The sequence below is a fragment of the Dreissena polymorpha genome, chromosome 2 (genome assembly GCF_020536995.1).
Source record: "Dreissena polymorpha isolate Duluth1 chromosome 2, UMN_Dpol_1.0, whole genome shotgun sequence".
Classification (NCBI taxonomy): Eukaryota; Metazoa; Mollusca; class Bivalvia; order Myida; family Dreissenidae; genus Dreissena; species Dreissena polymorpha.
The window spans coordinates 148,329,026-148,473,204 of NC_068356.1; the positions used below are offsets into that span (position 1 = coordinate 148,329,026).

The window sequence follows — 144,179 nt, forward strand, 5'->3', positions numbered from 1 at the left end:
GCATTGATTATCTACCAAATCCAACATTGTATTACATGTTATATGGCCGATGGTGCCATCTTATCGAAAGCGAAATTCTCATAAATGGGAGGTTAATTAAATTCTACTTATATTATTTACAAGGGTCTGTACAATGGACCGTAAACACAAATAGTGTCGTATTTGAAAATAACACGACTGACGATGAAGAGGAAGTTATCACCTACATGTAAGAAATATTGCGGTCATTAAGGAGACACAAATATTAAACTCGCTCTGAGATGACAACGCTTAATGCATGTGCGTAATGTAACCGAATTAGCATTTGCAGTCTGCACAGGCTAATTAGGGACGACGTTTCCCGCCGAGAATTGATTTTCGTTTAGAAGGGACTTCCTTCAAACGAAAACCCAACAGGATAGATTACTAATATAACGATAGTTTTCCAGTTACGAAAGCGCAGATTGACAGATAATTGTATTTTGTCACCAAAATCTTAAGTCTTAAGTTAAATTAATGATTGTGCTTTTATATTCGGATTTGCATTTAATCCATAAGTCTACATGTATTTAAACGCATTCTGTCATAAAATATTATTAATTATGCAATATAGTAATTGTTCGACTACATATGCCCTTTAAAAACGGTCAGATATAGCCCTGCTCTAAATTGTTAAATCTTAAAATGTGGATATCATCATAAAATGCATTTATAAGTATTTATTTTACGTTTTTTTAAATCTTCATTATTTATCTTAATCAGTATAACGAAATTATAGTTATTTATAACTATTCTGTTTAAACATTTAACTAGATATATACATCTTAAATTATATGCTTTAAAAAAATATTCCTAAAATTCCATATTGAAGGTTTCCTCATAAAATTAAACAAATTCATAATTTTTTATTCACCCCCACCCCTCCCAATTATCCAGGTGTATGGGCGAGATGGTGAAACACACTTTATGAATATTCTGAATTGTTTTTGTGTTTGCGTTCATTATTCCTATTACGTTATTAATTCACAATTCACCAGGACTACTTCCCCGCCCTTGTCGAATGAAAATATGTGATCAAGTGAAACAAAATATCGCCTCACATCACAGGTATTCCATCCATCTTGGAAGAATACAAGAGCTGAGTTATGGGCAACCAACCACTGGGAGATCGCCAAATGCTATCTTCCTCCGGACGGATATACTGATGTAGCATCAGTCCAGGGCACTGACTTTAATGGCGTCATAAGTATTCTTCTTAACTGCACGCATTTTGACACGTGTTTCTCATTCAGTAATGCCCCAAGCTCTCCATATCCGGAATGCATTTTGACACAGGTACACATGTCATTTAAAACATTGCCCACGTGCCATTTTCTTAATAGGCAAAAACGCGACTGCCATATGTTGATTCAGTATATCAAACCAAAATCAAAAATAAACGGAATTTTATGCAGGAGTATCGTAAACTCGCTTTAAGATTGATTTAAAAGTTTAGTTCATCGTATCCTTTCATATTGGGATCAACCAAATAAATGCAATAATATCAACTGAAATAATGGGTCCGTATTCACCAACCAATACTTAGACTTAAATCTTCAGAAAATGATTAAAGGCTTGTGTAATAACATTATATCACATATCGTTACTATAAATAGTAACAAAATGACGTCGCCGTTATTCGTATCTAGCGGGCAAATATAAATTATATCAGCTCGCTGAGCCGGGCCGATTTTTCATATCAGAAAAGAATGGAATCGCGCGGATTATACTGAACAAAATGGCGTCCACATTCAGTCTTAGCCAACGGTGATCAATAAAATTAAGCCACAACTCAACGAAAGAATCGAATATAATTATAATGACACGTAGCACACAATTTGGATAATACAAATATCGATTGAAACTGAAACTCATCTGTACATTTAATTTATGCCTCTATTTGTGTTTCAACAAGATTCACCAAACACTGTGAATCAGTAACATTTATAGAAAAAGACACACATACCTCGACGACAACTTAAATCCGGTTCTTATAATAATAAAATAACAAAGATTTGTAATTCTATTTTCTGTTGTTCCATCCGTTTATCTACTTTGATTTTAAATCACACTTTCTTTTAAACGATTGCATCGAATGCTTTAAAACACTGTCACCTTAAACACGATTTACGAAATCAAATGTTGAAGCGATTATATTATTTTATTTCTATCGAAGCTCCCAATTATGCATGACAAACACAAAATCCGAAATACGTGTTGGAATCGTTCTATGCTTTAAAAATATAAAACTGTTAAATAAAAACCCTCAACGTCCGAATTGTTGTCATAAAATACAGAGAGTCTAGGTAGTTTCGTCATTGAAATTACGTCACATGAGGTACGTCATAAATTGCGTAATCAATTGAATGAAAATAAAAGTACGGAAGGCTGGTCCTGTGTAATGTTTAGTGAAGGACCAAAAAAGTATGATAAAATTATGTGATATAAACGATTACACACGGCAGAGCTGGGCCGGACGTCTAAAATTGGCCCTAGCCGCATAATTGCCCGAGGGCCCGTTATGTATTTAAATGTTGAAGTATTTTCCTTGTTTTAAGTATATTCTGTATATTTTATTCTAATATAATGATGGTGGTTACGGGCTTTTCTTTCGGTGGTACGAACAAAACAGCCTTATCAAGGATCAATTCAATCCATTTATTTATGCATATGAAATGGCGGCTAATGTTGGACTAATCTCTACTATTTGGAATGATTTCTGAAACATATATTAAAATGTTTGGTGTGCCAATTGTTTTTCTCAATTACTCATTCATTCATTGTTTATTTAGGTTCGTCAGATAGGTAGAGACGTTCGCCACACTTCGAGTTGTCAAGTCGCAGATTCGGACCTCAAGAACATAATTCTGAAATTAAAAAGCCTTCTCACTGATCCAGTCAGCCTTGCAAACGATCCGAACGCAAGTTCAGCAATAAATACACTCAGAAAAGTATGCTTTTGTTTTTCTCAAATAGTCTTTTCGAAGCAAACTTTTTATCCTTAAAACTGCTCACTGATAGTTTTGATTTACATATAATTGCAAGGTCTTTTTTTGTCCTACAAACTATGAAAAAAAGTCAATAACAGATAAAAATAAATCCCATATGCCTAACATACGCTAGTTATGTTATGTTGTGTGTTAAATGTATTGTTTACTAACAGTAATAGTATATATAAGGTTATTATTATTCTTATGGTATATTGCGTTAACATTCGTACAAATGTTAACAGTAAATGCCTATAATAATTACGGGTCTATTAAAAGATACTTTTTATACTTTCAGTTGAAGAATAATACACAATTTATCACTCCAGACGAACTACTTGAACATCTGAAAGATGCCCAGCAAATTCTGATTAAAGTAAATGACCAAAGTGAAAGAGTTTCAAAAGAAGTGGATACGGTGTTATTAGAGATTGATACCCATATGAAACAATGCCTTCAACATATTGAGGAGAGGGAAAATGAAGCAAGGGAGAGAATTTCAAAAGAAGGCAAAGAAGTATTAGCACACATAGAATCTCGCAGGTTAGCGAGCGCTTAAATGATTACAGAGAAAGAAAATGAAGTTAAACAAAAGGCTTTACAAACAGAAAAAACAGCACGGGGAGTACACCAGAAGGCTCAGGAAATAGAATACACAGCGCACAATGTTGAAATACACGCAGCAAATGTGTTTCAACATACACTGACAATAGATAAAAAAGCACAAGAAATAGGAAACAACATTGAAATAATTGAGCAAAAGCTGAACGAAACAAAAATGACAAATAACGACCTAGATATTGAAGGTAACACTTTGACATAACCATTATAAATGCAGTTTTTTTATGTTTATGATCAAACAAAAATAATATGGATCTTAGAATAGGTTCTATTCTGTTGCTTGTATAATGGCTGTATATATCAAACATTTTCATATATGAAACATTTGATTTCTAAATGATTTACAATCTAACGGATTTTCTAAGAACCTATTTATGAATGATTTGTTTTGATATTCTCAAGCTTAACTTATTAAGCTATTTTTAGCGAGGCTGTTTTCGGAGAAAACCCGAGCTATTGTCATAGCCAGCTCGTTCGCCGTCCGACGTCCGACGTCCGCCGTAGGCGTCGTGCTAAAACCTTAACATTTGCTCTAAAATCAAAGCGCTTCCACCTACACTTTAAAACTTCATATGTAGATGCACCTTGATGAGTTCTACACGCTACACATATTTTTGGGTCACTAGGTCAAAGGTCAAGGTCACTGTGACCTCTAATATCAAACTTTAACATAGGCTCTAAAATCAAAGTGCTTCCATCTACAACTTTGAAACTTCATATGTAGATGCACCTTGATGAGTTCTACACGCCACACCCATTTTTGGGTCACTAGGTCAAAGGTCAAGGTGACTGTGACTTCTAATATAAAACTTTAACAAAAACCTTAACATTGCCTCTAAAATCAAAGTGCTTCCACGTACAACTTTGAAACTTCATATGTAGATGCACCTTGATGAGTTCTACACGCCACACCCATTTTGGGTCACTAGGTCAAAGGTCAAGGTCACTGTGACCTCTAAAAAAATACATTCTGACAAGCTTTCGCAGCCGAGCGTGGCACCCGTTATGCGGTACTCTTGTTTTATATTTTGTAATAGTATGTTAATTTGGATAACTAAATGACAGCCACATTACAATATAGAAACAACAGTCACTGCACACTTCTTGAATTAAGTTGTGCGTTAAGAAAATAAAACTGTTTTTTGTCAAAATACTAATGTGCGTTAAAATATTATACTATCATAACACACCAACTGTAATGTACTGTAGAAATATATTGCAAGTAAATAGCAAGCCTACATTTTATTTCAGAGCTGCATCGACGTTTAATTCAGCATTACAATAATACACTTAATCACGTCACTTTGTCGCCGTTAAATCCAAGTTTCGATAGTGCTACATCCTTAGATAACTTATATGCTACCCCAAACATATTCCGAATGCAAATGAATAAGCCAACGTTGAAAAGAGATGACCCGTGTTACTCAAATTTTCAAAAGAAAGATGACCAAGGCAAGAGTACAGAAATTAGTATTTTCAAGGACCTGTTAGACACTAATGGCAAGTTCAATGGACGGATATTTTTACAAGGTGAAGCAGGAACTGGTAAAACAACGTTTGTTGCAAAGTTAGTGTTAGATTGGTGCAAAGTCAGTCACTCGTCATATAATTATGATGTAGATGAAACGGATTTTAAAGATTTTGCATCACTGGAAAGATTTAGTTTCGTCTTTCTCGTCACTCTATCGATGAACGTGAAGTACCAAAGATGATAAAAGAACAAATTATCGACATGTTATATTCAGATATAGACCGTGACGAAGCCTACATACTTCTTCAACGAATTATGGAAAAGAAAATCTGTCTTGTCATTCAAGATGGCCTTGATGAGTGGAGAGATACGAAAGGAAAACTAATACTACCGCTGATGGTGGAATGCCACAACAAGTGCACCTTGTTAATAACAACTCGGCCATGGAAACTGGCAGACGAACGTATACGAGACTCACAAATTGACGGGTTGTATCTATTGGATGGAGTAAAAGATGTATTTACCCTTAGTAGGAAGGTAATGGGTTAACTCGTTCCGGAAGAGTCACATCTACATTAATGTTTTGAACAGTACGTAAAATCGAAACAACTTGAAGAATTGTTGTCAAAACCAATATTGCTTAAAATAATCGTTTCGTTATGGGCGGCTAATACATGTGTTGAAGGTTCAATGTGCAAAATGTACAGCATTCTGTTAGATGGTCTACTTAAGAAGGTCAGCGATGAAGTAGGCTTCTTTCCAAATGCACCAGTTTTATGTTTTCAAAACACACGTTACGTAAAGCAAAATATTGATCACGTAGATGCAATTTCCAGGTTGGCATTTACTCTCTTGTTTTCTTTGGAAAAAGAGTTATCCTTAGTGTTTACCGACAGAGAAATTGCAAGATATGGGTTTGAGCCACACAGGACATTTTCCCTGACGTCTGGACTTTTAACTGAAAGGAAACATTCAGCCGTTGTAATAACGTCATCAACATTTTCATTCGTACACAAGAGCATGCAGGAATTCTTTGCGGCATTCTACATCGTCCGAAATAAACACGTCATTGACGATGTCATATCCAAATATCTGGATAACTTTCCCGAAGATATGTTCAGTATTTCACAGACATTTGTATTCGTTTGCGGACTTGACAATGAGGCTTCATATGCGCTTTCTTGTGTGATGGACGACCGTGTGACTACTGCTGATTTCTATGAGTATCCGGAACTGATTATATCGGGTTACATTGAGGCCATGGCTAACAATATTGATGGAGATTTATTTAAACTTAAATTCAGTGAGATTGATTTCGACATGAGTCTAGAACCTTTGAACATCGAAGACTGTTTTCACTCCTGTTCGGGCGCAGCATGCATTGCTGCTATGCAGAAGTGTCATTGTTTTGAAAGTCTCCTTAAGCTTAACAAAGGAAACCTTCGAAGGTTGGACATTTCTGATGGTGTTTATGTAACTGAAATTGGTGATCAATTACTTTCAACAGTGAACTTACAGGACATTCTTCTATCATCTGCTGATTGCCTCGAACACTTAAACATAACGTTTACAAACATTGTATTGTCTTCATTAACAAGCACCAAGAAAATAATACACTCAGGAATAGGCTTTGAGATAGATGCATGGTACATAAATACCGACATACAAAGTTGCATGGAAAAAAAACTTGATGTATTTATAACTGATCCAAACATCATAACTAAATTGCTGAAACTGAAATCATTTACAATACGATATTTTGGAAGTTCTTATAAACAAGAGACATTTCCAATAGAAATGTTATTCCCGGGGAGCAACCAATTCGACATCCACTTGCCATCTTCAAAAGTGTGTCAAGATATCAGCCTTCCCTCTGCAACAGCGTATCAAGAAATCAACCTGCCACCTGCAACAGCGTATCAAGATATCTTCTTGCCATCTTCAAAAGGTAGTCCGTATACCCACATGCCAACTTCAGCAGCGTGCCATGATATCAGCCTGCCATCTTCAATAGAAAACATAACATTAATAAAAATTTCAGTTTCGTCTGTATGGCTGCGTCTATTGCTCAAGAAACTCTCCTTATTCGATCACTGTGTTAACATAACATTGAACAGTATCCAGATTAAGTTTGCAAATCCAGATTATTTGCAAACTTATTTTTTTTATTTATTGAACAATTGTTATGAAATTTTGCATATTTGTAGGGGGCATTGAGTACATACATATAATTGAAAAAAGAGTAAAAATGTTTTTGGAAAGTAGAGTTATTTGATGATAAAGTTGCCATCCCCCGTTGGATCCCAACGGGGTTTTGGCTCCCCCGTTAAGAATTGCAATTTTCCAACGGAAGATTTTTCCAGACGGGAGATATTTTCCTATATTTTACAAAAAATGTAATTTTAATATTATGCTTTGTTTTTTGTTTCAATGTTTACAAATACACATGTTTAAGTTATAATTGTAAGAAATATGTACTTTAATAAGAAAATAAAGTGTTTGTAGATTTTCTTCCCCCGTGGGGTTTTGACGGGGGATCCCGTGAAACTCCATATCCATTAAACTCCAACGGGGTTTTCACGGGGGACCCCGGCAAACTCCAATTTAAATTAAACCCCAATGGGAGTTTGACGGGGGATCCCCGTCTAACTCCAATTTATAAAGAACTCCAATGGGAGTTTGACCAGAGAAGGGAGGGGGGGATCAGACTTCAATAAACAGTTTATACCCATTGCAATATATCTATTGTATAAAGAGTAAAAGACACCAAACTTTATTAAATAATTGATGTTTTCTTTTTAAGGTGTCAAAATCAATTTATAATTTTTGAATTTTCTTAAATCGGTACGTTACGTTGAATAAAATGTCTTTTTGAAAGAGATTAGACCCACATATTGCTATTTCTGGAAAGATGAATTTAAAACGTTCCATAATTTTGAAAGACTGTATAAATAATAAAGTGACTTATCTCGAAAATATATTACATTTACCTTTTGATAATCCAAACGTTGCTTTTATCCATTTTTGTGATGATAAATACAATCCAGAAAGACAATAACATTGGAAACATACTTATTGTCATTCGGAATTGTATTATTGTGTTGTTTATTCCCGTTTAACAGTTTTTGAAGTTTTTTGCTCGAAATTTTGGGTCCGTCTATAATGCGTATATGACTCATTTTCGCGAATATGAACGAAACGAGCGAATATGATCGAATATTTGCAATATTGATGCTTTTTCTGCAATGTTTTTATCAACAAATTACAGTTTAATGTAAAATATAATTAAGACTGTTAACATAAATAGATCAATTCTCTAGCCATTATCATGTTTCGAACTCTAAAGTCATGTTCGCGAATATGAACATTGTTTTTAGGCTACACACAACCAACAATAACCACGACGACTCCACAATACAAGGTTTACGAATGCCGGACAAAACCCCTCCCGGATAAAAACCCTCCCGTCAGTTTTATAGGGACCGGACGAAAACCCTCCCATGAATAAACGGGGACGGACAAAAACCCTCCCATGAAAAAAACGGGAGGACAAAAACCCTCCCATGAAAAAACGGGACCGGACAAAAACCCTCCCGTGATCTGAGCCACGAATACAAATATCAACAATTACTTATGAATTTTTAATCCGAAATCGGTCATTTCCGAATGTCATTTCCGACATTTGTATTTTGTTGTCGGTTACCGAGATATTTATTTTTTGTAATAGTGACTTCAGTAGATAACATTACACTATATATTGACTAATTAAAATATTTCCGAATTGAAATGTTGTTATTTTACACCCATTTGACGTCAATTATATATGTTTGAACTAAGATTTGTATTATTACTTAATATGATAAGAACTACGATATTCATTATTACTTAGTAAGAATAACAAGTAGGGTGTTAATATAAATTATATAAAATAGTGCATTAAGAACATAAAAGTCGTGTTTCTTTTTTAGTCATCATCTCAAAAATAACAGAGGAGGACACAGGCTTCCCAAGACATTCTTTATTTCGTTTTATAACAAGTATTATGAAGTCTAGACAGTATAATGTTACATACATTGACAAATAAGCATAATCAATTGATAAACAAAAACCAACATTGTAGACAATTGCTTTTTATATTTGCAGATTCACCTTATGATATTTTGAACAAATGTTGTCAGCATTGAGTGATATTTTCGGATTAATGAATGCAACATTGTGTGAAGCAAATACATTTGTCGGCGTTTAATTGCTTTTAATTAAATTTGTGATTAAACTACTTAAAAACTAAAAGTAGTTGCAGATTCACAGTTTGCTATTTGAGTAAATTTTGCGGATAAATGAATGCAACAATGTGTGAAGCAATTACATTTGTCGGTGTTTAATTGCTTTCACGGGAGGGTTTTTGTCCGCAGTTGCAGATTCACAGTTTGCTATTTTGATACATATTATTGTATGCCATTGATTAGCTGATTAGTTGGTCTAAATAACCGAATCATCGACATATTTGACATTACAGTATGCTTTATATATTGTCTGTAAAAATGCAATTGAAAACGTTACAGTCAAAGCTAAATTAAATAAGTAATTAAGACAAATTAGTTACATGCTAACGAATTGTTAGTTGTTAACAGAATTTTATTTTCATTTTCGCAATGTTTTCAGAAACTTCCCGGAAAGCACGTTTTTTTGCATAAATGAGCGTATGACGCGATTAAACGTTGCACTGTATCGTATTGCATTCAATCTAAATTTAAATTCACTTGTCTATAAATGGCCTCATTTTATGTTTTAATTGATTTTGTTATTATATTGGATTATCGGATATATATGCAAATAAGAAAGCGGTATGTTTACAGTTAATGGATACACATTTTCTTTCAATTTCACACCCCTGAAAACGCAATACACAATACAGACAATGAGTAATTTTATCGGATTAATGAATGCAACACTAAGTGTTTCTTTTACGGGAGGGATTTTGTCCGGTCCCGTTTTTTCATGGGAGGGTTTTCGTCCTCCCCCGTTTTTTCATGGGAGGGTTTTCGTCCTCCCCCGTTTTTTCATGGGAGGGTTTTTGTCCGCCCATGTTTATTCATGGGAGGGTATTCGTCCTCCCCCTATGAAAATGACCGGAGGGTTTTTATCCGGGAGGGGTTTTGTCCGTATTCCAAGGTTTACAGTAAACTCGAACCTTAGTCAACTCGCACGGTAGTCAACTCGCACGTTGTTTGGTCAACTCGCACGGAAGTCAACCCGTACCTAAAAGTCAACTCGCACGGTAGTGAAACTATTGATGTGTTGATGGGTTCTGAATGAGTTATTCATGCATAAACACAAATGAGAAATACTTTCAGAGTTTAGTTCAATACTTTTTATTGCAATATTTTCACAAAATAACACATTTTTTAACAAATTGTGTTTACACCAGGTTACATTATCGGCACATTATAACAGACAGTAAAAGTACTTTTTAAAATATATTTTTTAAACTATTATTTTTATTAAAATATTTGAAACACACATTGTCAAAGCTTTATCATGTACACAAGTAGACATTCATCTATATACTTTTATTTAAATATTTATTTCAATATTTACATACAGTATCAAAGCTGTACAATATGTACACAAGTAGAAATACATCTATATACTTTTATTTTAATATTTTTTTCAATATTTACACACATTATCAAAGATTTACAATATGTACACTAATATTGTAATTTAATGAATAGGACATAAAGACTGATAGAACTATGAATTATTAAGAATTTAATATTTGTCATAAAACTATTAATGAAGATCCCGTTACCTATGGAAAACTTATTGCGCACACAATTATAAGTAAAAAACGTATAACAATAATGTTAACGTGAGTACAAATACGTATAGCTTAGTATCATATAAACCGAGTATATATGATTATCATACCTACATGTATTGAAACATTTTTGTACGCAAAGATTATTAATTTTACAATAATAATCAGTCATAATACAATTTTACAGAATCAAATGTGTATTTAATTAATAATTTAATAAAATTGCCCAGCATTATCAAAATTTGAACATGAGTTACAGTTCTACATTAATTAATTAAATATTAAATTGTAAAGCATGACAAATTAAAATATTTATTTAAGTATTCCATACTACAGCCTTATTTCTAGGCAACCCCTATCAGTAATAGCCTTATCTACCCCTCGATTATCAGTACCCTCATCAGCTCTGAATGACTGACAGATTAGCTGTTTATTGTAATTTTAGGGGTGGGAAATAGGATATGGTGTTTTCAGGTATTGTTACTTTCTTGACTGATTAGGTGACATATGGTTTATTATTACAATTCCAAATTAACAATTAAAGTGATATTATGGGCATGTTTCACTGTTGAATTGAGCTGAACATAATTAACAGGTCAAAAGAGTTAGTTTAAATGTGGTTACTGAATTATCTGCAACTCATCTTGCTGCCAGTTGTTTATAAAAAGTATATATTATAATCGATATTTTACATGACTCACCCAGTCCTCTAATCCGAAATGATCCGTAAAACAAAATAGTGTTTTTGTGTCGTATGAACGAATCTGCACTAAAACTAGATTAAGATTCACTTCGTAAATCGAATCTTGTATGTCGTCAGTTGTCAAAACGAAACTACGGTTGATATTCAAATGCATTATTTTTCTCTTTCCGGGATATTGTTGTAGTATGTTGATGCTGCATTAACAAATATAAGTGTATATGAAGTGAAAACACCAAAAATAAACAACGGTTGCGATAGACACTACATAGACATATACGCTCTTTAGTCGTACCGAGCACATATCAGTGAAAGGGGGAAAAAATTACATATCTTTAGGGTATGGGTAACCTATGGTCTTTAAAAATCGATTAGGAATTTATAAAAGGTATTTCTTGTGTTAGGTTTAAGAAAGACTGTCTCAAAATATTGTAAAAAAAACAACATTGAAACTAGCGACAGCTCCCTTGCAAGGATATTTTGGATCTCCAAAAAGGAGATTTTTGCGAAGGTCAATATTTCACGCTGCAGAAACAGAACAGAACTTTAAAGGTAAATTGTGAAAAATCTAAAGACTTGTAGTTAAATAAGCACAGCACATGGTTGAAATTAATGAGTAATGTAGCCAAAACTAGAATTGCATTCTGTTTGAATGTACTTTGCATGCCATGAAATGGGTAAAATTTCTCAATTTTTCATTAAAAAGTAGGTGGGTGGGGGAAAGGGTGTCAGATAATTCACCCCCAAGACAATTCATCCCCTGGACAATTCACTCCAGAATTTGATTTCCTTGGACAATACACCCCCAAGACAATTCACTGCCATATTTTTTATATGATATTGTATTGTCATTTGCTTTTGTCATATTTAAAAATAAGTTGTGAACAGATGTTTGGGGTTATAATTTTGACTTTGTAGCACAATTTTGATGTGAAGATAATAAATGTAGTATGTAAATGAAAGATGAAATAGTGTTTTTTGTCAAATGCAATCCAACCAATGTTATTTTTCTATAAACTGTGTTACAACATATAAAATTGAAACAAATTAAGTATTTTGTATTTATAATATTTGTGCATTGGATTTAAATAACAGTCTGCGAAATAAGCGCACGCCCGTTGGCCTGGGCGTGTAAATTATAGCTCGGGCCTATTAAAATTGCCATATTGTACGCCCGTCGGGCCAGTAGAAATTCCGTGTATCAATATTGTTTCATTTTTAAGTGTGATAAAAGTCATTATTTTGTGAGTACGTCGCGAAGATTTCCGACAGAACTTCGTTCAACTTCGCCTAAAATACGAGATTTAAACGCGTTCCGATTGGTCCATACATTCAACGGTCATTTTCGAGTCGTAACACAGGCCACGTGGTGAACAATTTAGACTGGTTATTTACTAGTGGCACACGTCATGCTGATGTGTTTTTCTGCTGAAGTAAACTTATCGACGTACGCGGCTTGCATTTCCCGAATAAACATCGTTTTACTTTGTAACCTTGTTTGTGGGTTTATTTCCAAAGTTGTAAGTCCCTACGCGCATAAGGCTGCATAATGCTTAAATACGTAGCTGGTGTGAAGCCTGGCAAGAAACTGCCCACTTCTGATCGTAAGTCAACAAATGACTATGAAAAATCACGGAAACGTGAATTTCAAGAAAAGTAGTAAAAAATCAGTGATGAAGGAGAAGCTACTTCTGTAAGACAGAGTTTAATAAGCTACGCTTAAAAACACAGCATAAGAAAAAAGTCAACATGTATGGTAAAAGTATGCCATCTATGCCTTCACTTGTCAAGTAAACTTCTGGAAAATAACTATCAGGTTGCTTGTTTTACAGGATATGGTTTCTGACTAAGAGGATCTCCAGGATTGCAGTGATGATTAGATGAACGAAGAAGTTGTTTATCACATGTTAAATACTTATAATTAATAAAGGACATAATTACACTGACTTGTTATATTGTGTTGCAATTGTTTTTGCAATAGGCTTTACAGTTAACATACCCTGGATACAATTTTACTTTTAATAGATTAACTGCTATTGAAAGATGAAACCCTTTATCAGGGTGTATATTTTAACAAATTTACTTTGGGCTAGTAATTTTGCTGCTGGGCTACTTGTCTTTACCATTCCAGTAGCCCGAATGGCTAGTGGATAAAATGAACTATCGTGAAGACTGAAATAATATTATTAGGTTAACTGCTATTTTATTATTTGAGAACTTTGTCAAATATTGAAGTTGATTAATTAGTTTCATTTAATTCTTAGAATTTTACATTATGACAATTACTTATTTATTCATGTTAGATGGGATAATTAATTTAATAAAATATTATGGTTTAATTGATAAGAAAACCTTAATTAAAGAAAGGAAATTTAATCTGGTTGGAAGCGTGCTATTAATGGGTATTACAATCAAGCAACAACAACATCAACAACATAACCTTTATTAAGCTCAAATCACAAATATAGTGACACATGAGTATACAGTGACAATGCATCTTTTACAAAGAGTTATTAACAATTGTGACATGGTGTTAAACTTTACATAGAAAATAGAAAAGAGAAAGAGAAGTGGAGATGAAAAAAGATATGAGACATACATTTGAATTGAGTGGGGGAATGATGATGTTGACCTGAGAAATAAACATTTTTTATTCCTTTGGCCTGAATAACCTGTTTGTTTACATGGATTACTTATGCAGACTATAGTTATGGTTTTTCCATTCGGTTCTATTTAAAACCCGGTGAATTTGATTGGTTAATTTATTTTTGTCTGCAGTGCTTCGCTGATCTGTGTGTAAACCCTGGAATTAGGTCAGAAATGTGCGTATTGTTTGTGTTTTCACTGTTTCCTCTGTAGAATAATCGTGGAGAGTGTTTCATTTATAGATCGCATATTAACTAAACTTTCAAAAGTGACGTATAGATTTACATTTTGTAGACCGAAATTGTCTGTTAATGTAATTCTACTTGGGATTAATTGGTGTGTTTAAATTAAGTAATGATCAAATGTGAAGTGACCCATTCATGTGACATTGACCGATGTTGTGTCAGGCCAGATTAACCATGCCCATGTTTGTCCTGTGTCAGTGACCATGTGATTCGTAAGTAAAGGACTTTATGTTATTGTTTCAGCAAGTAGCTTTATATAATCATGTACTAAATTGTGTCGATTTGACCTGCAGTAGTGAGATTGCATGACAAAAAGTACTTTACTGTACATGTATTTGTGAAGTTGTGTAAGTTTACACATGGCACATGAAATCAATGGTGAAAGGCATGGATGGGTGATGGAGAGGGGGGATGAGTAGAATTGCTGCAATAAGTAATAAGTGTCAAGTGTCATTGATTAAAAAACATATTCCAGCAAGGTTAACAATAAGCTTGAGATACAAACATACATGTACATTGCATATAATTTGGCTAGTGCAAGGTTTAAAATATAAATCACAATTTGCTAACAACATTTATGAGTAAATCAGTAATTTCAAATTTGTGACATTGATATTTGTTGCCAGATTGAAAAAACATGCGTAAAAATATTTTAAACATGCGTAGTGAATGAAGTTAGGTATTCAACATGAACTATGATGTAGTAATACCAATATGTAAGATGATTAATTCATCTTATAAAATATTAATTGATTGATTGAGACGAAATGCAAAAAGTACTGCATTAGACATGATTTTGTTCTCTATATAAATAAATTTATCAACGTGTTAGCGTTTAAAGTAATATTTTTTGTGGATATGAATTAGTCTTATGAGGTTTAATTGTTGAAATACATAAAAGATAACAAACATAATTTAACATATACACCAAGTTAAACTTATCAGCGGGTTAATGTTTGAAATAATACTTTTATGAATTTACATAATTTTTTAAAATCCTTTAAGGACCTTGTTGTCAACAATTCTTTAAATTTTAGCGTATTTGTTCTACAGTAGTAGTATTTTTTATAAACTTCCTTCTATGTTCATTAAAAAAGGGACATATAAGCATTTAGTGAAATTCATCCGCCACATCTCTGCATGTACAATGAGGGCATGTTCTCTCATTTATGTCTTGATTGGTCCATCTACCTGTCTCATTTGGGAAAAAGTGATTACCAGTTCTAAGTTTAATAAATAAAGATGATTCATATTTAGTTAGTGTGATTAAATATTTCTCTAATTCAATCTTATCCTTAAATATTGAATAGTTTAAGCCTTTTGTTGAGTTTTGAAGTGAGGTATGCCAGGTTTGCTGGTATTGATTAAGTAATATGCCCTTTATAGTGTACTTTATATTTTTATTTTGGATTTGATCTTGATTTAGCCATATGTAATTTCTGCCAGTTTGTGTGAAGATATTTTTTACATAATTTATCCATTTAGATTCAAAGTTAGGAAGGTTTAACATGTATTTATATATGAGATATGCTAATTTATCCGGTTTCCCAGTTATTAATCTATTCCAGTATGCAATCATTCTGCCTTTTATAGAGAGATCTATGGGGTATCTTCCGAATTCTGCGTATATCATATAAAGTGGGGAGCTTTTTCTTAGATTGAAAATTTTTCTCAGAAATTCATTGTGTATTTTCTCTAGTAAATCAATGCTTTCATAGCCCCAAACCTCTGCTGAATATGTTAATATTGGCAGGATAGTGTTATCAAAAAGTTTTAATATCAGATATATTGGTAAATTAAGGTTATTAATTCTTGAATAGAGTAGGTGCATTGCTTTCCTTGCTTGTTGTGCAAGATGTTTCTTTGCAGTTAGGAAGCTACCAGATTTTGCTAAAAAAACACCTAGATATTTGTATGAGTTAACAATTTCTAGAGACGTGTTGTCTATTTTAAAAGAGAAGTTTCTATTTTGCCTTGATCCGAAAATAATTACTTTTGTTTTATCCTTATTTATATTTAACTTCCATGTTTTACAGTAATCAGCAAAGTCATTCAGACAGTTTTGTAGTGTTTGGGCATTTTCAGCAATTAAGACTGTGTCGTCTGCATATAATAGTACAATTATTTTGAGAAAAGTAGCAATATCGTTTTCTGGATTTGTAAGTTCTATACCATGGTGGCCTTTAGATTCTAAGTAATTCCCAAGGTCATTTAGGAAAAGGGAAAAGAGGATGGGCGATAAATTTTCTCCCTGACGCACGCCACAGTTACATGAGAAAAATGGGGAGTTTTGAGTTCCATTAGAGTTACATGATGGTACATGATAAGCATTCACACACCTGACAAGGCTTTATCAAAGTGTCAACACAGATAAACAAAGACTTCAGTTACACACATTGACAAATAATTATGTTGGGCTGGGCAATTCTAAGACCTGGTATTGTATTAAAAAATTCCATTGTTGTTCACCTGATATTTTGATTATTATTTTTATTTAACTGCCTATAAACAAAAGTGTTTCATTAACAAAATTATTATTTTTATTCTTATTATCCATTAAGTTGTTGGATTTTCTCTCATTGAAGGATTAGTGATAGAAGTTGTGTTTTGTAATGTTGTGTATTGAAACATATTTTAGTCTGCAATTATCAGTATTCTTTTCAAAGCCAGTATCAAATTCACACCATTTTATGTTATAATTTTTTAAAATGCTACTTATACACCAATACCTCATGATTTATTAAATCTACTATAATACCGCTAGTATGCTCCTCTTAAAAATGTTTTGAAATGTAATGTACTTTTTACAAAAATTGTACTCAATTCAAGTCCACTTCAATCATACAGTATGTTAACTCATTCCATACTACAGCCTTATCTCTAAGCAACCCCAATCAGTAATAGCCTTATCTACCATTAGATAATCAGTACCCTCATCAGCTCTAAAGGCCTGACAGATTATCTGTTTATTGATACCTTTATGGGTGTGAAAAAGGTTGTTTTTTAGGTGTTGTTACTTTGTTGACTGATTATGTGACAAATATTTTATATTATATTTCCCATTTAAAAATAAATATAGTAATTTTATAAAAATTTCGAAATCTTGCATAACTTATCAAATAAAACAATTAGATTATTTCCAAATAATGTATCCAATACCATTATTATTTATTTATACACTTTTTACAAATATAAACTGTTTTAATGAATAAAATCAATCTTAAATAAAACATAAACACATAATAAATTATTTAATGACATAAAAACAATAATAAGATATTGTTAATAATAAGATATTGTTAATAACAAAAACAAACATCAATAGATAAAAAGCACAGTTATGTTTCAATTGCAAGTAATTTTATGAAAAAAAGAAAGAAATTCTGAGAACATCTTAATATGCTTTTATTAGAACTTCATAAAAATAAAAAAGAATACAAATAACTATCCTTAGAAAAAAGATATCTGTAATTACTAAATCCTAAACAAACAGCAAAAGATAAAAAAAAATTGTCCAGGAGCAGGGGTGAATTGTCTAGGGGGTGAATTGTCTCCTCGGGGTGAATTGACATGACGCCTTATCAGTGATTGCTCCGCCCACTTAATCACGTCGCTCAGCGGGAAGAAAACCTAGACAAGCTTTCACCAAAATGGCTTCTTTGCCTAGAGACTGCATATAGATTTACGCGATACTCCAGATGATTTTATGGACTTGTTTAACACCATATTACACTTGTAAAGGAGTTGATGCAATTTAGTTATTCTGCAAATGCAAAAAAAATATACGATTAAAGAGAACACCAGCTATTTATAACGGGTAAATCGGTACATTAAACACGCTCCCAAACACTTGCACGCTTACCGAAATCGAACCCGTTATTACGTGTAATGGTGGAATTTGCAATAAATTAACACTTCACCGGTATTTACCCGTGTTATTAACAAAATTTTTACTGAAATATTCCCCCCTACCCGTGTATTTGACACGAAATAGCGCTTTATAACTGGGAATTTGGTGAAGTTTTTATGCGCTTTCTGACGCCAGGTGGGTACCTCAATCCCACATGTTATTGCGTATAAAAGTGATATTAATCATATTAAACATTGCTTATGGGACATTTATCAATCAGTATAATTTAAAGCGCAAAAACAACACAGTAAGTTTGGACATTGTCTGATATAAAATTAGCGTTGTACGAAATGGAATACGGTCAGGCTATTATAAATTAATAAGGCTACCAATATCAGACGCTTGCGCAGGTACCGACTTCCCCGAAGTTACCTCATTTATTTGTTAACTAATATCAGTAATAATAACTCTTTTACAATAGCATTTATCGATACGTCTTTATTAAAATAATAACAAAATGGTTTTCACTTGTTTCTGACACACACAGAAACGCGATTTTTAACGGGGATTTCGTAGTAAAGTAACACGAATTGGGTACCAAATTCTCAATTATTTTACATGAACATGTGACATAATACATACTTAATAATGCTTAGTTATTGCTTATATGACATTTCAAGTTTGTGAAATAAATTAATGTTCTATAAAGGGGATCTCGGTAATTCTTGAAGCTTCCACTCGCTCTTGTCAAGACCGCATTGCCTCGTTGGAAATTTCCGCTTTGGAAACGAAATAAATTCAATGTCACCAACTAATCTGTCAAGATATCGATTGTCCGAGTTACATAATCCCCATTGACACCGTTTAACCATTTTTAATCGTTTTTTTAAATAGGAAAACAAAAGAAACTCGTTGGAATAAAAGTGAACCTAAACATGTAGCTTGTCTAGAAAATGGCGGACAGGTCGTTGCTAACGAGTGCGCCCGATTAATCGATCGCTGATTGGTGGATCAATTCTAGTGGGCGGAGCGATCATAGATAAGGCGTCATGTCAATTGTCTTGGGGGTGAATTGTCTCGCTTCCAGGGGGAAGATCAAGGGCAATAGTTTCACAAGTGAAGAAGCTGGCCTTGTCTTTGGTTTTATTTTCAATGCATGTTGCCTTAGCGCTTTGTTATGACACTGACACAAATAGGCGTTCTTGTGTCACTTTCTGTTTTGATGAAATGGATTTGACTGTTTGCTGCCTTTCGGAACTTGAATTTTGGGCAAAAATATATCCCCTGCCCCCTTAACCCTTTGCAAGCTGGAAAATTTGTTGTCTGCTAAAACGTCGTCTGCTGAATTTCTAAAATTAGCATTTTCTTTGATTTTTTTCAAAGAATACTATCAGAATAGCAAACAGTTTGGATCCTGATGAGACGCCATGTTTTGCATAGGCCTTTAAAATTCGGTTCCCGCACTGAAAGGGTTAATGAATGTTATCCACTTTTATAATTGATTTTTAGCTCATCTATTTTTTGAAAAAAAATTATGAGCTATTGTCATCACCTTGGCGTCGGCGTTGGCGTTGGCGTTGGCGTTGGCGTTGGCGTTGGCGTCGGCGTCCGGTTAAGTTTTGCGTTTAGGTCCACTTTTCTCAGAAAGTATCAATGCTATTGCATTCAAACTTGGTACACTTACTTACTATCATGAGGGGACTAGGCAGGCAAAGTTAGATAACTCTGGCGTGCATTTTGACAGAATTATGTGCCCTTTTTGTACTTAAAAAATTGCAAATTTTGGTTAAGTTTTGCGTTTAGTTCCACTTTTCTCAGTAAGTATCAATGCTATTGCATTCAAACTTGGTACACTTACTTACTATCATGAGGGGACTGGGCAGGCAAAGTTAGATAACTCTGGCATGCATTTTGACAGAATTATGTGCCCTTTTTATACTTAGAAAATTGACAATTTTGGTTAAGTTTTGTGTTTAGGTCCATTTTATTCCTTAAGCATCAAAGCTATTGCTTTCATACTTGCAACACTTACTAACTATCATAAGGGGACTGTGCAGGCAAAGTAATGTAACTCTGACTGGCATTTTGACAGAATTATGTGCCCTTTTTATACTTAGAAAATTGAAAATTTGATTAAGTTTTGTGTTTAGGTCCACTTTATTCCTACAGTATCAAAGCTATTGCTTTCATACTTGCAAGATTTATGAACTATCATAAGGGGACGGTGCAGGCAAAGTTATGTAACTCTGACTGGCATTTGGACGGAATTATGGGCCCTTTATACTTAGAAAATTGAAAATTTGGTTAAGATTTATGTTTTGGTCACTTTACCCCTAAAGTATCATAGATATTGCTTTCATACTTGGAACACTCACAAACTATCATAAGGGTACAGTAAAAGGACAAGTTGCATAACTCTGGTTGTCATTGTTACGGAATTATGGCCCTTTTTTGACTTAGTAACTTTTAATATATGGTTAAATTTTGTGTTTCGATCCACTCGAAGTATCAAGGCTATTGCTTTCAAACTTCAAATACTTACATGCTATCATGAGGTTACTGTACCTGGCAACTTGAATTTTACTTTGACCTTTGAATGACCTTGACTCTCAAGGTCAAATTATTAAATTTTGCTAAAATTGCCATAACTTCTTTATTTATGATTAGATTTGATTGATACTTTGATGAAACTACTCTTACCTGACATACCACAATAGACTTCACCCAAACCATCCCCCGTGCCCTCCCCCCCCCTCCCCCCCCTCCCCCCCCCCCCCTAATTTTTTTTTTTTTTTTTTTTTTTTATAAGATCATCTCACAAATGACCACCACACCCTCACACTATACCCCCACCCCCACCCCCCCCACCCCCCCCCCAAATTTTTTTTTTGATTTTTTTTTTTTTTTTTTTTTTTTTTTTTAAGATCATCTCACAAATTATCACCACACCCTCACACTATACCCCCCCCCCCCCGATTTTTTTTTTTTTTTTTTTTTTTTTTTCGCTTTTTTGGAAGATAATGTAATAAATGTCCACAACCCCACACTATACACCCCTCTTCACTCCACTCCTCCCTCCTTTGTGATTGAAAATGAGAGTCCCTTCACCTTTAAAAAGAAAATAGATGAGCGGTCTGCACCCGCAAGGCGGTGCTCTTGTTTTGTTGTTGGTATTGAATGTATTTACTACAACAAAAATTTTGTTGGTCAAATGTTGAAAAAAATCCATTAATTGAACAATGATGAAATTATTCACATGCTTAAGTGTCGTTACAGTACTGTAGATTTCGTCTGTGTGGTTAATCAAGTGTATCTACTGTAGATTATTTTTAATTTATTGAACATCATTTTTTCACACCTGAGGATGTTTACGTCTGCTGCATCTTTTAGGCTTGAAAGCCACAGGTTGTGAACAAATGTGTGCATGTGTGCATATATTTTATTTCTTAGTTCCTTCCTCACCTGAATAATTACATGACAGTGTGTGATGATGAATATGTATTATCATGCTTATGACAATGTGTTGACCTGGAGCTCCTGCAGTTAAGACTCAAAATGTGGGAAGAATTTTCAAGAGCTTAATTCTATGCATTAATCTCTGACTCACTGAAAAACATATTTTAAAGTTGACATGGTCATGTGCCATGTGGATCAACCAGAGTACCTAATTTTAGCTCCACCTATATTGTATTGTTACCTCCGAAACAATTTACATGGACCCTGGTCCCAGAATGGAAATCAAATACTTGTTGCTGGTGTGACTGCACCAAATTGGCCTTTATTATCAGGCGATCAATTACTTGTAAATGAAAATCTACGATGGAAACTTTTTCGCATTATAATTATTATTAATATTTATTATTGTTACAGTTACATGTAAGTTGTGTCAATACCATCAGTGAATTCGTAGAAATATGGGATATTACGTAACCAAATGCATTGATGGTGTGCACATCACAATTTCAGCAAGAAAAGATTTTTCAGATACCAAATAGACAATTTTATGTGTTAAGTTTCTTTTTGATAAATGAATGCAGTTGTTTTTTGCTAACAATATAATATCACCACTATTGAATGCCCATAATCTATGAGCTGTTAGTTTGTTAGTTTCTATTTTTATTTAATGTCATTTATTAATTTAAAAAATCCAAATAGTGCCTTATGCCCTCTTAAATACATGCATCCAGTCTTATCTTATTTTGTCACCTTAGACCCCTAGAGAGCACAGTCACCCACGGTTTATTAGATTACAATCAGTAACACAGTAACTGATAAGCTGAAGGACACACTCCACACAAATATCTTATTATCTCCAGGTCAAACAATCTTGAGATTTGAGGGTTTTTTATTAATTTTAAATGAAGACGAAATAGGTTGTTTTTTTATTGAGGAAAACAAGTATTATAATAATTGTTTTAAACAATGTGTTGGCATGGTAAATCTATCAGTTGTATTTGATTTAATTATTGAGAACAATTGGCTAATGAATCTGCAGATTAATTTCACAAAGACAATATTATCAGTTTTAAATACATAGTTTTATTTGTTTTTAATACTACTGGCAATCTTCTTAGTTTTTTACTACAAATCCTTACTTTTTGTTTATCCCTTTACCCCTTAGATACGTATTTTGACGCATTTGTAGTCACTTAGAAAGTTATATTTAATTCAAGACCTTTCTTACTAAATCCAAGTTTTAAAGGCTTCATTTCCAACCCTTAGATACTGATGAGCAGCAAACAGCATAAAACCTGAACAGCCTGCATTTTATTCACAGGCTGTTCTGAAGTTATGCTGTTTGCACATAGCCACTTCCACTTTGCTTTTGTGTGGGAAAGGGTTAAACAAGTGTTATATTTTTATGCTTCCCGAAATAAAATTTTGGCGGAGCATATAGTGTTTGTCCTTCCTTCCTTCCTTCTTTCCGTCACACTTTTGTTACGGTTTCTCATAGCGCCTTCAACACTTTACCGATCTCTTTCATATTTGGCATGTAGGTACCTTGCATGGACCTCTACCTTTTGATGAGGTTTGAGGTCACTGGGTTCAAGGTCAAGGTCACCGAGGCTAATAATAGATTTTCTGTCACACTTTTGTTACAGTTTCTCATAGGGCCTTCACTACTTTACGGATATCTTTCAAATTTGGCATGTCTAAGGTACCTTGCATGTACCTCTACCTTTTGATGAGGTTTGAGGTCACTGGGTTCAAGGTCAAGGTCACAGAGGCCTAATAATAGATTTTCTGTCATGCTTTTGTTACAGTTTCTTATAGGGCCTTCACTACTTTACTGATCTCTTTCATATTTGGCATGAAGGTACCTTGCATGGACCTCTACCTTTTGATGAGGTTTAAGGTCACTGGGTTCAAGGTCAAGGTCACCGAGGCTAATAATAGATTTTCCGTCACGCTTTTGTTACAGTTTCTCATAGGGCCATCCGCCTTCACTACTTTACCGATCTCTTTCATATTTGGCATGTAGGTACCTTGCATGGACCTCTACCTTTTGATGAGTTTTTAGGTCACTGGGTTAAAGGTCAAGGTCACCGAGGCTAATTATATATTTTTCCGTCACACTTTTGTTACAGTTTTTCATAGCGCCTTCAATATTTTACTGATCTCTTACATATTTGGCATGTAGGTACCTTACATATATAGACCTCTACCTTTTGATGACGCTTGATGTCATTTGGGGTCAAGGTCACCGAGGCTAATAATATATTTTTTTAGGTGGTTATTAACACATAGATTGACAAAGCGCATCATCGGGGAGCATCCATCGCTTTCAACGATACTTGTTGTTAGGAGTTTACTAAGGAGTTATAATGCTAGGGTTAAAAATGATTGAAAAAGTACCAAACAAATATTTGTGCAAATGGGGTGTCACTGGGCCAATTGTTGTACTGCTCATTTGACACTTTACAGTAAAACTTGTTGTTCAATGTCATACGTTGGCAGTCATTTAGTCCAGCCCAAAAAAGGGACCTTTTACACAATTCAATATTCAGTATCATAATTTAAGATTCAATGTGACAGACTTTCAATTGATTTAAGGGCTTCTAAATGCTCACACCTCACATCAAAGATGATAAACAGTCTCTGGAAAAACCACAATGGGATTTCAATCAGGCAACATTCATTTTAATTTGTTCCCAGCATTTCATAAGCACTTTTTATATTGATCATTAAATTGTTCATCATAATCCATAAATAAACATTTAAAATGTATTTACAGGGCTCGAAATTAACTTGTTTTTCTACTTGCAAAACATTGCGAGCTGCTTTAATACCAACTCGCAAAATCAAAAACAGTCTCGCAAATTTTGCAGGAAACATAAAAAAGTTCGGACATTAATTTAGTTCTATTAAAACAAAATCAAAAGTTCTTAACATACACATTTTATTTCTGCAATCATACAAATATATCAGTTCCTTGGACCATAAGGGCATTGTTTTCGAATATAAGTGTGTCGTGTTCACTCAGAAAACAAAGTTTAAGTGTCAGTTTGGGATATTTTTAATGGGTTTAAAACTTTTCAAATATTGAAAAAAATCAGCTATGATATCGTGTGTTGAGTGCGACGTCACCAAAATACAAATCAACGGTTAACTTTACTTCATCTTTCGTATTTTTTTTCCGTCTGTATGCAAAAAGAAACTAATTATGTTTGGCTTCGACGCCATGTCTGTTCAAGTTCAATGAACAAATGTGAATAGTCAACTGTTTCACGTTCTTTGTTCCAATACTATCCTCGTATCTGTACTATAAGTATACCAGTCTACATACAAGGTGTGCGCTTCCGCATACAGGTATTCAGACGTTCTATAAATTGACCTACGCAGGGCTCGAATTTAACTTTTGTTTCTACTTGCAAAAAATTGCGAGCAGCTTTAATACCAACTCGCAAAATCAAAAACATTCTTGCAAATTTTGATGGAAACATAAAAAACCCTTGGTTTTTAGTTTAGTTCTATTTAAACAAAATAAAAGTACTTAACATGTATACACATTTTATTTCTGCAACCATACAAAGATATCAGTTCCTTGTATCACATTAGGTTGATTGACCATCTTCATCTATAACAAGTTTTAGTCTTATTTTAAGTTATTTTTTCCACTAATTCACTGTTTTCATAGAAGGGTTTAAAATCTGTTTTTTCTAACTAAACGGTTAACTTTGCTTTATCTTTTGTATTATGTATATTTTGTGTTATTTCCGTCTGTGGGAATAAAGTGACAAGTTATTTTTCGCTTCAATGAACATGTGTGAATAGTCGACTGTTTCACTTCCTTTGTACCAATACCACCCGCGTGTCTGTATATACCAGTCTACATACAAGGTGCGCGCTTACGCATAAGGGTTCTTGGGCGTTCTATAAATTGACCTAAGATTTAGTGATCATGTGTCGAGCAGCATTATACCTACTCATTTCTTTTCACTATTTACTTGCAAAAAAATACTAGTGGCTTAAAACTTGACTCGCATTCGGTATTTTTTACTCGCATTTTGCGAGTGTGCGAGTGTTAATTTCGAGCCCAGCTACGGTTTAGCGTTCATGACGTCGAGTGCATTTATATTACTAGTTTTTTTCCCACTATTTATGTACTCGCAAAAAAATACTAGTGGCTTAAAACTTAACTCCTAATCAGTATTTTTCACTGGCATTTTGCGAGTGTGCGAGTGTTAATTTTGAGCCCTGATTTACAATTTCTTTTGAACATTCTCTCCAAATGCTTTGTGACACTATTTCCAATATTCTATCAGAAATTGTGTTTTTGTTTTGGCTCTTTTTAATTCACTCTAGGGTGTGATGAAGATACAAAAAAGTATGTCAAGGGAAGCTCTGATTTTCTCATTAATTATTTTAAGATAAAAGAGTTGTACATTTCATGCAAATTAAATATGCTTCAAAACATTAAGGGTATTGCACATGCTTGATAATAGTTTCTTTGTGTCTCACATCACTGAAGCACAAGCTGCTATCTACTGTTGTGCAAATGTCAAATTATAATCTAACTTTCATTTTTACGTGAAGTATTTAGTACAAATACCATTTCATAATTATTTGATGAGTTGATAAAACTTTTTACCTGAGAAATGGGGTTATATTTTCAATAAGTTGCCAGTAGCAGACATGGGGTAATCATAATTGTTAATCTGTTATCATCATGATTATTAATTGATTACTTTTTTCATTAATCATGGATTGATCATTAATTATAGCTTTTGTATTACTTAAATAATAATTTTATAGATTACCTCTACAAGAGGTCATTACTCATTATTATTTTATGATTATGATTACTTTTGACCAAAAAGCAGATTCAATTTCAATTCATGAAGACAAATGACACATTAACAACATCAGACACTTGCCAACTTCTCATGTAGTTAATTACTAAAGTGGTGTAGATCTCTGATAGCTCTCGGTCCGAGGGGTATTTAAAGGGATTAAGTCTGAACAATAGTTCTTATTTGGAACTTGCCTACAACTGGTTTTTCCACTAATTTACATGAGGTACAAATAAAATTGACCTAGATCCACGGGAATGCGTATTGTTATTCCCCCTACAGGTGAAAATGGAGGGGACTTATGGTTTTTGCTCTGTCTGTCAGTCAGTCAGTCAGTCAGTCAGTCACACTTTTCTGGATCCTGTGATAACTTTAAAAGTTCTTCATATTTTTTAATGAAACTTGAAAATATGGATAGATGGCAATATGGAGATTATGCACGTCACTTTATTTTGTTCCTACATCAAGAATTATGGTTGCGATGGCAACAAATAGATTATAAATATTGCTGAAAATAGTGGATCCTGCGATAATTTTTAAAGTTCTACATATTTTTTCATGAAACTTGAAACATGGATAGAAGGCAACATGGAGATTATGCATGTCAATTCATTGTGTTCCAATGTCAATAATTCTGATTGGTATGGCAACAAATAGACTAGAAATATTGCTGAAAATGGTGGAGTTTCATCGGTATTGGACTTATATTGCTTGGAAATAGTCTTGTTCAAACTAAGTAAGTACGGTACCAGAATATTCATGTGACAGTAGGGTCATAATGGTAAAAAGTTTATTGTACCTAACGATTAGTTGAGTTCCAAATACAGTCTATTGCATTGATGATCTGCATTTATGCAAAAAATAAGTGTTGGAGCTTAATTAGGTGTGGGAACAGTTAAGTAATCAGTCAAATAATTGATTTCATGAGAATTTTAGTGAACCATGTTAACCCATGTATACAAGTTACATTTTAAAAAAGCAATTCATGCAACTTCTGCACCAGTGGAGAGACTCTGGCATTTTCTTTCCTTTCTGATAGAAGTTGAATGAGTGACCGCACTTTTCAAATGCCCATGAACATCAAATGCAATAATCGTGCAGTACCATGCATCTTTCTTTTTTGTGCAAGTTAATAGGATAAGAATTAAGGGTGTCACGGTACTCTGTGGGACGGTATATCGTAATAGTCTCCTCTCAGTACGGTGCATGATACGCCTTCGAGTGCGTATGGTACGGTACAGCATTTTTCATATGCGCCAACGCGCCAAGTAAACTTTAAATGTTTGGATGTTGTAACAATACGCGGCAAGAAAGATTTCATTGGCGCAATCAATAAAATATGTGGCACAGTAATTGGATCAATGTTAACGGAAATTCTCCCAATATCATCTCATATCACATTTTTAAATGACAAATTTTGTAATCATGAATTTAAAATAAAAAAACATTTTTTACAAATTAAAGAAATGAATGTATGTAGAGGTCTTTAAATAAAATTGAAAAAATGGTTTAAAATGGTTTGTATGTTGTTTCCATCTGACAATACGTATCCCATTACGTATTGTATCGTACACACTGTATCGGATACGTATAGTAATGAAGGGGAGCGTATCGTGACACCCTTAATAAGAATAGGATTTTTTTTTATAGATGAACAGTGGTTGATAAAGGGTCTAGAAGCCCAAATATTATTAAATGCATGAATTAATACATTTGTAATCAATTTGATCACTTTGGTTGAGATTACCAATTAATAATATATCAATGAAAAAAAACATTAATCATGTTAAAAAATAAGTTAAAATCATTAATTTCATTGATTTTTTTTTCGAGTTATTGACCACATGTTTGCCCAGTTGCAACTGAGAGTAACATTCTTTTGTGACATAGACATTTTGCTTCACTTCATTATAAGAGCTATCACACTGCAGTTTATAAATTAACTAATAAGATAAGCTATTGGGGGACATCACCGACCCCAGTAGACAGATTATCTCCAGAGCCAATTAAATATGCAGGTTTTGTTTTTTGCTATAATTAGCACATGCTTAACAGTTACATGTATATGTTTCAATTGTACTTTCTCGTGGAAGCTGTCTAAGCCAGCTTTTTACCTTACCTGACTTTTGTAAGACAGACTGTCCAATAAAATTTCCTGCGGCTAGACACAAATAAAGACACTTCATTTATTCCATTGGCTGATTTGAGCGATATATATATATATGGTATGTCAATAAAAGATTCTTATTGTGTTTTCAACAATATCATGAAAATATTATTTTTGATTATTTCACCATATTGACGTTGCCAAATGTGTGGGGAATGCTTGCAAAAAAAATAATGATGTTATAATATATTATACATTTTGGGAAGTAATTTAAGTATTTCTTTGGGGGGGGGGGGGACTGAGACCGCTGAGACTTGCGAAATGTGACCCATTTTTATACTGGAACTCTGATAAAGTACACCCATTTTGATACAAGATTTTTTTTTAAAGCATACCCATTTGTATACGATACCATTGAGAATGTGGACCAATTTCAATACAAGAAGTTTTATAAACTGGACCCATTTAAAATACTAGAATTTGATAAAGTGGACACAGTTCATACTTGAATTTTAATTTCTGTCATATCAATACAGTATACTTATTGAATTTGCTATGATATCTTTAACACTACTGAAATTTACTTTTTGATACCCATTTATATGGTGTGCGGTAAAAATGCCAGAGGTAAAAATGCCAGCGGTAAAAGTGCCAGAGGTAAAGTGGTAAAAATGCCATAGGTAAAAATGCCAAAGGTAAAAATGCCAGACGTTATATAGTAAAACAGATTTTTGAGCAATATTTTTTAAGGATATTGAGTATTGTACGGAAACATTTTTTTTTTTAATTGAACATGTTGTTAATGGTTGGGAATTTGTGTTTCTTTGATGAATCGGTCATTAAAGAAAACTTGTTAAATTCATTGTAAAAGGATATTGAGTATTGTACGGATACATTTTTTTAATTAAACATGTTGTTTGAGAATAATGTGTCAGTAATACATGTTATTTTATATTGTATTCTAAAGATTCACATGCTTTTTTTAAGAAATGAAAGATTCAAATGTGTCTTATTCATATTGTTTATGTGTCTTAAATGTGTCTTATTTATATGTGACTACGTGCTTATTTTTTGAAGAAATGAAAGATTCATATGTGTCATAATTGTATTTTATCCATGTCTTAAATGTGTCTTATTTAAGACTACAGGCTATACCGCCAGTGCGATGCAATAGATCTTATTTCTTAATCTCCACTTTAACACTTAGCGCTGTCTTTAATAAGGCTACCTCTATTTCAAGGACAGATTACTGAAAACTAAATAAAAAGTACAACGGTGATGTTGATCCATGTTGATGTTGATTCTAGCTAGATCATATTTAAGTAAATTATATTAGTTCGGAATTATACAATTGCGTATGCTATGCTTAGAATATATAGACATTTATTAAAATTTATTAATTGTACTGATATCCACATCAAATAATGATTTTACCTGTATTATTTGCCATTGAACGCGTATTTAAAATAATAATGGTAAATAAAACGGATGCTTGCAATAATTGTCATTAACTTTTTCAAATGGTATAAATATAAGACAATGGTAGAGCGTTTACTATTTATTGAAGTTTTTTTAAGGTACACAACAATTTAGCAATAAATGAAATCAGTTATTTTGGCAGTAAATCCAATTTTTCCAGTACAGTAGCCAGGTGCCTGTGTATTGAGCTAATAAGATAGTGATCAACACAGCAGGTTGCTAATACACAGTGTAGACTTCCCCTGACTTTTATTCGAGCACAATAAATCCCAATATTATAAAATTAACAGAACAGAACAGCGAGTTTATTTGCGACATAAGCATATACAGCTAAACATCAAACTACCATAATAATAAATACACAATACACATGCATCAAAATAACACCAAAAATATGTTTATGCATTTTGTACAAATATATGACTTGTGAGAATGTGTGATGTAAGAGAAAGCTCTTTCTGTTTTAACAAAGTTAAGTGAATTTTTAAAATCCGCAATTGATAAAGAAAAAAATACAGTTAGATGTTATGTACAAAATTTTAGTTGTGGGGGGAAAATTTAATCTCTAAAAAATCTTTATATTATCTGCTCTAAGTTTAAATGCTATAATTAGCAAGACGTATCAATACATGCCTCATTTAACAATCTATTATGCATTTATATATAAGCAAATTTCTGATTTCAATAGTTTTATGGTTTCCCATATTTATGCCCCCTTCAAAGAAGAGGGGGTAGATTTTTTGTACATGTCGGTCAGTCCGTCCGTCCACCGAATGGTGACGTATATCATTTGATGTATATCAAAGTTATAATGGCAGACACAGTATGGTGCCAGATAAGAGATTAGCCCTCCCCAATTAAATCAACTTTTTATAATAATTTAAACATTTATAATTTGACTTCATTCTCATTCAAAATCTTACTTTGTGTAAATTAGTATAAATAATGGTTTGTTTATTTTGTGTAGTTAAAATCATCGAAGAATGTGCTTAATTAAAAAAGTGCTTCAGTTTTATAAGTTAAGGAAAGTTTTAATAAATTGATCATTTAATATATGATTTAATTTATAAATTTAGTTTTGAAACAAGAGTCATTTAATAATTAAGATAAGAATTTAATTAATAATTTAATTTTAATCCATTGATCAAGGAATATTAAATCTAAGAATTTAATTTAAAACAGGTACTTGTTGATCAATTTATAATATAGGAAGATAATTTAATAAGGTGTCTTAGCTCAGGTAATATTAAATACCACACAATACCTGGAAATAAGACAGCATTTTGTCTTATTACCAGTTATTGTGTGGTGTAAATGGTGGATTGGTTGTTTATTGTCTTTCTGTGTTCATTTGCTTAAATATGACAATGAATTTATAAAAATGAAGCTCATTCTATTACAAGAAAAGGAATTTTGTATAATGGAAGAGTTTTTAAGTTACAATATTCATGTAACACACATAAATCCTATTTTAAAGGGAACTGGCCGTCAACTGCAGTAGTCTTTTGTATCTTATGGAGAAATTGCCATTATTACATTATGCAGTAACAAGTCAACTAAACAGCCTGAATGTTGTTGGGTTAAAATGGTTAAAATGCTGATAGAAAGAAAAAGAATTCACATATGAAACATTATAAATTGCATGCTTATGTGCCTTCTTTATAAATTCCATGAGGCCTTTATATTTTATGCCCCCGGTAGGGTGGCATATAGCAGTTGAACTGTCAGTATGTCAGTCTGTCCGTCCGTCCGAAAAAAAATTAACGTTGGCCATAACTTTTGCAATATTGAAGATAGCAACTTGATATTTGTCATGCATGTGTATCTCATGAATCCGCACATTTTGAGTGGTGGAAGTTCAAGGTCAAGGTCATTCTTCAAGGTCAAAGGTCAAATTGCGGCACAGTAGGGGGCATTGTGTTTCTGATGAACACATCTCTTGTTTTATCTAAATTTAGAATAGCATATAATACATTTCATATTATATGGTGTTCATCTGATATGCTCATTTGTATTTTCAGTTTGGCCATGCCCAGGAGGGAGTGACTGAGTTATGGGGTGCAGAAGAAGCACAAGCCATCTCGACATGATGAATCATCCCCAACAGCGCTTGAGGATGGTTTCTTGCTCGATGAGGATGAATCCATAACTGAGAATTGAGGATGATACTTCTCTCAACACTGCATTGTATGAAGACAAAGCAACTCAGTGTGGTTAGTCATCGTCAACAACAGAACCAGACTAAGCTGACGTTGGAGACTGTCAAGTTGAGATCACTGTGCCTATCAGGGTTGAGTGTTACATACTGAACGAAGTGATCCAAAGCAATTTATTGTCAATACGCACGCTAGAGACCTGGACATTCGCTTTTTACATTCAGATCAAAGCATGGCAAAACATATTTAAGGATGAAAGTATGTGTTAATGAAGCAGGACACACTACTGAATATGTTCATGGTTAGGAAGTTGCCCAGAACCATTTTTTGTGGGAACAAATTTCTAGTGATTATCTTTTTGCCCTTTAGCTCACCTGAGCACAATGTGCTAATGGTGAGCTTTTTTGATCGCCTTTTGGCAGTCGTGGAGTGCGTGTTGTGTGGCGTCAACATTTGCCTTGTAAACAATCTTGAGGCCACATTAATTGTCCAAACTTCATGAAATTTGGTCAGAACATTTTTCCAAATGAAATCTTGGACAAGTTAAAAAATTGTTCTGGTTTATTGTCCGTCATCATGAAACTTGTTCAGAAGATTTGTCAAAATGATATCTTGGGCAAGTTCAAAAATGGTTCCGGTTGGTTCAAAAACATGGGCACCAGGGGGTGGGGCATTTTTCCTTATATGTCTATATATAGCTATAGAAAAACCTGGTATCCGGACAATCTCTCCTACAGACAATCGCTCCTACGCTAAATTTGATAGGGCGGACGGTCGCTCCTACGATGTTTTGACAGGGCGGACAGTCGCTCCTACGATGTTTTGCAAGGGCGGACAGTCGCTCCTACGATGTTTTGACAGGGCAGACAGTCGCTCCTACATTATTTTGCCAACCCGGACAATCGCTCCTACATTATTTTGTCAACCCAGACAGTCGCTCCTACATTATTTTGACTCCACGGCAAAATGTAGTGTACGCCGATCAAAGGCTAACACCTATGATTAACCAACAATTAAAATTGCCAACTTGTGTCGAAAAATGCAAAATAAGCCAGATATTTAAATTTGAAATCGAAAATGTCTGTACATTTGAATTCGCCATTATGTTGCATTTCATGAATTTTGTATTCAATGTATAATTGATTGAAGCGATTGAATAATTTGGAAAGTTCTAGTGATGTCGTTTAAATTTGTGAAACTACGATGATATAAGGTATAAAATACGCATCTTATGTATCCTTGGCAGGATAGCTCAGTTGGCTAATGCGTTTTTTACTTCGAGTCCTGCTGCGGGCTACTTTTGTTTTCCTTTTTTAAATTTTATTTTTGATTTTTTACTGGAGCTTTTAAAATTTAATGTTTACATTTATCAATATAAAGCATTTAATGACAAACTTCAAAACATGCCAAAATCTGTGAAAAGGCCCCTTTAATGTGACGCCATTCTGTAATCTTTATGCACGGTTGGCACATCATAGGTGTCAAAGTGGTCATTATCGATTGATACTACCATTGTTGTTATAGCAATTATTGATTTAATGCGGTTTTTATGTTTATTCCATTCGCAAAATGGCACTTATTCCAATAAATGTAATATAGGAAAGAATGTCCCTGATAGGAATAATGTAGGAACCATTGTCCAAAGTGCCCTTATAACTACCTTATATTTACAATCGACAAACTGTAACATAGTTTGTCAGTAAGTAAATTAATTAATTAAAATCAAATTGATCGGCTCATGTTAATTAAATTGGCTTTCTGTTAACAGGTTGGCAATTATAATTGTTGATTAATTATAGGTGTAAGCCTTTGATCAGCGAATAATATGTTTTGCCTTGGAGTCAAAAATAATGTAGGAGCGATTGTCCGGGTTGACAAAATAATGTAGGAGTGATTGTCCGGGTTGGCAAAATAATGTAGGAGCGACTGTCCGCCCTGTCAAAACATCGTAGGAGCGACTTTCCGCCCTGTCAAAACATCGTAGGAGCGACTGTCCGCCCTGTCAAAACATCGTAGGAGCGACTGTCCGCCTTGTCAAATTTAGCGTAGGAGCGATTGTCCGTAGGAGCGATTGTCCGGGATTCGAAAAACCTTTTTAACACTCTATAGAGTGTCCCAATGATATCATGAAAAACATGGCCACCAAGGGGCGGGGCTTTTTCCTTACATGACTTTGGTAAAAACATGTTAACACTCTCAGTCGCATTTATAGTCCAATCTCCATGATGAAAAATTCTTATGTGATTATGAATTTTCTTCAGCAACATTAATACCCTGCCCCATTCGATAATGGCTCTTATGCTTACATGTTTGTTGCCTGCATAACTGCAGAATATTAGCTGTTTTCTCCCGATATGTTATTAATTTTGTAATATCAACAACTTGCTTAATACGTGTAATAAATTGCTTATTTTTTATGCCAGTTGTATTGATATGTGTTTATGAATGATGAAGTTTTGATGAAATATCATTAAATTGTAAAAACTATGTTCATGCATTCTTTTATTGCACAGACTAAAATTAAACCTATCTCGCCAAAACCACTGGATGCGCGAGAGTTTGCCGATATTTGGCGAGCTGCCTATCTCTGTTATCTCTGTTATCTATGTCTCTGATAAAACTAATTACTGCTGTGTTGTTTTTTTCATCCTTTCCATTTGTCTCTTATATGTCTGTCAAATACAGGGCATATTAAGGCTCGATTGGTCATTGTCGGCTCGGGTACTACTTACATTTACCCCGGGTACTCTTAAGTATACTTACATGTACCCAGGGTACGGTAAATATACTAAAACGTACCCGGGAATTTAAAGCTTAATCGGTCGTTGTCGGCTATTTTTATGTCCCCCACTATAGTAGTGGGGGACATATTGTTTTTGCCCTGTCTGTTGGTCTGTCTGTTGGTCTGTCTGTTTGCGCCAACTTTAACATTTTGCAATAACTTTTGCTATATTGAAGATAGCAACTTCATATGCTTGTGTATCTCATGAAGCTGCACATTTTGAGTGGTGAAAGGTCAAGGTCATCCTTTAAGGTCAGATGTCAAATATATGTGGCCAAAATCGCTCATTTTATGAATACTTTTGCATTATTTAAGATAGCAACTTGATATTTAGCATGCATGTGTATCTCATGGAGCTGCACATTTTTAGTGGTGAAAGGTCAAGGTCATCCTTCAAGGTCAGAGGTCAAATATATGAGGCCCAAATCGCTTATTTTATAAATACTTTTGCAATATTGAAGATAGCAATTATATATTTGGCATGCATGTGTATCTCATGGAGCTGCACATTTTGAGTGGTGAAAGGTCAAGTTCATCCTTCAAGGTCAGAGGTCAAATATATGTGGCCCAAATCGCTCATTTTATGAATACTTTTGCAATATTGAAGATAGCAACTTGATATTTGGCATGCATGTGTATCTCATGGAGCTGCACATTTTGAGTGGTGAAAGGTCAAGGTCATCCTTTACAAGGTCAAGGTCAACCTTCAAGGTCAAACGTCATATAGGGGGACATTGTGTTTCACGAAGATAGCAACTTGATATTTGGCATGCATGTGTATCTCATGGAGCTGCACATTTTGAGTGGTGAAAGGTCAAGGTCATCCTTCACAAGGTCAAGGTCATCCTTCAAGGTCAAACGTCATATAGGGGGACATTGTGTTTCACAAACACATCTTGTTTTTAATTAAATATATTCACATTTATGTCAATTTTCTGTAAAATGACCTCTATATTATCGAAACTCATACTCACAAAGCATGTTGAGGCAGTTTTTTTTAAAATAGAAGTTTGTTTAAGATAATCGGTAGCGCGTTTTACGACATAGGATTTTAGGCGGGAATACAACTCGAGTACAGTCTAATATCGACCGGGTACGATTTAGTATATTTACCGTACCCGGGGTACATGTAAGTATACTTAAGAGTACCTGGGGTACACGTAAGTAGTACCGGAGTCGACAATGACCAATGGAGTCCATATTAAGGGATTAATTATGTCATGCCTGGGGTCGGGCAGCTTCCAGTACTTTGTCCAGAGTATTAGTCTTTAACTATATCACCTTTCACATGAAACTTCATATATGCATATATGGATAGATCTCACTGATTAGAAGTTCAGTGCACAAGAACTATAGCTATAGCCCCTTCATTACTTTATTTATCTCACTTTTTTAGTGTCCGGGTCATAACGTAATTACAATAAGACCCATTTACATCAAACTTCGAACAAAGGTAGGTTGTGGTGTATAGAAGTGCAGCGTTCAACAATCATAAGTCGAGAACTCTGGCTTGCATATTTCACAATTCTATGCCTTTGTTGGTTTCACATTTGTTCTTGGTTTCCTGTTTTCCTGAAACTACTAGTTCATGATTGAAAATTAAGTTTTTATTACATTTAGAAAGGAAATCATACTGCTTATATGGGTTATATCAAATATTTCAGTTGTGTGTGGTATATTGTATTTTATACACAATAATGAAAAGTGATATAAGTCCTTGGTGTTATATGTCTGTTTGTTTAGAGGGAAAAAGACAGCACAGGAACTAACGTCTGGGATATCATATCCTTATCAGAAAACAAAACAGTTAATAACTGAAACTGCAAATATAACTAAAATGTATTTAAACATCATCGATTCTATTGGAGAAGTGGTGTGTCCCATAATTGAAACTAGCCAGTACAGTATGTTTCAAGAATACTCCCGCATGTCTCTGCTAATAACGCTACCAGTGCACGGTGTTGTTAAAGATAAAAAACAAACAACTGCAATAACAAAACAATGAACCTAACACACTGCCCTAATCAGGCATTTTGTGTAAAAAAAACACAACTTGTGGAATGTAACCGGTACACTAAGGTACGACATTGCACCGAAAATGTTTGCAAGGTAAATTTCTAGGAAAAAAACCTCCAAAACTGTTACACGGGAATAAACAGCAAAAGAAATACAATTCCGAATGACAATAATTATGCTTCCAATGTTATTGTCTTTCTGGATTGTATTTATCATCACAGAAATGGATAAAAGCAACGTTTGGATTATCAAAAGGTAAATGTAATATATTTTCGAGATAAGTCACTATATTATTTATACAGTCTTTCAAAATTATGGAACGTTTTAAATTCATCTTTCCAGAAATAGCAATATGTGGGGTTAATCTCTTTCAAAAAGACATTTTATTCAACGTAACGTACCGAGTTATGAAAATATAAAAATTATAAATTGATTTTGAAACCTTAAAAAGAAAACATTAATTATTTAATAAAGTTTGGTGTCTTTTACTCTTTATACAATGGAATATATTGCAATGGGTATAAACTGTTTATTGAAGTCTGATCCCCCCCCTCTCTTCTCTGGTCAAACTCCCATTGGAGTTCTTTATAAATTGGAGTTAAACGGGGATCCCCCGTCAAACACCCATTGGAGTTTAATTTAAATGGGGGATTGACGGGGTCCCCCGTGAAAACCCCGTTGGAGTTTAATGGATATGGGAGATGGACGGGATCCCCCGTCAAAACCCCACGGGGGAAGAAAATCTACAAACACTTTATTTTCTTATTAAAGTACATATTTCTTACAATTATAACTTAAACATGTGTATTTGTAAACATTGAAACAGAAAACAAAGCATAATATTTAAATTACATTTTTTGTAAAATATAGGTAAAATTCTCCCGTCTGGAAAAAACACCCGTTGGAGAATTGCAATTCTTAACGGGGGAGCCAAAACCCCGTTGGGATCCAACGGGGGATGGCAACTTTATCATCATTCGGGACATCAAAGACATCAAATAACTCTACTTTCCAAAAACATTTTAACTCTTTTTTTTCAATTATATGTATGTACTCAATGCCCCCTACAAATATGCAAAATTTCATAACAATTGTTCAATAAATAAAAAAAATAAGTTTGCAAATAATCTGGATTTGCAAACTTAATCTGGATACTGTTATTGGACGAATGTTTCATTCAATCAATCAACGCAGATGAACAAAAAGGGTTGGCATCGGTTAAACATCGAGATATTGAATCCCAAACTGATGTTTGTGTCCCCAATATTTTAAATGTGAATTCGTATGGAGACAGTGAGGGTCTCTATGACTCATTGATAGGCATGAATATACATCGCCTATTTTTGTATAATATCAAAAGATATTATTTATTATCAAACGTTTTAACAACGCTACGTACAGTCCAAAAGCTGCGAATCACATTTTTCGAGTATATGGACATTCCAATACCGCGCTCTGTTGTGTTCGTACATTTTACATATTCCGTTTTGTTATGTCATGGTTTGAGGGCATTGTTGCACAAAGTCTATACTATGAATCAACCTTTGGAAATGAATCTAGTTTTCGGGTATGATGACGACGTGGAGAATGAATACAAAGCATTAAAAGAGGAGATCGGAAAATCTACATATGCGAATGTTGCATTAAAATGCTTTGATTTCTGTTCTGCACATGACGTCCGACATGAGGAAAACGATGTTCGTGATGAAGATTATGAATTTTTAAGTTGTATTGGAATTAAAAATACCAATAAATGTATTTATGCAAGAATTAAGTGCGATGGTTGACGCATTTATAATACAGGCGCCAACATAAACAATTTATGTGACTGCCATGATAAGCATATAATGGACAGATGTTTTCTTCAATCAATCAATGCATAAGAACAAGTGCATTTGACAGTGGATGAACACAGAGGTAGTGAAACCTTAACATATTCAGGAATCGGTCATGTTGTAGGATTTATGTCTTTCGGAAACAAACAAGGTTTCTGTGATGTATTGGTGGGCTTGAACACATAAGAGTATATTTATATGATATGAACAAAATAGGCTTTCAATACTGTGTTCTGTTGAAAAGTTACGACAATTAACTTAAAAAATATGTTGACATTCCGAAAGCATGCTTTGGTATGTTTGTAAATTTTACATACTCCAAAATGTTATTGCATCGTGTAAAGGTACGTTTTCACAAATTCACATCACTGGATAAACCTTTTAATTTGAAGCTTGTGTCAGACTGTAATGAAAACATAGGAGGAGAATACATAGCCTTAATTAAGGAGCTAGGTGAATAAACATATGCGCGTTTAAAAAAAATGCCTTCATATCTGCTCTGCTGTCCACGGCTTTGTATATTTCTAAAAGGAGGCTGGTGAATTTATTTATCATTATGGGGTACCACATTGAAGATTAAAACATACATTTATAACTGCAGAACTTAAGTATAATAATAAACACATGTTTGCGGAACAGTTGAATTAAAGAAGTTCCTGGGTCTGATACAAACATTCTACGTTACTAAGGACTACGCCTAGGCCTTTAAAAAATAAGATTTTTTTAGGTTCGAAATTCCTAAATTACTTCTAATTTTGATATTGAAACCTGTTTAAGGTGTCTTACTTTTGGAAATTGGTTCCTTGCCATTAATAAGGACAGCAAGGTATAATAAGGTAACTCTTCCCGTCTTCAGATGCAGTCAGCGATAGAATTAAGTGTTATTTTGTTATCGAAACCTCTATTAGCTGTCTCACTATAAAGCAACAATTCTTTCCATAAAAAGGACCGCATCTTAACATAAGATGTCTTTTTTGCATTGACTCGTGGGAATTTCCCTATAGTGTACGTATCGTGTGTACATCCACGTGTTTTCGACTTAACAGTTGAGAATTAATTGTAATTGTCAATAACTCGTTATTTCGTTAATTGTCGAGTATCACTGCCTCTGGAAATTTATTCTAGTGTTTTTATTCATAAACGTTCTACATGTATTAAAAATGTGCATCGATGATCGTATAAACTTGCTTTAAATACGACCACGCATCCGTTCAATTATTTTGCGATTTTAAACGTACTTAATTTAAACAGCAGTCTGAAAACTATGAATAATTATTATATCAATTTGTAATTGCTTAGTCGCTAGGTATTTACATTATAACTTTAAGTATGAAACATTGAGTGTGAGCCTATTCATATCCTGAACTCTGTTGTATTGACCATATTGTGGCTGAAATTAAATAATGGAATTGCATCGTGTTTGCGTTCCTGCCATTACGAACGAAAAGGTAAAACTGACAAGTCTGTACTTAGCGCGAGCTTACTGTTAAAAGGGTTCCAAAACAACAAAAGACATCTAGAAAGAATAATTTGCTAACAATAGAGTACACAGGTATGTACATGAAGTTATTAATGAATACCCTTCCCCTATTACAATGACTATGTTGATATATCTTTATATAATTTAATTATATAATGGTTTGTCTTTGGATGTTTTATTTATAACAACGTTGAAGATGCGTATGCTTTAGTCATTGTTATATTTATATGATCTTCATTCCTATTATATTGCATTTTTTCTGTGTAGTGCTTTCCATATTTATTTTACAGTTGTAAGAAAAACACTTGTATGATGCCTTGATTAAAACACGTTTAAAACATTGTATTACCTTTGTTGTCTTCTTGTCTCTGTGAACGTTAGATGAAGTTTGATGAACATGTAACCTCATATTCAATACGATCGTCCTAAAGATGAATAAATATTGCAATACTGTTATCTATCTTTCTGTACCTGCTTTAGTAAAAAAGTAAACATAATGTTTTTAGTTAATGGATTTGTATTAATGTTAACATATTCGTGTATATGTTGGTTTCTATTTGAAGAAAAATAACAAACCCAAACGTTTAGTATCTTAGTGTAATATAAAAATTAATGAAACACATACAACTTGAAAATCTAATAGCATCGTACATACAAAATATGTTCATATATGAAAAACTGCTGTAAATTTGCAATAACTATTGTAGTGAATGAACTATTGAAAGTACATTGTACAAAGTTTCATGCGTGTTCGCGTCATGGCACTAGATAATAGAGGTGATCTTTTATCTACTTAGCTATAAAATTTATTACTTAAGCCCTAGCCACACTAAGTCAAAGGACATGATTTGTTTATGTTTCGTTTTTCCCATGTCGCAGAACACTGCAAAACAACAAAAACACAAACATATCCCGCGTTGGTTTTGCGCTTGCGTCATTGCATTAAGTATATATATATATATATATATATATATATATATATATATATAAACTTTTTTCAAAAGAACACTTTAATTTAAACCATAAAACAGTACACTATATCAATTAATGTTAATACTAAAATTTAACTGAGATGAAATTCACAATTATATCGTTCGTATTAATGCATACATTTTCAAATGTACAGATGTAAATAGAATTGTTAACTTTTAATCCATACCATATATTCACTTAAAAATGCTTCCAGAACAATGTATGAAGACAACAAAAAGTCCTATTGAAATCCTTTAAGTAAATAAACCTATAATAGAGTAGTCCAAAGTAGGTACCAACTTACATAACTAAAAATACAAAAGTCTTGTAATGTATTTCTGTCAACACTAAACAAAACCATATTAACGTTTTATAGTGAAAGGTAATTAATAGTTTTATATTTTGTTATACGTGTTCCTGTGAGCAAATATCATTTCTCACTTTTATATTACCAACTTCTGTAACAACTAGTCGTCGCCAAGGTCATTAGAAAATTCGAATGTATCATTACCAAGGTCATTTGAAAATTCGAATGTATCATTACCAAGATCATTTGAAAATTCGAATGTATCATTACCAAGGTCATTAGAAAATTCGAATGTATCATTACCAAGGTCATTAGAAAATTCGAATGTATCATTACCAAGGTCATTTGAAAATTCGAATGTATCATTACCAAGGTCATTAGAAAATTCGAATGTATCATTACCAAGGTCATTAGAAAATTCGAATGTATCATTACCAAGATCATTTGAAAATTCGAATGTATCATTACCAAGGTCATTAGAAAATTCGAATGTATCATTACCAAGGTCATTTGAAAATTCGAATGTATCATTACCAAGGTCATTTGAAAATTCGAATGTATCATTACCAAGGTCATTTGAAAATTCGAATGTATCATTACCAAGGTCATTTGAAAATTCGAATGTATCGTTTATCATGAAGACAACCACGAAAAAACAACGTCCAAAATACCAGATATAAATACACAAAATACCAGTAAACCAATACAATTAATCGCAATACATTAAAATTTAAAAAATCAATATAACAGCAAAAAAGTATATAAATAAAAAATGTGCAATGTAAATGTTATCAACACGTTCAACATAACTGATCAAACAGCCATCATAACAATTGGCATACCAGCACGATCACCATTGTATGAGTTTACACACGTGAATTCAACTTGATCTCGTTCTGCGATAACCGGGCTTATTGCATGTGCGTAAATTGTCTTCCTATTAGCCTATGCTGCCCGCACAGACTAATCAGAGACGACAATTTCCACCTAGACTGGATTTTCATTGATAAGAAACTTTTTTAAGCGAAAAATTCTAAAACATCGGTCAATGTCGTCCCTGATAAGCCTGTGCGGACTGCACAGGCTCAACTTGGACGGCATATTAAGCACATGGATTAAGTCCAGTTTTCACAGAACGCGGCTCAATTGCTCGTTGGTCCCCTCAACACATTGATTAATGTGATTTGCTTGAAACTTAAAACATAACGTTTAAAAAGTCCCAACACACTATTTAAATAAAAAGTGATTAAAAAAAGTAATATAATTTGGCAACTTTTACAGCAGTTAACATAGCTATTATCAGTTTTTCTTCCACATTATTCGATGCGCTTTCACGAACAATGCGACATGTTCAAAATAGAACGAAATCGTTTTCGTCGTCACCTACGACGCGCGCGACCGGATATGACGTGGACTCGTGCTCATGGAGATCGTGTACGCTATGGTGATTAGACAGGCCTTCTAATAATTCACTGGGTAGGAAAATCTCATTCTTGGCATTCTCAGCGTTTCTGAAACGAGACAGAGACGCGAGTTGAGAATTTGTATTAATTATTAAGTTGTTCTTTGATTTGCTATATTTCTTCTTTGTAATTATGACTTATACGCAGAGAAACGATTTGAAACTGTGGTGTTGTCCATACATGCTTTGAACGTCCAGTCAGTTAAATTGTATTTATCAATAAGGACGCGCGACTGTGCGGACTGCGCAAGGTTATCCCAGATTTCCCAGAACGAGGCTCTATTTATCTTAAGCTGCCTTTAACGTTCGTTTTGTGTGATTAGTTCTGATCAATGTGTACCCATAGTCTGTTTTTAAGTTTCTTTGAGTTTAGCTTTCTATCTGCAAATTATCGGTGAAAAACAAACGCGATGAGCATAAAGCAGTGATGTCAAATATAAGCAACAAGGCAACTTTTATAATAGCAAGGTCCATTTCGTAGAATCTGAATATTTTGATAAACACTTTATTATTAGTTGATCTTAAATGCCCTTAAACTGCTAGTAAACGTGTCTTCTGTTTGTGTAACATTTCGGTTGTTCATAATTCGTCTAAATATAAAAACTTAAAAAAACGTCCGTAAAAACTAAAACCTGCTCTTTTTATCTTCCTTATTGGATTCAGTTTCGAACCCTTTTGAACGCCTGTCACGCGAGTAGCTATCGTACAATTTTCGCATTTTATCTAGATTTTAATGTTAAAAAAGCCATATATTGCGATCGTGCTGGATTAGGTTTGTCGTTACAGATGTCGCTGTTAGTAACTAGGTAACGTCACTAGCATTCTATTCAGGTAGCATGTATAAATACATGTATCAACATGTACACAAGTATACATTTATTCAAAAGTCGAATAAGTCAGGTGCAAATATGGAACAATATCTGGGTGAGGTAAAGCTAACACCAAAATGAGAACACATTGTATACATAAAACAACACTACAAATAAAACGCAAACACGCCACAATAAAGCTGCATCGCAAAATATAATTCATTAATACATATATGCAAACAACTGAGTCGTCACTTAACAAACTTTTTATCATTTTCAATAGGAAAAAAGATAACATATTTTTTTATCCTGCAAAACCGTACCACCAATAGTTGGGGAAAGTGGAATACAAATACATAGTTAATTATCTAGTTAATCAAGAATGATGTTGGTAACTAATTAAAACACGTCAGATTATAAACATGCATGCAAATACTGAAGTCGTGCATGCAGTTTCGACACAAGCGTTTTCACACTAAAACGAACATGTGTATGCCATACATGGCTTAACACAGAGCAAAAATGGCGGCCTAAATTATGACAAATGGTGTGTATGTCATGCGTGGGTTTGAAACAGAACGAAGATGTTCGTGTCGTTAACCCATAACTTTAAAGGGACCTTTTCACGTTTTTGTAAATTGACAAAATTTAAAAATAAATGTTTCAGGTTTGCAAATTTAATAGTTATGTTGTAATGACATTTGCGAGAAAACAGTAGTACTGAACACTTACCATGCTCTAAAATATTCATTATATGCATCTTTTGAAAATGTAAAACCTTAAAAATATCAAGCGTTACGAAATCGAAACGATTTAATAATTTAGGGAGTCATGTTGCTATCGTTCTATTCTTTGACATCACGAGAATTGCTTATATATAAAGTATTTAATACACCATTCACTGTATGAGCACGGATGGCCGATTGGTTTAAATGCTATTTAGTTCCAATGTATACATTTATAGAATTTAAGGCATTTAATGACAAACTTCAATCATTGCCAAAATCTGTGAAAATGTCCCTTAAATAAAAAATATGTATTCAATGCTATGTTTTAAACATAAACGTGTTGTGTCTCAACGTGATTTTCTAAATGACTTCAAAGCATGTGCATGACACGCTTTGTTTCTCTTAAAAAAGAACAAAATCTTTCTCATCATCTCCGTCTAGATTATAGTTTGGGTTGGGAAGGCTGGTCGAGTATTGGCTGTGGAGGTCACGTGCAGACACTTGCGGTGTGTAACCCTTGTGCGAGAGGCGCTCGAGAATGTCTTCCGGTATGTGGATCTCGCTCTTCGCGTCCTCCGCGCGCCTGTAAGCACGCGCCAGTGATGACGTAATTATGTTACATAGCAAACATACAACCTGATGAAGTCATTATGTGAATAAGCATACATAGCACGCGCCAGTGATGACGTCATTATGTGACACAGCATACATAGCCCGCGCCTTTGAATACGTCATTATGTGACATAATATACATAACACGCGCAAGTGAATACGCCATTATGAGACATTGCATACATAGCACGCCAGTGATGACGTCACAGTGTGGCACAGCATATTTAGAAAACCAACCAAAAGAGCGGAATAAACAGATACTAGCATATATATTATATTAATAGGAAATCATAACACCTGATGCCATGAGTACATGTTTGTGAAAAATCAGAAACGAAACATGACAAGCCCCAATTTAATCCGGTTTAGTAGGAAGTTGTCCGTCTAGCCAAATACAGTAAAAATCTTAACAACAATTAATTATATAAACTTTGTTGTCCTAAATGTATAACAGCAGTGCAAATTTGCATGAGTATGTGTCTTCTTGGACACATGCCCTATTAACGAGACTTCTCGAAGACTAGATTATTTGGACACCATGGACATAATTAATTGAAATAAACTTAATCATGTTTGTACCGTCAATTATGCGATCATAAACCTTCAAATATATTAATAAGAAAAAAAAGCTAAATCTACTACAGTAAAATTCGTTAACATACGTGATCTATGAGTTGTTAGGCAAATTTAACACATTAAAATGTTAGGAAAATATTATCGAAAGTATATGAAAATTTAGATCAGACACTTTTCGATCGAGTTATGCTTAATATTATATTATACGCATTATTCGCTTGTCTTTTCATTAGAGGTGCATTCATTTACCGATGTCGTATACCAAGTTTTCATTCCATTCACCTCTGTATTAGGCAACGAAAGAAGGTACCATTCAATCATTATTTCATTTATTTTTACATATATTAAACCATAACACTGGACGGGGGGTGGCTTATAAACTCGGCTTGTAATTTCAGCACAATACATACACGGTTTCGATATTCGTCTAAGTTACATTGTTTCATCATAATTTTATTCTGTATTGCTCTTTGGTTCATACAATAAACTTAAAATGCATAAAAAGTACATGTGTTCCTGTTTTACAAGATTCTTGACTCACTGTACATTAAAAATATAAGTACAGTGAACACATTTTCAGGTATGCAATATATAAAATATATGTAAAAATATGTTGTTGAGTAAATTTTAACTGCTTACTGAGACGAGTTACTTAAGTCTCCAGCAGTAAGTGGTATGCACCGTTGTTGTAATTATGAATGTCTTTAAGCATGAACAATGGCGCAAATTCTATTCTCAGTCAATGTTCCAGCAGCAAATAAATAATCTAAAAAAATCTCAAATCAATAATAAACAGCTATGCCGAAAACTACATCATGTTGAGCGATTTGAATGTACTAAATTTTAAAAGACATTTTTACTCGATGTCATTGAATTAGATCTAGCTGTTTTCGAAAACGTTATCATAAGTGACATATGTATCGCTGAAATATGATTTCATATGCGGACCAACGTGACGTCACAAACCAGATGGAAACATGAGTGATACGGGAGTGACGGTGTACGTGTTCAGGTGAGTTATAGAGGGTGGAAGATGCAAACGCTTCTCACGTTTCCTGAGAGACGCAGCAATAAATATAATGAATATTAAATATATGTCAATAATATGCATATTTCACAAAAATATCGATTTGAAAGTTAATCGTGCATGATCGTACATCATCGTGCAGCATCGTTCATCATCGTATATCAACGTACAGCACCAGTTCGCGAATCATTATTCTTATTTTAAAGGAAGCACAGCACAGCACTATCGACTGTTATAAACCTTTCTTCTCTATTGGCCATATGATAACATATGATAATCATATGAACTACCATGTAAAACGCAGCGCGACGAACGTATCAGTCAATTGACAACATGAACAGATTGTCAGAAAACACTTATCAGGTTATACTGACCGTTATGCTGAATGTTTAAAGCTGTGAAATGTTATATTCATCGTTTATTCCATGGAAGTAAACATTGAATACGTGTTCTGAGAATGCATGTGCGCAACGTGTCGTCCCAGATACGCCTGTGCAGTTCGCTACATATACAGGCTAATCTGGGACGACACTTAACGCACATTCATTAATCCCAGTTGCCCACACTGAAAACTCTTACTTATACGAACCTCATCTGATAGAAGCAACAGAAGGCGAAGACGATGATGATGACGAGGGCGCCGAAGCAACCGGCGGCGATGCCGATAATGGCGCCGGTACTCAGCTCCTCATCATCCGCTGTGGACGGTGCCGGGGGCAGGGTAGGGTAAGTGACCTTTGCTGAAAGAAGACGAATCTCACGGATATGATATGGAAAAATGGGCTTCATACATATGCGTAGAGTGTCGTCCCAAATTAGTCTGTGCAGTGGAACATCATAATCCTGGATGACACTTTCCGCGTAAGCTGGGTTTGTACCAATAAAAGCGCAATGTGTCGTTTATGATTAGGCGGCACATGCTAATCTGAAACGACACTTTACGCACATGCATTACGCAGAGTTTTCCCACAGGGATGCTTATACATGTTAAACCTATTTATTTGATTTGGAAAACATTGAAAACCTGTGGCCTTTTGAGAAAGTATCAATTCTTTTTTCAGGTTGAATGAGTACTTGGTGGCTTCTTAAGAACGCTTCCAGAGTGGGGACCGAACCTATAACTCATTGATCGCATTTCAGGAACAGTATCCATCAATCAGGCTACCGCGAACTCTGCGAATCTGACATGAGTTTTTTTACATAGCATATTTAATGGAACGGCAACATGGTTTGATTTGCGTGTTTTAAAAGAGCATGTCGGGTCGTCTTAACGATGTGGAAACAATGTGGTATGGAATGGCAATACATTGTTGCTACGAATGTCGGCTTTCATTGCATTTATACAACACGATTCCACGATTGTTTCTTCTAATGACGTGTCGAAATTATTATTCTTGGACACATTGTTTTAGTTTACATAAACGGGTTAAAAATTGCATAATAATGGCACTGACATAATTGCTGTTCGACAATTTATGTTTGCTTGTTTAGACAATAACACAGTCCAGGAATAGTTGTGCTTAAAATTATCTGTAAAATAAATGTTGGTATAGTCAAATGACTATATAATATATATATAATCTTGACCTAGTGACACCAATGTGAAAATTGTACAACAAATGTGCAGTCAATACACTGTGTGACCAATAAAGCTTAACATGCGCGCCTTAACATGTAATGAGTTCTCAAAAATTGGATTAAATGTGCTCAAAGAGTCGTATTAGCCTGTGAAGTCCGCATAAGCTTATCATGAGCGACACTTTTCGCTGTTAAGGTTTTAATTGTTCCGTTTAAAAAGTATCTTCTAAACGAAAATCCAGTTTAAGCGGAAAAGTGTCTTCACTTATTATGGACTGCACAGGCTAATCTGGGACGACAGTTACGTACATGCATACATAGTTTTCATTTTATTTTACGATAACATTTATTAACAGTCAGTTTGTTGTTCTTTCATGGTTCGTCTGTGAAAAAACAAAACCTTGTACGAGTTACATTAAAACGACAACGAACGAGCAATCAATATGAAAAATAAACTTTGAATGTTACCTCAGTTTCCGATATTTTGTAAAATAAATTTCATAAACATATGATTTAAACTACGTCGTATGTAAAATAACTATATGAAGTATTATATACATGTTTATATCATTGTCACATAAATGCAACAATATACGTGTCGGCAACTAGTATTAATACGCATAGTGTATACACTAAACTAAAATACTTTCTTTGCAATTATTTAACAATTAAGAAACACGCGATATTATTTCACAAAACATTATTATTAAGTTGATTCCGCTATCATTACTTGAAAACTAAAATAATTTATAGAAAAATTGCAGAAATAAATAATATAGTTACAGTATTTCATGTGAAAATTATACGTTCAAGCTTTCATATGACAGATAAGAGTTCAAATGAAAAAATATATAACTATTTGAATTGTTAAATTAAAAAATGAAAATGCTATGACTCCACTCACCTTCACACTTTCCTGTCGTCTGATCACACGTGCTGTCATTGCAAGTCTCCAGGCAGTTTGAAATACACTTAGTCCCGTACTTTCCAGCCACGCATTTTGTTTTGCAGTCTCCATTCACTGAGGAGCACTGAAGTTCAAAACATCCGCTACATTGGTTGGCGCAAGTGCTGCCGTAATAACCTTCTGTGCAGCCCGTGCAAAGCCCATTGGCGTCGCATTGCTTGTTTGCGCAATTAGTCGGGCAGGTCAAAACGCAGTCGTCCCCATAGAAACCGGTGTTGCAGCCTTTGTCACAGAAGCCGTTTAACTGTCCACATGTTCGACCGTAATTCCCTGGCTTACAATTCCCAGAACAAGTCGCCGTGCAGTTTACCCCTCTGTATCCCGTCTTACATGGGGTACACGCCCCGCTTCCACGGTCGCAACTTACCGTAGCGCACTGCACGCTGCATATTGTATGACACTGTGCACCGAAGAAGCCTGCTTTACAATCCCCTAAGCACGTCCCACTGATCTCGTTACAGACGCGACCGGATGAAGTGACCACACAGTTCTCACTACATGGCAAGTTGCAGGCAGGCAGTCCATAGTGGGTGTCTTTACACTTGGTGCAGGTTCCTATGCAATGGTAACACAAACTATGGTTTAAACGTTTTCACGACGCAATTGTACCGCAAGCTTTGACCCCCCAAAAATAAATTGACAACGCCATGATAACACAAGCCTTGACTCAACAGTTTTGACAATGCAATGACAACACAAGCTTGGAATTAACAATTTTGACAACGTAATGGCAACACAAGCTTTGAAACAACTTTGTGGATAAATAATACTGAAACAAATTACTCAACGGCTCGCATTCTGGATTTCTAAGAGACAAACAAAATGTCTGACAGCTAAGAAAATCTCTAACGCATATCTCGACCACATATAATCCCGTTTTATCGTTTCGCATCTGCCTTTATCTCAAAAATGTAAATAAGAACAGCACATTTGATTAAAAAACAGCATGCATAAATTACCTGCACTGCCACATTCTTTGCATTCTGCCGGGCAGGCCAGGTTACACATGTTGCTATAGTAACCAGCTACGCAGCCGTTGGTACAGACCCCCGTGCTTCCACTGCAGTTCCTTCCGACGCAGTTGTCACATGTCCCACTGCAGTCGCTGCCATAGTAACCGGATTTACAGCCATTCAAGCAGGTGCCATCTTGTGTGCATTGTGATCTGTAACAAAGTCAAGGGTACCAGTTGGAGAACCGTGTTTTAATCATTATTTTGTTTACGCCCGACGACATCATAATGACAAACAATTGAGTTGCGTTCTGTGAAAACGTGGTTTAATGCACGACATTTTTGGCTTAAACTGGACTTTGCTCAGAAAAGACTTCTTGTAAATGTAATATACATTAATAGCAAAAAAATGTTGTCCCTGATAAGCGGACTGATCATGATAATCTGGGACGATACTTTGCGAAAATGCATTAAGCCTTTTCTAAAAACGAGGCTTACTTGTAATATTGACTTTCAACTATTTTAACTATTTCTTCCAAAATGCAGACATCTTCATTAAAAATTTCCTTAAGTACATCTTTGGATACAACATCAAAATGTATTGTTGATAGCTACCTAAAGTTTTCCACATGACGACGAACCGTCATTTGAACCGTCATGTATTTCTAAGAATGATGGAAGTGGTCAGTTGTTATTGCTATTTTTTTTTTAATTTTAAGTGTCGGTTTGAATTGATTGATTTAGACCGATATCATAGAACGATTAACTGATTGTAGAGCGAGAGCGGAAACAAATATTAAGGCCGATTTAAAGCTGCAATTCTATCTTTATGAGCCTCGCTCTGAGAAAACGGTGCTTAAGCATGTGCGTAAAATGTCGTCCAGATTAAACCATGCAGTTCGCACAGGCTTATCAGCGACGACACTTTTTGCATTTACTGGATTTTGGTTTAAAAGAGACTTCCTTTACACGAAAAATGAAATTAAATCACAAAATGTCGTCTCTGATTAGCCTGTGCGGACTTTAAGCACATGCATTAAGCCCGGCTCATTTAGACCGATATATCATAGAACGATTATACTGAATGATTTGGCGGAACCAAATATTTTGGCAGACTTTGATGCAGCAATACTATCTATTTGAGACTCGCTCTGAGAAAACGGGGTTTAACGCATGTGCGTAAAGTGTATTCCCAAATTTAACCGTGCATTTACACGAAAAATGCAATTAAATCGCAAAATGTCGTCTCTGATTAGCCTATGCGGACTTTAAGCCCGGCTCATTTAGGCGTCTAGCCCATATCACGACCACGTACCCCAAACATCCCTCATTGCAGAACTTGTCACATAACTTGCCGGTCCATCCCGTCCTGCATTTACATGAGCCGTCAACCTGCTCACACCTCTCCGTACCGCCGCTGCTACATTGACATATTTCCGTACAATAAGAACCTGCATATCAAACAAATAAAATTAAATTAAACACCTGTATAAAACACAAATACATATATTTAAAAACATACAATCTGGAATGGTCAAGGAACTCAATTAACTACATAACTGCAAACATGAATGCAATGTGATAATCAATAGACCTGAATATACTCGAGCACCCGTCGTTAATTATGATCTTTATTCAAGTATTCTATGAAATCATATAACATATTTTGAGAAGGCAATCATGGATAACATTAGAACATATGAGTATTGTTCTACGAAAATGGGGTCAAAAGCACGTGCGTAAAGTGTCCCAGATTAGCCGGTACAGTCCGCACAGGCTAATCAGGGACGACAATTTCCGCTTATGATATTTTCTGTTTAAAGATAGTCTCTTTTTAGCAAAAATCTAGCTTAGGCGGACAGTGTTGTCCTGATTAGCCTGTGCGGAGTGCACAGGGTAATCTGGGATGACACTTTACGCACATGCGTTAAATCCCTTTTTCACAGAGAACGGCTCATATAAAAGTGAGCATCGCTGTGAGAAAATAGGGCTTACTGCAATCTGCTAATCTGGGACGATACTTTACGGACATTAAGCCCCAATTAAGCGAGATATGTTGTTATTCTGGAAAGCGTACCGTGATAGTTGGTATTGCATCCGTTATTACAGTGTCCATTCTGACGGTTACACATGTTGTTTATGCACTGCGCCCCTGGGCATCTGCTTTCACACGTGGTACCGTAATACCCCGGTGTGCACTCTGTAACCATGGTAATAATAAATGACAATATGTCCACACCCGTATGAAAATATTTGAATTACTGTTTATGTCTACCTTCAACAAATTGACTTTTTAAATCTATGCGATTGTAAGTTCAGCACAACTGTTTACATTTATAAATCGATTTCTGTTATAAAGCTCATATTAATTAATTTTATCAAAACAACTAACGCGATGATGATCTTAACGTGTTTCACAATAAACGGAAAACTACGGCAAAGGTACGAGTGTGCGTTTTTGCTAAAATGTTCGATAATTTATATCTACTGTTTACGCACATGCATTATGCTCAGTTTTCTCAGAACACGACTCAAATATACATTAACAAATAAAGGATATATCTACAATTGTAAAAACAGATATTTGTATATCAAGGCAGTATGTAAATCCAAAAGCTGCAAACAAAAAGGGAAACTATACCAGCAAACAATTCGTAGAAAGCAGACATTATTTAGAGTGCATAGGAAGAACGTGAATAACATGAAGAAATGGTGTATGTGTTGAAGACATAGGTTGATGTAATATGAATAATGACACCTGTGTATGTGAGACTTGGTCCTGTGAGCGGATTAGACTGATTTAAAGGGACCGTGTCACTTATAGGTGCCCCAAAAGATAAAACAATCGAAACAATATAAGATTTTTAACATTAAATTATTAGATTTGCATTCTAAATTACGTATTTATAACTGCAGCGTGTAACAAATTGTGTATGAATTTTCCAAAGTTTGGCCCATTCCTGTTCATAGTTGGGCCGTCCATGTAAACCGTCATTACCGGACAATGTGTCGCAAACTAGCGAGAATTAATGACCGAACGCACATTTTGCATATATCTTTTGCAACTCTTTCACAAGAAATATCACGACATTGAAAACATCCAAAATTTTTTAAAAGGAGTATGATATATTTATATGATTTAATCTATACTGAAATAAAAAAAATCCGATTTGCACGAATATTCGGATGTCTTGATCAGAAAATATGCGGACATTAAGTTCTTGATGAAAATGTCCTGCAGAGGAAACTGAAATACAGACAACAACACACATTATTCCGGCATATTTTTTAACATCAACGCAAATTCTTGTGGTATCTATTTTGTTTTAAAACTTTAAACATTTTATTTCCAAAAGCATGACATTTATACAAATTTATACAATTGGTCCATACACACATAATGAGAAAAGGGTTAGACCTAAAGATCTACAACATTATCGGGGGTCTTTCCCTTGGTATCCTTTTAAATATTTTACATACGCTGAACTCGACAGTTCAGTCCCACAGGACTTCTCTTGCAATCCGGACAACCCCCAGTAGCGTCGCATGTACCGTCCAAGCACGTGTTAGCACATGGTGTATCACATCTGTAAGAAGAACTGAGTCAATGCGAAAATGAGAATGTGCCAGATTTACATACACACGTCTAGGTGTAGTGAACGTTTATATGTGTTTTTTTCGTCAAGACCCATTCAGTATAGTCACGGGACGGTATATGTTCCATACAAACATTTAACGATATAAAGAACAAAAAAACTTACTGTAAAATCATGTACATTTGTCCGCATGGAAATTCGTGGTGTAAAGACAATAATTTTTAGCGAACACCTAAATTCGTTGATTTCTGATTTTTGAAAAAAAAGAGGAAAAAATTACGTTAGTCGTTTCCTATGTGTTTGTGTTGAATTCGTGGATCGGTAAACCCACGAAATCAACGAAAATATATGCCCCACAGTTAATTATGATTTACAATCTTGTCTTCAATAGCAACTGGAGCACATATTTTTGGCAAACCGGTATATCGGATGTCTTATGTCACGTGGTCTGGAAGTGTGTTCAAAGCTGTGAAAACTTTAGTACTAAATAAAGAGTTCACAAAGTTTGCATTCTGTGAAATGCTGATTTTCTCGAGCAAAAAAACCCTGTTAACGAAGACATATGATCATATTTATTACATACAACATGGAGTCATACAAAGAATAGTAGATACCTTGTTTGAATTAAGCAATCGAAATCAACTCTTTTATAGCAAAAATTCTGAATTATAAAGTGTTTACTTTCTGACATGAAATACATTTACCTTGGGGTGTAGTAACTCAGTTCACATCCTTGAGTACATGTTCCGTTGTTCGCGAAGCATTTCTTGTTACCTCCGCAGTGCGAACTGCATGTCCCGCTGCAACTGTCGCCATAGTAACCATCAGCGCAGCCGAGGTCACAGTTGTTAGCGTAATTCTTACACATTCTATTCTTGCATCGAATACTGCACGTTTCGTTGCATACGGTGCCGTAAAAAGTGTCCTTACATCCGAATGTACATCTACCGTCAAGTATTTCACACACTCTGTTACCGTTGTTATCGGTCAGGCAGTTTGTGTGACACGCCTGAAAAATATGAAATAAACGGTAATCGAATCGCTATGGCATTGACAACCAAGTTTCGGTCTTACCTTAGCCGACTTACTTTTATGGGTGGTCATCTTTACTTTCGCCCTATACACGAACAAGAGTCATATCTTGTCACAAAATAAGCCGGCTAGATCTAGGGTATATTGGCAAAATTTCAATAATGCAAAGGAAATAATTAAAAAATGTTTAAGACGTATCAAACTTGGAAATTGGTTGAGATTTAATGCGCAGAAACATTGTCGCCAAGTGTTATTGTGTTTCGACTTGCACAATTTGGGTTTAAGGGTAGTGGATCTTGCACAATTTGGGTTTAAGGGTAGACGATCTTGCACAATTTGGGTTTAAGGTAGACGATATTGAGTTTGCAACTATTTCATAAGTCAAGGGTAATCATTTAGAAGTGCCTCCGGTCGGCGGGCTTATTATCAAACATTTTGGAAAATACAGCGGCCAGCATTGATCACGACAGCAACCGCCCGTTCATCAGGAATGTGTTCCCTAAATACGCCCAGTTTTTAAACAAGCATATAAAGTCTATATAGAACGTCTACCTTGTTAAAACAAGAGGCCCATGAGGGCCTGAATCGCTCTACTGCTATAAACATTGTGCAAGTTTGGAAAGAATAAGATGGAAACTGTGTACTTAATTGTGCAATTTTCTCAAAATCAAGGGGAGATTATTGTGTACTTAATTCCCCGATACTGCTCATATTCAAAAGGGTTCAAGTCCTCATTGATATAAAGATACTGTGCAAATGTGGAAATAATTGGATGAAAACTGTGGAATTAATTGCGTAAACAAGCGGGATTTCCAAAATGTTCTCATATTCAAGGGGAAGTCATTCTGGAATTATTGCTTCGTTATTGCTCTTTTTAAACAAGGGCTATTTGTAAAACATGCCCCATATGGGCTGTCAGTTGTAGTGGCAGCATTGTGTGAATACGTTTTTTGTCACTGTGACCTTGACCTTTGACCTAGTGACCTGAAAATCAATAGGGGTCATCTGCCAGTCATGATCAATGTACCTATAAAGTTTCATGATCCTAGGCCTTATTATTCTTGAGTTATGATCCGGAAACCATTTTACTGTTTTGAGTCACTGTGACCTTGACCTTTGACCTGAAAATTAATAGGGGTCATATTCCAGTCATGATCAATGTACCTATGAAGTTTCATGATCCTAGGCTTAAGCATTCTTGAGTTATCATCCGGAAACCATTTTACTGTTTCGAGTCACTGTGACCTTTACCTTTGACCTAGTGACCTGAAAATTATTAGGGGTCATCTGCCAGTCATGATCAATGTAACTATGAAGTTTCATGATCCTAGACCTAAGCATTCTTGAGTTATCACCCGGAAACCATTTTACTATTTTGAGTCATTGTGACCTTTTTCTTTGACCAAGTGACCTGAAAATCAATAGGGTTTGAGTCCTCATTAATATGAAGACACTGAACAAGGTTGTAAAGAATCGGATGAAAACTGTGGACTTTATCGGATAAACAAGAAAAGTCTAACGCACGCACACACACACACACAGACACACAGACACCCTGCCATCCCATAAGAAAAAGTAACCATTTTACTTTTTCTTGTCACTGTGACCTTGATTTTTGACCTAGTGACCCGAAAATCAATAGGGGTCATAAAGGATAAACAAGAAAAAGTAACCATTTTACTATTTTGAGTCACTGTGACCTTGACCTTTGACCTAGTGACCTGAAAATGAAAAGGGGTCATCAGCCAGTCATGATCAATGTACCTATGAAGTTTCATGATCCTAAGCCTAAGCATTCTTGAGTTATCATCCGGAAACCATTTTACTATTTCGAGTCACTGTTACCTTTACCTTTGACCCAGTGATCTGAAAATCAATAGGGCTTGAATCCTCATAAATATAAAGACACTGAACAAGTTTGTAAAGATTCGGATGAAAACTGTGGACTTTATCGAAAAAACAAGAAAAGTCTAACCGACGCACACACACACAGACACACAGACATCCTGCCATCCTATAAGCTCTTCTGCCTCTGCCTGACACAACCCCTGCCTGACACATCCCCTGCCTGACAAACACCCTGTCTGACACATCTCCTGTCTGACCCACTCCCTGTCTGACACACCCCTACCTTACACCCCCCCTGTCCGACACACCCTCAGCCTGATACTCCCCTGTCTGACACACACCCTGTCTGACACACCCCCTGCCTGACACAACCCCTGCCTGACACACACACTGCCTGACACAACCCCTGCCTGACATCCCCCCTGCCTGACACACCCTCTGTCTGACACACCTCATGTCTGACCTACTCCCTGCCGGTACACATACCCCTGCCTGACAAACCCCCTGTCTGACATAACCCCTGCTTGACACACACACAGCCTGACACAATCCCTGCCTGACACACCCTCAGCATGACAGCCCCCCTGCCTGACACACCCTTAGCCTGACACACTCTCTGCCTGACACACCCTCTGCCTGACACACCCCCTGCCTGACACGCCTCCTGTCTGACACACCCCCTGACTGACAAACCTCCTGCCTGACACACCCCCTGCCTGACACACCCCCTGCCTGACACACACTCTGCCTGACACACCCCCTGCCTGACACACACTCTGCCTGACACACCTGCCTGACACACACCCTGCCTGACACCCCCCCTGCCTGACTAACCCCCTGTCTGATACACACTCTGCCTGACACACCCCTGCCTGACACACCCCTTGCCTGACACACACCCTGCCTGACACATCCTCTGTCTGATACATCCCCTGCCTGACACACACCATGTCTGACACACACCATGCCTGACACACCCTCTGCCTGACACAACCCCTGCCTGACACAACCCATGCCTGACACAACCCCTGCCTGACACACACCCTGTCTGACACTTCTCCTGTCTGACACACTCCCTGTCTGACACACCCCTACCTTACACCCCCCCTGTCCGACACACCCTCAGCCTGACACACCCCTGTCTGACACACACCCTGTCTGACACACCCCCTGCCTGACACAACCCCTGCCTGACACACACACACTGCCTGACAAAACCCCTGCCTGACATCCCCCCTGCCTGACACACCCTCTGTCTGACACACCTCATGTCTGACCTACTCCTTTCCGGTACACATACCCCTGCCTGACAAACCCCCTGCCTGACACAACCCCTGCTTGACACACACACTGCCTGACACATCCCCTGCCCGACAACCCCCTGCCTGGCACACCCCCTGCCTGACACTTCCCCTGCTTGACACAAATCCTGCCTGACACACCTTCTGCCTGACACACCCCCTGCCTGACACACCCCTTTCCTGACACACACCCTGCCTGAAACCCCCCTGCCTGACACACCCCCTGTCTTACACACCTCCAGTTTGACCCACTTCCTGTCTGACACACCCCTACCTTACACTCCCCTGTCTGACACACCCTATGCCTGACACCCCCCTGTCTGACACACATCCTGACTGACACCCCCCCCTGCCTGACACACCCACTGCCTGACACAACCCCTGCCTGACACACCCCCTGCCTGACACAACCCCTGCCTGACACACCCACTGCCTGACACAACCCCCGCCATTACACCCCCCTTGCCTGACACCCCCCCTGTCTGACACACCTCCTGTCTGACCTTATCCCTGTCTGACACAACCCTACCTTAAACCCCCTGCATGACACACCCTCAGACTGACACCCCCCTGTCTGACACACACCCTGCCTGACACCCCCCTGCCAGAAACACCCCAGCCTGACACACCCCCTGCCTGACAGACTTCCTGTCTGACACAACCCCTGCCTGACACACACATTGCCTGACACACACCCTGTCTGACACACCCCCTGCCTGACCCACTCCCTGTCTGACACACCCCTACCTTACACAACCCCTGCCTGACACACTCCCTGCCTGACACACCCCTTGACTGACACACCCGTGCCTGCCTGTCTGTGAACATACCTGAGTGCAGTCTGCCCTCCAGTACCCAACTTGACACACCCCTTGCCTGCATGCGCCAGTGGTCTTGTCGCAGTATAGCATGTTGACACCCTGCTCGACGGTCATTTGACAGAACGCACTGCAGCTTTGTTGACAGTTTAGGCCCCAACGTCCGGCAATACAAGTCACACATTCTCCGGACTGCGACAAGAAGGTCATTATTACAAAACAAAGAACATCGAGCTGAGCAAAGCAGTCGAAAACAGTTATTTTTATCACGAAGGTCTTTGTTTCTTGCGAATCACTGACACGTATGTCCCGGTGAAACATGACAGACACGTCACATAATATTCAACAACAGGCAAGACAAACAATTGAAAGGGTTTTCGGGTTGCGGGGTGGCGGATTCGGTTCTTATTTCCGCTTCATGTTTAATTGGGTTGATACACTTTGTTGAATTTTCCGTAAGCATACATCGTTTACAGAAAAAAAACTGTGTTTATTGATGTGTTTGCATAGCTATTATCAATTGTACACTTAACGGCATAAACTTTAATTAAGAAATATACAAGATAAGTATTGATGCAAAGCATCAAAGGGCGTCGGGAATTTCAGTGTAAAAGGCACTCAATGTAGTTACATGGAACGATTTTTTTTGTACTGTAAATATTAATATATTGGCCGATTATTTTAAACAAAATAGAAAAAGATACTGGTATAACCATTATCTATAATTTTGTGTTATAACCCCCAAATAACCATTATTTATGATGTTGTGTTAAAACCCCCAAATAACCATTATCTTTGATTTTGTGTTGTAACCCCCAAATAGTTCATAGTTCATTTTATTTACATTGGTTTTCTTTTTGTTACTGGCATCCGTGTGCAGTTTTCATTAATGGAACAGATTTGTGTAGGTTTTAAAAAATCTGCTTCATCGTGTACGCGTAATTTCATAGTTTTCTCAACTTCAAGGGGAGATGAACTTATTCTTACGTTGCTCATTTACGATAGGGGTTGAGTACTCATTGATATGAAAACAATGTAAAAGTTTGAAAAAAAATGAATGAAAAATATAAATTGCATAAAGAAGCTGCATTTCACAATACTTTGAAATTCAGTAAAAGATCATAATAGATTTATTTCTCCGATATTCATCATTTTCAATAGGGTTCGAGTAATACTGATATAAAAACACACGCGCTCTATATGTGGTTCTTAAAAAAAACTCCGAGGAGTGCTTGACTCTAGGGAAACGGGTTGCTGGGGCACAGCTCCTCCTTGATTAGCGGCTGCTTCCTTTATCGCAACTCATTGTTACAATCAATAATACGTGTCGCGCTTCGCGCTCTATATGTGGTAGGTATAGTACTTAGGACCTATGATAGACAACCATAAAAATACATGGATAATAGATGTGTTGTTTGCATTTATTTGTTAATATAAAAACACGTGTATTTTTTATAAGATATTTAAGTGATGTTAGAAATGTTAATTAACGTTGTCGCCACGCGGCATCCATTAATTTTAATAAAAATGTCTAATTGTAGTAAAATGGATTTTAAAATGTCTACATAAAATAAAGCTTTATTATATTTATTAACCTGACTGAAAAAATTGTCAGCCGCCGAACTGTTCCGTTCGTGCCGGAACACGGGATTGAACCGGGGGCCTTAAGATGGTTGTTGCGTAAACAACTTCAGTTTAACGCTCTCCCAAATGAGCTATTCCGGCTGACATCATTAATGTACTGCTATTTGGTAAAGTTGTGTATAGCGATCGTTATTATATGTCTATTAATAAACTAATACATTGTACGTTTTCGTACCACTACGCCTTCCAATAAACTTGCTTGCGCGATACGTCGTCAAATATCGTACTACATTGATTCTCCACTAAATAAGCAAATTAGAGAAACCACAAAATAAATAATATTTTGATTATGTTTTGTTTTTATACAAAACCAGAAAGTTTCGCGTATTTGCCCAGTCCCTGTGATCTTTCCCCCGTGTCAGTTGTGGATCAGTTATTAATTAAAACAATTAGCTTTGCATTATTGGCAATCAATGTTGTAATAAATGTAATAGGCACAAATGCAGTACTTATTTACACAAATTTACACAACAAATCACCACTATGCAAAATATTATTAAAACAAAAATATATACATAGATCCGTAAAATAACTTCTCCTCCCATAAGCGAAAAAAAAAATGCATTACATACTAGTCGCCGCTCTCCAGAGCGACGTCAAAAACCACTCACGCTTATTGTTAATTTTTTTTTATGTTCCTATACAACTTTTGCTGTGATTACACAATCAAATGACATCATACGGCCCTTTCATTAAAAAGCTTGCTCAATTTTATGTGAGAAAGTTAACGTACACTTAGACAGCGGAAGACGATGAACTTATTTTTTTTACAGCTATGGGACATTTGCTACAGAGCTACCATCGATATTCGTTAGACTGACTTGAAAACTTAATGAACAGGAAAGTTACCGATGTACCTTGCTGATGAGTATAGTTTGTAGACTTGGAAAACGTCGTGTTAAAAGCAACTATATTTCAAGGAATATGTCATCGAGTTGTGTGCGTCATTATTTCAACAAACTACGCATTATGAAACTACATTTAAAGATATTGCTAATCAAAAACGTGTGAGCGAAAATGCTTATTATTAATTCCGAACGGTTCGCTGTAGAACAACCAGCATAACTATTTCTTTGTCTCGATATTTTTGGTAACACATAACAATTGTATCATCATTTCAACTTACGTTCCGTTCACACGAGGCACATTCACTCCTGCATTGCTGGTTGCACGTCTGACCGTACCATCCATCCTTACAACCGTCATCACACACACCCGTGTTCTGGTTACAGCCTGAGAACAACAAAACAGTAAACCATTCCGAATGCGTTTTCAACTTCAAATCAATACCTCAGCCTGAAAACCAAAAATGTGCATGAATGTAACGTATACAAACACACTTCGGATAACACAAATAATGAGGACGGCTGGCTCAATTGGTAGATCCCCGGTCAAGCCACATAACTTGGGTGAAAATTGGGCATGAAATCCTTACTACGGCCATTTACCCCTTGTATCATTGAATAAGTACAGTTGTCAGCTACTGGCAAAAAAAATGTGCACTAAGTACTGGTGAACCAGCTTTCCAAAGAAAAGTGTTAGATGGTTAACTGACGGCCTTGATGACAAGACTACTGTTGACAACGGGGCGAAATATCAAACAAAACAAACAAACGGAAACTACTATGGACTAAAGTCCGGAACAGCCAATAAAACGATTTGTATAAAGTTGTGTTTTTTTTCGGCACTTAATCATGACTGAGAGAAACTTACCAGACTTGCAGTTGGGGCAGGTCATGTTACACAAGCTGCCATAAGACCCTTGCGGACAGGCTGTGCAGTGGTTGGGCGAGTAGCGGTCACACCTGTTGAAGAGGCACAGTCTACTCGGACAGGGGGTGGTACAGGCGTCGCCTGCGAAACCCGCTGGGCAGACTACAATGAAACATCATGGAAAATGTTGCAACCAGTTTTTATCAAGGATCCATTATTATTACCCCTCAAATCGAAACGGATTACTTTGTAAACATCAGCTTGACATATTAATCCAAAGAATCCATGCAGTGTAAAGTTCTAAGAACGTCGCTTGTAAATGTTCGGATATCGTCGCGGTAAATTCACATGGAATACATTGTCACACAAATAACAACAACGAGCATTTTTGTAGCTCGTTAAATCTATGCAACCTTAACACTTATCTCGCGTTTAAATTGTGGCTTTTGCTACAAGAAACATTAATTGTTTTATTGTTTAAACTTTATTTTACGAAATATTTCACGAAATATTTGTTGATTTTGAATGTTCATGGGTATTCAAAGGATGTATCTTGATTGCGGAAATCTAGTGAAAGCGGAAAGTGTCATCATTGAATAACCTGTGCGGACTGCACATACTAATTTGTGGCGACACTTTACGCACATGTATTTAAACTTTTTTTAACAACAGCAAGGCTCATATTTCTATTGGAACATAATACTGTGTTAATAATTGCTGAAAAAAGGATGTCGTCACGTACCAGCTGACGGACAATTGACGCTGGGTGGGGAGACTTGGCAGTCGTCGCAGATGCCCGACACACGACCACAAGTACCGTCATTGCATTTGGAGCTCTGTCGTGACAGACAAAAAATCATTAAATATAATTCAGCCTCGCTCTGTGAAAAAGGGGTTAAATGCATATGTGTAAAGTATCGTAACAGATAAACACGCGCAGTCCGCACAGGCTAATTAGGGACGACACTTTTCGCCTTAACTAGATTTCCAATAACAAAAGACTACTGTTTAATGAGTACTGCCATAAAACTGAAAACTTTCGTTCCTTCTGCACAGGCTAAAATTTAAATCAGGACCACACTTCAATAAACGAAAACTAAGCCAATGAAAACGCTTGAAAATGTTGTATTACACATGTGAAATTAAAAAAACATGTCATGGTTGTATTACATGGGAAACAAGGTATAGCAAGTGATATAATCATATTATGTTTAAAATCATGTTAAAAAGTACTAAAAGCAAGAACATTCAAACAGCTTTTTGTAATACATCACACATACCGATTGGCACGTTAGCTGACACTGGTCGCCATAGAAACCGACGTTACATCCTGACAGACAATATCCGGCCCTGCTGCAGATGCCGCCCAGACAATTCGCGTTACAAGCGCTGTTACATGTGGGCCCATAGTACATGCTGCCTTGGCAACCAAACGTGCAAGCCGCAGTAGTGACGTTACATGCTTTGTTGACGCAGTTGTTATTGCAGGACAAAGAACAGTCACTTCCGTAAAATCCATCTGCGCAACCTTTTTAATGACAAAAATAACAACCGGTTAAGATATAGAGGATATTTGTTCATGTCAGTGTAAGATCTTTAGCTATTTCACGAGCAATTATAGAAAATATATTTTCACGAGTGGCGCTGCCACGAGTGAAACCACGAGTGAAAATATTATATTTCTATGATCACGAGTGAAATAACAAACGATCTTACACTGACATGAACAAATGTTCTGTTTCTTTTATGCACCTTTTTCAAAAAAATAATTAAAAGCTGTTTCCCTTTCGCTGAAAAGTTACCCTTTCTCCCGTGGCGTGCCTCAATACATTTCAAACCACAAAACGACGTCATTAGAGTGACAAAATGACGTCATTATACCAGCGAAATTATCCAGTTAAACTCTTTTAAAATGTAAATAAACGGTAAAGGCATAAAATAAAAAGAAAATTTGTTGGATTCGATGGAATGTCGATTTTAATTCACTCGTGATCATAAAAAATATATATAAAGTTATTTATGATAATCTAAAATAGGAAAAGTAGTTCCGAAAATTTGTTATTTTCACCGGTGAAAATAACAATTTGTTTATTTTCAATACTGTTATTTCACTGCAGAAATGTCAAATTTTATCATAAGGTATAAAAGAAATATGTGATCCTCGTTTACAAAAAATGGGGCTTAATACACGTGCGTAAAATGTCGTCCCATATTCGCCTGTGCAGTCCACACATGCTAATCGGCGCCGACACGTTCCTCTTATAATTTTATATGGTATTGTTCGTTAAAAGGAAGTCTCTTATTAGAGAAAATCCAGTCTAGGTGGAAAGTGTCGTCCCTGATTAGCCTGTGCGACCTAATTAAGGACCATTTTGCGAAAGAAAGGCAGATGTGTATAATGTTGCGGAATGCTTTAGGTTAACCAGGCTGTTTGTGGCTGAAGTATGGCCTCAACATGTTTAACTCTGAATAATTTATTTTATAATTATATCAGCAGATGTTTGACGTTTAACCCGCGAAAGTTTTTGTTTCCAAATACAATGAAAATAAAGCTTTTGATTATTCTGACACAACCATGGGCGGAGTCTAATGTTGCGAATTGTTTTCGGAAATTAAACGCAAATGTTTAGGAAAACGCTCTTTCTCAAACAAATACTTTTTGCACTTTGCGGCGCTTTTAAAATTATAAGCAGTACAGTGGTTGTATTGAGGTTCACCTGATGTTTCCATTTTTTTTTTAATTTTGCGTTAGATTTTCATGTTTAGCCATATTTTTCTTTAATTTACAATGCATTATAAATCGCATCGGAAGTTCACATCGGTGGCTTTTACTACAATAACTAAGCCGTAGATTCTGTCTCATAAGTTTAAGTGCAGAACAACAGACGTACCTTCTGAACAGAAAGTCCTCGTATTCACGCAGTTGTTGTTCTTGCAGTTCGGACTGCAGACAGCGTCACATTTCTGTCCGTACCATCCCATGTCGCATGGGGCGCAATTACCAAGCTCAAAGGAACATGTTGCACCTTGACAGAAGCTGCTGCATCTATCCGTACATTGGAGATTGTAGAAACCGTCTTTGCATCTCCCAGCATTGCAGTTTCCTGACCAAAATGTAGACACAATAAAAAAAATATAAAAAAAATACATAATTCTTATTGTATAATCCCTATGGCAATTATAATTAAAAAGTTTTGCCATAGGTGTACTTTTAGATTAGATCTAAAATTGAAAACAATCAGAAGCCCTTATACGTTAAAATTCGTATTTTTTCACATGAAAATAACATGGCCAATATGGTGGTTTGAAGCGAGATGTTCACGTTACATTCATTATTTAATCCTCGTTCAAAGCAAGTGTGTAAAGTGTAGTCCCAGAGTAGCATGTGCAGTCGGCACAAGATAATCAGGGACTGAACTTTCCGTGTAGTCCCAGAGTAGCATGTGCAGTCGGCACAAGATAATCAGGGACTGAACTTTCCGCCTTAACTGGATTTTTATTAAGAAGAAACTTCCTTTCAAAGAAAACTACTATAAAAGCAGAAAGTGCGTCACTGGTAAGCATGTGCGGGCTGCACTGGCTAATCTTGGATGACATTCTACACCAATGCCTGCACGAAATTCATGCTACACAAAGAAACCCACCAGTAAACCTGTTACAGCTTAGCACCCCGGTGACGTCAGTGGCACAACCCTCGGCACAGGCGCGACTGCAAGTGTCACCATACAGCCCCGCCTTGCACGTGATACACGAGCCATTATCACGAGAGCATTCCAGGCACCTTAATAAATACAACAAATGATTACATACCTTGCAAAACTAGTTACAATATAACGTTGATATTTGTTACGATGTCTGTTCAAAAAGGTAGGGCGTACATAAAAGGTTTGTCGATATGTGTGTTTTTATCGACTTTCTGTTGTGCTAGATACGATGACATCTCGCAGTACGTCGTTAATAGGAACAATATCGCGGTATATTTTTGTAAATTACTGTATTGCCAAGCGCATTTTCAAAATATATGGCAAATAAGTAAAACCAAGAAAAAATATCAATAAACAACGATTTCAGTTAATATTCTGTATCCGGTATGAATGTTAACAAATGCATATTAAGATGACGTAACTCATTTTGGCGCACTTAACAAGTAGCAATATTGTGTACTAACATTCATAACTAGGACGTTACATTTAAGTTATGTTAATTATATAGTGTTTACATTCAGTTGATTTGACATACCCGTAGCCAGGGGGGGGAGGAGGGGGGTGCGATGGGTGCGTTCGCACCAAATCTTTTTTGAGCAAAAGAAGTGTATTATAGTATAAGTTGCAACCAACTTTATTTGACGTAAAAACGGTTATTTATTTTTTCCAGGAACCCAGTGACTCTTCGTATTTAAGCGTTAAAATAATGGTGTATTCAATATGCAACCGACAGGTCACCATATAATTATTTTCTCGATTAAGTCATTCCCAAGATAGCGCGTGATTTTTATTTACAATTTTTAACCGTAGAATTGTTGAACTCAACAGAAGTTTTGATAGCAAAATTTGAAAAGATCTAGGAAGCCGGTCCCCGCAAAATGGAATTGGAGTCTTTGTTATAAATGGATATTTGTTTTCTGGATAATGCATAACTATTAACATGGCACACTAATCCGTATAAAATCGATACTTATTTTTAGATATTTGATACTAAATGATTGTTTTGTAACTTTTGTCATCGTTATTTATGTCTGTTAAAGCCATAACTTTAATAGATATCATAACAAAATGATGAAGCCACGACTTATAACAATAACACATTGTGCACAGCATTTTCGACAGACTGCGTTGTCTTTTTGTTATACACAGTACAATCATTTTCGGATCCCCTAAATGGTTTTCCAGCAACAAAAATATCAGCTTTGCTCAAGACAGGCTTATTTTGTTGTTGAATGACAAGAAAACAGATCATTTCTACAAAGCAATGTAGCTTTTCGTAGTTTACCAACACTTTATGGCATCTGTTCTGCTCCACATATATAACTTTCCACAATGTTTTAATTATGTCAAACTTCACACTATGAATGTCCTACTCTTAAACAGTTGTTATAATGAATTCAAAACGTTATATGATCAGCTGGACGTTAACGTTTAATGTTCATCAACTGTGACGGATCTTGGGCATATAATGGGCAAATAAGTACATATTTTTTCTTCGAAGTCCTGGTATATATTGTTAAGGACTTTGAGACCATAGGGCCAGTAGTTTGTGATTATAGGGTCTTAATGAAGCTTTAAGTGTTATATTTTTCTGAAATTCGTTTAGAAAAAATATAACTTATTTGTTAAAAATACTTAAAAAAAATTAAAGTAACCAAACATACCATTTTGATTTCTTGTTAGTATTGATGCAGATTAGAGTAGACCCAGTTTTGTTAATCCGTCTTTGTTGTACAAAACACTATTAGCACGTTTAGAGCAATGCTAACCCTCTGGTACTATCCATAGTAGCAGACAAATGTGTTTTGAAAAAAACAAGTCAAATATTTCCATTTAATTTGCTCGATTTATGAATGATAGAATGTTAGGATGGTGAAACACACCAATTTTATCAAGATCCCAAGATTCCAATAAATAATGATATATATTATACCGTTCTTATTGTTTGATTTTACATTCTATAAATGTGTTGTTGCATATGTAAACAAAGTGTGTGCGCGCATACTAGTGTCGGATTAAACACCGTATAAAATGATGTATATCCGTGACTGATCAAAAAAAGGTGGTTATTGAAAAACGTGATGGGACATCCCCTCCCGCACCCACTTCGATGCTCAATAACAATGGTTGATGGCAAAAATTCGCACCCCCCTTTTCAAAAACCTGGCTACGGGCCTGTTTGAAACATGTATCTTAAAGGCATGTAAGAAATAGGCTACAACTCGACTATGGAGTGAGATGGGCCCGTAGAAATGTGTGTGAATACGGGCCTAAGGCACACCATAGCCGTGCGGCATGCGTTTATAGTCAATACATTTAACAAAGAATTAATTATGTCAATTATGTTTCAAACTAATCTCCTCAATCATTTTATTTGAGAATTCTTGTTTCAAAAGTAGCCATTCTTGCGAAAGAGACATTGTCATGTACTGTCACGCATAACACAAGTTGTAAAGCTATCAATATGCTTACCCTGAATGGAGACATGGGTCGATGCATCGCAATCCATAATATCCGTCCTTGCACTTTGCGATGCATTGTCCGTTACTCTGAAACATGGGAGTGCATTTTGAGATACGGTTGGGCACACGTGTTTTGGAGATACCACCTCCCCCCCCCCCCCTTCCTCCATATTACATGTATAAGCACAGCATAAACTAAACCTCTATAAATGCGCTTCACCCCCTCCCCCATTGTAATGCTGCGACAGTAAAAATGTATTGAAATGAAAAAAGAGGCATTGACATTGTGTACTAGACAAAGAAGTCGTTATTCCACATAGCAAATAGCAGTGTTTCCCAAAATCCAACATTATAGACATACTTTTGATTGTAATATGTTTGGTATGTTACTATTTAACAGAATAACGTCAACATTATGTCAAACTTACTTTTAACAGATATTTGATAAACAGCGCATTTTTATAGCTGGGATGCCACTTGACGCATATGTAATAAGCACTGATTTCATAGAGCAAGGCTCAAATGAATGGCAAAAAGTGGAAATAATGGCCTACCTGGAAGCACGTGTCATTGTAGCAGTTCAGACAAGTTTGGTTGCACGTGATACCCCAGAACGTGTTTGCGCATGACCTGCAGAACCCCGTGTCCCTGTCGCATGTACCATCACCGCATGTCGCCGGGCATGGCTTGTTACAGAACACACCCCATTGGTTCCTGGGTGAGCAGGCTGGATCAAAAAGAAAACTGTTAATTTCGACATTCAATGATTCTAAATACTCATAAGCCTCGCTCTGTGAAAACGGGTTTTAATGCATGTGTGTAACAGTGTCGTCCTAGAATAATCTGTTCGAACTAATCAGGAACGACAATTTCCGCCTAAACTCGATTTTTGCTAAGAAGAGACTTCCATTGAACGAAAACAAAGCGGAAAGTTCCCTCCATGCTAATCTGAGACGACACTTGACACACATAAAATAAGCTCGTTTTTTCCAGAACGGGACTCAATTGTAAATTTCGAGTCTTAAGTTCAAAAAATGTTTTTAACAGGTAAAAAGCTTACGTGTTTATCTTTCATATGCGCTTTAGTACAAAACATTTTTCAATGTGTTCATTAGTATATGCAGTAGGTTTTCAAAATATGATAGTACAAATATTATCATCGGACACTGGTTAACAGACAGCGAATGGGTATCTTTTTAAATACTTTGTCATTTTAAAATAAAACAGTACATCGATTTGGAGTGTATATCTCATACTTATATATCACTGGACATAGCTATATAGACATCAAGACATTGAACTCTACAACTGCAAGCCAAATTGCGACATGAAGGTCAACAAGAGTTAATTATTTGTGTAAAGTCAAAAGCAAAATTCAAACGCAAATCTACTTGCAAAGAACGGGAGGCAACGTAAATTGAACGCAAATCTACAAGTAACAATAAGCGGAAAACGTTTGCAAACGTACATTAAACTCTAAGTGCGAACACTACTGATAGCGGAGGTTTTGCTAACCTCCCTCCCACCTCGCGTTCAGTTCAAAAGCGTGATAGAAAAGTAAAAGATAGAAACGATGGCGAAAATAAATTTCGAATTATTTGATGAAAAGAATTGATGAAATGGAATATTACTCGATGAATTATTATTTTTGTATCGATTGAAGCTCGCTCATATAACCATTTTTGTGTTTTTCTCTATTCCTGAAATAAACAAATGACTAAAGTAAATTATTAATATAGTAACGTATTATGTGTAATTATATTGAAGGCATATAGTAATTAACAGCTTTGATCATTTTAATAGCAGGTGTATCCAGTTTCTTATCTCAAGAAATATCTCAAGTCGAATTTTATAAATAAAACACAACACGTTTATTTGGTAGGTATGGCATGAATTCTTAGTTGTGTTATTTTGTCGGCGTTTAAGTATATGTTTAAGACTTTATAGGTTTAATACTTTTGTTTGACTGCTCTTCGATTTGCAACTCATTCATTTGTATGTTGACCTTTGCTTTCATTTAAATTTGAATTCTTTTGGCGAATCAAAGTTAAGTCAATTTTCGGTGAGTCATTCAGAGCCGGTATTCGTATTTGTACCTGCATCACGACACAGCAGGGTAGGATTGGGTTTGCTGCATTCAAGACAAGACCCGAGTGCTTGGTCGCAGGTTCCATCGTTACACGTTACTGCGCATGTCAGCTCGCACCTTGCACCCCAATATCCGGCATTGCACCCTTGGCGACACTCCCCCGTCCTGTTACAGTTTTGATTAGCGCAGTTCACTGGGCAACTGATGTCGCAGCTGGGTCCGAACCATGTCTGCTCGCATTCCTCTGTGCAACGTCCGGTGTCGATATTACACGAACGTATAGACAGGGAGTTCATACCGCAGTTGCCATTGCATCGCTCCGTGCATGTTGATCTGAAGTAACCAGGGACGCACTGGCCTTCACTACAGACTCCATTCTCCCTAGCGCAGTACACGCGTCCGTCCGGTTCCCGTGGAAGGCATTTGTCGCCACAGTTCAGACTGCATAGGGTGTCGTATTTGCCTTGCTTGCAAGAGACGCATTCCCCGAGGTTATCACACGCCTGACAACCGGAGTACCTGCACGGCGTTGTACAGGTCAATGAATAATACCCGTCGTCACATCCGCTCGCACAGGCACCCGTATCTTGGTTACACTTGTCGCCCTTACAGTTTCCGCACACTGAGGCGCAGTTTGCGCCCCACCAGTCGTTTGCGCATGCGTCACATCGGGCAGTGTAGCGGTTGCAGAGGCCGTTGAGACAGTTCTGAGGGCAAGTCTGGTTACAGTAGAGTCCAGTGGTTGTTGCGGGGCACACTGAAAAGGTAGAGACAAAACATACAGCGAACATTTTACACGACAGCAATTCGAATGCATTTGAGTCGCGCTCTGGGAGAAAGAGGTTTATTCGTAAGGTGTGTCACAGTGTAACATAAGAATACACGTTAATTATGTATGTACATACATAGTTTGATGTTATTACAATTATAAATAAAACTAGTAAGCAAATGGGTTACTGATATTAGATCGAAATGCGTTAGAAAAGCAAGATTGCCCGAGCAAAAGACAAAACTACAACGAGAGGCGTCACACACAAGACATGGTAGTATGTATACATAAGTAGATATGACTGCGAGGTATATGGAACAGAACATCATTATATCATGGGCGAAGGTGCGGGTGTCGTGATAGGTTAACCATAATTCCGGTTTCGGATACCATACCTGCGTCGCGGCAGAGGGGCGTGCGATCCTGTAGACAGTCCGCGCAGATGCCTGACTTCCGGTCGCACGTATTATCCGTGCAGGTATCCGCGCACGCGTGCTGACAATAGTCCCCATAGTAACCATTAATGCAACCGTCGCTACACACGCCGTCTCTCTGGCAGCGCTTTGCACTTCCAGCACAGGTCTGATTGCACTGGCGCTCGCACATGGGTCCAAACCGTCCGTCGATGCATCCTTCTGTACAAGTTCCGGAAGTGAAGTCGCAGCGAACTAAATTATCATTGGCGTTAGGCAGGCAGTTAAAAGGACAACGGGTCACACAGGCGTTGCCATAGTAACCTGGTTTGCAAGCTGCCATGAGACACGCTCCATTAGTCTTGTTGCAGGAGATTATCCCCGTGCTAGATGGAAGGCACTGAGAGCTACAGTTGAGGTCACAGTTGGTTCCGTACAGGCCCGTCTTGCACGAGACACATTGTCCGCTTTGCCTTTCACATGACAAACAGCCCGGTTGTAAACATGGCTTCGAGCACGTGTCTGTGTAGAACCCGTCCACGCATCGTAGGTCGCACGTGCCCGTACACTGTGCGCACGTGCCTTGATCGCAGTTTTGACAACGTGACTCGCACATGTTACCATGGTAGCCGGGTTTGCACGAGTCACATATGAGCGTCATGCGTCCGCACGTGTTACTGCACGTGCTTGAACAGTTGTATTCACAAAAAAGGCCGTGTTTGCCTACAGGACAGGCTGAAATCCCAAACAGGATGTAGAGAAAGTAAACATGCAAAGCGAAAGGGAAAAGGTAACATTGAAGTGTTAACTTTGACAAAAACAAAGCAACCTCTTACATAGACGTGTTCTTTAACCAAGAAAATACTAATATGTACGACTAAGTATAAAACCATTAGCAAGAGCTAAGAAACGAATGTATTTAAGAATAACGTTAACAAATAAGAAAGAAACAACTAAGGTCAATTATTTTATTAAACAAAAGTACATGCGTGCGTGAAAGGAAACAGTGCATGCGGTGAACACACATTTGCAAATCACAACATAATTTAAAGTGAGTCTTAACAAAATAAAATAAATGTAAACGGAATGACAAACCAATCTCAGATTTAACACACTGCACACTCAAATGCCAAATAAGATCATGTTATTTGAAAAAAAACTACAATATTCGTCAATATTATTAACAGCGGACTATGAGTTAATGAACAAGATTTGGTGGTCGATTAAAGTGCCCTGCTTGTTAAGTGAATGTTTAGCAGCCACGTGCTTTATGCAAGGAAACATAATTATGGCTTGATTGGCTGAGAAAACGGGGAAAACTGGTCGTATACCAGTAACAGTGTAAAATGTTCTGCTGGACATGTAGTGTGTTATAAGTGAATGTAAAGTGCTTAAAGTGCATATATATAATCGCTGCTTTTGGTGTTTTTTCCCATATTTTTATAAAACATAGACTACCTTTACCAATTTCATACTTAAAAAACATGTGTAAACAAATCCACGATAAATACTTAGATGAAAGCTGAGCCAAATTGTCAAATTACAAACAAACCAAAAACATGCGTTACATTTTCTCGATTAAGGTTTGTACACAATATGTCTTCTAATTTCAAGCAACCTGCTTTGAAAACAGCCACATCCAACATGCAACATAAAACGTGTATCTCTCGTGTTAAAGAAAAAATCTCGTGGTGAAATGAAGTCGAACATAATTTTTAAATTATCGCATGCGTCACAATTGACGTCAGTAATGTGTGCTGTTACATCTGCGTCAAAAAAGATGTACGACATACTCTCAAAATTCCAAGTATTAGTGCATGCTCATAGATGGTTCCCACCATGCACACAGCATCACAATATAAAACATGCGATGATGGCACGCACCGATGAAGTCATACAAATCAACAGTGACGTCACTTTCCGTCACGTGCAGACTGTACCTGCGTCTCGACACAAAGGCGTCTGTAACAGAGCGGGCTTCGAACATTCAGCGCAGATTCCTGTAATTCTGTCACATGTCCCGTCGTTGCATGTTGTCGTACATGTCCTGAAACAACTGTCTCCATAGAAACCTGTCTTGCAGCCGACATCACAAAATCCCTCTCTTGAGCACGTGCCTATTATGCAGTTAGCATTGCACGCTTGGATGCAGTACGGACCATAAAAGCCTGCCTTACACCCGTACAGGCAAACAGCGGAAGTGACGTTGCAAGCTCCAAACGCGTTGCTACCTACTGGCAAACAAGTGTTTTCGCATAGCCCGGTACAGAACGGGTTGTAGAATCCGTCGGCACACTGCTGGGAGTCGCACGAGCCCGACAACTTGTTGCACGTGATCTGGCCGCCCGATGAAGGGAGACAATTCCTGCTGCAATTCGACAGGCAGTTCTGACCGTACAGACCCGGCTTGCACGTTACGCTCGCGCCGCTGAGTCTCTCACACGTTGCGGCGCCTGGGAACGGACATGACGTGTTGCACGTGTCGCCATAGTAACCGGGATTGCAGTCTCCAAGGCAAACGGCGGTGGTCTGGTTACATACGTTGATGGAGCACTGCCCACATCGGCTGTTGCAGGTGAGATTCCAGTAGCCGGCAGGACATACGTCACACTTCGCCGAATAACGGTGGCAGGAACTTACTCAGTTCAGTGGACAACGTACCTCGCAGTTTGTCCCGTAGAAATAGCCTGTAGCGTTGGGATAGCACACTGAAATAAACACACACAAATGCGGTAAAATGATTGATATTCGTTGGCATGACATTTTGTGGTTTAACTGGACACCTACATTCTTGGATTTGTGATTCTCGAAAACGAAGACCGAATTTGCGTCCGATGTGTTTATTAAAATTCGTTGATCGCTCAACCCACGAACTCAACAAAAATGTTTGTCCAACGAATGAAAATGATTTTGAAGTGCATGCATTTACTATTTGTCTAACATGGTGGAAAATAAACGATATTTATTTTCGTGAAAAAGCGGTTTATAATAAATAAAAATTTAAAAGATTTACCTTGAATCTTCTATTGACACTTACCAGCGGATCTGCACAGCGGTGTTTGTAACTCGGCGACCTTCTTGCACTCATCGCACATGCCATCATCTATGTTACAAGCGTCGTCAGTACAGGTTGTAGTACAGCTGAGGCTGCAAGTGGGTCCGTAGAACCCAGGCCTGCAACCAAGGTCGCGGAAACACTGACCGGTGCGCTCACACACACTTCCCTGGCAGTTTTCTCCGCAAGATTTATCACAGAAGTCGGTGTAGAACCCGGCCTCGCAGCCGTCTCGACAAACTCCGGTAAGAAAGTTGCAGTTCCGTTTTCCGTTCCCATCCGTCCTACAGTGCACGTTGCATCTCGCGGTACAGTCGATATTGTAGAATCCCGGTGAGCACGCGCCAACTACGCATACACCGGAAGTCTTGTTACAGTATATTCTCTCGTCAGCCGAGGGGGAACATCCGGTGCTGCAGTTCGCCGAACAAGTGGTCCCCCAGCGTCCCTGCTTGCATGTGTCACACTCCCCGTTTCCACGGAAACACGTCTGGCATCCCATATAATTACAATTAGTCCTACACATGTCGCCATAATATCCGTCGATACACGCCCCAACGCAAGTTCCGTTTTCTTGGTAACAGATTCTGCTCGCGCAATTCCCGCACGTGCTCTGACATGTGTTTCCATAGTAACCGCTCTGACATGCGGTGCATTTCTGCGTATAGCGGCCACATACACCCTGGCAATTTGTCGGACATGACACGTTGCAAAACAAACCTGTAAGGCCTGCTCCGCATTCTGAAAGCGGACCGTAACATGGTGTGTGAGAGTCTTTGTTGGAAATTGTAAGTAAATGGGCTTAATGGAGACTTTTCAAATAATATTGCTGTGCGCCACCCCCTGTGTTTATCCCCCCTTCCCCGTGTTTATTTTTGTGCTAAGTGCATTTAAATATGTATTATGTAGTCGCTAACGCTTTATATAACGCTACAATATAAATGAATATGATATGATATGTTTAAATTCGAATGAACGTTATTTATCTCTGTCTTCGCGACATCGAAGTAGACAAAACTTCAATCGCCTTTAATTTAACCGCTGAAATTTAAATTGGAGCATTCATTGCTTGATGCGAGATGACGCCAATCTTCGCGAACAGTCTTCTGTGAATTTTAATAGAGTTTATTGAGAAGGCCCATGTCTAGGTGCATAGCATGGTCTTGATATCATATTTGTGCAAATTTATAAAATTATTACAATTGCTGCTTTCATGTATAAAAGTTTAGCATAATTTTTAAAGATAATATAAAATTTATATTGTATAATGAATTTTAAACGTATAGCAATATCATATTGCCTACTGAATAAAATAATTCATGTAACTGACATTTTTATACATTTTTATTTTTTTCCATTTTTGTGTTTATTAAAGTGACATACATCAACTGTTTAAATATTAAGAAACCTTATTGGTAAAAATAATGTTTTTACTAAATTTTTTAAATTGACATTACAAACACATGTCATTTTCTTGAATGTAAAAAGTAGCGTTACTGACATTTTGTGAAATTTTCAGGAGAGGCAAAAAACTGTTTTATTAAAATTATAAACATTTTTTCGAATTCAAATTTTCTGATTAGTATTATAATAACACTTGAAAAACGAAACAAAACGCCAAATTGATATGTCTTTTTTAATACAATAACAAATTAAGAAAGGAGCAGTTACCATAATTTCAACACTGAAATATTTTAATGCAAAATATAACGTAAGTGCTCTTACTGTATTTCAGAAAATGTCAGAAAATATGCATTCCTGAACAATTCACAAAATGTCAGTTACCCTCGTTATTACATTCAGTAGACGATATAAGAAATGGATACATAAGTAAATACAAAGTTGTGCTTTTATTGATTATGACAAATTTTTTATCAAAGTGAATTCATTTGATAAAAAAGGAATCATAAAATAAATTTTCACATTAAAAAATACAATCACAATATATGATGCATTGATTTAGACTTAAAAATAAAGGAAGCCCACTGCTGTATGTTATGAAGTGATTTTAAAGCCATGTAAAGAAAGACGGACATTTGGAAAGATGTGGAAACCGCCTTTAATTGCAACAGTTTTTGTCTCCACAGGAAAACCTGTGACCTTCAAACGGAGTGTGAATATCACTGAAAAACAACGGGGAATAAGCCCATGCTGACGTTGACTATCATACAACTTTAAAGAATGCTTTTCCATCTTTTGTCTGTGTGTGTATTCCGAAGTTTGCGACGTCATTTCCGAGCCAGAGGCTACATTATACGTCGACCCGGAGTGCACCCTATCACTTTTACCGAATTAACGTACTAGACCCGCGAAAGTTGGGACGAATTTCGAATCATAGCTGCATCTTCGTGCAAAGAGGTTTTCACTTACAGAAATATATTAATGTTTGGCGTGGTGGTGAGATGTTGGGAAAACCGGAGTATCCGGAACAAACGCCACCGTTCCGGTATGATTACCACCAACCAAAGCAACAGCCACACGCTGTCGGGAAAGAGGATTGTACAAGGTGATTGGGCACGCAATAGCATCGTACATGTTCAACATAACTATTGCCACCTTAAATATCACAAAAATAATGATGATAGATTGTACATAAAGACTCATACTTGCGCATAACATTCCAATCCATGGGTCAACCTTTAGCCTTACACGTAAACAGACGTAACTACTGTACATTTCAATAAAATTAGTTTTAAAGCAATATGTATGTTTATTAATATGGTGATAGATTTAAATTATTTTTTTAATATGCTGTTTAAAAAATATTATTATTTTAATTTCTTGAATTTTTTTCATATGAAAATGAGAAAGGAATGCGGTTCAAATGGTTCATGCTATATATCATAAAGCAGAAAGCAAAGAAGCTTAAGCCACAATTAGGGCAAGGCATGTGTATAAAAAAAACATCATAACAGTAGCATAATTATGGTCTTATATGTCTGCACGAAAACATTCCAGACATTGTTCATAATCATATCAGGAAATTTTATTGTCATTATTGATTCAACGTTGAATACAATACAGATTTCTAATGAGAAATTAATCACGCTAAATTGTATAAATCATATTGCAATGTCACTTAGCCATGTGTTAGAAAGACTCATTTAAAAGATCTACTTTGAATAATAAGCAAACAAATGAAATTATTCAAACGATAATTCAATATTTGTAGTAAAGAAACTACGGCAACCTTGCCCAAAGCAAAACAGGTCAATGAAATATCAGATTGCTATTCCATTTTATTACTTACGTTAACGTACACAATTTCTTTTCAAAGCACTAACACCAGCTACATAATAGTTTTATAAAATAGCGAAAACGAATAACGATTCGCTGTCTACGTGGACGACTACATTGTTGGTTCCAGGCTCAAAATACAATAGAAAGTCGCATGCGGGCTGAGAAAAAGAGGAACGCGCAAAAATTTCGTACAGCACGAACGTTAACATGTAACTACATCTACTAAACGCAAACAAGACGTACATTCAGACAGACGGAGACTTACCTGCCGTTCTGCATAACGCGCTGTGCAGCTGTGGAAGTTTGTTGCATTCATCACATACACCGGAAGTCCTGCCGCACGTGTTGTCGTTGCACGTGTCCAAACATGAGAACTCGCACCTGTCACCATAGCGACCCGTTACACAACCCTGGGCGGAGCACACACCTGTGCGACCGCACTGTCTGGCTACACAGGCGGCGCTGCAGCTCTGACCGCACTCCGACCCGAAGTAGGTATCCTCACATCCCACGATACAAGTGCCGTTGCTGAACTGGCATATCCGGTTACCGGCGCTGTCCCTTAGACAGGTGGCGCTGCACTGAATAGTGCACGTGGTGTCCCAGTATCCCGGCCTGCATCTCTGCTCATCACAGAGCCCGAGATCTTTACTGCACGATATCACACCGTTGATGTTAGCGGCGCAGTTAGGGCTACAACTCAGGTCACACCGGGTTCCGTAGAAACCAGTCTTGCACGTACTGCACTGGCCGCTGTCTTTGTTGCACGTGTCACAGTTCGCGAACAGGCACGGGGTGTTGCATCCGCCGGCGTAGTAACCGTTCTGACAGACGCTGCACGAGCCTGTGTTTTGGTCACATCTAATAGGAGAACATTTTCCGCAGATCAGCGAACACTGTGGTCCGTACAATCCTGGAAATGAATTGAACGAACATAATCAAACCAGTCGATTTATTATCGCACAATCTGATACTTACAAGTTTGTATTTGCATTATAAAATGATATCTTAATGAATGCAATGTAACGTAATTCAGTAAGAATTTTAAAACCTTAAAACCAAAATAGGATGAATAACAAGACTATTGACAAGCAATATATGTCCCCTACCGGATCCACCATTGTCAGATTTTGTTATATATTTGTTGCCATAGCAACCATAATTTTTGACGTAGGAACAAAATGAAATGACGTGCATTATGTTCATATTGCCATCTATCCATGTTTTAAGTTTCAAAAAAAAAGTAGAACTTTTAAAGTTATCGCAGGATCCAGGAAAGTGTGACGGACTGACACAGACAGACACACAGAGCGCAAACCACAAGTCCCCTCCGGTGAAACCGGTAGGGGACAATAAGAACAGCGATTGCTAGTAACTTCATACGACTGAAACTGACACATAACAAGCGAGTTTAACCAATCCTTTTTAAATTAGATATGTATCATATAGGAACCTGGATACAAAATGAAAATAAGTATTAAAATAAAATAATAATAATAATATTATTATTGCATTGCAATAATAACGCGCTAGAAACTAAATCTTCTGTATGATAGCGTAAATAATGACGTACCATCGTCACATCCGGTGCAAACAGAGGAGTATCTGTCACAAGTGCCCGCACATCCGGCAGCACACGACTGGTTACAGAAAAGTCCATATGTACCAGTTGGGCAAGCTGTAAATACAGTCAGCAAAACGGTCGAAATATCATAAAAATATTGTATATGTTTACTTTTGTTCGCTGTTGTTAATAGTACAATTGTCAAGACGTTTATAATTGTTTGTAAAGTTATGCCACTAGCCTACCGAAAGATCATTGTCTACTGCGCACTTTGCGATTTTAGATAGTGGAAATAAGAAATAACTCATAATTTTCAATAAGACAGTGGTCTCGATTAAGATACCAAATAATGTTTGCTTTTCATTATAATTTGTTTCATTAGTCCTCTTTAATATGATTCTATATCATGCATACTTATTCAAGGTTATTGTTTCTATATGCATCATTTGTTTATCAAACAACAGCTACTACGTGTACATCTACGTTTTCCCTCAATTTCCCATGTGTTATATACAAGCTCTAAACTACAACTACATTTCCACTCATCAACGCCATTCACACCTTGCGACTATGCAAAACTTTGTATTTTAATAACAGTTTCTTCTTTTTCATTATTAATACATATCATAGCTGGTAAATGGCCAATTTTAGTTACATGTATATCATTAATAATATGATGATGGGGTTATATGATTATTTTTGTAAACAACAAAACTTAAATTGCACAGCTATTATGAAGTACTCAAAAAAAAACACACGTCCATGCTTAATTTTACAAACCTTTCATATATATCGGGCTTATTAGCTTATTGGGATATATTAATTAAAATTAATCAGTTTGACATGTTACTCTAGCTTGTTTTATAGAAACAAAAATAGCCACCAGATTTTAGACACACGCCATTGTAAATTAAAGACAAGGACTCCGCGTTCTGGAACCATTGGGCTTAATGCCTGTGTGTGAAGAGTCGTTTAAGAATTGCTAGTTCATTACACAACGGCTTATAAGGGACGATTTTATGAAATTTTTCGTTTTTAAGAAGTCTTTCTTAACGACGATTGTCGTCCCTGATTAGCCTTTGCGGACTGCACAGGCTAATTGAGGACGACACTACGCACATGCATTCAACCCTGTTTTCCAAGAACGAGGCTCAAGCAAAAGTGAAGTGCGTGAAGAAAACGTGCAAGTCACTTTAGCAGAGTCGTATTATAAACAACCCTTATTCCACGCGTGTTACATGTGCAGTAACGGGGTAATGAAGAAAACCCCGAGATGAAAAATAAGAAAGACAAACCAATGAAATAAATTAGACAGAAATCAGTCATGACTGATAACATAGTAAGGAAACAATGCTCATGTATGAGGCTCACATAAACTCTATTTAAAATAAAGAATGTTTACCTAATGTACGACAGTATCACGACTGCCTGGGCGTTGACTGCGAACATTCTAAACAAAAGCCCGTATTTTTGTCGCTTTTACCGTCAATGCACGTGGTTATACACGGATTCGTGCATTGCGCGCCATAAAAACTATCCGCGCATGCGATATTAAAAGCGCCTGTGTTCCCGTCACAATCCCAACCCACACTGTTTGACGGACAGTCCGTCAGGCAGCCGAAGCCATAGTAACCGAACGCGCATCCCTGGCGGCAATCGTTGGCGGTCGTCGCGCAGTCTCTGTTTCTACATCTGTCGCTACAATTCTTGTCACAGTAGACGTCGTAGTACCCGATATCGTAACCGTTCGTGCAAATCCCCGTGTTGCGGTTGCATTCGTTCACACCGGAAGTGGAATCCTTGCAGGTAAAGCCGCACGTGTTCTGACACCCGTTTCCATGGTAACCCGGTACGCAAGAGTCAGTGCTGCATATCCCGGTGTTTATGTCACATCGGACGATACCAAACGCTTCCGGCGAACATCGTCCACAATCCGCGGAGCAGCTGAGCGCCCATTTGCCTGAAGCACATTCGTTACACTGCCCGGTAGACTGACTACATACCTGCAAACCACAAATAAACTTATGAGCCTCTTTGCGGTAAAACTGAGCTTAATGCACGCGCATTATTGTGCCAGATAAGCATGTGCAGTCCGCACACCTAATCAGGGCTGACACTTTCCACTTTCATTGTATTTTTCGTTTAAAAGAAGTCTGTTTATTAAAGAAACCCTAGTTAAGTCAAAAGGTGTCGTCGCTGATTAGCCTTTGCGGACTGAACACTTGACGCACATGAATTAGGCCCAGTCTTCCCAGAGCGAGTTTCGTATGGAATGAAATGTAACCGTTTCATCAATGGGTCAACGTGGTCAATTAATTTCTTCTTTAGCACAACCTCTATGGAAGTCTTGATGTAAATATGCGCTAACGGTCTAGCAGTATCGGATTAGGACCCGATGGCATTGATTCATGATAAATAGTTTATTTATAACATTGATTTTTTATAATTAACATAATGGAAAAGAGTCCATGATCATAAAGGTTAAGAGACCACGGTATTTAGTTAAGACCGTTACCTTGCAGTTCGTGGCGGTACAGTTCTTGTCGCACGTGTCTCCCCACAGCCCGTCCCTGCAGTTGGCACACTTGGTGGTGTACCGGTCACACGTGCGTACACAGCCCGTGGAGCAGAGGGTCTGACAGCTCTGGCCGTAGTAGCCCTCTGTGCAAACTGGAACAAGGAAAAAAAATATCAGCCCCGTTCTCTGAAAACAGGGCCTAATGCAAGTACGTCACAGATAATCCTGTGCAGTCCGAACAGGCTTATCATTGAAAAAAACTTTCCGCCTTATATGGATTTTCGCTAAAAAGAAACTTTCTTTAAGCGACAAATATCATACAGGTGTCGTCCATTGATGAGCATGTGCGGAAGTTCCGTTTCCCAGACTGCGGCTTAATACGATTAATATAACTGAGGAACAGTTAAATTACCCCCAAAAAGCTGTTCCGACATTCCATTATGTACATTTTAATCAACCTGCCAACATTCGTGCAAAGAAACCACAAGGAAACAACGAAATCATTATTTCATAGCTTATCAATGTGCCCTGAAATGCGTTACAAATATCATTCATTATGAACAGTGCAGTAATATATATAATTAGGATGTCATTAGTGCAATAATGTAAGTATGAATTGTGCAATGGCAACTTTATTGATTAAGATAGACCAGTCTGGAAAATATATCGATATGCACACTCGCTATGTTGCATGCTAACACATACGCTGCATCGGCCACACCAATATGACACTCCACTGATGCGACATACAAACAACGCCAATGAGAATTAGCTCGAATCAATACAGATGTTATTTATTCTAAAATTCATTCATAATAGCAGAGTCGTGTGTTCTCTTGTGTGAGGTGGTTGATTTATGGGCGTTTTTCCACACCGCTAATGTTGCATATGTTGTATGCACGTATATTAGTAAAGGCTGTATCTGAATAAAATATTAATAAAATTGAAAACAAAAATAGCATGTATACATTTTAATGTAAAGTAGTTGTTTTGTGTGTTTGTGCGTGCGTGCGCAAGCGTGTTTGTCTGACTGTGTGTGGTTCATTTTGTTTATATATTAAATTAACGACCTGATGTGTGTAATACTCACGTCCGGAGGGGCAGTTGAAGTCAGGGTTTGGCTTCAGACATTCCACACAGACGCCCTGGTTCCGGTCACACCTGCCGTCATAACAAAGAGATTCACACTTCCTGTCACAGTGGCTCCCGTACCAACCGGAAACGCACTCCGAGCTACACCGACCAGTCAGGAAGTCACACGAAACCAGACCCGTCGTGTTACTTCTGCCGCAATTCGGGTTACAGAACGAAAAACAGTCCGTGTCCCAGTAACCGGCCGTACACTGACGGGACGCGCAGTCGGCCGTTACGATGTCACAGGAAATGATGCTCCCTACCGGCACGCATGCGCGACTGCAGTTGTACTGGCACAACTCTCCGTATTGCCCGCGGGTGCACGTTGTACATAGACCGGTCGACTTTGTGCACGTGATACACGTGGTACAGCTCTGTCGGCAAAAGGAGCCGTAATATCCCGGCATGCATTCATCATCACACCGTCCGTCAACCTGTTGACACTTGGTTTCCGCCAGACAGGTGTCACATTGCCTTTCACACTGGTCGCCATAGCGACCGACGAGACAACCGATGCAGGTTCGGGTATAACGGCCGCATTTATTTTCGGCGCAGAAACTGCTGCTGCATGATACGTTAAAGAAGGTTCCGGTCAGTCCGGCGGGACAAGCTGTAAATAAAACATAGGAAAGAAACACATAAGTCAACACCACGACCTATGCCATATAGACGACTGTTCTTTAAGTCAGTATCTAATTATTAGCACATGCTATTACCAAAGAAATGTCATCATCGCACTGATTCAGGAGGGTTAAAATCCAGATACGTACACATACATGGATACCAACATCAAAGCAAACACAGGTAAGGAAATTTTTTAATAACAGTCTTTATTTTTCAAATGACAAATATACCCTAAGTATCACAACAAAAACTCCCACTAAAAAGACTAGTTTCTACAATATTAAGACGTAATGCGAACAGAATAATCTCAAAATGTTATTTAAATAAACCCAGTATGTGTTAGAAAACGTGCTTACTCCATGTTAATTTAGTATTGACACACAAATCAGGAATAACCAAATGACATTTTTATGTGAGTATTATTTAAAGACAAAATAAATTTACAAAATATTAGTATTTGAGAAGCGCTCTGTGGTAACCAGTCTTTATGCATGTGCGTAAAGTGTCGTCCAAGATAAGCCTTTGCAGTCCGCACAGGCCAATCAGGGACGACATTTTCCGCTGTTATGGTATTTTTCGATAAAAAAATGTATCTTCTTAGCGAAAATCCAGTAAAGGCGGAAAGTGTCGTCCTTGATTAGCCTATGCAGACTGTACAGGCTAATCTATGACGATACGGTTCGCACATGCATTTAGCCCCGTATTCTCAGAGCGCTGCTAATATTAAATGCAAAGTGATACATGCATATAGAATGACTGAAAACAGGAATAAATTTTGTTGTGACCATTCTTCAGACATTGTATGTTTGTGTTGTATCGTAATTTACTAAACAATACGCACACTTGGTTTTAATTGTGTTTCTTTGGTGCTGGTCAAGTTTGCGTTATTGTTGCAGTTTAAAAGGTTTTGTGTTTAGATGACACAAGTCAAGCGTATCCGGAATGGGTTAAGCAGATATTCGTTCCTTATAATAAAAAATATCTAGTCCATGTGTACCCGTTTGCCGTTTGTTAAATATGTACAAAAACCTTGTATTTAGACATTCTTGTATTATGAAAACATATATTTCGTTTAAACGGACGATGTAACATATGGACTTGACGTCATAAAATCACATCTTACCGGAAGTTCTACAGAGCGGTGACGGATTGGTCTTGCTGCACTCTTCACAAACCCCCAGCGTCCTGCTACACCGCCCATCCGTGCACGTGGCGTTGCACATCCGGTCGCACATGTCGCCGTTCCACCCGGGAAGGCATCCGCGGGTGCAGTATCCGGTGATATTACAGACGCCTGTCGAACAGTTAGAATTGCACGGAATGTTGCACTGGGGACCATACATTTCGGGCACGCATCCCTCCAGGCAGCTATCAGCAGAACCTAGGCAGTTCCGATTCACGCAGTTTGCGCTACATGTACCGTCACAGAACCTTCCAAACCAGCCGACGTTGCAACCGTTTGTGCAGTTTCCGCTCTGAAGTTCGCAGACGTCATCCTTACAATTCGAACTGCATGACGAGGTACACGTGGGTCGATATAATCCTGGCACGCATGCGCCGCTGTCACAGTACCCGTTCACCTTGTTACAGGAAATGATACCTGACGACAACGGGAGGCACTGGTTACTGCAATTGAATTCACAAGAAGTTCCGTGAGCTCCGACATTGCAAACCAGACACGCTCCAGTAAACTGCGCACAGCGCGTGCATCGATTGCCGCAACGGGTGTCACACTTTTTCCCGAAATAGCCGTCCACGCATGCGCCTTGGCAAACACCGAAAGTTTGATCACGGACGCCACTAGCACAGTTGGAGCATGTTCTCTCACAGTGGTCGCCATAACGGCCGCTGATACACCCTTTGCACCTCGCCGTGTATCGCTCACATGTGCTTCCTGAGCAGTTGCTACCCCCTGGGCAGGGCGTGTTACCATAGAAACCGACATCACATGCTGAAACCAAGGAATAACTGGTATTCAACATCGTTTACATGATAGCAATTTAATAATTTTGATAAACGGAGGCAAAACTCATAATCGGATATTATGGCTTATTATAAATCGAGCCTTGTTTTTGGACAACTGGTTTTTTAATACATGTGCATAAAAAGTCGCACCAGATTATACCGTGCAGTCCACCCTGGCTTATCTGGTTCGACTTTTTCAGTTTTGAGGAAAATTTTAGTTCAAGGGAAATATTTCCTTTACAATCATTCAGTTTAGGCAGAAAGTTTCGTCCCTGATTAGCCTGTGCGGTGTGCGCAGACTTATCTGGGACGATACTTGACGCACATGCATTTAGCCAATGTTTGTCAGAACGAGGCTCACTTTTAATTTGTTTTACTGCAGCAGAATCGATGCGTGCGAGCTGTTAACAAGGTTTACAAATTCTTGGTGCTTCCCACTTTGTTTCAGAATAAAGTAAGAATGGAGATTACATTTGAAGTACGTGCGACTGGTTAACAATGTTCATCTCATTATCAAATGTTTAGGCTTAAAAAATATTGTATAACAGCATATTAATACAGATGACATGAAAACAAATATGTTATACACATTAACACGCAGATAAGTATCTGACTTATTAATAAGTATTATATTAAACGACGACACATAAACTAATATCGATTCGCAGATGTCTGAGCGCAAAAAAATATGTATATATATATATATATATATATATATATGAAATGAAAAAAACAATGGAGCCGCGTCGTGCGAAAATGGGTCGTATCCAGTATGCGGCCAGCATAGGTCAACCCTAGCCGCTGCATTCTCGTAGTCTGGTCATAATGGACCATGAGACCTTGCATGAATGTAGCGGAAAGGGTTACTCCAGAGTGCGGATGTTCTAGAGCTTAGTAGGCCGCATGTAAAATAAGACCCAGTTTTGCACGACGCGTGTCAGTCATATTGCGCTCTTTCGCAGCGGTTTGAAGTTTCTAGATTAAATTTCGGACTGACAGTTGTTTTATATTACTCGACACTCATACACGGACTAGGAAATAGTAGTTAAACTATATATAATGCTTGATTGATTGTCCTCATATTTTATTTTCTTTTCTCTTCAACGTTGTATCATTATTTCAGAATGTTTTATTAGAAAATAATAGATTATTAATGATTATGAGCAATCGAATGGACACACACGAAGCATGGCAGTGCCGGGTACGATGATACACATCAAGTTAAACATATTTTTTTTAAATATAATTAGAATGTGTGATATTTTCCTTGTTGTAACTTTATTAAATGTACACCGTAGCTACATACATATTTTTATTGTCTCAAAGCCGGCACTGCAATGCCGGATAATGAATGTTAATTGTGTGTAAATTACCTTGCATAGCATTGAGGATGTTTCGCTGTTAGTGTTAGCGCACACCATCAAACGTCCAGTTACGATGACAACACATTGATGATGTCATTTTGGTTGACAACTTGATGAGATGTAGATTCGACGGACAGACATATTTCACGACCACACGACGAAAAATAAACGCGGATGGCTATGTAACCATTCACTGGTATGCAAAACACCAATACAGTTTCAGACCAGGGCATGGCCAGCTTTTATATTCAATACGTATTGAAGGGTTGAAATGTGTTTTGTAGTGTAATGTTTTGTTTGCTAAAGTGATGTCCTCCCGTCTGGTTTGGTTTAGACGTGGACGTTTCTTCGATAATAGATTCAATGAAAACGGTGAATGTTAGTTTATAGTAATTTGGACTCACCTAAAAATGAGCAACTAACTATGCTAAGAACGTTTTGTCGTATAATTGAATGATGGTTGTGTAAAATGGATTTAATTAATGAAGATATTTACTAAGTTTTGGTCATGATGTTTTTAATGTTTTGTTTCAAAGAAGTACTCATTACATTTTTCAACCATAAAAAACACACTATACAAAGCATTTATCTGTAATTGACATTGATACCGTAACGATCGAGAGAGCACTAAATAGATTTTGATAAAATGTATTATTCGTAACACAGCTTCTAAATGACCCCATACGGTATGATATTGGGTCAGTGAATTTAGAAATGTATTGAGGGTAGACATACGTGTATTAAGTATAACGTATCATATTGAAGCGCGTATGGTTATGTTTCGATCTCCACAAAATTAAGACGTTAATCTATATGGTTTATGCCAATTAAAGTTTGATGTTTCTAGCCAAGAGCCTCTTTTCGTTTTATTGTTTACATATTTAATAAAACATAAGTTGTTTTCTACGCTTAAGCTTTTCTACTGAAATAGTGATTTATATGTGGTATCAATATACTTAATGGAATGATATGAGACTAATGAAGATTAGTAAAATACAAGTAAGTTAATTTTACTAAAATTGGAAGTATAAGGTAAAGGATTAATACACAAAACATATATTGAGAAAACACAATCAGATAAAATAATAAAATGTCATGCTAAGCTATTAAACGGGTTAACGGGTTAAATAAACAGAAAATATAAAACACATCTCACACTAAGCTTTCTAGTGAGCTTAACCAAGCGTGGTTGCCGATTTTTAAGTAAGCGTCATGCAAGCACTAATGTAAGAGCGATTTATTTTCCTGATCCCCGTCCTAACACCTACCAGCCTCTCTGCACTGGAATCCGGGTTTAGGGAGGTCGCATTCTCTGCAATACCCAAGCGTTCTGTCGCACGTGTTGTTAACGCACGTGTTGTTCAAGAGACACGTCAACTGGCATTGGTTTCCATAGTAACCGACGCGACATCCGTAACTACAGGCGCCACCTATGTCATCGCACGTGGAGTTGACACAATTTGAATTACAAGGCGTGTCACAGGTCGGAAAGTTGTAGTATTCAGCGACACACCCATCCACGCAGTTGTTCCCAGCGTTCACGCATCGTTTATTCCTGCACGTATTACTGCACGGATGCGCGCACGTGGGATTATAGAATCCGTCGTCACATCCATGCAGGCAGTCCCCGGTGTCAATTTTACACACTTGCATGTCGGGGCCTCTCTCCGCACATGTTGGACTGCATGTTAGGGCACAGTGTGGGGAAAAGAACCCGGGCTTACACACGCCGCTCGTGCAGTCACCGTTCTCTTTCGCGCACGTGATAAAACTCTGCCCAGGGTCAGAAACACAGTTGCCGCTACAGTTACGCTGACACGTGTCACCGAATGTACTAACGTTGCAAACATCACAGGTCCCATTCACTCGGTTACACACCGTGCATCGGTCGCCACATCTGTAGTTACAATTGTCGCCATAGTAACCATTGACGCATCCTAGCTGACAGAAGCCGGTGCTCTGCTCACACAGTCCGTTCACGCAGTTGGGGCACGTGCGGTTACAAATGTCGCCCCATTTTAACACAACGCACCCAATGCAGGTGCTGGTGTAGCGGTTGCAGGTTAGATTCCTACATTGAACGCCACCGGGACAGTCTTCGTTACAGAATGTCCCAAATTTACCAACATTGCACGCTGAAAAGCAAAAACGTCATGATTGCAATACGCGTAAAATGTGTTATAGTCGGAGCATTTTTTGTTAATTTATCAGTGACGCACCATACGCTGTGAATTACCGAGCTATCCAAATGAGTTAATTAGGTCAATACTATTGTATTACATATGTTGCCGTTGTTCGATGTTAATATAGAAAATTACGCTTACATCGCGTGCTTTGTTATTTTGCTGCACAAATAAGTTAATTCGTTAAATATAAAACATGGATGTTGCTTGAATATATGATAACAGAATAATTTTATTTTCGCATGATAATTTGTAGTTTCATAATTATGTTAATATATCCGGTAAAGGGAAAGTACTCTAGCTGAATATAAAGAGTGAGTACGAGTTATCTTGTTCTGGAAAATCGTTAACTATGCATATTTACCATTTATGTTTAAAATATTAATTTCTGTTAGCTGGACTGTGTATGAAATAATGTTTCTAATCGTATGTGTTATTCAAAAGAAAAAAAGTAAATTTAAAACTGAAATTAAATAAATAATATTTACATAACTTCAAATAATGAAATTATCGCGTTTATTTAATAAAATAAATATTAAATCGTTTGTTCTTCATACTTCTGCTTGGAGAATAAAATAAATATCGCTTTAGTTTTGCTTTATCAAAACACGTGGGGTCTTGCGGATGAATAAGTTATACATACATCTATGTGTAAAAGGCTGTAAAAACATATAGAACGCAAAGGTAATATATGTGTCCCGGAAAAAACAACCTTTTGGTAAAACCCACTAATCTGCTGTTATAAATAAAGCTGACCCATTCATTATCCTTTTTTTATCAGTTTTTTAATATAATCATATTTTATGGCAGTTCTTATTACAAGAAAGGACGAGGCTGTCCAGTAACCTGGGATTGTTGGCTGCATTGCACCCCCTCCCTTCCTCTTTGACACCCCACCCTTTCCCCTTCATACTCGAAGAACCATGTCGGACTGGAGTGCACGGTGCAGGGCCTTATACCATTTTAAACACCTATTTAGCCCTATCTAGGACAAAGTATTGTCGAAAGTACTAATCTTGTACCTTGGAGCACATTAAGGATTATTATAACTGCTATCTTGTGTAGCATTTTCCTTATTTTTGTGAAAACTGCTATTTTATATAGCAAATTTCCATAATTTTATTATTATTGCATTTACTCATGTTAAAATTGCTACTTTTATAGCAAATATCCTAATTTTTTTATATTAAATTGCTATTTTATATAGCAAATTGCCTCGGTTTTACTGTCTAATTGTCATTTGGATACCATATAAGGTACTTTAGTATTATTTCCTACAATGTTATCATCAGTATACTAATAATACTGGATAGATTAGAGCTTTTTGGGTTTATCTTAACGTACCTAGGTAATATTTGGTCTTTTTACCATTTTACATTCCACCATTATCAATTTTCCTTCAATAGTATACAAACTATTTTTCATTTACCGTGCACTCCCTCTGGTTCAGGGGAAACAACCATTGTAGACTTCATCATCACAATTATCTCCCTTAGTGCAACTGAGTGACACCACCCCTGCTGGCTCTTCTTTTTCCCCCACCGACATCGGCCTACACTTCCATAAAATCTCTCCTTCTTTCAACCCTCCAGGGTGGCAACATGTATTTTTAATATATATATGCATATAGTCCTGTACATATTGTAAATAATGTACATCTTGTACAAATTTAGCTGTCTTTGTCTTATTTTTAACTGTAAAGTACATTGTCTTACCCTTAATTTTTATGTGGCCCTATGAAGGTGACCGTTTGGAGGCACGTAAGTTATTGCCCTTAACATATAAGGGTTTATTACTAAACCCACTTTTAAATATTGTTTTAATGCCACTCTGGGGGGATCTCTCTTTTCCATAGCCCAATCCTTCTTAAGTTCCATACAGACAGGGTCTTATGTTGGAGCATTACGGCTATATTCCCTGTCTGCAAGTGTTCAACATTGAGCCACATACATAAACTTGTACTCATTAATTTTTTTTAACAACTCAATACTCAATAGCAATATTAATATATAATTGAGAGTTACACACTCTATGTTATATCATATATTGTCTTTTTTTTCCTTTCCTTCTCATATAAGTGCATTTGCACATGCAACTTCACTCTACAATTGAGAACTGTTAAATCAGAATCTGGCATCCCTATTAATAAATGTTCTTAGATATAAACATATCTCTCTTATGATTAGATCTTGTTGTTTGGCGTTTAGTTTACACTTTAAACATACACATAAAAATGGTACCTGACTATGCATGTAAACATATTGTGGCAATGTTCAACCACTTTGTGATCTGGAAAACCCTTAAATATTATTATATTGTTACACAAACATAATACACATCTGTGTATTCCTTTTTCTATAATTAATATATTAAATAGTCCTATTTGGATTTAAATTCTTTAACCACAGATCACAAAGTCTAAAGACTCCAACAAACCCATTGCAGTATATACTGAACAGTGGGTCTGGTAATGATGCTGCCACATACAACAGTATGTGTGTTTTCACCATCTTTACTTATAAAAATTGGGCTTTTCTTTCTCTCTCTCCTCCTTAAAAAACAATACAAAGAATAACATACAATAACAACATCATATGAATGATATAAATTAATAATAAGTACATTAATGTAACAAAACATAGTAATCTTTTGTATTAACTCATTCTTGTTCTTTCATTTATATTTTTGCATATCAACCATCATTGTTTACTTTTTCTTAAAAGTACAAAGTCAGCCGTGGGAAAATCTATTTTAAAAACGGATTGACCTACTGGCAATCCTTAATAAGAAAATTCGGCCAATCAGCGCCACCGTTATATAAGCGCATCAACCAATTAAAACGCCGCTTTTTAACCGCGTTAGGCCTACTCACTGTATAGCACTGCATCTTTTTAACGCATCATATAAAGGTTATATATTTTTAAACCAATAGATTTTTATTAAGGCACCGCACCAACACTGCAAAGTTTTATATTTATACCAATGGTACAGCCCAGTAAAATCGGGCTGTCCATTTTATGGCCGTTTTCGGCTTTTTATGCAGAGTTCTATGTTAAGCAGTGTGCTCGGGCAATGGTTTTTAACCGAAGTCCCGAGGGTAAATAACCCCAATAGTCAGTCAGTCATTATCCTTTCAAAATCACACAACGTATCGACCGTCATTATTTAAATCAAGCTTTAATTGGTTGATAATGGATCAGCGTTGTTTGTACCGAGGGATTAATTTTTCTAAACTCGAGCGAATTCAGGGCTCAGTGTATTCGGACTATTTTAAATATTATTTTATCATCTTTGCGCGATTCGGAAAAATAAATAATGAGCATTACATAATGAGAAAATATGATTACATAATTGACATTGTGTATTGTTGTATTGTTGTTTTTTCACATAATCGTGTTTACGTTTTTCACAAATATAACAGAACATCTATTTGTTATGAAATGCTCATGTTCAGATTAAAACATGACACTAGGATAGTTTTTTAAATTTAAATGAATATATACGGAAGTTAATGTGTTCGTGATATCATAATAAGTTAGTGTTGTTAAAAGCGCTGAATGGTTTTAGAAATACATCATCTATGGGTACAGGCTTTATTATGCTTTCTAGCGGATACATATGGTATAACACTATACATCATTTCATCCCAGCCTCAAGCAATCAGTAAACGTGGTTATATTAGTCCTTTTTATTTCTTTGCATATAATAGCTAACATATTAAATGGAGTTATCATGTTTGGTAGAATTGAGTTGTACGCATATTTTCACAGTCATCAAAGTCCTCATAATGTGCCACTGCATGAGATATTGGGTGACCCATTAGTATCCGTATGCTTTCATTAAACCGAAATTCGTCGTTAATTTCATACATCACTTTAAACTGACACGGCGGAAAAGCAGATAAACAATAAATTGGAAAGGTGAAAAAAGGGCATTCAGAAAAATTACCGAGATTGAATATGGATTATGTCTACATAAAGGAAGTCATGTATACGAATATTAAAACTTACTAAATACGATCATTATACGACGAATATGTGTTAATGGATATGGCTTGTAAGACCCAGTATGGAAAAAAGGTTTGCAATACCAAATTTCAAAGTTGTTTATTTTGAAGAAATACAGGGAGGTCATTAAAAAAACGGAAAACTCAAAATATATTTTTGATAAATGTTAAAGGTTACACATGCTCAAACCGTAAGTCCTGAAGCGAAGGTTACATGCTGTCAGATTAATTGAACCCCATGGTTGAATGCATAATATAAATGGCTTTTGCAACCCGCATAAAACCAGAACAACCTACGAGTAACTCGCAGGCTGTTCAGGTTTTATACTGTTTGCTGCTCATCAGTATCGAAGGGTTGGAAATGAAGCCTTTAAAACTTGAATTTAGTAAGAAAGGTCTTTAAATAAATACAACTTTCTACGGGACCACACATGCGTTAATATACGTATATAAGTCGAAAAGGATTATACAACAGTTTCGACGGTATAATTGTATGTACGCATATACTGGTTTCTGTGCATTGACAATAACTAGCGCAAGTGTGAGTAAACTTTGTTTTAATTTATTAATAATTTTATTTTCTTGTGCAACACTGTAGAAGTGCCTATTAAATGAATTCACTTTAACGCAAATGCATAGTATTACATCAAAATGTGTTACTGTTTCAAACCATTTATAGCCGCCGACGAAGATAATACTCTCCATTCTTAAGGAATGTTGATCATAGAATACGAGTGATATTGTGTATACATACAGACAAAAGGCATAAAGACGCTTACCTTGTAGGTATTTTCAATCAAAAATTTCATTCACAATAATACCAGCATAATAAATTAAAGAAATTCAAGACGCATGCAGTATGGAGCTTTATATAAATTCATATACTTGTATACTTGTCTACACACAACATAACCTATGCTTATATTAGAAACCAAACAGATACATGATGTAATACTATTCAATATGTTATACATTCCATCAATTCATAAGCAATTTTAAAGGTCCTTAAAAGGCATTACACATACGCTGGGGACTTTATAAATAAGTATACATATAAAACCAATTGCATTTCAATATAACAACGATCTACAACTATGTGCTATGAAAAGTCTAACACCTGTGCCAGCTAATTAAGGGATATACTTGACGAAAACAAACAGCGACTGAGTAAAAGTGTCTTTCAAAAACATACAAGCACTAACCCATATGGCGCGTGAGCCTTTTGATTTTATGTTTAGGAATGTTAACATGATACAATAAAAAGTACCCCACCCCCCACCCCCACCCCCCACCCCAAAAAAATAATTAAGGACATGTTTAGCAAAATTATCATGTCTTATAAAATCCAGAATCATACAAAATCACACACCAGATGAAAAACATAACTTTTATGCGTTATATAATTACAATATCGCAAAATAGCAGTATAATCTTACCTTGTTTGCACCATTTAACCGGAAGTCACAGTCTATGCGCATTTACTGGTTCCTCGCATGTGTACCATTCCGCATCGGTGACAAAGTCATACTTTCAATTCATATCGCAATAACAGGACAAATTTTCTCTGACAACGATAACTAACATTTAGACATAGGCATACTGACACTTTATTACCAAACATAAACGTATTTTGGTGTTGAATATTACTGATAGTTTCAATGCCATTACATCACAAGTGTGTAGAGGTAATTACCAAGCACTGATCATATGTGTATTACGTCATTGAAACTGCGTACCACGTGTTGTTGCATTTAATTGGCTGTTGGTTTGTTTAACAGTCTGTTTTAATGTTTTTGTTGTTCGTGTAGTACATAAAGACATTTAAAAAGAACTGATGAATGAAATGTGATGGATGAAATGTGATGGATGAAAAGACAGAACGGGACAGAACAAGACGGGACAAGACGGAACAAGTGGGATAGTTGTTTTTATTTAGGTAAGACGCGATCCACTATATTATATATATATATATATATATATATATATATATATATATATATATATATATAAGTCGAATATCATGATACACATCATTTGAAGCAGATACCGGGAACTACAAATTTCATAAATTAATCACAAATCATTGTATATACAAGTTGCATTTAAATAAATATGAAGCAACGCAAACATTTTAGATTCAGTATTTGTTATAGAATAGTTCACGTCAAGAAATAGATCAATATACTTTTTCATTTACGAATGTTGATTTTGTGTTCATATACTAGTCGTATGCTATTGCGGTGAGGGATATTTACGGATTGCTTGGAAGGAAGAAAGATCACGAAGAGAATGTGTTATGATTATATATTGTTAATAAGCGGTGATCTATCGGAAGCAAAACACGTGCAGGGTTAGGAAGCACTCTAGGTTACACACCACTAATTAATACCAAAGGTATAGCGTAGATGTCGTGAAAGCGTGTGCAAAACTCAAGCAACGTTATCTAACCATTACGGAGGTTTATTAGTGTTAACCTTTACATGTGTATGAGTGTCGATTAAAAATTAAAAAACAACGACATATTTTACAATCATACCGTTAATAATGATCAATTTAAGTATGTATAGGTAGAGTCTTTGTTATTTATGTCAAATGAAAATATTTAAGCTGAATTACTAAATTATTATTTTATCTTTTTAAACATAGTTATACTTTAAACCTATTCCAATTAAGAGTTAGAATTTCTATATTTTGTGATATCACATTGTATTCTATATCAGAAAATCAAAACAACATACAAAAGCACGACTAAACTAGCTCGCACAACAAAGCCACGTGTTAGGAAGCCATTGCCATTGAGACCTAGATCAACATATTATTGCGTTATTCCGTCAAAGTATATATCATTTTTATAGCATATAAGACGAATGAATCTAAATTGAAATGATGCGTTTATTACATCATTATGTCAACTTACTTCCGGTTGGACACAGGACACCCGCGTTTATGCCCTTATCACATTCCGCACACGTTCCAGAGTTGATGTCACATGTTCTGTCGACACATGTTGACCGACAAACCTCGCCGCATGTCGGCGTGTAGGAGCCAGGCTCACAAGCGTACACGCAATTTCCAGTGGTTTGATAGCAGAGCGGACCTTTCATATGCAAAGAAATAATTATGTCACCGATAAGTATATACTGAATACCTTAGGCACTCGGCATTAGTTGCTACCTACCCCCCTCCCCCCCTCACTGCTTCATCTCTCCCCCAGCTTCTAACCCCCCCCCCCCAACCCTTAAAATGGTCCATCTGTGATACAAAATATTATCAACAAAATAGTAAGTCGATTTTTTTCTTCTATATGTATATAAGTAAACAAATATGTGGACTAACATTTGTTGGTTTTGATATATTTGTAGAACAAATGGGCAATTTGTAGGGGGTTTTGGGAGGGGAGTAGAAGCTGTTGGAAGAGGGCCTGTTCTGAATATTTGGCTAGTCAATAATTGCACAATATTTATCAGTCTAATGGATGGTATATGACATGTAATCTGAAATAGCGCAAGTCAGAATACTGATATACACTCGTATAAACAATAGACTTGGTTAACATATATGTTACTGTATACACTAACAAACCTATTTTCAGATGAAGTCGCCCTTTTACTGTTTTTATAGAACGAGATGCCTACTTGTTTCTATGCTGTGTTATGAAGACAGTATAAGCCAAAAGCTGTCCCGCCATAATATCATTATGACATTGGAAAAACAGCGGGAATCATAGAACGGACTTAATTTTCCGTCGACATCGGATTCATCCATTTTAATAAGATGTTTAACCAGTATATACAAAATACAAAGTTGTTGTTGCGTTACAAAGCATTTTGACTTAAACTAAACAATATGAAGAAAATAAATCATAAGACATAAACTAATATATGTAAATATTGTAATATTATCTTAGCCAGGAAAAATGGAGACAATTACCTTCAAATAGGTAAACGTCCATTGGTTAATCGACAGCTATGTACGAGCATATACGAGAATACGAGTGTTAAAAAGGAGGAACATTTTTGGCGATGATTTAAAAAAATGAATCGCGGACATTAAAATGACATATGTTGCAGATTTATGACATTATGAACACTTTCTAAAAAAAAACACGAACCCTTCTCTGTATTTGCGGGGCTTCTTTTACAGAACTGGGAACATCCGAGCGTGCATTTCGCTCCATAGTAGCCGTCCCGGCAGCCATACGTGCAATCTCCGGAAGTGAAGTCACAGTAAGCGAGGCCATTTGGATCCAAACCGCAGTTAGCAGGACAGGACTGGTAACAGGTCTCTCCGAAAAAGCCGCTGTCACAGATGGGGTCCAAACAGGTACCTGTAGTGGAAGTAAATAAAGAACACACATTACTTTTTTTCTAATGGTTTATTCGACATGTCGCAAGGCTGTGGTCAGGGGTATCGTGATTGATGTAATTCGACAGCTAATGTGTATTTGTAGTTTGGTATAATCCCATGACTCTTAGTTGCGTTAATGGCATGCTGTGTACAATTGTACACAGTTTTTGTCATTTTCTTTCGCTAGTGTTATATTCAAATTAGGGATGTCAACGAATATCCGAATATCCGAATATTCGGTCCCGGACCGAATATTCGGATACTATTTTCCGAATCGAATATTCGGAAGAAAAAAATCAAATAACATCGAGTAATTTCAAAGACTTTGTATTCGTGAAATTTGCTTCAAACATTGTAAAAAAGTTGTTCCTCGTGTCATAATGTTTAGTCCGGATAATTCGTCGCTATGGTGATGACAGTATACCGGTCATAAATCCCGCTAATTGCCGAACAAAGACAGTCACTATGTGTCAAAATTATGATAGGTTCAAATCGCATCGGCAATCAAAACACCGACCTGCAATTGATCCAATGACTCGAATTACATTTAAAATTATCAAAGATTAAATGAGTAAAGGAAAAGCCGACTTGGTGTAAAAAACAAATAAGACCGTATGGAAATTTAAACACCGACCCGTCTTGATCTAATAACTCGAATTACATTTAACATGATCAACGATTAAATAAGTAACGGCAGTGCCGACTTGGTGTGAAAAACAAAAAAGATCGTATGGTTTTAATCACGTTGTCCAAAAGCTTTAAGAAAATAATTTACTCAACCTCTAATGAGTATTTGCGTATCGTATGGTCCAAACTTTAATTAATTACTCAATATTCAATCAGGTATTATATTTAAAGAAATGTTTTTGGTATTTCGCCCTCATTTAATTGAAAATACGTTTGTATTATCATTGCTACACGCATAAAGTAAATCTCTGTCCAATCAAAATGCCACCTACACCTTCCGCTGCTTGGAAGTATTTCACGAGATCATCCGATAAGAAGTCGACAACGTGTAACTTGTGTGGAGTTAATCTTAAGTACATCCAGGCTGGTACGACGTCCAATCTTCTCAATCATATTAGTAACAAACATCCATCTTCTGCATCTTCGAATGATGCTGGGGACTCTAAGAAACAGTCGTCAATGTCATCGTTTTTGAGTACTCCTAAGAAAGTGTGTTTCCGAAAGTGAACGGCTTACATGTGCTATTGCGGAGAAATAGACTCTCCAGTGATCTGGTCGACGCAATCGTGTTTTTAAATAAGAACAATGTTCATGTGCCCAGTGACGCCGATCAGAGTGAATTTTAATGTGGCAACGATGTTTTATTTGCATGTGTTCGCTATGTAAATAATACGTTTAAGTTCAGTTTAAATTATTTATAGATCTAACTGTTTTGTCTTGTAATTATTTTGTCGTCATGTAAATATAATGTTTATCGTTCTATTGTTGATGTACAATATTAAAGCACGTGTTCGCTATGTAAATACTACGTTTAAGTTCAGCTTAAATTATTTATCGATCTAACTGTTTTGTTATGTAATTGTTTTGTCGTCATGTAAACATTATGTTTCTCGTTCTATTGTTGATGTACAATATTAAAAGTTTAAAAACAGTTTTCGTCGTTCAATTTTAACAATTTGCGACGGCAATGCTGTGTCAATATTTAGTCACTTCCGGGGAACTTCCGGTAAAAACGAAAGTAGAATTCATGGAGTAATGGTACGGTAAACAAAGTTGAATTTTTTCTAACAGATGTTGACCGAATATCCGAATATTCGTTCGGAAGGATGACCGAATATCCGAATACCAATATCGGTATTCGTTGCCATCCCTAATTCAAATACATCCATACACGATATAACATAGTTATGTAGATAATCATATCGATGACATGTGCGAGCTAGTTTGAGTCTTCGCGTATAGACGTGATTTTTCAAACAAGTCTATTATCAAACAATGCAGGAATGGACAGCATGCACGTAATCATATTAGATGATGTAACCAGAACTGAACGAAATCTTCCCAATGAGCGATATTCGAATCAAATTCCTTTATGATTTAGATCTAGATTAGTTAAAACATAGTTGTTGATAACAAGTATGTTAGTGTCGATAAGTTATATACTTGTATATGTTTAAAGCATCAATTCAAACATGTCCATAAAACGCCAAAATGCAATGACATTATAAATAACAATACAATATAACAATAAAATATGCTTTGATATTGCATGTCACGACCCATAAACCCATAAAATAGCCCTGTAAAAAGGAAACCTTATATCGAATCAAAATAGCCAACCGAACGATATTCATAATTTATATAAAATAAAAATAAAGATGACGTTAAATCTCTAAAATACGTTGTTCCGTTAGAACCGTTTATATTCCGCATTGTCAAAGTTTGGATCGCAAGGAGATAACGCCATATCACGATGATAATAGCGCGACCCCGCATCGTAATATCGTATCTTTGTTATTTCGAATATTTCGTGCTAGTATGATCTCGTATCGATATTTTGCTCTTTTGTGTCGTGCTTTTGAGTACTCGCCCTTTTGAAAAAGAGGTCGACAATTTCAAACACAGAATGGCACTAACAGAACATCGTATAAAACTTCACTCATACCAGTGGTTCTATGACAAACGTTGTTTGCACAGTTAGGACATGAGCCACTGCAGTCATGCTTGAAGTAGGTAGGCATACAACCGTCTCTGCATGTGCCGTCCTGTGCGTAAAAAATATAGCACAAGATCACACACAACTGAGTGCATGATAACAAGTTTATTAAACAATACATCCAGAAGGGCGAAGCCCAAGTAGACATAGTAAGCATTCGTGGTTTACAAAGTAAAGTTTATGATTAAACACAGTTATAATACATTTCATTGCAAAAATAAATACATATATTATTAAATACTTGGTTTTTATATTAACAAATATCGATATTATATATATATATAAATATATATATATATATATATATATATATATATATATATATATATATATATATATATATATATATATATATATATATATATAATTAGATATGCGCAATAACTTAATATTCTAATGGAGCTTATCAATTTCAACCATATATGAAAAATATTATGATGTACATATGCTAGGTCTACGTGTAACAAATTTCGTTTCACGAGGCACATTCATATAATATATAGTACGTACATGTTGAGAGTAGAATAACAAAAATAGAATTGCTTTCGAACATTAATCTATCTTACAGTAAGTTGTATTTAATGTCAATAATTGCTCATGCATGTACCAAGAGCATTAGCATTTGTCCTTGCTAATTATACGAAACGAAAATATAGGAAGCACAAAGGCTCTGGTCACCTTTCTGATATGTGTCGCGTTCGGAGAAAACTGGGCATACTGCCTGTGCGTAAAGTGTCATCCCAGATTAGCCTGTGCAGTCCGCACAGGCTAATCAGGGACGTCACTTTCCGCATTAACTTGTATTTTTGGTAAGGAGGGACTTTCTTGAAACTAAAAATACCATACAAGCAGAAAGTGTCGTCCCTGATTAGCCTGTGCAGACTGCACAGGCTAATCTGGGACGACACTTTACGCACATGCATTAAGCACAGTTTTCTCAGAACAAGGCTTATATAACACGGTGTCAGTATGATTGGATGATTGCGTTTTTCTCTAAGCAAGTTTCGCAGTGTATACATAAGAGTGGACAAGTGGGTTAATATACAATTTCAAATACGTTATACTAGTTAACCCATTTATGCCTAGTGGACTCTCCTATCCTTTTAAATTGGATCAATTTATTTCCAAAATTAGATATATTTAGTATATCTATTTCTGTATTTAGAATATTCTTACAGAAATTCCTTTAAGCAAACAGCGCAAACCCTGCATCATGCGGCGTCTCATCTGGGTCTACGCTGTTTGCAAAGGCCTTTTTTCAAGACGCTAGGCATTAATTGGTTAAGGTTGACATATTTATAGTTTCGTGCCTTAGCTAAACAGTTATATCAACTTCTTTTCACGCAGATTTGAATATTTATTATAAAAGAAACAGAAGCAACATGAATTACACATGCTTTATCATTTTTGCATTTGTGAGATTACAGTAGGGGCAGTTGTTGACTATTATGCCAAAGTAAAGGATTGCCTTAAGTCCTTTATTATTTCTATAATAGTTTGGTATGAATTATCCGTAAAATATTCAGGAAGAAATACCGATATATTGCAGTATCTTGCCCCACCGAACTCCACACAGTTGACGCCGCACAAAAATTGACATTTAGGACCCCAAAACCCGGGCTTGCAAACAGTGCATCTAAAAAAGTAAGCAGTGCATGGTTTGTTTTTACTAGCCATATGAAATTGTAATGTGGATGAGAGTAAGCATAGCAGTTTTGTCATTCTTTCTTTTAAAATTTTGAGAAAAACAATCCTTAAGAAACATATGCACGTTTTGTTCCCTTGTCATAGTTAATCGGATCGTGCACGTTTTAACTTTATAAAACATATTATGTATTATTCTCTTTGATCAATATTGTTGAATATATTGTTTATTCCAATATAAAGCATTTCATTAATAAGTTTTATGTATTTTATTAAAAAATCAGTTACTTATGTAAAATCTATTCTTCAAGTAACAATCACGCTCAAAAATATCGAATATTTCGTTAAATAAAGCTAACCCATAACAAAATCAATGTTCCTTTTAGCAAAATGCAAAATTTCAACGCTAGATGTTGTCTGGTAGAATTAATTAAACGAGATACAAAATGCTCGTTTTTATTTTTTTTGTGGCCACAAATAAGTCCACTTATATCTCCCGTGAAATATCCGAACATTTACGGGCAAACACGAGATTGGATACGGTAAGCGTCGGAAGCATGACGTAGCTCTCATGAATAATCATTCTGTGAAATCAAAATGAATTCTGGGTAACTGGAACTTAGCGAATGCGAAAATGGCTTGTATAAATTATGCAAATGAACGCAACCCGAATGAATCCGATCCTGACTCGAAAGCGAAAGTAGATTACATCGTGGAACGATATGTAGATATTTAGATGCTTAAAACTTGCCGAATGCTTGTAATATAAGTTTTTACATCAATGTTACTTGTTTTTAGGGTCTTCTTATTGCAATTAACCATCGTATGTTACTACTTGTTGTCGAATGTTTTTATATAGCATAATACAGTAGCCGTATGTATTGGTGAGAATGATAGTGACTTTAAAGTAATACAACTGAATTAACCAAAATCATCACTGCTTGCGTTAAGCGGCAATTAAGTCTTATATACAGCGTTAACAACACAAGCGCTTACGTAAATTGGTATCTGTCACACTGGGCACAGTTCGCCATACCGAATGTAGCCTCACATGATACATCACATTTATCACCCCTGTAACCGGGTCTGCATCCGTCTAAGCATGTACCTAGATATTAAAAAGCTTCTTGTTTATATATAACGTGTCTATTATAGTAAGGTCTGTTTCCCCACTTTCCTCGACATGTTAGTTTTTACTTATGCCCAATATTCAACACTCAATACAAGAACTCGGTTTTTTAAATACAATATACAAACATTTAAGCGCATTTTATGTATATAATAGTGGCGCCATTCGCGATTTAGAGATAGTCCGTTTTGACTAAGCGTTGTATTAACTAACCATTGTGAATACATATGTCTCCGATGTCTCTCAAACAGTTACTGTTGCACGGTGTGCAGTAGGGGCCGTATCTTCCAGCAACACACACAGCGCAGGTCAGATTGTCAGAGGGTTCGTTGTAGGTACAGGTGATGCAGCTGTAAGGGGATCAAGATGCGTGCGAGACGTTTCGTGAAAACTGTACATAATGAATGTGCTAAAATTGTCATCCCAGATCAGCCTGTACACATACTATAAGTTAAGACACTTTCGGTTTTGGAATGTGTAGTTTAAAGGAAGTCTCTTCCAAACGAAAGTCCAGACTAGGAAGAGAGTGTCGTTCCTGATAAGCCTGTGCGGACTGCACAGGCAAATATAGAACTACACTTTACGCACATGTTGTATATTGTAAAGCACTGTATATTTACTGGCTTACTTCCCAAAGTGTACGATTTTTCATACCGGTATATCGGTTTGATGTCATAACAAAATGTAATTTAACCCAACATAATCTTAACTTAACCTACCCAACAAATGACATCTTAACCCATCACAATGTTAAATCAACCCATCTATAATGTCAACTTAACCCAATATATCTTAAATAAACCCAACAAAGTGTTAACTGGACCCATCATAATGCCATCATGACTCAAAACTAAATGCCGGCATGACTTAACTAAATGCCAACTATCAGTTTCTTTCAATACAAAACACAATTGCTTCTTATCGACATGCATGTATTTAAAGCCAATGTAAGCCATATATAGACTCTGTATTAACTTTTACTTATTTCACTTTATTTACTTTTAACCCGCATTTAAATTGATACCAAAGCATTGCTCATCCGACGACAACAATATGGTTCATAAAACCATCATGTGAGTAATAATTTACTTATAAACGTTGCGAATCGCCTCCGTTATGTGGCATTTTTCAAAATCCCACGCTTTCCCTTTCTTTTAAAAGCTATTTACCGTCTCGTGATAGTTCGGCGCAAAATTTAAACTGAGACGTTTAAATCGAACAAAATAAAGAATATGTCCTATAAAATTGATGAACTTTGAACGAGTCTTTTCTTATTGAAAACGCGTTTCAAACAAGGTCTAGTCACGTGATGATGATTATAAATGGATACATGCTAATTAAAAGGTAAGGTAACTTAGGTAATGTTTTAAATGATAATTTTGAAATAAATGTAATTTAAATAGGCATTCATTATGCATAAATATAATTTTTGTCTCGTTTCTTGAAAGTTGTTTGTTCGATTCTTTTTCATTTGGAGTACGGCGTCTTCAAAATTTGAGTCTTGTGCAAAATTGAAAACAAGTTTTACCAAATTGCCGGAATAAACACTAAGCATCAATCGTTTGTTTGACGTCTCTGTGACTGTGTTTCTTATACATACTTGGCAAGGTTGCAGAGCCGTTGACACTTGCTGCCGTGGTAGTTTGGTTGACATCCATAGTAACAACTTTCTGTAACCGGGTCACATCTGCAAATATACAAACATATTATAAAAAAGAAGATAAGCTGTAGATAGTGATAAGCTAGACATATTTAAAGAGATGAAAATAGTTTGTAAAAGAAGCTACAAGCTCTACTATGTTTATGTGCAAACGATAAATAAATCATATTTGAATGTACAACGTACCTCGCCGTTCCATTGGGTGGTGATACACAAGTGGCGCCACACTGGTCACATGTGTTCTGGTAGAGAAACCAACCTGGCTTACAGACAGAGCAAGCGGCATCTGAAATATTTAATACACAGCAGATTAATATTCAAAATAATGCATTCCAAATATAAATATTAAAGACATTTTATAGACATCAGTATGTAAACTGGACTTGAATGATTACTGAATGTCCAAAGGATTGTTTATATCTATAAACAATATCAGCTATGTGGAGCCTGAAGCGATTTTCCACATATACTACGTGAATGCCATATAGAACTGGTGAAAAATGCGCCCGAACAATTAAAAAGCAGCAACTGTTCGATCTTAAAATTAATTTAGGAACCATTTGAACCAAACAAAAACCTTTGAAAATACAAATGTACATCGATCTTGCCTCTCTTTAATTAATTAAAAGTAACAACTGTAATAACTTATGCTTATATTCTTGTATTCATATTATACAGAAGACTGCATATCGTATTCAGACAGTTTGATATAAAATGATCAGTATACCAAGTTTCAATTGGTATATATATATATATATATATATATATATATATATATATATATATATATATATATATATATATATATATATATATATATATATATATATATATATATATATATATATATATATATATATACACTTTATATACCACTAAACGATTGGAACTTGCTTCAAGCTGGCTGTAAATGGCGCTCAATTTTGTTATATGTCTAAGTAAAAGATCACATAAATTCCATTGCTTTTATAAAAAAGCAATACAGTTTTCCCCACAAAATAAATTAAAATTTGTAAAGCTAAATATACTGTTTATTTTGCTAGTTGCTTTTGCTTTTGCTAACTTTAGCGAGTTGTTACTTCCGCTATCATTTAAGATTATGCGCGAATGGGCGTCGGAAAATATTATTGACTTCGTTTTCACCACATTAATATTTTTGAATTCAGGTGAAGATCTGGTTAAGTTTTCCGTATGATAATTTACTCACTATCTGTCCCATTGCACACATCGCATCCTGCGTTGCTACAGCACTGTGTCGCGTCTGTTGTACGGTTATATCCCCTGGCACAAATTAAACATTCCACCTGAAGATCCAGCCACTGCACGACATTCGTCACAATGCTGATTTGAAATGGTAACATGTATATGAAATCTGCATCAATGTAGTTGGCTTCGGAAAACGTTATATTACTCGAGCATATGCAATACTTTTAAAATAAAACAAACAATATTAAGCCCTGAATAACACGACTTTAAATGCATTATCATCTCGTTTGAACGTGCATAAGGACAATATTATTGCAAAACACACCTGAATGTACATTTTTATGAATTATATTTTAAAGGAAAACGGAATACGTACCGGAATTGATGATTGACATGGAGTGCATTTGGGACCAAGGAAACCGGCGGTGTTACACCCTTCGTAGACACAGGTTTGGTTGACGTAACAGGCCGCAAATCCGTATGAGTCCTTATAGCAACCTGATAATATTTATATAGAGTACTTTATTTAAATTGAATGTGCGTGTTTTCTAAGAACTCATAGACAATCAGGCTTAATGTAAACTAAGTGTAAAATGCTGTTATTTTTATGTATGTTTATTTTAAATGTAAACTATATTTAATATTGTTTTGTGTGTAAAATACGAACATGGCGTGTCCACGGTGTGTCAAAAATAACTATCAAACAAATAAATTATTTTGAAATAAAATAAATACTCACTGTTATCTACTTTGTCGTAATAAACAAATTGCTAAACAAAATGCAGAACTAATACTCTTTGTTTTTATTGTAAGATACAGAAGCTGCATAAAGTGTCTATATTTTAGCCATTTATTACTCCGCTCTTTAACACGCATTCCACGTCTCTTGAGAGCGATAAGTCTTCAAGTTTCGTTTTGTTGCAAAATGTATTTTGGTTTTGCTTATAAAAGTACAGGATCTTAAGGAACAATTTAACAAATATATATAAAAGATAAAAATAATTTTAAAGTATTCCCTTCCTTCAATGACTACCGATTCTTATGTATGTCATGCTGGAGACAACGTACTTTGTTGCAATACAAAGATATCAGAATAATATAGATGCCAAAAGAAAAAAATAAGTTCAAGCAATATCTATACGTACCATCACTGCAGCAAGCTGTCTGCGCGAAATTTATTGCGAACCCATCGTGACACGTGATGCATTTGTTAGCTCCAGCTTGAAGGAAACATTGGGTACAGTTGTTGATCTGTCCACATTCTGGAAACACACAAAATAAAATAAGCTTGCATGGCATGTTTTATAATTGCTTTACAATTACCAAACTGAAACACACTTAATATATTTTTTTATCAATTTAATTTAGCCACTGGACTTAAAGCCTCGAAAGAACGTTACAAAGACTCAAAGATGAACACTGATGACAGAGGGCAGACAACAAGTCATCCGAGTCATTATGAATGGGCATTTCAAATACATCGTTATAGGAATACTTCGAAAGATATGCTTTTCACCAGTGTTTGACCGTGTTTTTTATGCGTAATTAAATCTTGAGTGTTTATACACATCTAAGTTTTAATAGTGAGGTGTGTCCTATGTTGCAAAATAGCAAACATGTCAGTGCCTTAAGAGTTGTTATTAATGACTAAATTATCATTGCTTCATCCCTTAAAGGAAGACATTAATAACATGCACATGTTTCGATAAAGATAGTGTGTCTTGTTAGTAGGTCATCAAACATTTATCATTATTGTTTTCAATAACTATCTTCCATAAACAGTATATGTACAAATAAAGTAGATTCCAATATAAGTAAGGCGAAAACGTTGTTTATATAAACTAACCCGACGACCATATTTTTGTGTCGACTATAAACGTTTTTGGTTTAACATGTTTTGTGGTTTGCTAGATTCTTTCATATTCGCTAAATTAACTTTAAATAAACAAACAATAAATGAAACAAAGAGATTATGACCATTTCGTTATGTTATTGCGAATTCTTATTTGAGTTGGCAACGGTTAAAAAGCTAACGAAAAATGTTAAAGGAAATAAAAGACACTTTCTGTTAGCCCTTACAACAACACAAACCACGGCTGCACCAAACGGATAACGTTCATTATAGCTATTAATTTAATTATCAAAGCCCTTCAATTCTAAAAAGATTTTGTGCGGCCAACACAAAAGCAAAAACAGAAATGCCTGCCAACAACTAAAGACGCTACATATGCAGTTAACGAGAGCACTTCCCCAAAATCATAAACATCACGCGTGCCACTAACAGCAGTCAACGTTTTTCTTAATCGACCAACTATACATGTATTCATGCGTGAAAATACTGTGTCTTGATATAAATGAAATAAAACTTGAAAATAAAATTTAACGATTTTAAATTAGTTTAAAAAAATTATAATACGTTAAGTTACGGTTAGCTACCTTTTAAGTATCCACGCCAGGTATGCGGATACTTTGATAACAGATGGCACTTCGACACCAGATAAGAACAAAAGCCACGCGCGAGAGTTGAGTTCTTTAGCTTTTTTGCATTTGGTTTTCAGACACGTAACATTGTTTGGTCGAATAATGGTATAGTACTTCATATTGCCGACCAGAAAGTCGTGAAAAAAACAACAGTTGAATATAAAAAGGAGATAATATTTCATCGATAATCGTCATGAAATCGATGATCAGTACGTTCTTCAACACAATATAAATACTTGGAAATAAATCAAGAACGTACCAACTAATCGAAATAAAAGATCAATATGTCCATTAATGTTAAAGCATGTTACATTTTAGTTGAATAACGTTTTTGAGGAAATTCAAATGTTTTAAGAGTCGGATGCCAAATTTTCATGGACACTTCTTTTACCGATCATCTCAAAGACAATGGCCCTTCGATTCCAGATAACTCGACACTTTTTACCAGAAATAGCACACTGAATTTAGTGAATCAGAAATGCAGAATTCGCTGTGGAATACTGCTATAGTAAGCAGGCAATAAATAAAAATGTATGTACTGACGTTAATTAAAAACGAATTACCGAAACATGTTCTTATCCCTTTGGAATATGATAATAAAAGGGAAAGGGAAGTGTAAAGCTCAATATTAAGGGAGTTTTCCAATCTCTTTTAAATTTTGTGGCTACGCATTAGTATTGTCTTCATGATGCGATTCTAATGAGCACCAGTGACAAAGGATTGTATGAGGTGTATTGGCCGCTTTAAGACCCCTTGCTCCCCTTATCTAGAGTCCTGCTATAAGTTCAATTGAACACAGTCGTGTTGATCCATATGATCCGTTGCATTTTCAATTCTCTTAATCTCAATTTACCACTAAAATATAAGTTTATTATTTAGACAATTATTATCGGTCGTACTTGAAATATATTACTTCAGAAATAAGCATATGAATCTTATTTAAAATCTGCACTTATAATATTAATTATATAAAGTCATTGTTATAAGATTTTTGAAAACGAACAACGCCATTGGTTATATTTTACATGTATATGTAATTACGTTATGCATAGATTCCGAATGTATCGAGCTTGACAATGCAAATTGATTCGTACTTCAAAATGTTTAGTAAGAATAGTCATAATATACATAAATGCATTTCAGGTAGAGGATAAAACTCGGTTATCAGAGTGCCCAATTTGTTGAAAGTCTCTGTTATCCGAAGAGCCCTATATCGGGAATCAAAGTATCTGCAACTTCATGCATACGATCTATTAAAACATGCTCTATCTTCGTTTATATTTCATTGAATACTATCAGAATTGCATTATCTGAAGCACAGTGATTACTCCACAAGCTAGAATATCAAACAATTTTGTTGCAGTATTTCTAAGTAGTTTTATTGTGTTAGAAATGTTTACTGTTTATCCAGTTTATGTTGTTTTCCGACCGAATTTTCTTTTTATGGGAGAAAAATCTGCCATTCTTCCGTGATGTTTTTCTTTGCAATAGAAAAAGATACACCATTTATAAACTCACCATGTGCCTTGTCTAAAAAACCTAATCTTTGTGATATAACTTTAGAGAAAAACTGATGAACTTACCTCTCGCGCGTGGCTTTTGTTGTTATCTGGTATCGAAGTGCCATCTGTTATCAAAGTATCCGCATACCAAGCATGGTATCTGTCCCTTGTAAATCTTTAAATTGAGCCACTTAAGAAAAGATAAAATCACCATCGCGATCTTAAAGAAAGATAATAAAGAATGAAATCTTTATTGAAAGGCGTTGACTCGATACACACCGAGCTGTCAACACAAAAGTTCAGATAATTAGCATCTGCTAATCACGCTTTTTGGTCATCGTGTATATGTAATTGAATACCAGCTTTAAATTGTCTTAAATACTTTGTTTCGTGATATTCTCTGCTGTAAAAATACTGTTTAAGAGAAGTATTTTCTGGAAATATATTAAGTACATAAAATTATCTCTCGAGTAACTTAATGGTATGTTAATTTAATATCTGTGTCTTTTCCGTGTTCGTCTTATTTTTGTATCATTTTAGTATTCTGTATAATGTCCCACTTTCACTTTTTTGAATGAGACAATCAAATTTAGATATTAATGTTTATATAACTTACACCAAACCACAACGCTAGTCTATTTTATTGAAACACAAATATCTCAAGATTAAAATGTCAGGTCAACAAATAACTATGATATGTGCGTGGTTATTTTGATGAAACCTATCTGAACATGAACTGTGGCATAAAGAATGAATATGCAATATTTTATTCAGCGGCATCTATGATGTGCTACGCGATATAGCTCTAACATGCGCAAATATTACCTGGCCAATGATCTTATTTGTATGATAACTGATCAGCTACTGTGTGCGCAGGTAATAGCTTTCGTTTCCACTCAATAACCATAGTGTTCGCACGCAGTACGTGTACCCATTGCTCAGCTATTGCGTATACACGTCATCCCAATAGCGTAAGCATAAAATAGCTATGGCGTGCACATGTCATAACATGTTATATCAACTGCGTGCTATGGTAAATAAAAATGTAAATCTGCTTATACTGATAAACAGAACTACAAAAAAGTCGATCGCCCGAATTGTTTAATATCTATGTCTCAGAACAATAAAGGTTTGTGTTTTGTAGATAAGCACCAATATCTCAAATAAACAACAATCAACTTTTCTCGATTAAAAAATTAACTGTGAAATGACTTTTGCAGTTAAAATGGAAACTTTATTTTACAGTTAACTCAAAATAGCCCCAGACCTGGATTGGCATTTTATGGTTGGTTGTTGTACAGCTTCGGTATAGTATGTCAGCATTGAATTACGTCAAGCAAATCAAGTTATCGATTCCAATCGATTAAAAACAAAATAAACGCGTTTAATTGCAATACGAACTATTGAAGTTAAGTATTCCTATCTTTTATTTATAAGATTAAGGTTAGGGTTACGGACGCGAAAAGACGGGTTTTATGGAGATTTCAAACAATGCGCACAAAAGTTTCAGGTTGCATTGTGATTTACATGCTTCCTCGAATGGGAGTGTATATATCACGCCATAAACATACGTTCCATTCAAATGCATGTGCCACAGATTACAATGGCATGAAACGTTTGTGATCGTATATTAATGAGAAATGTTAACCGAATATATTTGTTCCGATGAATGTATCACCCTGCGAGCAGTATAGTATTATTATGCACATTGCAAAAAAAGAAACACTATTTGACACTTTCTGGGAAAAACGGAGTTAATGAATGTGCGTAAAGTATCATACCATATTAGCCTGTGCAGTCCGCACTGGCTAATCAGAAAAGTATTCTTCTGGCAAAATTGGATTTTCGCTAAGAAGAGAATTCATTTAAATGAAAGATACCATAACAGCGGAGAGTGACGACACTTTTCGCACATGCATAAACCCCTTACCAAGGCTCCTTTAAATGTTCATGTTTAGAAATTAAATTGGCATATTTCACAATATGCTAAAACCTGTCAAAAAGTCTCTTTCAATAAATTATACTGCCAACAGTTAAGCCTGACATGATGGTTATATGCTTGTCCGCAGTTTCAGTAAGTATCTTATTTACAGAACAATTAGAACAATTAGTAAGGTTACATTTTAATGAATTTATCATTTACCACGATGCTAGTAAGTGAACGGGAATATTTACATTTAGCGTTTTTTTAAGTGATCGAACTCCATTAGAAATATATCGATCATGTAAATTTATGTACAATATTTATTAGTCGAGGTAATTAGTCTAGATTTGTGTAAAGGATTATTTCGACGTTATATTCTTTTTATAGCGACACGTATTAAAACAATTCATATTCCACGCTTTTTTAAAACTAAGAACCAATAGTAAAACTTTAGGAAAAAATATACAAAGCCCAAAATATTTTCTCAATTCATCACTCATAGCATTCATGAAACGCTGACAAAATTCGCGCACATTTGTGTTAATGTTTCAACACAGCAGTCCCGTCATCGATAGTCCTGCATGTGCTTTACATAAATAACAATGTAACTGCTCTACTATTTTCCCGCCCGTCAGTTAAATATTCAACGAAAGGTTTATCAAAACTAAACATACTCGTCAAGCAACAATTTAATAAATACTTATCAAAGATAATATTTTTTAAAGCACGTTGACCTGCATATCGATAGGCCAATATGTACAAACACCTAATTTGGAAAGAGGTCCCTGTCGCCACCCCGCTACTTTATAAACAATATTGTGCCGGATGTAAATTTCCCTAGCATTCATAGTTCAATATTTCATGTTTATTTGTGCTTATTTATGTATTCAATATTATCCTGGTCGATGGCAAAGCCGCTAGCTATGGATCTATATTGTTCTCTCAAGTTTGAATGCCTAATTATTTTAAAAAAGCAGATAGGCTCAATATGTATTGTTACCGCGAAAATAACGTGCGCTATAATTAGAAGCAATTAAAACGTATTCACCATGCGCATGGTTTGACTAATGCGCTTAATGGTCCAATAAAACACCGGTTTTATTTTATTTTTATTTACAAAATGACATAAATGCGATATTTTCTATAGCGTGTTGAAACACTATCCGGTCTAAAAAAAACGTGACTAGATTACGTGGAATTGTTTCGTGTGTCCGGGTCCTTCTTACAATTCACAATATCCTGAAGGATTTAAATTACGCCGCCCGTAAACAACGGGTGTGTGTTAAGTATCTTCCCAAATTAGCCTGTGCAATCCGACGATACTTTCGGCCTAGAGTGGATTTTGATTCAGATGAGACTTTCTTTAAACGATAAATTATATAAAAGCGGCAAGTGTCGTCTCTGATAAGACTCTGCAGACTGCAAACGCTAAACTCGGAACGTACATGACTGAAGCCTGGCCCAATTTAACCAAAGCAGCTCATTAGTAACGCGATTTCTGTTAATTGCGACCGCGTTTAAAATTTTATTTAAATGCACTAGTGAAAATGCGTATTGCGTGAAACATTACTTAATTCGCATACGTTGAACAGAAACTTGTACTAATGCATGTGTTATATTTTACTTATACGATGTGTTTAGATATAGAACTTCAGTTTTTATGTAGACTATGCATGCTCGAATTTTGAGAATTATGATGATATGTATTGTATTTTCAAATCATACCAATATCGACTCATTTAAATAATTCTACGTGCAAACAAAAAATCGTTTGTTTAACATGTACTTTTGCATTTTAAACGCTCCTATGTCTAAATTGGCCAAAGAAAGACATTGCATATTTACTACTAAAACTGATCCAAAATAATAATTTAAACTCGTTTAAAGCTGCTTATCTTTACATCAATATAATACTCTTCGATATCAAATCAAAATTTTAACATACACGTATACAAGCAAAATATATGCGAATGATAAGTACTTTATATACAAAACTATTAGTCTATTAAACTCTTCAGTTTAGCATGTAACATGTGCTGAGTAATTAATTAAGGGCCATAATTCTCACAAAATCCATGATACAGTTGTCTGCTCTTGTTTATAGATTGTGGTCATATCGGTGAAGAAGTGTCACTTAATCTATATAAATTGACAAGGGGTGATATCCGATATTTTGATATGACGTGCGACTGACCTAACAAATGCATAATTTAACCTGTCACCAAATGGCACTAACCAGTATCAACAGTACAGTGTTTTCTGGTGTCCGGCCATAAGGTCTACTGCGTATTACTATTTATGTCATAAAATAAAATGCATTCTGGAAATTGCAGACACAGCAACGCAATGTCAAAATATGCATGTATTTAATTCTTCACACAGTACTATAAACTTTCGGTGCATCGATTTACTTTTAAGTTTTCATTTTGATTTGTTCCTTTATATACAAAATAAAGTAAAATATGTGTCATCTTTGCGGAAAGCAAACTTCATGAATACGTCTGCGTCTAGCCGTATACAGTATTCTGAATGATTATATTAAAACAATTTATATATACATGAATATATTTTTTTGTTGGGTTTTTATGCCTTAATGTGCATGAAATATATGGATTAGTTTGACTGAGAGATTTGAAGAAAATTGGACACACAAAGTGTTATCCAGAGTGTTCAATGCTTTGCATTGACAATGGTCTAGTGACTTAGATGACGCGGTTCTATATTCGTTTTTTGTACTATTAGAATAAATATTCTAACTAATTTTCATGAAGATTTAGCTTGCAAGGAATGAAAATTTCATGAAGATTAGACAATACGTATGACCGGAATAGAAATTATTTCATATCTTTAGCTCACCTGAGCACGAAGTGCCCACGTTAATTTAATGTGATCCTTCTATGTAAGGCGTCCGTCGTTTTGCGTCGTCCGTCGTGCTTATGGTGAGTAAACGCGATCGCGCGATGTCCTGCGTCCGTCGTCGTGAGTCGTCCTCAAACGTTGTTTGCCATGTATTGCAATTCAACTGAGCCCAGAGAAAAACACACAATCGTCAAATATATTATAAGTACTAATGATCAAGACCACATTCATGAAGGTAAGACCTCAACAATACGCATATTACAGCAGTATCGAATCGAGGTGATTTGTTTATCGATACTCTTGCCAAGAGTGACGGACGGATAGAGTCCCTTATTTATGCTCGATTGGTAATTGTCGGCTCGGGTACTATTAAAATGTACCCGGGTACTCTTATGAATACTTAAATCTACCCCGGTACATAAAATATACTGAAACGTACCCGGGAATTCTAACGCTAAATGTGTCGTTGTCGGATTTTTTCTAATTAATTATTTTCGTATTTATGTCAATTTTATGTGAAATGGCCTCTATATTATCGAAAGACCTGCTCAAAACGCATTTTGAGGAAGTTTTTTTTTAAATAGAATTTTGTTTCGTATTTCGTAGCGCGTTTTACGACATCGGATTTAAGGCGGGAATAAAACTCGGATACAGTCAATGTTTGCCGGGAACTTGTAAGTATATTTTCGGTACCCGGGGTCGTTTAAGTATACTTAAGAGTATCCGGGGTACATGTAAGTAGTACCCGAGCCGATAATGACCAATCAAACCTAATTTACTGGACCTGTTTTAAATTGGCAAAAACATATTATAAAAATTAATAAAAAAAGAAAGTATGCATTTGATTTTAGCACGCGTTTTGCCACATGTCTTAGATAATTATTACACATTATCGTTTCAATTAATCGTTAATATAAGTGGACGACATTTCGAGCGTTTGCTTTGCTTTTCGTCGGTAATTTTGACAAACGTGGTGTATAACAGTTGCAAGTAAACCTCATGTGTTATGTATATGTGTTTTTTTTTTGGACCTCGTGCTATTATATGAATTATTTCCTCCTGGTGAAGCTGACGTTTCAAAGTTTCTTTATCAGTTTAACCCATTTATGCCTAGTGGACTCTCCCATCCCTCAAAATTGAATCAAGTTATTTACAAAATTAGGGATGTCTAGTATATTTATTTCTATTTTGATAATATTTATTACAGAAATTCCTTTCAGCAAACAGCGCACACTCTAATAAGACGCCGCATCATGCGGCGTCTCATCTGGGTCTACGCTGTTCGCAAAGTCCTTTTCTCTAGACGCTAGGCATAAATTGGTAAATGTTTGATTCACGTAGTGTAAAATTGAAATTCCGTTCACTAGCGATCGCGTTATGCTAATAATGAACAACAATATTACACTGCCCCAGAAATATGTCCTTAACATTTTGTAACTTTTAAACTACGTCTGGTGAAATTTCATAAGGTGATAATGTGTGTGTAATCAGGGACCAAACTTTCCTCTGGACTGAACAGGCCAATATGCGACAACTTTTTACGCAAAGACTCTGGGTAATCAAAGTAATTCACAATTCGCCATATTCCTGATTTCACATATGTTTTTACCGTTTTAACAACTTTTTACATCTGTCTTACAAAATAATGTGTCTTAGTGCGATTGATTATTCAGGGACGACACTTTCCGTGTTTTTGATAGTTTTCGTTTCAGGAAAGTCTCTTTGTAGCAAAAAGTAAGTTAAAAAGGAAAGTGTCGTCCTGATTAGTCTGTGAGGACTGCACACTTAACGCACATGCATTAAACCCCTTTTTCACAGAGCACGGCTCATATGTATTAAATCAAAACTCAATGACCTCACAAAGCTGTAAGCTTCAATTGTTATGACGTTTTGACGTATTTCATGATGGTGTACCTATAATGTCACAATTGCACATTAAATAAACTAAGAACGAAAACAGTGCCTATAAGTTCGTATAAAATGAATATTGGTGCTTATGCTAAAATTAAATAAGTGGTTTATTTTTTCTTACACGCAGTTGAAGCGAAAACTGCATTTCCTTTCGGCGGTTATTAATTCAGCCGAAATAATTGGGAGTTTTCAGCTGGAAAGTAACTATCTCTTGGTTTGTCGAACGTAAACTAGGACTAATATCGCTGCGTTTGTTCGAACGAGTAAATCATTTTATCAGAATGGACAGATCCGAGTATTCTGACAGTGGTGAACACACTAAAGGTATAAAGTGTTGTTTGATAATAAAAAAGCAATAAAGACAACGACATGCGTATTGTGTTCTATGAGGTAATTTATTTTACCCGAAAATGTTTGTGTCACTTTCAACCATACACAATTCACACCGTTCAATCGACTAACGCAACGTCTGTGGTTCGTTCATCGGCTGAGCTAGTAGATACATATCGGTTAAAAGCGGAGTGTAAGTATTTCCCTATTCTTTATATTTTGCGTATTATAGAGCTGTAGTGCGTTCAGTTACAGCGAACGTTCGCTATAGTTCGCGAACCGTCGCGAACGTTCGCGTTTGAACGCTCGGTTCGCAGCGAACGTTCGCGAACCGAAGCGAACCCTCTCGGGAGATAGTTCGCTAGCGAAACCAAGATGGCGGACATATAAGTTGTCGTTGTTGTTCAGTGTTACTTCGATATTTTTTTCTATTTTTTGTAGTACATAGAATGAATTGAATTATAAACAAAGTGTATAGGAGGTTTTGGGGATTCCGATAATGACGTCAAGTTTGCGCGTGCTCAAATTTTGGCCGTCAACACTGCGGCCATTCTGCTATTGTTTGCGTTTGATGAACCGCATCGTGATAAGGTTTCAATCATATTCTCGATCCTTTTTAAGAACAACAAAATACTCAGAAATTGAAATTCTTTCAGATTAAATAGAATCCAATGAACGAACACAAATAATGACGAAAACAAACAACAATTTGATTGATTTTATGTAATCAACATAAAGAAACTGATTTGAACCTATATGTCTGTAAAAACTTACCTTGTTTCAGATTAACTACATCCTCTTGATACATGTAAATGTTTTATTTAATTGTTCACACCAATGTTGACACTCTTTATTTCAGCATTTTTAACCACCCAGTGTTAAATTGCCCCTTTGTTATTCACAAACCGATGATCTCGATATGATCGGATACTGTCCAGACAATTACTAAGAAAACAGGGTGTCATAAACCCAGGGACCTATACTTGTATATCTCTGTATGGGGTCATAGACCGCATGTGTCTGGTCATTAAACACGATTTATGATACCTAAATGTCATCTATTGGCATGTCAAGCCAAAAACTTTACAGTTGCTTTAACAAATATTTGAACATATTTTAAGAATAGACGTACATTTGTCCGAAATGGATCAACAGGAACTATTAAGTATATATATATATTAGCCAGTTTAAACCAGAGACCTACGTCTCTGTTTAAACATAACAATAAAGTGTTTAATAATAACAATACATTAAAAATATTGTGGAAATTTACTTCTACACAATTAACGTATTTAACGGGTACTTGCAAATATAACGTTTAAATATCGTGCCTTACTGCAGTGTTCGAAACATCATCGTGAAAGCAAGCAATCGCGTTTGATCATAATATGGATATAAAATGCTTGGGTAAAATAAGTGTATAGATTAATGGTATAATAAAATGCCAGAATTGTATCGCTCATTATCACTACAAAAAGTTTTCAATATACATATACATTCAAAGACAGTTCAATTCGCAAAATATGCATGTGTTTTTTTCCATTTGAATGCTAAAATTTATTAATATTTTCATTAAATGTAAACGAAACGAAAATTCATTCAATGTAAAAGAAAATTACAACTACATTTGAAGATTGTAATGTATTGCGCTATTTTAGGGCTTTATTTTATAACTGATTCAATGCACCTCTTACACTAAATTTCGATCGCTAATGAAAAATAACTCTCGCATCCACACCACTTATAATTATAATAAAACTATTATAGGTTTTATTATTTTTGAAATATCTTTTATTTAAGTCTTAATCTAAAAAAGAATACGGGTATTTATAGTTTTGTATTATGAAATTGTCAGTTATTTAGTCTTCCGACGACCTTTCCTCTGATTCAATGTTGTGAATCGCGATTTCCTCCATCAAAATCGCAATCAATTTTCTGGGAGCCGCCATCTTGAAACGTTCGCGCCGAACTTATCGTTCAATAAGACCGAATCGGAAACGAACGATCATTGGCGAACGTTCGCTGTAACTGAACGCACTACAGGTTTGCGTGTGTTCTTTGAGAACCTAAGTAAGAAGGACTTTGTGAACGTAATCTCTACCTTCCTAACTGCTAACTTTTAAAGAAATCCGTTAAAATGTGGTCAAAATTCAAACAACATTCACCACTCTCTCAGTCAAACTCTAATTACACAGGATTTAGACCTAAGATAAATATGAACAACAATTTATTGAAATCTTTTATCATTTGTCTTCGATTATTCCAAATTATAGCATCACACATGAACACGCAACATTTTTATCAACATTTAAATTCGAGTGGGGTTTGAAAAACGGCTCAAGACAACGGCCGTGGCTACTTATTAGATAGTCATGCCAACGGCTACGAAAATAAAATTATACTCATGCCATCGGCTGAGGCAATGGAAAATTGCATGATGAGGTTTGGACGTTACTCCTTGACCATATTCGATAGAACTATTAGATATTTTGATCACAAAAACAGTTTTAAGATTGTCATTCGTATTTCGACATAAAATGGGATGGGTGAGTGGATTTATTTTTAAATGATTCATTCTTTGATATTATTTAAACAAGTCATTTAAACGCAATATGTCTCTACATCATGTAGAGTACACTTGACTCTCGCTACGCCGAAGTCGGATATATCGAAGTAATGAAAACTTCAAATATATAAGTTCATTCCCTTCTCAAATTTGAGATACAAGGTTTTTCTAAATTGAAACGCAAGAATGCATTTACAAACTTAAAGAAGCTACATGAAGGTTAAAAGTAATGTTGGAATCTCATACTGGAGAGCTTTTAGCGTCGTTTTGACCTGTATCTAGTTATAACAAGTCAGAAGAGAACGTCTTATAAATCGGGTTACTCAAATATCTTTTTTCTCGAAATAATTTGTATCGTTGATAAACTTCGACATTTCGAGATTTCACTGTACTTCGAAGGAGATTGTCAAATGTGTTTGGCATGCGTTGTACTACATGATTTCCTTCTATATTTTTGTTAAAATATCGATAATTATGCAAAACTCTTATTACGAGCTAACTTTTGATCTATATCGGTTGCGGCTTTCTTTCAAGATTATACTATTTGGAATTTAAGGACCATGGATAATTTATATGTGATATGTAGCGATGCCACTGATAAAAGTTGAAACTGTATAGAACTCACAAATTCAATAAATTAACATGTTGAACGTTAAATTATCACGCAGATACGGAATCCGGATAGTGCCATCTATCATCTCGCCCTTCTTTCATCGACCGCCGCAGACGATTGGTCCACAACTGAGGCGATTGGTTCGACCGGAATTATGGGATTATCTCTGTCGTTGTCGACGAGATATACGGCAAGAGCAGAACCATTTTCCAATACACGAGTGTTTTCATCTGTCACCAGTTCCGGGCACGGAGCAGATGGTCTCTCAAATGGAGCTCTTATAAGATCTTCAATGGTGACATGCGGATAATCTAACATCATGGCTTCAAAGCTCAGTGTTGGTTTTTCGTTACCGTAATAACTCTATGTATTGGGACACTTAAACATATTTATTTTTTTTCTTGTCCGAAAACTTAGATACGAAAAATATTCACAAAATACAGGTGTCCGAAAACTTAGAGTCGAAAATTGAAGTGTCCAAAAATAGCGTCAATTGTTTCAACGACTACCGGTAATAGAACGCGCTTGTAAATACCATGCCGTATAGTAAAAATTACAGTTATATATGTTTGCACTGCATTTTAAATAATTTTAAATGCTTAATGTATTTAACAGAAAGTTACTACAAGGTTGTTCTTTGACCAACGAGTTCAGAAATGAGCATGCGATGTACCGATACTCGCTAGTATGAACCTGTAATTGACGCAATAAAAAAAAAAAACTATGAATTCTTAGTTTGATCATTTCCGATAGTTGTTGTCTAATACCTTCCATTGTTCGTAAAACATACAATAGGGTGCATCACACTTTGAAGCGTTTAGTATTTGTCAAAGTTATTTTACTGAGAAGGGGTCGTAACATTGCGGTAGATAATTGAACTGTTAATTGACACTACCCCTGGTAATTGTCATAACGCTTATGCTATCGGGCGAAACCATTGTTTACTACCGGTTTACAAGGTTATTTACCCAATAACGCAAATGTAATGGTCCGTTGCCCTCAGGCATGCACCTGCCATGTTTGATGATGTTAATCTGGTTGTAAAACCCCATGATCGAAGTGTCATTAGATATCGAAAACAGGACCGAAATTTAGTTAAAATAGCGCTGTAAAATATACTGTCCGAAAACTTAGAGACATTAATTATGGACGAAAACTCGAGTGTCCGAAAATAAAGAGTCACGGAAAATAATTATTTTTGCTAAAAAAAGGGGTGTCCGAAAACTTAAAGTGTCCGAAAACATAGAGTAATTACGGTATTTGTGATTACCCGCGACGGCGATTGTTGCGCTGTGTGGCTATGTATGCTATGTCTGGTAATGTCGTCATAAAACGGGTAGATTTTTAATCCAGTATAAGGCAATAGGTTGTCGAAATTTTTAAAACGTTGTATATTCTTTACCTGTTAACATATAAACACACTATAACAGACTTCCAAAATAGCAGATTTTATTTTAACTGTTAATGATTATAATAAATATAACAAATGCTTTCATTTAAAACGACTGTAAGTATATATTCTGTGAATTATAAAAAAAAAAATTATAACTGCTAACATGCAAGATGGAAATAATGATACCTGTTCTCAAATAATGATCCAATTCAGATCTGCACAAAGTGTAGTAATTATTCAAACCAAACCCGGCAACAGAACCATCAAAACTTATCCCGCGATTTCTCTCTATTTTTATTTCGTGGTAGACTTTTTCCCTCGCCTCCTTTGCATATTTTGCCTGCAGATCCCTAAACTGGTCAATTCTATTACTCGGCTCAAACAAATCTTCCATATCTAGTGTATTTCGTCTTGCTTGTTCAATTCTGCGTTTTGACTGATCGGCGTTTCCTTGACGTTAACGTCATTAAACCACGCTTTCCGTTAACGTCAATACTGTATATGACGCCATTACGTCATATTAACATTGTGCTTCATGCTTTTTTGAATCATCACAACAAGACAGCGTTTAATCAGTGTCGAAATAAAGTTAGGTGCTTAAACTTTTTTTATGGCAATTATTGACAGAAAGTATGTACACGCCGGGTATGCGAATACTTCGTTGACGGATGGCACTTCACTAACAGAGAACAACAAACGCCACGCGCGAGAGGCTAGTTCCTCTGTTTCATTTAAAGTTATATCCTAAAGATTAGTTTTTAAGACAAGACACATGGTCGAGTTGATAAATGGTGTATCCTTTTGTATTGGGAATACACAATTTCACGGAAGAATGGTACAGTTTTGCCAAAAAATTGAAATTTCGATCGGAAAACAGCATAAACTGGATAAACAGTAAACATTTCAACAAAATAAAACTACTAAGAATTATTGCAAGAAATTGTTTGCTATTCCAGCATGTAGAGTAATCACTGTGCTTCAAATACTGAAATTTTGATAGTATTCAATGAAATGTAAACAAAGATAGTGCATGTTGTAATAGGTGGCATACATAAAGTTGCAGGCACTTTGTTTACCGATAAAGGGCACTTCAGATTACGGAGACTTTCAACAAAGCGGGCACTCTAATAACTGAGTTTTATCTTCTACCTTAAATGCATTTATTTATATTATGGCTATTCATACGAAACATTTTGAAAATATATTTTTCGAAAATCACATTACTATTAATGTATACTATGTTTATTATAATTGAAATTTTCAAATAAGATAATATTTATTATTAAATAAATGTGTACATAATGAACTTGTTTTTTATATGTTACTTGAGATTCAGAGAAATGAAAATACAACGGATAATGCGGATCAACACAATCGTGTATAATTTTACTTATAGCAGGGCTCTAGATAACGGTAGTGAAGGGGTCTTTATGATGCAAATACAAATTTGTTCTTCATAAAACCCTATATCGGTTGTGCTTATTTGAATCGCATCATCAAGACGATACTTATGCGTAGAAACAAAATTAAAAAGAGAATGGTAAAACTCCCTTAATTTTGAGCCCTGCTTATAGGGAGCACTTTCCTTTACGCAACGCTAACTTTTGCTCGAAGTGCGATTCACCTGGCCCTAAATCACTGTATTGGTTGAGTTTCAAGAAACACGGGTAAAATTAAATCGTAAAAACAACTGATTCTGGAAAAAAGGAATGCGTACATAAAAAGGTTAAATGTCATATTATGGAGTCAGTACTTAGTATACCCCCACAAACGAAGTTTATGGTGCTATATAGGATAAAACTTGTATGTCTGTCGGTCTGTCGGTCGGTCGGTCGGTCCGTATTAAGTGTCCGCTCTCTCGTTTTTTATCCGATCTTCACCAAACTTGGTCAGAAGTGGCATCTAGATGATGTCTATGTCAATAGAATTTCGGACATGCATCGCTGCTGATATTAATCTCTGAGAGGCAGTTTAAGCAGAGTGATTATTCATGACATGCTATCTAATATATAAGTAAATAGCCTTAGTACCTTCATTTGAACATAAAGATAAATGTTTTAGATCAACCGTTTAGGACGTAATTTAAAATATATGGTCATATAGATTTTACTCATAAGACATATCCAATTGGTTTAACATTTCTCTTTCACATTTATACCAAATCATAATCATATTTCAAAGAGATAAGAACATGCTTCGGTAATTCGTTTTTTATTTGCGTACTAAGTACATACATTTTTATTTATTGCCTGCATACTTTAACAGTATTCCACAGCGAATTCTGCATTTTTGATTCACAACAAACGAGTGTGTTATATCTGGAAAAAAGTGTCTAGATTTCGGAAAACGAAGTGCCATTGTTTTTTATATGATCGGTAAACGAAGTGCAGATGAAAAATGTGCATGCGACTCTTAAAACATTTCGATTTTCTCAAATACATAAGTAAACTAAAATGTAACATGTTGTAACAATACTGGATATATTGATCTTTTATTTCGAATAGTAAGCACGTTTTTGATTTATTTCCAAGTATGTTTATTTTGTTAAAATATGTACTGATCATTCAATTCATGCTGATTATCGGTGGAATCGTATCGTTTTTTTTTTTAATAAATCACCGTTTTTCCGCGAATTTCTTTCTTCGCAATACGAAGTGCTATACCATTAATCACCCAAACAATGTTCTGTGTCAAAAAAAAAACAAATAAACAGAAAATAAATACAAAAAGGCTGAAGAACTCACCTCTCGCGCGTGGCTTTTGTTGTTCTCTGTAAGTGAAGTGCCATCCGTCAACGAAGTATTCGCATACCCGGCGTGATGTAAAAGCAGTAAAAAGAGGTTATTATTTTTCTTGTTAAATGTTATCCAATGATTAGTTTTATCATGCTATTTTTCCCCGAAATTCGATTTGATTTATTTTTCTAAAAACTAATAAAATAGAGAACTTGAATAGAATCTTAATTAAACAATGTGATCAGCAATTCATTAACCGCTTTCTCGATGCCATTTTGTCCGACCGAGTGTCAAAGTCGCGGAGTTTGCGTTGCATTATATATAACTAAGAGAGCGGAGTGATCGATTATTTACAGATTGTTTATTGTTCTAATAATAACATATAAGCACTCTTTACAACAACATATTTTAAATATTTACGTTTAATACCATATTAAGTAATTGGCGACGGTAAAACATACTCTGAAAACAAATCAAGCACTTTTGTCAATCAATTTAACCGATTCGGAAAACGGGGCGTTTTACAAGTGCGTACAGTGCCCACCCACATTAGCCTGTGCAGTCAGCAGACAGTCCGCTTGTATTGTATTTTTAATTTTAAGAAAGTCTTTTCTAAGCAAAATCCAGTTTGGGTGGAAAATGTCATCCCTGTGTGTGGAGTGCACAGGCTAGGCTGACACACCATTTCACGCACATGCAATAAACCCGTTTTCGCAGAGCGAGTCACATATCGAGAATCTTACCTTTCTTGTGTGAATGTAGTCTTTAAATAATACTCAAAATCGGCCCTACAAACAAACAGAAATATGCACGAAAAGTAGGTCTAGAAAGTCAAGCATTGTTCTGAGAAAACTGGTCTTAATACGTGTGCGAAAATGTTACCCCAGATATGCCTGTTGATTTCCATCCATCTTTCCGCCAAGCTTGTTTTTCGAAAAAGAACAATTTCCTTAGACAACAAATTACATAAAGGTGGAAAGTGTCGTGCTTAATTACTCTGTGTGCACTGTACAATCCAATCTGAGGCGAAACTTTACGCACATGCATTTAGTTTTTTTTCCAGAACGAGGTTGCATTACTCTTGTATTTAATATTCAAACAACAAAGTGTTGTGTGTTAAGCACTTCAGAATATCGTCTTTAAACAAAGTGGAGATAAACATTTTAAAATCGTATTTTAAGTTATATTTACTTAAGTTTATGTCGGCGTATAGATGTTTTCCTGTATTCAAAATTAAAACAACAAAGTGTTGTGTGTTAAGCACTTCAGAATATCGTCATTAAACAAAGTGGAGATAAACATTTTAAAATCGTATTTTAAGTTATGTTTACTGAAGTTTATGTCTGCGTATAGATGTTTTCTATATGTGTGTTACAAATCGAGAGTCGTGCTGGTAAACTAAGGGTTAATGTATGTGAGCAAAGTCTCGTCCAAATCAGGGAAGACAGTCCAGTGATGTTTTTTGCCCAAAATTACCGCCGATATTCGGCTGCTTCCCAATTGCAAAAATCTACTTTATTTCTAAAAAAATGACACAATTTTCCCAATAAAACCAAAAAGATTACAATGGCAATCTAGCGATAATTTCGTAACATGAGTGCCAATCGAGCTTCTCAAGTCGTCGCCGAACGACAACTGATTAAGGTATTGTGCGCGAATGTAGCCGAATAAATACGATTTTACTTTTATTATCCACACATCTCGCTTTATATTGCGGAGGATACCGACGATAGTCGATGCATCCTGATTGAGCACGCCTGTTTTTACACACGTCCAAGATGGCGGCAAGAAGACGAGTATTTGCAATGAGCGGCGAAAATGATAAATACCATTCGAATTAACAACGGATATCATATGCTTATTAGGGAATAATTTAATGCGCGTGTCAATTAACGCAAAATTCTACGTTTGAGATAAAAAAAATATTTATTAGAAATCTGCTGAGTGAATGTGCGTAACGGAAACCAGTGTTGGAAAATTGAAGTTCAGTCTACTCACAAATTTAAAGCATTTAAGATCAGTATTGTTCGAAAATGGAAGTTTAATATGCATGTGGAAGGATATTAACTAAACGTTGTCTTCATTGAAAGAAGAAGTTAAAGCAGCACTTTATAATATAAAAATGCTGTCAAACATGCTCTCAACAATTTTAATTAATTTCTTATGATCATTTTTTTAATGATTTATATATCCCAATTACATGGTTTATCGCGCTATTTTTCCCAATTTCATGGTTTATCGCGCTAATTTTCCCAATCCATATGGCACATTCTGTAACAAAAAAGAGCACAAAAAATATCACTGGACACTTTCTGCCTAGACTGGATGTTTGTTAATAAGATACATCATATATACAGGCAACTCCATAAAAGCGGAATATATGCACAGTCTAAATTTTGGACACACGTTTAGTTTGTGATCAATTTTTCAGTAAATGTGGAGCTCGACTAGCCCTAAAAACGGTTTAAATCCCCATTCTTGCATTGACCGTTACAAGGCGGTGATCCCAGTTTTGATAATCAATCTACTATCTTCGGATTCTGTTGAACTCCCCTTTCGGGTATTATAAACAGATCGTATAATGTGTGTGTATACTCGGTGTTCAGTTGTTTGCATATCATTGATCTCTCGATATAGTTTATCATTTATTACTGTTTACAACGTTAATTTTAACATAATAATTTATATAAATATGTATGCATGTTAATTTATTTAATTATATGCTAATTACAGAACGAGCACACTTTAAATTTATTTTTGTTGCATTTTTCATTTCGTTTAATTATTAGTAATATACATTGTGTCATGTTTTAGTATATGGTTGTTAAATTGTACTTGTATACTTTTAGTTATAATATGTGGTAAACGTTTTCAATGATAGTTCCGGAAAAAATGTTTAATATTATAACAGAACCAAAACGCAACATTTCGGTTTGCCGGCTTACGAGAATATGTGTTATGTGCTGCATAATTTAATAGAGGGTGTATGTTGATATAAACCAACTGAAAACAATGGTAGTGCACCCTCAACGTTTATATGTTAAACTAAACTCGATATACCGTTAAGTTTCAACTATCTCATAACCTGTATGCCATTGTGAGGGGATAACAGGAATGTAAGTATGAGGCATAGACATTAAACTAATAAGCCTCGCTCTTGGTAAACGGGGCTCAATGCATATTGTGACATAACGGTATATGCTTATTGTTTATTTTTATGATAGAAAGTTAAGTACAGATAGATTTATTAATAGGGAAATATTTTAATAATATGTTTGAGTATGTAACTTTGCTGTATGTTGCGGGTATTTAGGAAATAGAATCTTCGGATAGGATGTAATGAAAATTGAAGAATTGATTATGGAAGTATGGTTTCATTTCTCCAATGTAATTCAATTATCGGGAACATATGTTGATTTGTCAGTAAGTTGTCATGACGGTATTTAAGAGGAACTTAAGGTGATATTTATAAATGTTTGCCATGATTTTGAACAACTGATACTTATATCACCACAACGCAGATAAAATAAGATTTGGAGACAACACAAATGAAGAAGACATCGCGAAACAACGCCTTTCACAACGAATTGAAGAAACAATCAACGTGGTTAGCGTTGGCCATCACGGCGTTTACTATCAAAGTGAATACCTGGTTCTATCGCTAAAAGAAGACCAATGCAAGAAGTTTTCGAAGGACAACAAGTGACGCAACAATGGACAAAATACTTGTGACGTTAAACACTATAGAGTTAGATGCAGCCGTTCAACTGTTTGACATTCGTAGATAACGTATTCGGAATGGTACTTCCGAGGCTTAAGACATCAAAGGGAACACTGCTATAGTTAATACCTTGTGAGTATTATGGCCAATAGAAGATCTTAATGTCCCGAGAGAAAAGAAAAAGATGCTGGAACCAACAACGAAAATAAAACAACAACGGAAACGAAAATAGATGACGCAATATGAACAGCAGAAATAAGATCAGGAACACCAAACGCACGCGTATCGCCAAGGACGACCTGACGATCGGCTTATATTAATCATCACAGCAACAGGGATAGACCCGATTCGCCTGCACGACTTAAAGACGAATCGATCTTTATCTCCGCGACGGCAGTAACCAGTCCGACTTCAAGCGACTTCATTCGCCGCGAGTCGCAACTTCATTACTACATGAACGACAACAGATGTACTGAAGACCAACGATCAACAGATGCTGTGCTCCAATACATCCCGATTGACATTGACATTGTATAACAATAACTAATATATCTATTTCAGCCGAGACGCTTGAAAAGAAAGATATTATTGTTATCCGCATATTTCCCATCATTGATGTGTTTATATGAATTATGTTTTCAAGTACTTCGTAATTCGATAATTAAATTTCAAAGATTTTTTTGTATCATAAAATGCAAACAAATCCAAATAAGAGGGAGGGTTGTGTGACATAACGGTATATGCTTATTGTTTATTCTTATGATAGAAAATTAAGTACAGATAGATTTAATAATAGGGAAATATTTTAATAATATGTTTGAGTATGTAACGTTGCTGTATGTTGCGGGTATTTAGGAAATAGAATCTTCGGATAGGATGTAATGAAGTTTGAAAAATTGATTATGGAAGTATGGTTTCATTTCTCCAATGTAATTCAATTATCGGGAACATATGTTGATTTGTCTATAGTCCTTGATTAACAATTCAGCTCGTACATAACAACCCTCAATTCAGATATGGTATATAATGAAATTTAAATAATTGAAATATCCAATTTCACAATGTACATAACAAATGCAAGTTCGGATTGAGTGTGTATCTTATGGGTATCGGGGTCTGCATAATTGATTAAAGCACTGTTACGTATCATATCACCTCGATCATGTACAAACATGACAAGAAAGACCACACCTGTCACAAGGGACGATAAATACCCATATCGTATATCGATCTAATCCTATTGACCGACGCGTTAGTATCGTATCAGACCAGCTTATGATAACGCACTTGACAACGACATTTACTAACGCTAGCTTATGCCCTACAGCGCTCATGTAAACACCATTTTAGGCGTAGATAACATTTTAATACAGTTTGTAAATATCCTTTAAAAGCAAAACACTGTACCTTTTATAAGTATAATGTCAAAGATACAACTATATTGCTATGATTCATTAAGTCTTGATACTGATCGTATATGTAGTTTGTTCTTTTTCGTTTCTTTATAAGAATGAATAAATTAAGACAAGAGATTTTGTTTGTAAATTTTTGTTCTCAAAGTAAATAAAACATAATAGAGCACAATGCATTTCATTGAATCGACAAACGCGTACAGTTTAAATAAAACATAATAAATTTGCGTCATAAGAATCGCGTTTCTTTAGCACATTAATTTTACTTGGGTATATCTTATCATAGGTGTGATAAGTAATCTGAGTGTTAATATAACAAATTCCATTTACTATAAATATGTGAATAGAAGGCCCGTTTATCATTTCATGTAATTAACCCTATAAGATTTGCCAATGCGATACAAGTTAAGGAGAAAACGGCGCTCCTGACATCGTTGGCGTGGTTTGCCTGCAGCAACATGCGTTCATAACGCATTTGAGATCGTGATCTGATCTTAACGCCCCGACACAGAAGACGAATATGTCATCGACATACAGATATCTTCGACGACGATGAATCCGTCGAGTATACGATGACGTAACAGACGACTTCAATTAGGATCATCATTGTCGACATTGATCCAAATTATGAACCAGCATCAGTACCATACAACGAGTGGACTGTTAATGGACATTTCACGCGTCGTCGAAAATGATTTTTAAAGACTTGATGATGAAAAATCGCGCGTACTTTTTACATATATTAGGTGAAAATGTTATCGTCTATGAACTTATTTATATGTGTGTTACCTTAACTGCGTGTACATAAACAATAATTATAATACTGCAGTCATGAACGCAGTCATTCTTCAGAACTCTATATAATAAACGTTTGAAGTATTCTAAATCGTGCGACAACCGAGGACCAACAGCTTCTCCGACTGACAATCATCGTCTTCATTCGGAAGCCGCCGTCTTCCATCGACTGCATGTTACCATCTACAACCAGATGTCACATACTCTCCAACCGGACGTCTCATCTCTTCACCCAGACGCCACATCGCCTCCAGCAAAGATGTCGAAAATGGACTCTATTCGTATTGGATTTCCCAAATCAGTAACGCATTCCACTTCAATGTGATTGACATTGACTATTTAAATATTCCGACGTTTGATTATTTCAGCAGAAACATTCGTTAAAAAATTTCATTAATAATTTGCAGATTTTCATCATATATAGGTTTTAGTCACTGATGTTTTCATGTTTGCGTGTTTGATTTTTTCATCGTATGTGTTAATATGTTTTCGTTTACTTCCATACTTAAATTCTTAATCTTTTTCTGTATCCTTAAATACATAAAAATAAAATTGAGAGGATAAGTTGTGTGTCACATTATGGTTAGAAATTGTAGGTGGAATATATGGGTTTACCTCATGTAAGAAATATTGAAAATTTTATCAAAAGGACCAGTAAACATGACAGTCACAAAGTGCACATATGTTCAAATAAGCTTATCAATGAGGGAGAGATTAAAGAAAAGTTTAGTTGACACAAGGTCGGGTATGTTTGTATTGGTCAGGCAAAAGTGTTTATTCAGTTAAATCTCTCATCAAAATGTTGGATAAAGCTTATTAATATTTGGTTGGTTTGTTTATCCCGTTCCCAGGGCTTCATTGATTCAATATCTTAAGTAATCTATCCAATCAGAAACAACCACGCATAGAACACTGACCAATGGGATTCATAACTGAGTTTCACGGGGCAAATGGTAGAGGGAAATAGTCAGTTAGCGTTTAGACCTAGAGGTGTACAGATGGAAAAAAAGACATGATGAGGTTTGGACGTTACTCCTTGACCATATTCGATAGAACTATTAGATATTTTGATCACAAAAAACAGTTTTAAGATTGTCATTCGTATTTTGACATAAAATGGGATGGGTGAGTGGATTTATTTTTAAATAATTGATTCTTTGATATTATTGAAACAACTTATTTACACGCAATTTGTCTCTACATCACGTAGAGTACACTTGACTCTCGCTACGCCGAAGTCGGATATATCGAAGTAATGAAAACTTCAAATATATAAGTTCATTCCCTTCTCAAATTTGAGATACAAGGTTTTTCTTAATTAGAACGCATGAATGCATTTACAAACTTAAAGAAGCTACATGAAGGTTAAAAGTAATGTTGGAATCTCCTACTGGAGAGCTTTTAGCGTCGTTTTGACCTATATCTAGTTATAACTAGTCAGAAGAGAACGTCTTATAAATCGGGTTACTCGAATATCTTTTTTCTCGAAATAATTTGTATCGTTTATGAACTTCGACATTTCGAGATTTCACTGTACTTCGAAGGAAATTGTCAAATGTGTGTGGCATGCGTTGAACTACATGATTTCTTCGCAAAGTTAACCATAACTCATTATAAGTATTGCTGTTTAAATTTACTCAACTGCTAGTGTCGCTCTGGTGTGTAATATTTGGAATAATGTGTAACGGCCTGATCTTTGTTTATGACATCAGATGTGGCTTACAATAAAAAGCGGCGAGGATTGCTGTTTTCTGTTAATCATACACCTACGTCCTTATTTTAAAAGAAACACAAATAAAACAGGCTGCAAAGTAGCAGTTTTAGCCGGAATGAACATGAAATTTGATGTTTGCTATGTTAATAATAACATCATGTGCTTAATAATTGTGAAATACGTTGTTTGCGGTTGTTGGTGAGTTTAATTTCTAAAATATATTTTTATTGGTATCAAACTGTTTGTTTTTAAACTTGATATAGTAACTCATTTATTAAATATTTCGACGAAAGGCTTTTTCAATAAACGATTTTACACAAAAGTTCACAAAGCGCTTTCTTTTGTTGACAATATCGGAAGTAAATAAATGGCGTAACGTCACCCGACGTGAACGTGACGATACGCGTCAAACTCTTAAGTCACTGCATTATATGCATTATTTGTTGTTTATATATGAGTTGTGTTCTGAGAAAACCGGGCTTAAAACATGTGCACAAAGTGTCATACCAGACCAGCCTGTGCAGCCCGCTCAGGCTAATCAGGTACGACACCCTCCGTCTAAACTTGATTTTCGGTAAGGAGCGACTTCCTAGAAACTAAAAATACCATATGAGCGGAACGTGTCGTCCCTGATTAGCCTGTGCGGTCTGCACAGGCCAGTCTGTGTTTGTTTTTTGGTTGAAGCTTATAATATTGTTCGAGAAATGATGATTTTATATTTGATTCCAAGTTATATGGCCTACCCGATTAAAGAAATAGCAGACATCATTATATCGGACAGACATTAATGTAGTGGTATGATAACTACTGGATTGTTATAACAATGAAAACAAACTTTTGGAAAAATCGCTTTATTTAAAATATGCAAAGTTGAATTCTTAAACTTTATTAATGGTTATAATGTTAACATAGTTTAAACAACTTAAATTGTTTTAAATAACATAAAGCATATTAAAGAAAGTTAACTTACATGAATCCGTTATAAATACCAATACGACTCATTTCAATAAATTCAACGGTGTAAACACATTGTCTTGTTCATTTAAGAATTTACGCACACATATATGAAGAATGCGTTGCCACTCGTTTGGGTAATTTTATTGGAAATTCCAACAGCTCAAAACTAAAACGCGCATGCTCTGTTATATTTAATGGTAAACAGTCGCATTCCATAATTTTGACTAGGCAGTATGAGATGGATGCATATTTATTTGAATCATTGTGTTGCAAGAAGCGGTATAGTTAGCTTACTCGCTAGTGGAAGTTGTTTACAGCGGGGTTGTCTTTTTCGACATATTACTGTTCTCTAAATATTGATTTTACCCAGGCATCGGCCTCTAAAGGATAAACGAACCTCGCTATGGGTAAACCCAGGTTTTCCCAGAGTAAGGCTTATATACATATAGGTTAAAGTGAACTTTGCGGATATCTCTGGATTAGAGTAAGGCCTATATACATATAGGTTAAACTGAACTATGCGGATATCTCTGGACTAGAGTAAGGCCTTTATACATATGGAATAAACTGAACTATGCGGATATCTCTGGATTAGAGTAAGGCCTATATACATATAGAATAAACTAAACTATGCGGATATTTCTGGATCAGAGTAAGGCCTATATACATATAGATTAAACTGAACTATGCGGATATCTCTGGATTAGAGTAAGGCTTATATACATATAGATTAAACTGAACTATGCGGATATCTCTGGATCAAAGTAAGGCCTATATACATATAGAATAAACTGAACTATGCGGATATCTCTGGATAAGAGTTAGGCTGATATACATATAGATTAAACTGAACTATGCGGATATCTCTGGATCACAGTAAGGCCTATATACATATAGGTTTAATTGAATTATGCGAAGATCTCTGGATCACAGTAAGGCCTATATTCATATAGAATAAACTGAACTATGCGGAGATATCTGGATCACAGTAAGGCCTATATACATATAGAATAAACTGAATTATGCGGATACCTCTGGATCAGAGTAAAGTATATATATATATAGAAAAAACTGAATTATGCGGAGATCTCTGGATTATAGTGAGGCCTATATACATATAGAATAAACTGAATTATGCTGAAATCTCTGGATCACAGTAACGCTAATACATTTAGAATAAACTGAATTATGCGCAGATCTCTGGATTAGAGTAAGGCCTAGATACATATAGAATAAACTGAATTATGCGGATATCTCTGGATCACAGTAAGGCCTTTATAAATATAGAATAAACTGAATTATGCGGATATCTCTGTATCAGAGTAAAGTCTATATAAATAAAGATTAAACTGAATTATGCGGAGATCTCTGGATTATAGTGAGGCCTATATACATATAGAATAAACGGAATTATGCTGAAATCTCCGGATCACAGTAAGGCCTATATACATTAAGAATAAACTGAATTATGCGGATATCTCTGGATTAGAGTAAGGCCTATATACATATAGAACAAACTGAATTATGCGGATATCTCTGGATCACAGTAAGGCCTTTATAAATATAGAATAAACGGAACTATGCGGATATCTCTGGATCACAATAAGGCCTATATACATATAGAATAAACTGAACTATGCGTATATCTCTGGATCAGAGTAAGGCCTATATACATATAGAATAAACTGAATTATGCGGATATCTCTGGATTAGAGTAAGGGATATATACATATAGAATAAACTGAATTAAGCGGATATCTCTGGATCACAGTAAGGCCTATATGCATATAGAATAAAATGAATTATGCGTATATCTCTGGATCAGAGTAAAGTATATACAAATAGAATAAACTGAATTATGCGGAGATCTCTGGATCACAGTAAGGCCTATATACATATAGAATAAACTGAATTATGCGGAGATCTCTGGATTAGAGTAAGGCCTATATACATATAGGTCAAACTGAACAATGCGGAGATATCTGGATCAGAGTAAGGCCTATATACATATAGAATAAACTGAATGATGCGAATATCTCTGGATTAGAGTAAGGCCTATATACATATAAAATAAACTGAACTATGCGGATATCTCTGGATCACAGTAAGGCCTTTATACATATAGAATAAACTGAATTATGCGCAGATCTCTAGATAAGAGTAAGGCATATATACATATATAATAAACTGAATTATACGGAGATCCCTGGATCAGAGTAAGGCCTATAAACATATAGAATAAACTGAATTATGCGGATATCTCTGGATCACAGTAAGGCCTATATACATATAGAATAAACTGAATTATGCGGATATCTCTGGATCACAGTAAGGCCTATATACATATAGAATAAACTGAATTATGCGGATATCTCTGGATAAGAGTAAGGCCTATATACATATAGAATAAACTGAACTATGCGGATATCTCTGGATCACAGTAAGGCCTATATACCTATAGAATAAACTGAACTATGCGGAGATCTCTGGATCAAAGTAAGGCCTATATACATATAGAATAAATTGAATGATGCGCAGATCTCTGGATTAGAGTAAGGCCTATATACATATAGAATAAACTGAACTATGCGGATATCTCTGAATCACAGTAAGGCCTATATACATGTAGGTCAAACTGAACTATGCGGATATCTCACAGTAAGGCCTATACGAACGTTGAATGTTATTGTTTACATTTCGATATTTCCGCGCATGCGCATTGACTGGAGGGCAAAAACACTGGTTACAGTAACGTAAAGCATGTATAAAGGGCTTTTGCTTCGTCAATATTTTGATAACAAATGCGAAATAAAAATGAATATCTTTAAAAAAAAATAGAGCTAATATATTATATTTAGTACCAATAAATGTATATTCACATATATATATCGATCCCTCTTCATAAAAACAATGTAGTTATAAGCATCAGAGTAAACGTGGTGGGAATACTAAATACTGACAATCCCACAAAACAAAACAATGAAATTGCCTTATTATTTCTGATAGTAAGACTTTAATAAATGATATTGCAAAAATAATAAAACACTTATTAATTTGATAATATTTATTAGTGGTATGGATAGTTTTTTTTTCATCAGCTTGTAAGAGGTGCATTGAATCAATTATCAAACAAAGCCAAAAACGGAATACATAAAAAATGTAAATGTTATGGTTATATACTTTTCCAATCAATAAATTTTCGTTTCGTTAACATTGAATGCCAATGTTAATAAATTTTATCATACAAACGCGGAAAAAAACCTGCATATTATGCAAATTGAATTGTCTTTGCATGTATATTGAAATCTCTTTACTAGTGACACGGAGCGTATATTGTCATCTTGAGTCCGTGCTAGTGATAATTAGTGATAATTTAAAGTCTAGCATTCTATTATAAACACATTATAAATTTCATTTCTTTAACGAAAGTATTTTTTACCATATGGTGATAGCTTCTTTTCATGATGGTATTGTGTACACTGAAGTAACGTAAAATCTTTACACGTACTAGCGAAGTTTACATTTGCCGGATCCCTTAATTACGTAGCAGTAATACTGCACAATATGTTAAAATTATATTTATTGAACACTGTATTATAATGATTCAATTTACTGGCTAATATAATGCACTAGTTCCTGTTAATCCATTTCTGACAGATTTCGTCATTTTGTAATGTTGAAATATTTTATTGAAGCCACTTTTCTTTTTTGCTTTAAAATTTGGCTTTACTGATTTCTCAAAATGCCAAGAGATGTCATGGAGGTATCGTGAATTGTGTTTAATGAACAGACAATCGTCTGCAACATGTGGTTTATGGCATGGACCCAATGTGCCTTTGTTTATGACACCCTGTTGTCTTTGTCTGGACGGTCTCCGATCATAACGAGATAATCGATTTGTGATGAACAAAGGTGCAATTTAACGGTATCCGGAGAAGTGCCCCCCCCCCCCGGAGAACTGCCCCCCGGAGAACTGCCCCCTTATTTTAAAGGTGGCGGAGAGGTGCCCCCCCCCCCATCAAATCGGTAGGGGCGGAGAACTGCCCCCCTGTCAGAATTTTGTAGGCGGATATCTGCCCCCCCCCCCATCAAATCTGTAGGGGCGGAGAACTGCCCCCCCGTGTCATATTAGTTATTAGTTACGTAGTGAAAACAATACTTACGGGTAATTTTACGTTATCGCCGACCACATTTTATCCGGTAACAATTTAATTTCAGTACAAGTATATTACCATTTATCGAACTGAATAACACAAATTGTCTAGAGGCATGTGATAATACTGTTTAAGGCACTTGGTACGCATCTGCACCACTCACTATACATGAATGCCTTGTAAAAGTCGTGTTTTAATAAGAGCGCGAAACATAGTCGAGATCCACACAGGAAACGCGTGCGTGTTAATACTGGCAATGTGTTGCAACTAAATATAGACGTGCAACTCGGTACTTATGGAGGAAAAGTTACATCGGAATTAATTTACATTATAAAGATAGTATTGACCCATGGAAAAAAAGTTACTTGACATATAAAAAAGTAAATTAATAGGCAAGGCAAAGGCAATAATTTAGCTGACTTGAAGAAAAAAGTGAAGTGAAGTTGAATTTATAATCAATTTATTTATGTTGTTTAGTTAATTCATGTCTTCTAGCACCTTATCCGTCGGTAGCATCGCCAGACTGTCGAGTCGTCCGCAGTTTGCATTTTGAGCAGATCATGTCGACATGCCAAACAAACAAAATCGGTAACAGTTGCTTTAATTAGCAGCTAATAAGGCAGGCAGAGAACTTGTTACCGTTAACGATAAGTACCGCGATCTTTTAATCTTTTAATTGGTAGACCGGACCGACCTTAATTGTTAAGAACTTGTTAGCTTTGAATAAAGCCTCATATGGGTTTATTATATTGAACCGTCCAAATCCGTAATTGGCGAAAACAAACAAATAAATTATTGTTTTCAGCTGGCATAAGGATGGATTAAATTGCATGCTAATTGTTTGTTTTTATTACGGGGAAAATATCAAATAATTCAGCCGCGAAAACTTTTTATTAGCAAAAAGTTAATTGTTTTACTTTGTTCACATTGACGAAAATCACGTGATTATAAAGTTGGCGACGTGACGACGTCCATGCCGAGGTAGGTATTTTATGCCGTTTTATAACTTTTATTACTTGTACAACTTTATATTACTTTTGAAATTTCACTCAATTTCCATACATAATAGCAAGAAAGTTACTGGCGTTATTGTCACTTCTCCGGGTCATCAATTCTGACAGGGGGGCAGTTTTCCGCCCCTTATTAATCAGCAGGGGGGCAGTTCTCCGCCCTATACAAAAACAGTGAGGGGGCAGTTCTCCGCCCAGTGAAAAATCTTTGGGGGGGGGCAGTTCTCCGGGGGGGGGGGCACTTCTCCTTGAGCCCAATTTACCACCTATGCTGCAACACAGAGTGTCAAAACTGGTGTAATAATTAAATAAATCAATTACATTAATCGATAAAATTTATTTAATGTGTAACAAGGTTAGTTTTTTTAGACATATAGAGGTTACTACATGCATACAGGTATGTTGCTAAGATAAAATCTATCTATTTGTTGTTTGTCTTCATCCTCAATTGTTTTCTTTCATTAAATCTATTTTATTCTGAAAGAGTTACAATTTCTGAGACTTGTTTTAACTTCAAATGGTCGCAAAGAAGTGCAAGTAGAGAAATTTGTGGTAACCATATACCGAATGTGCTCTTAAATGGTTTTCCACTCCCGAGTTCGTTTGAAGTAAAAACAAATAATAACAATATTATTCAAAAATAAAGTTCCTTGAATGCTTATGTCTTTTCAGACATCATAATTAAAATTATATTTGATATTATGCATGATTATCAACAAAAACGTTGATTTTGTCAAGGCACTACTATGAGATAGATATTGAGATAGAGCTTCTGTATATGCGCTTTTTGCCCTCCAGTAGAAACTCGGGTCATTTAGCAGGTGCGCGTGACGTCACTCGTCAACGTTCGTATATACATATAGATTAAACGGAACTATGCGGATTGCTCTGGATCAGAAGCATATTGAATTTATGAGTTTGCATTACATTACAGTACAACACCAACCATTCAGTTTGTGTTTATGTCATACAATACATGTATAAATAGTTAGGTTACGGCAAAGCTTTCTTGAATTGTATGATTTACAAATATACAGGGCACGAACGTCACGAGTTAATTAAGGTAATGTCGTTCAGGAGGACATTTAAGTTCATCCAATAAATGCCAATATGAAATAATGCACTAAATAGTGCTTTATATTGATTTAACAAAATTAATACAACAAATTTGTAGTAATTAAACGATTAAAATCTTGTGTAAGGCTTTATCTCAAATAAATAATATTATAAATTATCGAAGCGTGTTTGCCATAATGCATTTTATTATTAAGACCGTAAGAACAATAATTATCTTCAAATCGTGCGATAATAGTTACATCGGTCAGCTAGCAAACACAAAATGTCCAGAAAGACATGATAATAATTTAAAGTCTATTTTACGATGTGCGATGATTAAGAAAGAGACCCGAGCTATTTAAACACTATAAACCAAGATTCAGCTGCTACACTACAATTTAGAGAGCCCCGTTCTAAATTGCTGAACAATAATCCCACGCGAAAGGCCTACATAAAAGCCAATTGCTACATTACAACGATAAACAATACTACTGAAATTCCCAAAGGTCCAAAGTTCCACATGCAACAATACTACAGAAACAATCCCGCGTTACAATATTACTTTAATAGTTGAAGGCTGCAATGGCTGCAATACACAATAAAGAGCCCCGCGCTACAGTCAAGCTCTAAAATAGTACTTAACGACTATCGCGCTTAAATACTATAGAAAGAGTCGCGTGTTGCCATACTATTGAAAAGTCAAGCTCTAAAATAGTACGTTACGACTATCTCGCTAAAATACTACATACAGAGTCCCGTGTTACAACACTACATATAGAGCCTCGCGCAACAATATTAAAGAAACAAAGCTTGCTATACATTAAAATAGAAAGCTTCCCGCCATACACTATTATAGAAAGATACCAGCACTACAATATTATTGAAAGAGCCCGCCCTTTAATATTACATAATTAGTCACGCGCTACAATACTTCAGAAAGAGTCCCGCTCTACAATACTACAGAAAGAGCTGCAATCTACAATACTAAAGAAGAGCCCCGCGATTAAATACTACAGAAAGAGTCCCGAGCTACAATACTACATACAGAGCCCCATGCTACAATTTTACACACGGTAATCAAAGCAACACTACCATAGAAAGAATCAAGCGCAACCCTACTATATCAAGAGACAGGCGCCTACATGCTATGGGAATATCTACGCCTCACAAAAATAAAGAAACAAATCTCGTGCTACTACATTTTACAAACTACTATATTATACAAAGAAGTCAGCCCCACAATATTATATAAGAGGCTCGCTCTACAATAAAACAGAAAGAGCACCGCGCTACAATATTATAGACAAAGCACCGCAATGCAATAATATAGAAAGATCACCGTGCTAAAATACTACATAGAGAGGTCCGCGCTAAAATATTATTTAAAAGATCCCGCGCTACATTACTACATAAAGAGCCCCTTGCTAAATACTGTAGAAAGAGCCCCGCGAAACAATACAACATATATAGATCCGCGCTACAATACTACAGAAAGAGCCACACGCTACAATAATATAGCAAGAGCCGTGCGCTACAATGCTGAAGACAGTGCTCCATGTAACAATACTATAGAAATAGCCCAGCGCTATAAAAATACAGTCAAAGCCCCAAGATACAAAACTTCATAAAGACCCCCGCGCTAAAAAACTAAATTGAGAATGTCGCCACAATGCTAAAGAAGATATCTCGCGCTATTTAGTACAATATAAAGAGCCCCGCGCTACTCTTCTATGGAAATAATTCCGCGCGACTACACTGTAGCAAACGTTTCATACTTCAATGCTATATAAACAATTCCGTACTTCAATTCTATAGAAAGCATCCCGCGCTACAATGTTAAGCTTTGGGCTACAATACTATAGATAAAGCACCAATCTGCAATACTTTATAAAGAAAGAACCTAAACGCTAGAGTACTACAGAGAGAATCCAGCACTAAAATACTAAAGTCAGGGTCCTGTGCTGAAATACTAAAAAATGAGCCATCCGCTACAATATTTTAGAACATACCCCGCGCTACAATACTAAACAAAAAGCCCCGCGCTTAAATATTATAAAAAGATCCACGCGCTTCAATTGTATAGAAATATTCTACATGGCTATTCAAAAAGCATCGAGCTACAATACGATCGAACGAGTCTTGCGATATAAATAGAAAAAATATCGCGCTACAAATTATAGAAAGAGTCTCGCGCTTTAATAGTCCCCCTTGCCGCAATACTATAGAACAAGCCTCGCGCTAAAATACTGAAGAATGAGTCCCGCGCTAGAACACTACAGAAAGAGCCCTACGCTTCATTACTTTAAAACTAACCCCGCGGTAGAATACTATGCAAAGAACCCCATATTTAACTATTATAGAAAGTGCCCCGTGGCAAAATATTATAGAAATAATCCCGCGGTAAAATACTATGGAAAGGGCACCGAGCGACAATACTATAGATATAGTACAATACTAAAGATATAGTACCGCGCTACAATTACTTTTAAAAACACCCGCGCTGCAATACTAATGAAAGAGTCCCGCGCTACAATACTACAGAAAGAGCCCCGCGATACAATATTGTGGACAAAGCCCCGCGCTACATACTGCAGAAAGGGTACAGTGCTTAATACTGCACGAATAGTCATGTGTAACAATATTATTGAACAACAATATTATAAAATACTATAGAACAAACCGCGCAGAAAGAGCCGCTCCCTACAATATTACAGAACGAGCCGCTACTTACAATAATATAGAAGGAGTTCCACTCTACAATGCTACAGAAAAAGCCCTACGCTACAATACTGCAGAAAGAACCCCAGGCTCAATACAACAGAAAGAACCGCGCGCTTCAATTTTATCGAAATACCACAGCAATACAATATAATTGAAATAGCCCTACGCCACAATACTATAGGAATAACCACGCGCTTGAATATTATAAAAATCGTCTGCTCTAAATTACTATAGAAAGAGCCCCGATTTACAAATAAAACTAATTTCATATCGGTGACTAGATCGATACAAGATGCAGTTTGTTAAAATGATTACGGCCTTTCGTTGAACGACATCAAGCTTAATTCACACCAACCTTTCAACTCATATGACTATTGAAATATTGAACCTTTGGGAAATGATATCGTGAAATTTAATCAAACACTTGGTCGTAGTTACAACCCCCAAACAGGTAAACCGTAGCCATTGCATTTACACGTTATAATTTCCCTCAAGTTTCGAATGATTTTCAGTATGGAGCGTTCTATATACTATGCACGTGTGTGCACAGGTGGTTAGCCATGGCTATGATATTAATTAGTGAAAACATCATTTTGAATGATAAATAATCATATTATAACGAAAAATTAACTTTTCTGAAAAAAAAAAATTCACTATCAAATATATTATATAACAAGGTATGCAACTCAAAATCATCCCAAAACGGGGTGCATCGCTTTGAACAGCCATATCTTCATCAATTGCGCAGCGATTTTCACGATCTCGGTCTTATTCAACGCAGAAATGAATTTCCTTTCTGGAAATGTATATGTCTTGCAATATTTTTACAAATGCTGGGTCAACTTTTAAGAAATAACACGATACACAACACGCATGACCCAGTTGACAGTGATCATGTATTCTTTATGAATTAAATCTCCATTCGTAAAGACACACCTCCGCATTGGAACAATGAAATCACTCGTATGTTTAAATCTCAGTTAGTTGAAATGTATGTAAACAAAGGTTTCAAACGGCGCTGGACAGTTAGTCTTGATGCAGAATGTAACGACAAGAACGTTAATAATGTTTTTTCATACGTTTTATTGAATTATGGTATCGAACTACATGAACTTTGTAGTGAAGTTGCCCTTTACTCCGTGAAGATTTCAGTCTTAAAGACAGCATGATCACTGTCAACTGGGTTAACTCAGAAAAGTTAATTGTTCGTTATAATATGATTATTTATCATTCAAAATGATGTTTTCACTAATTAATATCATAGCCACACGCTAACCACCTGTGCGTGTGTGTGCATTGTTCTTTTCTAACGTTAACGTTGAAAACATAGTTTACAGTAAAACACGGACAAGTTACTATATTTAATAAATAAATACTATTAACATTAGTTTTAAAATCGAAATATTCGAATCAATTTTCGGAACGTGGTGTCTATTACGGCTGAGATTACACGGAGGTAGACACGCTAAAAGACTGTGTTAGTGGTCTCTAACCTTTCTGTTATCGAGGGGAAGTAACCACATGAAGATGTTCGTCTTATGACGAAGTGTATAGTTTAAGCGAACTTAATATGATATTATAATTAACTATTGTTCTCCAAGTATGTTCTTTATGGTAAGGACTTATTATTTATTTATTACGCGTACGAATTCTACGTGAAACGCGAAGGTTATGTATTAGTAAAAGTATTTCGCTTTTAACCTAATTGTTCATAGTTTGAAATCGAAAGTGACTTCTTTAATTGTAAAAGGAAAATAGAAATGTTTGGTGTAATTAACGTCTATATTTATTGTGTTTGTTCTCGGCTGATAAATATTGCAATAGCTTTGTAAACTGAAATAAAATAATGCGATGGTGAGATGAAACGAAGCCCATATTTATCATTTCTGACATGAATATGCATTTCTAAAAATAACCGTCTCTCACTTCAAGGGGATTCCCCTCACGGGTTTGACATTTTTGTTTGAGTAGTATAAATGACTGATGTCATCGTTCAGAATGCATGGCATGGCGGATTGCAGTCTGAGTGACGAGAATCACAGGTGCAAGTAACGTACCCAGGATAGTTTTTTTCATTTATATATTTTTAGGAGCCCAATATATTCAAATAAATATA

At 35.9% G+C, this 144,179-nt stretch overlaps 5 protein-coding genes and 1 long non-coding RNA gene across 6 annotated transcripts in view; 2 read left to right on the forward strand and 4 right to left on the reverse strand.

Moving 5' to 3' along the window:
- Nucleotides 1-11,709: 11,709 nt before the first annotated feature.
- Nucleotides 11,710-35,028, forward strand: LOC127869402 (uncharacterized). Its single transcript, XR_008044541.1, has 2 exons — nt 11,710-12,170; nt 32,261-35,028. It is a non-coding gene; the product is annotated as an uncharacterized LOC127869402 (long non-coding RNA).
- A 9,691-nt stretch (nt 35,029-44,719) lies between these two features.
- LOC127869391 (multiple epidermal growth factor-like domains protein 6) lies at nt 44,720-65,538 on the reverse strand. The gene is made up of 14 exons (XM_052411933.1): nt 65,342-65,538; nt 63,731-63,978; nt 63,193-63,286; nt 62,451-62,612; nt 61,864-61,970; nt 59,106-59,285; nt 54,799-55,103; nt 53,979-54,085; nt 52,576-52,698; nt 51,814-51,949; nt 50,506-50,711; nt 49,484-50,101; nt 47,591-47,741; nt 44,720-45,369 (listed from the first exon to the last, which is right to left on the reverse strand). The coding sequence occupies exons 1-14, from the start codon at nt 65,430-65,432 to the stop codon at nt 45,189-45,191; spliced, it is 2,709 nt and encodes a 902-aa protein (XP_052267893.1). The 5' UTR covers nt 65,433-65,538; the 3' UTR covers nt 44,720-45,188.
- Nucleotides 65,539-66,071: 533 nt separating this feature from the next.
- LOC127870177 (multiple epidermal growth factor-like domains protein 6) lies at nt 66,072-75,444 on the reverse strand. Its single transcript, XM_052412833.1, has 7 exons — nt 74,925-75,444; nt 74,065-74,340; nt 71,870-72,622; nt 70,713-71,462; nt 69,171-69,343; nt 68,627-68,703; nt 66,072-66,231 (listed from the first exon to the last, which is right to left on the reverse strand). Exons 1-7 carry the CDS (start codon nt 75,442-75,444, stop codon nt 66,072-66,074), a joined length of 2,709 nt encoding a protein of 902 aa, XP_052268793.1.
- A 2,983-nt stretch (nt 75,445-78,427) lies between these two features.
- On the reverse strand, nt 78,428-83,898 carry LOC127870178 (multiple epidermal growth factor-like domains protein 6). The gene is made up of 6 exons (XM_052412834.1): nt 83,355-83,898; nt 82,262-82,416; nt 81,336-81,749; nt 81,149-81,155; nt 79,756-79,860; nt 78,428-79,095 (listed from the first exon to the last, which is right to left on the reverse strand). Exons 1-6 carry the CDS (start codon nt 83,803-83,805, stop codon nt 78,428-78,430), a joined length of 1,800 nt encoding a protein of 599 aa, XP_052268794.1. The 5' UTR covers nt 83,806-83,898.
- A 92-nt stretch (nt 83,899-83,990) lies between these two features.
- Nucleotides 83,991-103,690, reverse strand: LOC127870179 (multiple epidermal growth factor-like domains protein 6). The gene is made up of 8 exons (XM_052412835.1): nt 103,557-103,690; nt 103,211-103,322; nt 102,107-102,206; nt 100,520-100,619; nt 97,652-97,867; nt 88,620-89,486; nt 85,198-85,973; nt 83,991-84,008 (listed from the first exon to the last, which is right to left on the reverse strand). The coding sequence occupies exons 2-8, from the start codon at nt 103,246-103,248 to the stop codon at nt 83,991-83,993; spliced, it is 2,115 nt and encodes a 704-aa protein (XP_052268795.1). The 5' UTR covers nt 103,249-103,322; nt 103,557-103,690.
- A 39,885-nt stretch (nt 103,691-143,575) lies between these two features.
- LOC127869394 (uncharacterized) overlaps nt 143,576-144,179 on the forward strand; it is an 8,688-nt gene continuing 8,084 nt past the window's right edge. The window contains exon 1 of the mRNA XM_052411937.1: nt 143,576-143,677. The gene's annotated coding sequence lies outside the window, so the exon portion shown is untranslated. The remainder of the gene's footprint in view (nt 143,678-144,179) is intronic.

What these genes read in the sequence shown, in the direction of transcription:
- LOC127870179 (XM_052412835.1), bottom strand. Translation starts at nt 103,248, where the DNA reads ATGGCGAACTGTGCCCAGTGTGACAGATACCAATTTAC. An exon ending in TGTGACAGATACCAATTTAC is followed by an intron (nt 102,207 to 103,210) that starts GTAAGCGCTTGT and finishes TTACTTTTTTAG; the next exon opens with ATGCACTGTTTGCAAGCCCG. An exon ending in CAAGATACTGCAATATATCG is followed by an intron (nt 100,620 to 102,106) that starts GTATTTCTTCCT and finishes TTTTACGCACAG; the next exon opens with GACGGCACATGCAGAGACGG.
- LOC127869391 (XM_052411933.1), bottom strand. Translation starts at nt 65,432, where the DNA reads ATGGGATGGTACGGACAGAAATGTGACGCTGTCTGCAGTCCGAACTGC. An exon ending in GTGCCTCGTGTGAACGGAAC is followed by an intron (nt 59,286 to 61,863) that starts GTAAGTTGAAAT and finishes TTCTTGTCGCAG; the next exon opens with TCCGGAGAATGTGTGACTTG. An exon ending in GACGACAGGAAAGTGTGAAG is followed by an intron (nt 47,742 to 49,483) that starts GTGAGTGGAGTC and finishes GTCTTCTTTCAG; the next exon opens with CAAAGGTCACTTACCCTACC.
- LOC127870177 (XM_052412833.1), bottom strand. Translation starts at nt 75,444, where the DNA reads ATGGGATGCCAGACGTGTTTCCGTGGAAACGGGGAGTGTGACACATGC. An exon ending in ACCGCTGTGCAGATCCGCTG is followed by an intron (nt 74,341 to 74,924) that starts GTAAGTGTCAAT and finishes GTCCGTTCCCAG; the next exon opens with GCGCCGCAACGTGTGAGAGA. An exon ending in GACCCATGTCTCCATTCAGG is followed by an intron (nt 66,232 to 68,626) that starts GTAAGCATATTG and finishes GTATTTATTAAG; the next exon opens with GTGCCTGGAATGCTCTCGTG.
- LOC127870178 (XM_052412834.1), bottom strand. Translation starts at nt 83,805, where the DNA reads ATGCCGGGATATTACGGCTCCTTTTGCCGACAGAGCTGTACCACGTGT. An exon ending in CTTCAACTGCCCCTCCGGAC is followed by an intron (nt 82,417 to 83,354) that starts GTGAGTATTACA and finishes TCCTTGTTCCAG; the next exon opens with TTTGCACAGAGGGCTACTAC. An exon ending in GTACCGCCACGAACTGCAAG is followed by an intron (nt 81,750 to 82,261) that starts GTAACGGTCTTA and finishes TGTGGTTTGCAG; the next exon opens with GTATGTAGTCAGTCTACCGG.